At 40.4% G+C, this 105,198-nt stretch overlaps 7 protein-coding genes across 11 annotated transcripts in view; 1 reads left to right on the forward strand and 6 right to left on the reverse strand.

Moving 5' to 3' along the window:
- ppp1r14aa (protein phosphatase 1, regulatory (inhibitor) subunit 14Aa) overlaps window positions 1-5,577 on the reverse strand; it is a 7,994-nt gene extending 2,417 nt beyond the window's left edge. The window contains exons 1-3 of the mRNA XM_058628389.1: window positions 5,091-5,577; window positions 2,062-2,142; window positions 1,729-1,761 (exon numbers count right to left, since the gene is read on the reverse strand). Of these exons, the coding sequence (XP_058484372.1) occupies window positions 1,729-1,761; window positions 2,062-2,142; window positions 5,091-5,288 (312 nt within the window). The 5' untranslated portion in view covers window positions 5,289-5,577. The remainder of the gene's footprint in view (window positions 1-1,728; window positions 1,762-2,061; window positions 2,143-5,090) is intronic.
- A 13,912-nt stretch (window positions 5,578-19,489) lies between these two features.
- On the reverse strand, window positions 19,490-24,403 carry dlb (deltaB). Its single transcript, XM_058627373.1, has 7 exons — window positions 23,976-24,403; window positions 23,648-23,887; window positions 23,479-23,536; window positions 23,102-23,359; window positions 21,863-22,224; window positions 21,217-21,433; window positions 19,490-21,062 (listed from the first exon to the last, which is right to left on the reverse strand). The coding sequence occupies exons 1-7, from the start codon at window positions 24,024-24,026 to the stop codon at window positions 20,344-20,346; spliced, it is 1,905 nt and encodes a 634-aa protein (XP_058483356.1). The 5' UTR covers window positions 24,027-24,403; the 3' UTR covers window positions 19,490-20,343.
- Window positions 24,404-34,764: 10,361 nt separating this feature from the next.
- On the reverse strand, window positions 34,765-40,305 carry zgc:153990 (uncharacterized protein LOC768125 homolog). Of its 3 annotated transcripts, none has more exons than XM_058628326.1 (5): window positions 40,027-40,305; window positions 37,836-38,041; window positions 37,257-37,688; window positions 36,012-36,065; window positions 34,765-35,911 (listed from the first exon to the last, which is right to left on the reverse strand). In XM_058628326.1, exons 2-5 carry the CDS (start codon window positions 37,969-37,971, stop codon window positions 35,469-35,471), a joined length of 1,065 nt encoding a protein of 354 aa, XP_058484309.1. In that variant the 5' UTR covers window positions 37,972-38,041; window positions 40,027-40,305; the 3' UTR covers window positions 34,765-35,468. The 3 variants fall into 3 exon arrangements, with proteins under 3 accessions (XP_058484309.1, XP_058484308.1, XP_058484310.1); XM_058628325.1 differs by having other exon boundaries at window positions 37,836-38,062; XM_058628327.1 differs by lacking the exon at window positions 36,012-36,065 and having other exon boundaries at window positions 37,836-38,062; window positions 40,027-40,299.
- Window positions 40,306-42,073: 1,768 nt separating this feature from the next.
- Window positions 42,074-48,586, reverse strand: capns1a (calpain, small subunit 1 a). 2 transcript variants are annotated; one of them, XM_058628096.1, is made up of 11 exons: window positions 48,417-48,586; window positions 47,280-47,336; window positions 47,159-47,192; window positions 46,958-47,050; window positions 46,696-46,753; window positions 46,312-46,376; window positions 45,436-45,504; window positions 44,956-45,034; window positions 43,902-44,018; window positions 43,718-43,776; window positions 42,074-43,604 (listed from the first exon to the last, which is right to left on the reverse strand). In XM_058628096.1, exons 1-11 carry the CDS (start codon window positions 48,569-48,571, stop codon window positions 43,578-43,580), a joined length of 813 nt encoding a protein of 270 aa, XP_058484079.1. In that variant the 5' UTR covers window positions 48,572-48,586; the 3' UTR covers window positions 42,074-43,577. The 2 variants fall into 2 exon arrangements, with proteins under 2 accessions (XP_058484079.1, XP_058484080.1); XM_058628097.1 differs by lacking the exon at window positions 48,417-48,586 and adding an exon at window positions 48,338-48,397.
- Window positions 48,587-55,331: 6,745 nt separating this feature from the next.
- Window positions 55,332-81,228, reverse strand: nova1 (NOVA alternative splicing regulator 1). Of its 2 annotated transcripts, none has more exons than XM_058627090.1 (4): window positions 80,400-81,228; window positions 73,478-73,621; window positions 63,695-63,861; window positions 55,332-63,326 (listed from the first exon to the last, which is right to left on the reverse strand). In XM_058627090.1, exons 1-4 carry the CDS (start codon window positions 80,596-80,598, stop codon window positions 62,307-62,309), a joined length of 1,530 nt encoding a protein of 509 aa, XP_058483073.1. In that variant the 5' UTR covers window positions 80,599-81,228; the 3' UTR covers window positions 55,332-62,306. The 2 variants fall into 2 exon arrangements, with proteins under 2 accessions (XP_058483073.1, XP_058483074.1); XM_058627091.1 differs by lacking the exon at window positions 80,400-81,228 and adding an exon at window positions 76,255-76,887.
- Window positions 81,229-84,242: 3,014 nt separating this feature from the next.
- Window positions 84,243-91,049, reverse strand: kptn (kaptin (actin binding protein)). Its single transcript, XM_058626435.1, has 12 exons — window positions 90,727-91,049; window positions 89,818-89,900; window positions 89,642-89,726; window positions 89,499-89,553; window positions 88,654-88,732; window positions 88,391-88,464; window positions 87,458-87,564; window positions 86,445-86,549; window positions 86,291-86,354; window positions 86,066-86,201; window positions 85,189-85,353; window positions 84,243-84,667 (listed from the first exon to the last, which is right to left on the reverse strand). Exons 1-12 carry the CDS (start codon window positions 90,926-90,928, stop codon window positions 84,503-84,505), a joined length of 1,320 nt encoding a protein of 439 aa, XP_058482418.1. The 5' UTR covers window positions 90,929-91,049; the 3' UTR covers window positions 84,243-84,502.
- A 6,650-nt stretch (window positions 91,050-97,699) lies between these two features.
- crx (cone-rod homeobox) lies at window positions 97,700-101,227 on the forward strand. Its single transcript, XM_058627415.1, has 3 exons — window positions 97,700-98,126; window positions 99,257-99,408; window positions 99,640-101,227. The coding sequence occupies exons 1-3, from the start codon at window positions 98,030-98,032 to the stop codon at window positions 100,279-100,281; spliced, it is 891 nt and encodes a 296-aa protein (XP_058483398.1). The 5' UTR covers window positions 97,700-98,029; the 3' UTR covers window positions 100,282-101,227.
- Window positions 101,228-105,198: the final 3,971 nt, after the last annotated feature.

Consider the following 105,198-nt stretch of genomic DNA (forward strand, 5'->3'; position numbering starts at 1 on the left):
CCCAATTTTCACCATTAATAACACAAAAGACATTGTAAAACAAACAGCAATCACCACGTTGAATAGTGAACTGCACCAAGCAGATTCAGCGTTAAGTCATTTTCCACCCCGTTTGTTTCAGAAGGATTTACAGTCTCGTGTCCAAAGATGGAAGACATCCCAGAACAGTCCCAGAAGACTTAACTCCAAGGCCAAGTGGAGGAAGTTCCCACTCTGTGTACTATGCTGTGTTACGACATTATTGATGGATTCACGTGCAGCACAGCACACAGATGTGGTGCACTATGTCAAAAGAACAAGAAGCGGTGAGCAAAAACAAAACACAATGTCTCAAACAAATACTAACCCGGGCATTTGTTGACGGGTTGCCAAATGAAGTTTCGGACTCCTCCATCTTAGACCCAGAAGCTCCTCCTTCTTTAACCAACTACTATGATGTTTTTAATATTTTGCAATCTTCTAAATTCTATTGGATTCATTTTATTGTGGTCTGTCATCTTCCAGACCGCCACCGAGTTGTAGTTCTAGGTCTGTTTGGCAGCATCTTGGGTTGCCAAATTCTTGTGATGTGACCAAAATCTGGCAAAACTGGCACCATTGTTTTCTGTTTCCCTAGGACGGACCTGTAACCGTGAACCACCCACAGCCTTGTGTTCATGATATTAATATAAGTTGATGTTATGGTTATTGTAATGCAAAGGCTACGGGAAGGAACGCAGGCAGAAAATACATCGCCAATGGCAACCACCTTATATACTGTATACAAGACTGCAAAAATGTAAATAAAAATTTTAGCCGAGTCATGTTCAGGCTGTCTTTTCTGAGGATTACGTCTTTGAAATGACCCGGCACAAATGTGTTGTTAACAGCTTCATAGTTCATAAATGACCTAAAATGACTGTATCAGAATAATATCGGTATCGGTAGATTCTCCAGTTTTTGATATCGGTATCGTATCGGACACGAAAAAGTGGTACAGGGACAGGTTTGGGTAAGATTCAGTCACTGAATACAAATTGCAAAGCATGGAGCCTGCTGCTGCTGTCTTCCGCCACAAGGGGGCGCATATGGCTAAAAGGAACCCTTTTGTCCTAATGTCATGAGAAGTGTCACAATGTAATCCCTGACAGTGATACAATGACAGAACGATGAGTGTGACAGACACTGGGTCACAAACAGTCAGGAAACAACAGTCATCTAACAGTCTAACAGTCATCATCAGAGCACATGTGTGTCTTTAAACTGTTTAGTCAAATATGCATTGGTTTTTTCACTAATTCAAGAATTAATAAAGATTGTTTTTTTTACATCCTTTCTTTTGTACTGTCACTAATACTTAAATGACTCTCTCTTAAGGTCAAGGCTGATTATTGTTTCTTATTTTTGGCATAATTATGTATAATACTACCCTGCATTTACATTGTTACTATAGTTTAAGTTGTTAAGTTGTTAAAAAATAATGATAAAGCAAACCCATCCTCTCTTATGACCTAGATCTACTCAGGAGCTGCCTGCTCCTTTGCCTGTTTGCCTGTCTGACTAGAACACAGTGTCCAGAGAGACTCGTTTTTCTGAGCCTTCACAGTGGAGAAGAAAAGGAAATGGAACACAGAGAGTCATTGTTGAGGTATGTGGGGGAGACCGTGGACTCCACAAATACACATCTGCATATTTAACGTGCATGTAAACTGGATCATGTCGGAATGTGTACATTAAAAAAAGACATACCTCTGTGTTGTTACTGCACTTCTGAAGAAGCTCCTGTTTTAAAAAAGAAAAGAAAAAGGGAGTGTTGTAAGAAGCCAGTCAAGTGATCATCATTTACTATCTAATATTCCACTAAAAAAACACCTTGTGATACTTATCTGTTAATATGATAGTATCATATTAACAGTTTCAATTAACATGTTTAATTTATTCTCTGAGCAAAATCGGTGCATCCTGCTGCGACCGTGTTTTGGTGAATGATTTTATTATCTTTTACAATGCTGTATTATTTTAAACGATCTATTTCATGATCAGCATTGGCTCATACAGTTTGAATGATGTGGTCTTATTTACCTGTAACTTTTTCACCCTCTCCTCATCGTTAGGCAGGTCAATCAAGTCATCGATGTTCACCTCCTCTGGCATGTCAGCCTGCTGAAGTACACACACACACACACACACACACACACAGATCACCATACAACATTCTCCTCATTCATTCCCACTTCAGTCTTCTGTAGTTTTCCCCGACAATACCACATGTATATGCAATAAAACTTCAGTGTCACACAAACATTAACCATGAAATAAAGTTTGTATTGATTGATAAAACAGCTTTAGAATGCACTTGAAATTTATTTATTGAATATATATGCCATTTAATCACTATGACAGGTCCTGTGGTTAACACTGGGGTCTGTCTGTAAAGACATGGAGATGGATTCGGCAACAACACTGCATGTGCATATCTATTACTTCATGATTCATAACAGTAATTAATTCATATCAGTGAAGCATATGTTGAATGGTACTCAAACACTCACACTCTTCTCTTTTGACTGTTCCAGGGTGCTCTGTTCCAAAAGAGGCTCCCATGGTAAAAGGTCTGTATTTATATAGCACTTTTCTAATCTTGATGACCACTCATTGGCATGTGGATTAGTGGAGCCGGGAATCAAACGCACAACCTTCAAGTTGATGGGAACAAATGCTTACTTAAAATTCTGTGTAATTGGGTGCATTCGTTTTTTATCTTTACTGTCATTATGGTGCGATTTGGGAATAAATAAATGTTAATTATGCTAAAAATATCTATTCATAAAATAAATTGAGGTAACTGTCTGATAGTGCTGGTAATCAGTGACACAGTATAATTTGTAACTGTATCATCTAGTGACTAAATGCTCATTTTAGTGCATTTCAACAAAATTCAAAATTCTACACAATTTAGTCACCATTGCAGTATATTTCAGCATATTTTTCAGTAATGGTTCAAACAAATATTAAAGAGAAACTCATACACTGATCACTACCAGCATAAATGACATGAAACTCCCAACCACAACTGTTACTGGTGGTGGAGTTGCATTGTGGGTAATGCAGTTCCAAGTTTGGACAAGGAAGAAAAATGTAAAAAAAAAAGTTAAATGTTATCTCACATGTCTGACAGTCTCATGTTGGAATGCATAAACTGACTTCAGTAGCCCAGTGCTCACTGAGTTATGGCTAAAACCGGGAAACCTTAAAAATGTTCAAATGAAAAAACAAATCATTTAAAGTCAAATTTATTCCTCACATTTACCAAAAATAAAATTTTTAATCACTTGGAACCGGCTGAACCCACTGCACATGGCATCTTTTGTGGGTTTAAGCTCTTATGAGCAACAATGCTCGGGTCGTACAGAAAAAAGGGGCCTGCTATGAGTGAACAAACGGTCATTGTACTGCTGCTGAGTGAAGGGACGCGCGTCCCACAGCCTTCCACACCAACGCACTGTACTGTAGTGTGTGGAATTAGGGGCCGTGGCTGCAGCAGCTCCACCGCCCACCGGATTCATATCATTCTCTCTCTTACTCAAAAATATTACCTCAATATCATATTTTTCAATACTGATAAAAGTACAATAAATACTGACCAGCGACAACAGCTGTCTGGTTTTTATTGTTTTTTCAGTTACAGAGATTAATAAAAATAGAATAATTCAACCTCACATTATCCAGAATACAGTTTGGATGAGTGCAATTAAAATAATTATCTTGACATCAGGGGCATTTTGTTCTCAGAGACTTGATTAATTGCACCAAGTGTGGCCAGATGTTTTCCTCCAAAAGTTGGCAGTGCAGATACGAAATGCAGAACAAAAGTATTATTGTAAGTATAATAAATGTTACCGTTAGTTGAGCAATCTTGTGTCTGTTCGTAAAAGGTTCCTCCATTAAGATAAGACTTATATAGTTACTGCAGCAAAGACAGTAAAGATAAAGGTAATAAATAATAGACATGTATTTCCACATTATGTGAAAATATAGAAAGATATTAATGACACAACACAACTATGAAAGGTTAATTATAGACAGTTCCCTTGATATTTACAGTATAAACAAGGATTGAACATGAGATATTGTACATGTATTGTATTGAATATCGCACTTATATTATAAAAGTATATTATATTGCATGTGCTGAGAGAGCCGTCTAAGAGCTGCAGGCTGTTAATTTAATGTTTAAAACCACAATTCTAAAGCCAGACGTACTGTATTCTTGTGTTGAGCTGAGAACACCAAGAACCTTGGATAAAATACTGTAAATATCTTAATATTTGTTGATGGGATAGAGTAGTCTATAAATAAGAGTTGTGTGTAATATAGTATACACACAGTATAGGTTTATACTTCTTTTGCCTACTCCTTTTCAAACATGTGAATGCTGCACAATAAACTATGACTAAGATTATAAAAAGAAATTCAATATTTCAATATCTGACAGTCTCTGAATTGCTAAATTCAATTACAAATCAATATTTATCAAACTTCTTTTTACACGGCACAATCCTACACTGAACAGTATGTCCAAAAGGTCTCTTCTTGTCCTACGTCTCCCCCCCTGAGAGACATACAGTACAGTAGGGCCCAGATGAACTTTTTACCTCCCCCAGGGACATAGAGGGACCACACCCCCCCTCTGGCTCCTCTGGCTCAGGCCCACACTGTCCATGTAAGGCAGTAACCTTCATCACATGCATGCTCTCACTGTGAGAGGACAGCAGGACAACAGGACAACAGGACAGGAGGAAGCAGCACATCTGCAGGATCCCTGTCCTTGTAAGGAGAGTCATGTTGTCCCACCTCTGCTCTCCATTCAACACATCATTCATCATCATCATCACAGGAGGCCTGAGCTCCAGCACTGCAGAGGCAGCCTTGTTTCGTGCGTCATGATACTTTCATTTTTACTTTTAACCTCATTTCTGCTAGAATATTTATTTTTTTAACATAATAAAATATTGTTTTAGGTTGTTGTTTTTTTTGTTGCTCCCATAAAGTGGGTCACAGAAGAAACCAGAGCACAGAGCTTCTCCCCCTCCTCTCTCACCACCACTCACCTGTCCCGCGTACAGTGCGTCCAGACGCTCGTCGATCCACTTCTCCACGTCCAGTCTCCTCTGCAGCTCTTTCCTGTTGTACTTGACGGTGACGCGCGCGTGTCTCTTGGAGATCTGACACCCGTGGTCCTGAAACGAGTCCAAATCCGAAGTGGAGTCGCTCGCCTCGGGCGTCGTGTCTGTCCGGTCTTCTGCCATGTCTGCACCACTGGACGAGTCGGACTGGTTTGTGTCTGTCTCTCAGGCGCAGGAGGGGAGAGAGGAGAGGAGAGAGGAGAGGAGAGAGGACAGGGAGGCGACGACAGCGCAGACTGGCTGCAGAAGTATCTTCCCTCTGCTGGTGTTTATTTGTACAGATAAACTCTCCACCTTAGATCTCTAATATCTGATATCTTGTCAGCCGCCAACTTGACGTGTGATGAAACGCCTCAAACTTAGGCTCAAACTGTATCAGGTTGTCTCTTGTTATCTCTCACTGATCTGCAAATGTAAACTGAGACAGCAGTGTGTGTGTGTTTATAGAACGCGAGGCCAGTGCAGGGAGTACACACAGCTGATGAGAGGTTACAGCTGTAGGTGTGTGTGAGGCAGCTGAGGGGCAGAGGTTCTCCATTTTCACATGTTTTAGCAGAAGCATCAACACATTCATCTGGGGCGGATTATGCTCCAGTGGAGCCCTGGGCAGAGACTGGAAAAGGGCCCCCACTCCACACGCAACCCATCATGCACAAATCGGCAGTGGTACAAAAGTGCCACAAAAGAAAAGAAAAAATTAGGTTTAAAAAAAATAAAGATATTTTGGTTGGCATGTAAGGCAGTGTTTCTCAATCCTGGTCCGCTACACCCACTGCATGTTTTAGATGTTTCCCGCTCCATCACACCTGATTCAAATCGTCAGCTCCTCAACAGAAAGTCTGGTAAGGACTCAGTGATTTGAATCAGGTGTGTTGGAGGAGGGAAACATCTGAAGCATGTGGGTCCAGAGGAGCAGGATTGAGAAACCATGATTTAAGGAATCCCACTGATTCTACCACTAGCTACATGTACTTGATGTCAGGCAACACCTGGCTAATAATAATAATAATAATAATAATGATATGATTGAGGGACCATATTAGACATATCACATATATTAACCTTTGTTATTTGACTGAGGGCCCCTTCAAGACATCAGGCGTGGATATCATAGCCTATAGCCTAAGGGGCCTATAAAGACATCACATAATAAACCAGTGTTATTTGGCTTCAGGGTCCCATTAAAATACCGGGATAGTAGCACAGAGGTTTGGGCTTCTGTCTGGGCAGCTGTCAATCCCACTGGTGTTCACTCGTATGTGCCTTGCTTTATCATCAGGTTTCTAAATGGGCAGATAATTGTTTACAGGCTTCCATTCAATCAGACTTCAACAGAGTCGCCCCCTGGTGGCTATTCAGTATATTATTACTTTCGGGTTGGACTCATCCGGCAAACTTGAAGACTACATCCACTTTTTCTCCACCTTGGCCTCCTATGGCCCATTATACCTTGCATGAATTATGGACATGACTTCCTGTGTCCTCTGAAAGTAACACTTAACACAAGTGTCAAATTCTGATTAGCACAAGATGCAATCGGGATTGGTTATAAATTTAACTAATTAAGTGTTAACATGACACAAAGAGTTAAATATTGAGAGTTAAATTGACTCTTTTAGAATTACTTTAACAAAAAAATATATTGAAAAACACATTTGTGCAGGCCTATATAATGTATACTTTAAGCCCCTGGCAGTTTGCCATACTCTCCACTTAGAACTACTGGGTTATGGCATCAACACATGTCCACACACAGTGGCATCAGTGCCAATATACAATTTTAAGTAATACTTCACGGATTTGCACAATTTAAAAAAAATACTACCTCTATTCTAGTAATACAAAGCTAAATGCAAATCGGTGAAGTGTTCCTTTAACTTTACGACAATAAAACTGTTCAGGAAGAATTAAATTGATCACCAGTGCTATGTTTTGCCTATATAACACACCAAATGATAATGGGTATGTGTTGAAATTGGTATCAGGATGTAACAGATCAGGGCTCAGAGTGTTTGATTACCTGTACCAGAGCCGGCCCTGGGCATAGGCAGTATAGGCAAATGCTAGGGGCGCCGTCATCCGCAGGGGGCGCCGAAAACGGAGGAAAAAAAAAAAAAAAAAAAATATTATTTTCTTTTAATTATAAATACTTTTTTTTTTTTTTTACCAGTGCCATTATTACTATTATTCCGAAATATTATATTAGCCCACAGCGACATAAAGTCATAGCAAAGATTATTAAATAATGCATCGTAGTTAGTTAGTTGGATGTTGGAGCAGAGTGTTAGCTTGCTAGCTTATTTCAGACGATAGCAACATTGTTTAATAATCAATAAATAGCTGAGTCGACGTGTGTTAATGTTACTCCACCTTAAATTCATCAGGGACGTTTGGAAACTTAACATTAGGCCTGTTCAGGTGTTATTTTACAGGTGTCTTTCCTGCTTGTATGTCAGTTAAAATGCTTTAAGTTGTCCATCCCCTTTGTAATAGGGTGGTTGTAAGCTTTTGGTTTTATGTGTCACAGTTTATGTTTGTTAAAGTTTACATCAGTGTTAAAGTGCAGTTAAAGTGTATTACTGTTAATATTTCATACCTTAGCTTTCCCATATCATTCATAGGCTATATATACATATATATTCATTTCACTGCACTTTACTGGTTTTTGCACTCTGGTTAGACTGAATTGCATTGCAATGACAATAAAGTTGAATGAATCTCATCACATTTTCATTATTAGTCTATATTAGTCTCATGTATAGCACACCAAGCATCTGTTTTTTTATTAAAATGTAACATGCAGTCGTCACATATACTTCTCTTCTCTCTTCAGATGCACTTTTAAAATATTTCAGTACCACCCCCAGTGACACAGCATCAGGTGCTGCTGTCCCATCTACCTCTGCACAGCCCAGTGACACTTTTTAATTTTATCACTTGTTTCTTTCTTTAGTTTTTATTTGGTGTGATATTTTTTACTCAAAGAAATAAAATCTTGAATACACACATGCAGTTTCTGTGTGATTGTATGAAAGTTGATTGTGAAATTGACTGCTGCGATGCAAGGGGGCGCCAACTAAAATCTTGCCTAGGGCACCAAATTACTCAGGGCCGGCACTGGGTGGAGCTGCTCCTGCACAAACACACACTGATTTAAAAGCCTTTATGTAGTTTCCGTGACTTGGTACATTCCACTCCCCCCCTCTGTGTCGATCTATTTGGAATGTTCCACTTCCTTTGTCGGAGGCGGAGCTTCTTCTGCGCAGAGACAGAGACGAGAAGCAGCGGGAACTAACATGTGGACAATCATGTGAACAAACGTGGTAACTGCTGTTTAAAATGATCCACACATTTCTTAGATTCTCTGTTGACGCTCTGTTCACACCTGCTGTTCACACCTGCTGTTCACATCCGACCACAGGTGTTCAGGTTACAGCTGCTAACGCTAACGTGACGTCACTGCTCCGCAGCAAACACACGTGTGTTGTCAATGTGACAGTATGTCGTCAGAGCTGTCCAAATATGTCGTTTCCGAGTGTAGTTTGTCCTCAAAAACGTTTAAATTTAAGTTTAAATTGTCCACATATGTCAAAGAATGTCCTCAACACAAACTGTCAATAGACCATTAAAACTGTTCAGAATGAGTATCTAGTCTGGCCAGTAGCAGGTTAGCTGCTGCTAATGTGACGTCCTGCTCCGCAGTAAACACACGTACATGTTTTCAAAAAAGTGACTCAGTGTCAGATATGTCATTATGTAGTATGACGTCATACTGTAAACAACTGTCCAAAATGTCCTCGTATAATATGCAGAGGTGGGTAGAGAAGCCAAATAAATGACTCAAGTAAAAGTACTGATAATAATTACTCAAGTAGAAGTAAAAATAAAATAAAAATACTCTAAGAGTAAAAAGACGACTCAAATACTGAGTTTCTCCGGATTTATTTTTGAAATATTCAGCGCAACACAAATAGTACAAAATAGACACAACATAATATAAAACAACAATGTTCAAATGTTAAATAATAATATTCTAAATAAAACAATAAATACAGCCTTTAAAATAGGAAGAGAAATAGATCGCGCATGTAATAAAAAAAGATTTAAAAAAAATTACGTAACGACCGTCACTTTGCCAAATGGAACGGCGTAAAAGTAACGTTCTTTCTTCAAATATATACTCAAGAAAAAGTAAAAGTACGTTAAAAAAAAAATACAAAAAGATCCAAAAAGTTACTCATGTATTTATAGTGGTGTAAAGGTTAAACTATGAACTGTCTAAAAGTGTCCTAGTATGTCCTAAAAAAATATCTTCATTATTAGTAAACTGTCAAAAATGTCCAAATATAGTACATCAACAAAAAAAATTCACTATACCATTAAAACTGTTTAGAATGAGTATCTAGTCTGGCCAGTAGGGGGCAGATTAAGTAAAAAAAACTGTTGACGAGCAGTGGTTTAGCAGAATTTCAAAATAAAAGTGTCCTTGTTGATATGGATCAATATATAGTTGACAATAAAAAGGTTTTTCTGTGTTTTCCTCACATTTCTTCACTCATTTACTGCAGTGAGCACATTTGAACACTTTAAAGTGGACACTGCTTTGTCTCATCATGTCCTCTGACTGAAGACCTGCAAACAGCTGCCGTTAAAGGCACAGTTCATGCGTTTTCAAGTGATTCCATTCACAGCCGTCACTAAATACGTCAGAATCCTCTGTTAAATATTAAGATTTTACAAATGTTTTCAGGATTTTTAAAGTCTTTGTAACTGATCTACAACTTTGTTTGGAACAGGACCAGGACCAGGAGCCGGAGCCAGGATCAGGACCAGGACCAGGAGGAGGACGAGGAGCAGCGGGGACAGGTGTGTGGTAACTGCTGCTTAAAAATGATCCGCACATTTCTTAGATGTTCTGTTGACGCTCTGTTCACACCTGCTGTTAACATCTGACCTGAGGGATCCGATCACAGGTGTTCAGATTACACCTGCTAATGCTAATGCTAATGTGACGTCACTGCTCCACATGTAAACACACACACCTTTCATTTCACTTTCTTTATTAAAAGGAACAAAGAAACCGGAAAATGTTCAACATTTGTAATAAAACAAAAAACAATTCATCGATTATTAAGGTATTTGACAATTAATTTAGTAATGGTTTAATTATGCAGTAATCGTTGCATCTCTACTTGTTTTATATTTTTTTAAATAATCATCACAGACACCATGAGATATACTAAGACAACAGCGCTTGTGAAAGTGAGCACTTGGCAGCACCTAGTGGACTGAAATGTTCATTTATTTAATGAAAATAATTTTTAATGATGTTTATTTGTAACATCAGTTAAAAAAAACTATACACTAAAAAAAAGAATACGCCATATTTCACTGTATTAGTTTTTCTACTAATAATTCTCTCAAACAGCGTCACATCCTGTGTGTAACCGTAGCAACCACAACAACATTAGCTGGAAAAGTCGCACTATTGTATCGACGCAGTTTCACGTCAGACACTGGAGACGCATCAGAGACTCGTCGCATTTAAACTTGTGTTTAGCACACTTTCTGGAGCAAACCATCACTCTTTCACCTGTGATTTCATCCCCTCACACGGACGTTAACAGCACTTGTCAACAGAGCCTCTGTTTAATGTGTTCACATTATTTTTTACATTGTTAACCAGTGAATACTGTGGACGAGTCAAAGTGGCAACATTCAATCAATAAATACACTATTAAATAATGATGTGTGTCATTCTATATGTTGTTTTTACATCAAATGAATTTGGTATTTGAATGAATGAATGAATGACACATTTAATAATGAGACATTTATGTATTTAATTCCAATGTGAATGAATGAATGTGAGACACATGTGAGTCATTATTTAATGGTGTATTTATTGATTTAATGTTGCCACTTTGACTCGTCCAGTTTTCACTTGTTAACAATGTAAAAATGATGTGAACACATTAATCACACAGAAGTCTCATTCATGTGCTCATCATTTTTAAGCAGCAGTTACTGGACACCTGGACCCAACTGTGTGGTCAACAGTCAAGGGAGTGAACCCCTATCATTATTGTAATTTTTTTGTCTTTTTTTGGCCAAAAATGTGAAATAAAATGGTATAACCCCCTGCTGTCATCTGTGCTGGGGGCCAGGGGAGCACAGCCCAGCCCCGGCCCCAGTCTGGCCCCGGCGCCGGGGCCAAGTGTTCGCAGCGTGCTGGATTTGAACCAGCCACAGCCGGACTGGCACAACCTCCTCGCGGTTGCGAACCAACCCACCACGCCACGAACCCTTTGGAGGTTTGGGATGGAGCTCCGGGCGTTTTTGAGTTTTAACTTTGGCTGTGGAACCTTAAACCTTGACCTATAAAGGAATTGAACCGTCAACATCAGGACTGAAAGGCTACTCTCTAACCAGCTGAGCTAAGTGTCCATGCTTTTCCTCTTGTTTTCTCACTGCTATTCACTCTCTGTGTAGAATATTGGACTTAAAAAGTTGCTTCATCTAAGATTTGAACCTCTGACCTCAGGAACTCCAGTCTTTGCCTGAACCACGTGAGCTATTTGTACTCACACACGTCTTCTTCAACGTTGGAAGACTTTCAATAACAGATGAGCACAAACATGACTTCAGAAAGACCTCAGACTAATGAGGTATTTAACGATACATGTCCTCCTTAATAGCCCAAACAGTTGGTGCAGTGGTTAGTCCTCTTGCCTTTGAAACAAGAAGACCTTGGTTCGAGACCCAGTTGGAACAACTTTGTGGAGTTTTTCATGTTCTCCCCGTGTGAGAATGTGGCTTTTCTACACATTGTCTGGCTTCCTCCCACAGTCCATCAATCATCTACCACTTTGTCGTGGGGGCTGCTGTGCCAAGCTCAACTGTCATAGGGTGATAGGCTGTGTTCACTCTGGACTGTTGGCCAGTCCATTCAAAACATGCAATACAGTGATGAGGTAAATTTCCACTTCAGGTAAGATTCGAACCCCTGACCATAGGAACGACAGTCCTTGTCCGAACCATGTGAGCTAGTTGTCCTTGTATGCTTTTTTTGTCCAATTTGGAAGCCTTTCAATAATAGAACTCATGACTTCACAGACCTCAGCCTTATGAAATATTTAACAACATCTGTCCCTCATCATGGACAGCGTGGTTGGTGTAGTGGTTAGTGCTCTTGCCTTTGAAACAAGAAGACCTCGGTTCGAGACCCATATGGAACAAGCATCTTTCTGGAGTTTTTCATGTTCTCCTTGTGTGTGCGCAGCTTTTCTCCGGGTTCTCTGGCCTCCTCCTACAGTCGATCAATCATCTACCACTTTGTCCTCCACTGGAGGGTCGTGGGGGCTGCTGTGCCAAGCTCAGCTGTCATAGGGTCATAGGCGGGGTTCACCCTGGACTGTTCGCCAGTCCATTCAAAACACGCAGTACAGTGATGAGGTAAATTTCCGCTTAAACAATGACTTCACGTAAGATTCGAACCCCTGACCACAGGAACGCCAGCCCAAGTCTGAACCGTGTGAGCTATTTGTCTTTGCAAGCTTTTCGCACAATTTGGAAGTCTTTCAATAATAAAGTCCATGACTTCAAAAAAATGTCAGACTGATGAAATATTTCAGAACGTTTGTCCCCGAATATGGACAATGTGGTTGGGATAGTGGTTAGTGCTCTTACCTTTGAAGCGAGAGGGTCCTAGTTCAAGCCCAGCTTGCAACAAGAGTCTTTGTACATGGAGTTTTAGAGACTAACAACCTTTCAACACATTTACAAGTGTTTCAATAGCAGATTCACAGAACTCAATTGGTCAATTTAGAGTGACCAATTAACCTCATCGCTATATTGCATGTTGTTGGGAGGAAGCCAGAGAACCCGGCGAAAAGCCACGCACACATGGGGAGAACATGAAAAACTCCACGCATTAGGACACTTGTTCAAACTGGGTCTTGAACCCTGAAAGTCTTGTTTCAAAGGCGAGAGCACTAACCACTACACCAACCACGCTGTCTAATTTCAGGGACAAACGTTCTTCAATATTTCATCAGTCTGACATTTTTTTGAAGCCATGGGTTGTATTATTGAAAGACTTCCAAATTGATTGAAAAAGCATGCAAAGACAAATAGCTCACACGGTTCAGATGTGGACTGGCGTTCCTATGGTCAGGGGTTCGAATCTTACATGAAGTCAATGTTTAAGCAGAAATTTACCTCATCACCGTACTGCATGTTTTGAGTGGACTGGCGAACAGTGCAGGGTAAACCACGCCTATCACCCTATGACAGCTGAGCTTGGCACAGCACTCCCCGCAACCCTCCAGTGTAGGACAAAGCGGTAGATGATTGATGGACTGTAGGAGGAAGCCAGAGAAACGGGAGAAAAGCCACACACACACAAGGAGAACATGAAAAACTCCAGAAAGATACTTGTTCCAAATGGGTCTCGAACTCTGTAAGTCTTGTTTCAAAGGCAAGCTCACTAACCACTACACCAACCAAGCTGTCTAATTGCAGGGACAAAAGTTCTTCAATATTTCATCAGTCTGACATTTTTTTGAAGCCATGGGTTGTATTATTGAAAGACTTCCAAATTGATTGTAAAAGCATGCAAAGGCAAATAGCTCACACGGTTCAGATGTGGACTGGCGTTCCTATGGTCAGGGGTTCGAATCTTACATGAAGTTAATGTTTAAGCAGAAATTTACCTCATCACCGTACTGCATGTTTTGAATGGACTGGCGAACAGTGCAGGGTGAACCACGCCTATCACCCTATGACAGCTGAGCTTGGCACAGCACTCCCCGCAACCCTCCAGTGTAGGACAAAGCGGTAGATGATTGATGGACTGTAGGAGGAAGCCAGAGAAACGGGAGAAAAGCCACGCACACACAAGGAGAACATGAAAAACTCCAGAAAGATACTTGTTCTAACTGGGTCTCGAACCCTGTAAGTCTTGTTTCAAAGGCAAGAGCACTAACCACTACACCAACCAAGCTGTCTAATTTCAGGGACAAACGTTCTTCAATATTTCATCAGTCTGACATTTTTTTGAAGCCATGGGTTGTATTATTGAAAGACTTCCAAATTGATTGAAAAAGCATGCAAAGACAAATAGCTCACACGGTTCGGATGTGGACTGGCGTTCCTATGGTCAGGGGTTCGAATCTTACATGAAGTCAATGTTTAAGCAGAAATTTACCTCATCACCGTACTGCATGTTTTGAATGGACTGGCGAACAGTGCAGGGTGAACCACGCCTATCACCCTATGACAGCTGAGCTTGGCACAGCACTCCCCGCAACCCTCCAGTGTAGGACAAAGCGGTAGATGATTGATGGACTGTAGGAGGAAGCCAGAGAAACGGGAGAAAAGCCACGCACACACAAGGAGAACATGAAAAACTCCAGAAAGATACTTGTTCCAAATGGGTCTCGAACTCTGTAAGTCTTGTTTCAAAGGCAAGAGCACTAACCACTACACCAACCAAGCTGTCTAATTGCAGGGACAAAAGTTCTTCAATATTTCATCAGTCTGACATTTTTTTGAAGCCATGGGTTGTATTATTGAAAGACTTCCAAATTGATTGAAAAAGCATGCAAAGACAAATAGCTCACACGGTTCAGATGTGGACTGGCGTTCCTATGGTCAGGGGTTCGAATCTTACATGAAGTCAATGTTTAAGCAGAAATTTACCTCATCACCGTACTGCATGTTTTGAATGGACTGGCGAACAGTGCAGGGTGAACCACGCCTATCACTATATGACAGCTGAGCTTGGCACAGCACTCCCCGCAACCCTCCAGTGTAGGACAAAGCGGTAGATGATTGATGGACTGTAGGAGGAAGCCAGAGAAACGGGAGAAAAGCCACGCACACACAAGGAGAACATGAAAAACTCCAGAGAGATACTTGTTCCAAATGGGTCTTGAACCCTGAAAGTCTTGTTTCAAAGGCAAGAGCACTAACCACTACACCAACAAGGTTGTCCATTTTTGGGGACAAACGTTCTAAAATATTTCATCAGTCTGATGTTTTTTGAAGTCATGGGTTCTATTATTGAAAGACTTCCAAAGGTTGGCACACACCATGTGAGGACAAATAGCTCACAAGGTTAAGAGAAAGACTGGAGTTCCTCAGGTCAGGGGTTCGAAACTTGGATGAAGTGAATTTTTAGGCATGCTATTCAACGCAGAGTGTAAATAAGTCTGAGAAAACATAAGGACGAGTGTGGACAGTTAGCTCAACTGGTTAGAGAGCTGCCTTTCAGTCCTGACGTGGAGAGTTCAGTTCCTTTATACTTCAACGTTTAAGGTTCCACAGCCAAAGTGAAGAGTGAAAAACGCCCGGAGCTCCATCCCAAACCTCCAAAGGGTTTGTGGCGTGGTGGGTTGGTTCGCAACCGCGAGGAGGTTGTGCCAGTCCGGCTGTGGCTGGTTCAAATCCAGCATGCTCCGAACACTTGGCCCCGGCGCCGGGGCCAAACTGGGGCCGGGGCTGGGCTGTGCTCCCCCGGCTTCCCACACTGGTAACAACAGGGGGTTATGCCATTTTATTTCACATTTTTCCCCCAGAAAATTCCCAAGAAATCCCATAAAATCACAAAAACAAAATGACAGGGGTCCACTCTCTGGACTGTTGACCACACAGTCGGGGTACCGGTGTCCAGCAACTGATGCTTAAAAATGATCAGCACATCAATTAGACTTCTGTGGGATTAATGTGTGCACATCATTTTTACATTGTTAACAGGTGAAAACTAGGGAGCGCTCAAAGTTACAAAATTCACTCAATAAATAATTACACCGTTCAATAAGGACTACAATGGGACATTTATTCATTGATTCAAATTGGAATGAAATACATACACGTCTTATTAAATGTGACATTCATTCATTCAAATACCACAAAACATATCTAATGACTTGACTTTGACATGAATGATGTCATGGTCCTGTGTTGCAAGTGCATCATGAATTGATTTAACGTGTCAAAGTCACCCATCAGCATCAAATCAACTGATGATGCACTGCAACACAGGACCATGAAATCATTCATTCAACAGTCAAGTCATTCTATATGTTGTTTTTTACATCAAATGAATTGGTATTTGAATGAATGAATGAATGAATGTCACATTTAATAAGACGTGTATGTATTTCATTCCAATTTGAATCAATGAATGAATGGCACATTGTAGTCATTATTGAATGGTGTATTTATTGATAGAATTTTGTGACTTTGAGTGGTCCCTAGTTTTCACCTGTTAACAATGTAAAAATGATGTGCACACATTAAACAGAGGCTCTGTTGACAAGTGCTGTTAACGTCGTCCGTGTGAGGTGATGAAATGACAGGTGAAAGAGTCATGGTTTGTTCCATAACAATGTTTTGAACTGATGTTATAAATAAACGTCAAACTTTTTTGTGGATTAGCATTACAAATAAACAAAATAAATGAACCTTTCAGTCCACTAGATGGTGCCAAGTGGTCACTGTTGTGTCAGTGTATCACAATGTATGATTTTGCAAGTATCGCAATAAATCATATGATGTCTCTGATGATTTAAAAAAATATATATATATATAAAGTAGGGATGCAACGATTACAGCATTATTAAACGATAACTAAATGAATTGTCAAATACTTTAATAATGGATTAATTGTTTGTTTTTTATTATAAATGTTGAACATTTTCCGGTTTCATTGTTCCTTGTAACAAAGAAGGAATTAAAACTGAATAATTTTTGGTTGGTGGATAAAAAAAGACATTTGAGAATCATCATTTGACGTGATATTAGCAATAGCAGTAGCAGGTGTAATCTGAACAACTATGATCGGATGACTCGGATCAGATGTTAACAGCAGGTGTGAACAGAGCATCAACAGAACATCTAATAAATGTGTGGATCATTTTTAAGCATCAGTTACCACACATTTGTCCGTGCTGCTCCTCGTCCTCGTCCTCGTCCTCCTCCAGGTCAGCCAGGTCCTCCTGCACCTGCTGCAAACAATGCTGTGGATGAGTTACACTGTAAAGGACTTTAAAAATCCTAAAAAAAATTCTAAAATCTCAACATTTAAGGATTCTGATGTATTTAGTGACAGCACTGGTGAAAGCCTCTTCTTACTCTTCACTGTAAAGTCATGGCTTGGGTTTTTTTTCTCTTATTGCCCTAAATTCTGATGATAATGACCTTATTCAACGATGCTTGAAAACACATGAACTGTGTCTTTAACTGCAGCTGTTTGTAGGTGTTCAGTCATGGGACATGATGAGACAAAGTAGTATCCAGTTTAGAGTGTCCAAATGTGGTCATTGCAGTAAATGAGTGAAGAAATGTGAGTAAAATACATTAAAAGGTTTTTACTGTCAACTATATATTGGTCCATATCAACACAGGCACTTTTATTTATTCTACGAAACCACTGCTCCTGAACAGGGTTTTTTTTTTTAAGATATTCTAGATACTAGATACTCAACAGTTTAAATGGTATGTTGACATTTTTTGTTGAGGACATTGTTTGACATTTTGGACAGTTTACTAAATAATCGATATACTCAGTTATATTTACATAAACAGTTCATATTTTAACTTTTTGTTGACATATTATTGGACATTATGGACAGTATTAAGAGGCAGTTGTTGACATCATACTGTATCATGACATATTTGACACAAAGTCAGTTTCTTGAAAACACACGTACATGGTTACACGGTGATCGTGTGTTTGCTGAGGAGCAGTGACGTCACATTAGCAGCAGTAGCAGGTGTAATCTGAACACGTGTGATCGGATCGCTCAGGTCTGATGTTAACAGCAGGTTTGAACAGAGCGTCAACAGAGAATCTAAGACATGTGGGGCTCACATTTAAGCAGCAGTTACCATGTGTTTATTCCCGCTGCTCCTCGTCCTCTTCCTGTTTCTGTCTCGGCTTGGAAGAAGCTCCGACAAGGGAAGTGGAACATTCCACATAGCTCGACACAGAGGGGAGGAGTGGAATGTACCAAGTCACGGAAAGTACACAAAGGCTTTTTAAATCAGTGTGTCTTTGCGCAGGAGCAGCTCCACCTGTGATTAATCAACGTTCATGTCCTCGCTCAGAGCCGGCCCTGGGCATAGGCAGTATAGGCAAATGCTAGGGGCGCCGAAAACGGAGGAAAAAAAATATATATATATATTTTTTTTTTAATTATAAATACTTTTTTTTTTTTTTTTTTACCAGTGCCATTATTACTATTATTTCGAAATATTATATAAGCCCACAGCGACATAAAGTCATAGCAAAGATTATTAAATAATGCATCGTAGTTACCGTTGTTGGATGTTGGAGCAGAGTGTTAGCTTGCTAGCTTACTTCAGACGATAGCAACATTGTTTAATAATCAATAAATAGCTGAGTCGACGTGTGTTAATGTTACTCCACCTTAAATTCATCAGGGACGTTTGGAAACTTAACATTAGGCCTGTTCAGGTGTTATTTTACAGGTGTCTTTCCTGCTTGTATGTCAGTTAAAATGCTTTAAGTTGTCCATCCCCTTTGTAATAGGGTGGTTGTAAGCCTTTGGTTTTATGTGTCACAGTTTATGTTTGTTAAAGTTTACATCAGTGTTAAAGTGCAGTTAAAGTGTATTACTGTTAATATTTCATACCTTAGCTTTCCCATATCATTCATAGGCTATATATACATATATATATATTCATTTCACTGCACTTTACTGGTTTTTGCACTCTGGTTAGACTGAATTGCATTGCAATGACAATAAAGTTGAATGAATCTCATCACATTTTCATTATTAGTCTATATTAGTCTCATGTATAGCACACCAAGCATCTGTTTTTTTTATTAAAATGTAACATGCAGTCGTCACATATACTTCTCTTCTCTCTTCAGATGCACTTATATAAATAAAAATAAAAATAAATATTTCAGTACCACCCCCAGTGACACAGCATCAGGTGCTGCTGTCCCATCTACCTCTGCACAGCCCAGTGACACTTTTTAATTTTATCACTTGTTTCTTTCTTTAGTTTTTATTTGGTGTGATATTTTTTACTCAAAGAAATAAAATCTTGAATACACACATGCAGTTTCTGTGTGATTGTATGAAAGTTGATTGTGAAATTGACTGCTGCGATGCAAGGGGGCGCCAACTAAAATCTTGCCTAGGGCACCAAATTACTCAGGGCCGGCACAGACCTGTACCCACTCAAAATGAAAGGTTTGGATGATTCTGAATAAAAATGTAGCCATTTTTATATAAATCCCTACATGTATGTTAACTTGTATGTGGGTGAAGACTTCAAACCCAGAATCACATTTGAGCAAATATTTTATTCCACATCACAACCACCACACAAACGAAATTAAATAAATGTGAATGAAAATGTGTAACAAAACACAAACTTTGGCATGAAATTAAAAATGGCACATGAAAGAGCAACGTGATCAGTAGTAAGACATATAAATATATATATATAAATTACAGTATTGGTGTGACTGTGTGATAAAGCACTTTTTTTTCCTCTCTCTCTTTTCTTCTTATATCCCTGCGCTGAATATCTTTGGGATATCTCACATCAGCCCACGACAAACTCCACAATCAACACATCGAGCGTCTATCTTCATTCGGCATCATATAAATATATCTCTACATCTGCGACAATCAAAGTGAAGCGATCAACACACAACACGTTTTCAAATAAATAAATAATAATAATAATATAAAGAATTAAAAATAATGATGGTACGCACAATAAGGAAAAAATGACCAAAGGAAGATTGAAAAAATAATTAAACAAAGTGAACATAATAAAGACAGTAACCCATTAAAACGCGTTTTTGAGCAGGTTTTTCCAAAGGTTGGGGTATTGTAACTCAGTATTTGGTTTGTGTTGTAGGTCCAATGACAAGTGAAAAGTATTATTAGTCTTTGGGTATTATACACGTAGGAGCTTTGCCCTGTACAGTTTTTCAATAATCTTTGTAAATCATCTTCGTCAGAATAGTTCATTCGTCAACATTTTGTTTCACATTCGCACACATTATACGATCTATTATCCCCAGGATGAGTTCTCAAATCATGCTCTTGTCATAACAAGAGGCGTAACAAGTGCTAATAATTCCGATTTTTAAACGTCAGTGTTTACTCTCTGTTTACTCTCGGTTTCATCTCAGCCCGGCTCCGGAGCCCAGAGCGGCTTCGTCCCTCCACATGAAGTCCTGGCGCTCACCTCTGGACGGAGCGCTCTCCGCGGGATTGTGAGGCCTGTACCCAGATCTGCCGTCTGGGCAAAGAGAGAGGCTGAGGCGAGCTGTGCTGTTGCTGATCTTGAACATGCCGTTGGGGACCAGGAAGGCATCTCTTTCACTCCCGTCCACGTTGTTGACCGTCTCCAGGTCGTTGTAAACTGCACTGTCATTCAGCTGCTTCCTCCCTTGCAGTCTCCTCCTCCTCCTCAGGAAGATGATGCCCGCCACCAGAACCAGCACCAGGACAGCGAGAACGCAGGAGATGCCGAGGGTGGCGGAGGACGGCTGAGAGATTTGGCGCAGAGCCGGTTTGAAACTGGGCTGAAGCGTGAACTCACAACTTGGACCCATGAAGCCCTTGGGGCACTGGCACACTGGCCCCGTGAAGTGGGTGAAGCAGGTACCACCGTTCTGGCACGGACGAGCACCACAGGCGTCTGAGCGCACGCTGCAGTTCTTCCCCGTGTACCCCAGAGTGCAGGAGCAGGTGTAGTCATTCACAGCATCTTGGCAGGTTCCAGCATTCTGACAGGGGCTTGAGGCGCAATCGTCGACGTTGATCTGGCAGTTGGCACCGGAGTAGCCGGCCTGACAGCGGCACAAGATGCTCTGGCCAAGATCCAAACACTCACCACCTGCAGAGGAGAGAGAGTTAGAGAGTGTGTTCAGTGACATTCATTATTTAACACCTATTTAATATCATCTCTGTGGTGCAAGGAAAAGAAACTTCTATTTGCCACTTTAGCCACAAGGGGTCACCAGAGGATCAGGCCTCTCCTTCCCACTCACCGTTCAGACAGGGCCGGTTGCTGCAGCGGTCCAGCTTCTTCTCACAGTTGGAGCCAGTGTAGCTGGGAGGGCAGCGGCAGGTGTAGCCTCCCGTCGGCGTCTCCACACAGGTGCCGCCGTTGAAGCAGGGGCCGTCCGCACACGTCATGGCGATGATCTCGCAGTTCTTGCCGTAGAATCCTTGAGGACAAGTGCACGAGTAGTCGTTCTCCAGGTCCTGTGGAGGAACAGGAGATGAAGATTCAGAGGAAGTTTCAGGCAACTGTGTGTCTGATTACAGTTTATTTGTTTTGAATCATTTTACCAAGGGTTTTTTTTTGTTTGTTTGTTTACATAGACCATAGTCCACTTTAGTACTGGGAGAGGGAAATAAAAAGCAAACCGTTTTCATTACCAGTGAAATTGTATCATAAAATATGTGCACAAATTATTCATCTCGAATGCAAATGATAAAATTATCACAATGTGGGACTCAGTGGGTTTGTTTGTTTGATTGTTTGGGTGCAAAGCTCCTAAAGTCCATGCACTTGATTCTTTAAAGAGATAAGATATACTCTCAGGGTTAATCTCCTATGTGCACAAGATAAAATATCACCATCTGGCACGGGGCTCTTTTGTTTGTTCGTGTGTGTTTGTGAATACTCACGTTGCAGCTGCCTCCGTTCTTGCAGGGGTTGCTGTCACACTCGTTGGTTTCCAGTTCACAGTTGGTGCCTCCAAAGCCGGGCCTGCAGGTGCAGGTGTAGCTGCCCTGTCCTGTGTTGGTGCAGGTCGCTCCGTTGGCGCAGGGCTTGTGGTTGGTGCAGTAGTTGAGGTCCTGGTCGCAGAAGAGGCCGCCCCAACCCTCCTGACAATTGCATTGCCATGGCTGGCTGCACGTCCCATGCAGGCAGCCTGGGTATCGGACGCACTCGCTGCAGGAGGGGCCCTGCCAGCCCATACGGCACGTACAGCCCCCAGGGGCCTCGCAGTAGCCGTGCTTCTCATTGCAGTCCGCCGAGCAGATGGCTGTGGAGGAGAGGGAGGGAGGGGAGGGTGTGTGATTACAATGGGCACGCCTTGTCATACAACCGACACACACACACACACTTACTAGCCCCCCCTGTCTGACCCCAGCTCGCCTCCAGACTTCACTGTTGGTTAACTATTAAGCCAAGCAGCTGGCAGGCACACTGCCGGAGAAAAATGCTTTCTTTTATCTCCATCCCATTACACACTCACACACAGATGCACATACACACACCCACACACAACACATCACCTTGAAAGATGAATGTATGTGCATCTCAGGGGGGGGGGGGGGGGCACAGTTCTTTCTCTCATTGTAACACAGAACAAAGGGCAGATGGAGAAGCACAGACTCGCGAACACAACACGACAGGACAACGCTCAGGATAAAGGAATGACTCTACTGTATCAATGCTGTCTGAAAACATTCTCAAAGTTAAGGTGCATCTCATCACAAAACAACCTCAAGCTGAGCAGGAATCCAATTCCAATCTTGTGATGTGGAAAAAACCTGAGACTAAGTTTTACATAAGGAAAGAATAATGTCTTATTTGGATTGACAATCCTTAAGTTTGTATCCCCTTATTCTAATGTAGATTTGACTTATTATGAAGTTGAGTCAGTTCATGTGTTATTTTCTAACATTCTTCCTTTAATCTTTTTTGCATCATGAAGGCCTGTAGTTCTTTTTAAACTGTTTATACCCTTATTATTCTGCACAGATCATTTGATCGCCCTTTAGTGTTGTTGTGGGAGTCATGGAAACAAATTTTAGTTTGTTTATTTTACATGTTTACATGACTGGCACAGGCCAGTTACTGACCTGTGGGTCACATAGGACGTGAGTGCTTTGCTCCATGAGTCTACAAACACTTACGTTCAGAGCAGTAGTTTCCCTTCCAGCCCTCCAGGCAGATGCGGTTGCCCTCCTCGTCGCAGGTGTAGTGGCCCAGCGTGTCGTCTCTGGGCCTGCAGTAATCTGCGCAGCCGTCTCCAAAGTAGAACTCGTCGCAGAACACGTGATAAGAGTAGCGCAACTCGCTCTGCTCGCCAAAGTGCACGTCCTGGGACCAGTCTTCTCCGATGGCAAGTCTCCTCCTGGTCGCCAGACGGCTCACGAGGTTGTTCTGGTTGTCTGGAGGGGGAAGAAAAAGTTTTTTTCGTTTTTATTTCACAATAGAAACTAGTAATTATGTGCGTGAGATGTTTAATTGACTGAAATCAGTCCAGTGAACGCGTGAACAATTAACCTACCCGTGTATTCAGTTGGAGACTCCGCATTCCACGCTTCAATGATCAATGAAAAAGTCCCCTGAAACAAACAAGTAGATATAGTCACTTGTGATTTTATGTTTTAAATGAATACACAAACATTAGCAACACCTAAAATCTTAATAAATATCAACTGAGATTCACTATTTACCGGCCACTTGAAGTGAAAGGGCACCCTGATGGGCGCGCTGCTGGAGATGGAGGTGTGATCGGCCCTGATCACGTTGGTGTGTCCGGTGCCAAAGGTGCACGGTGGCTCAGCGGAGATCACGTCCTCCGCGTGTTTCAGGCATATTCTGAAAAAGATGTGGCAGTCCCGGTGTCTCCTGCAGATGCGCTGCGCCGTGTGGAACGAATTGATCTTGAGCTCAAACACACCGGAGGACAAAACCTGTAGTGACAGAGGAATGATGTCAGATGCGCTGTACGTCCTAAAAAAAACACGATGAGCGAACTTTATTTAACACAAACCAACTTACTGTGTGCGTTAAGGTCAAAGCCAGCAAGTATCTGATGAGTAGCTGCGCCATTTCTTGCTCCCCGGTGAACGTAAAAGAGTGAAAAGTGAGAAGTTGATGCCAGCATTCGTCGTGCGCAAAAATATTCCCAAAAGTTCCCGATGAAAAATCTTACAACGTAGACGTTAATCTCTCAACAAAAAGAGGAAAAAAAGTGAAACACTAAGATATATGATCCTGTTGCTCTTCTTTAAATCCGTCTTCTCCTGACTGACGGTCCTCTCCGTCCTACAGCAGCTGGCACTTGTTTTGGTTCTGGTGCGTAAAAGCGCACGGTGCTTTTTATATCGTCAGATGCCGCGCGTCACAGACAGAGAGGTGGAGCCGAGGCAGACCTCAGGGGAGCAGCCTGACACAGCAGGTCTGCCTGGGGATTTAGACAACATACATTACATCTGGACAACAACAAAAAAAATCACCGTATAGAATATGCATAAGAAGCTGGCGCGAGGCAGATATGTGGATCACTGCATGAATCTTAATCATCCAGAAAAGTAAACCACATGTGTGTGGATGATGGAACTGCATAGTCACAGTCTGTTTTAGTGATCAACAGTTTGACAATAAATAATAATGTGGTGGTAAAAATCATAAAGCAATTATAAATAAAGGAACACTTGATCTAAAGATATGAATTATACAAGTTATGTCAGTTAAGATTTTAATGTGTGATTTCTGTGTCACCTCTGTGCTGAGCAGCAGGAGAGAATATGCTTCCTTCTACACACACACTATCCTCATTTTGAAAACCCAGCATCATATCATTTAGATATGTGGAAATTTTTAGACCACCGTCTTCGCAGAGAGGGTCATGATTTTGTGTCTTGAGGAGCAGAACTATTCTTTGATTGTTTCGGGAGGTTTAGTGCTCGGAGTGCCTTCTCTATAGTTTATTTGTTGTCTTTTCTTCGCAGCCTCATACACACACTAAACAACGATCAAAAGGCAGCAGAGAAGAATAGCAGACGGCCTCGTCTTCTTTACACTCAACTTTATAATTGCTCTGACGCGTGTGCGAGGTGACGGAGAGTTGGCGCAACTTGGCAGGTCCGCATTGTGTGCGTCCATAGGGCGGCTACTGGAGGGCCCCTGCTGTTGTGCCACGAAGCGTGTGCGAGGGAGAGAGAGAGAGAGAGAGAGAGAGTGGGGGTGCTGGGTTTGGACTATCATGTTGCTTTTGTCTGGACCTCATATGAACAGCTGTATGGTAATCAGCGGCACATGGTCGACACTGTGGGGGCTCCAACCCCTGCTATTGTCTCCCAAAGCGTCTTAACTCCCACCACCAACGTACACGCACACGCACACACACACACACACTTATTGATTTTTAGGAAGGACTCTGCTCGGCTTTCGGTTCGAGCACCTGTCGTTAGCAGTGGTGCGGTTTTTGGAGTAAACACACCTAAGCTGCTGTTGACACTCGAGCAGATTGAGCAAATCTAGACTCACATATGAGCCCCTTTTTTTAGTTTATGTACATGAAAAGTTCTGTTTTAGTTCAAATCAAGTATCTATCATTCTATATATATAATATGATATAATGATAGTTGATGATAATGATATATATATATATATATATATATATATATATATATATATATATATATATATATATATACACATATACATATACATATACATACATACACACACGCTTGCATTTGTTTTCCTCTTTCTCAATCGCACCCCTTTGATGCAAATATAAGTGGATGCAAACTGCATGAATTAATATGAATGATAAAGAGTTTAATGGGGGGGGGGGACCCCAAAGGTGTCATCATGGAAACCGCTTCTTATTAATTTCACACTGCACATTCTGGATTATGTGCATAATATGTATGGTGGTGAGGGTAGGTGGTTAGGGGGAGGGGAAGGGGGAGAGAGAGGGGGGGCCCATTGATATTACAATGAGAAAAAGGGACGCGTGCCTCCAGTGAGCGGCCCGCCCCCCTTCCCTATATCCTGACACGCTTCCCTGCAGGACAAAGAGGCGGAAACACACGCACACGTGTGGTTATAGTTTTCTGGTCAAACTTCCAGTCGTAAAAAGTTTCAACAATAGGACCTGGAGTACAAAAATCTGGCTCCATAAAATATATTTACTGCAGTTTTATTGTATGCATCCGTTGTTTCTGGTATAGTACAAAAATGTGCTTGTGTATTTTTTTTTTATTAAGCACTATATATGAAAGTAACTTTCTTTATACTCCCTTTTTCTCTTATTGTGACTACATCTGAGTGGGAGTGTCAATTTCTCCCTACTTTAGTAAAAACAGCCATTTGTTGACCAGTTCATTGACTTTTTTGAAAAAAATAAAAAAATAAAAAAAATAAAAAAAAGATGTGCATATGACAGATCCAGCCTTGAGCCACTGATACACACTAGATGGGCACATCCATACACTGTGGCTGCTGTTTGCCTCACTTCAGATTACAAATATCCAAATGAAAACGTGCAATATACTGTATATCAGAATCAGAATCAGCTTTATTGGCCTTTAAGTATGTGAACACATACAGGGAATTTGACTTCGGTTTTATCCAACACACGCTGTACATTAAACGTAAACATCAACATAACTTAACATACATTCAACAAAAGTGAATAAATAAGGTGTCCAGAGGTCCGGTCTATTTTTAAATATATATATTTATGTATATAAACGATAAGGTGCAAAATAGTGAATAAATAAACTGGTCAAGTGTTCAGTAGTGTGACGGCCTGGGGGAAAAACTGTTCTTGTGTCTAGCTATGTACACAAGTGCAATATACTTATATAATTTTCCATGTTCAATCGTTGTTTATAATGTAAATATCAAGCCCATACTGTGTATATTCTGCAAACTGTCCATAATTCTATAACTCTTTTATAGTCATAATGTTAATATCTTTATATATTGTACTTTTTTTGGTAATGTTTATTATGTCTTTGCTGTTGTAACAATGCAAATTTCCCCACTGCAGGAAAAATAAAGGACTATTTTATCTTGTCTTGATTTCCTCAATAAATCTCTAAAGAAACAGCAAAATTAAAAAGTGTAATGAATATTTGAAATTTACTCCAGGGAAAGAAAAAAATAAGCCTCCCTCTTTTTGGAATCTCTAGATAACTTTTACACAATAGCTACTCAAACTTATGTGTCATTTGTTTGCACATCACATCAGGTGTATTTTCAAAACAGAACTTTGACACTTGTGACTATGAAGTGTGTGTGCATGTTTCTATAAACATCACATCTCCTGTCACATAAACATAAACCTCACATCCTCCTCCTCTCCTGCTCCTTTGAGACAGACGGACAACCCCTGCTTCCATCCACAGTTTACCTGCTGCATCGCTCTGTGAGGGAGGAAGTGTGGTCCGTGTGCCTTTGTGTCAGGAGAGCAGATGGACGGTGCACCCTCTCTGCGGCCATCCTCAGTATTAACTTGCAGGAGTGTGACATGAGCGTGCCACAGGGCATGGGAACCAAAGAGGAGTCATGTCATCCCCCCTCAGACCTCCCATTAGTCTGAAGAGGCCAGCATCTGCCTCATCCACAGGCCCACGGCAGCTTGGGGATCCTTCTTCTCCCCAAGGACGCGTGGAAGCGCAGTGAGACGGGGGCTGCTGCAAATCTGACCCAAGCAGGCCCTCAAGGGAGAAGTTGGGCTGTTGTGGCCACTTCTGCAGCCCCAGCCTGCTGTCGGACTGTGGAACAATGGGAGGTGTGAACTGGGTGTGATGTCCTGTTTGTGTGTGTGTGTGTGTATATTTCAGTGTGTGCATGCAGCCTCAAATGTATGCATGCCATTCGGTTGATTAGTTGATCTCATTAAGATGCAGAAACACTGTCGGGCACTAAACAATGCACACAGTCCCGCCACCTCCCGACTCAGCAAATTTATGGGTAAGACAAAGGAGGAGGAACGAGGCGCACACTCAGCCAAATGACTGACTAATTATAACAGTGACAGGAATACTGTGTCCCGTGACTTTTCTTTACTGTCCCTGGTCACAGGTCATGAAATTGGTGGTTTGAAAATGTTTAAGCCATTTACCCTGTTCTCCATCAGCCATCTGTGCTGCAGTCGACTGTTCCTTTCTCCTTCTCCTCCCGTGGCCGCCTAAAATGTCACAGACAATCAGAAGTGAGGACATAAATGCAGACTCACTCTGGAAGCACAGATACAGATCAGGTAGGAGCACAGATACACAAGGAAGGCGAGGTAAATTGAGCACAGGTGATACACATCAGGGCAGGGCAGTCCAATCACAAAGAGAGAAACCAGACAAAGATAGGAGGAGAATGTAGGGTGGACTCAAAATGAAAAAACTCACACACTACAGAATGAAAATAACTTTTAAAAAGTCAATGAAATTGCAAAGTCTGAGCAGAAAAAACTAAAATAACAAATCTCCAGGGCAGAAAATTACATTACAGTAATACAACACAAAGTTTTGTCCCACATTACGATATCAATATTTTTTACCACTCTATTTTTGCTCATGTAATCTTTGCTTATGTTCAATGGCATTACTGTATTTATTTGCATTTTGTATCACCTTATCTGTCATCTTATTTATAGACGTCTTTATTTATTGTATTTATCACATGTGCTGCTGAGAGAGATGGTGCTAAATTGTTTTCCACTGTCCAAATGCAACAATGACAATAAAGCTGCTATTCTATTCTATACTATTCTATTTATTGTTCATATCCTTTTATTTTTATTTAACAATTATTTTGAAGAGACACAACAAAGTCCCAGGCAGAAATGACATTCTTCTCCCGCTTTATCCTCCACATGAGGGTTGCAGGGGGCGCTGTACCAATCTCAGCTGACATAGGACGATAAGTGGGGTACAGCCAGGATAGATCGCATAACAACCACTCTAACAAGCCAATTTACAGTGTCCAATTCACCTAATCCCCATATTGCATGTTTTTGTACTGTCGGAGGAAGCCGGAGAAAACCCACGCACACACATGGAGAACATGCAGAAAGACCCTTGATCCAACCGTGTCAAGAACCGGGGTCTTCTTGCTGCAAAGGCAAGAGTGCTAACCCCTACACCAACCGTGTGGGCCGCAACCATAAAGTCATAAGTGAAAACTTGATTTTAAATAAGAGAAAACGACCAAAAGTAAAGTCAAATTAATAACACTATTCAGTACAGACAGAGGAGAAAGTAAAAATGTCTTGGGAGTGAAGGTTAAGGGTGCACCATCTCTATGAAATATCGATTTGTAAATGACATGATACCAGTGCAGAGCATGGAGCAATAAGGATGACCATGTGTCTAAGGAATACAAAATTTAGTGCCCATCAAGTAAATGTGCAAAAGCATTTATGCAAAAAAAAAAAAAACACTTTGAATCACATATATTTGGGTTTAGAACTAGTTTACAACGATCAAGGATATTTTGTTGACAATGACTTCAATCAAAGCTTCACTCACTCAGTCTGATTTACTAAAACAAAAGGTGACACACAACATTTTGTTGACTGTGAGTCAAAACACGTGTGGTATCATCCGACGTCTTTCTCTTCACATAATTATTGTACCACGATTTAAATCCACCAATTTCTTGACATCATGATCTTCTGTGATAGTACGGCAGCAGAAATCATTCGCCACCATCATCATCATCATCATCATATTCATTTACACAGAATTCAAGAGCCAATTATTATTTTCCCTGCCTCAGGGCTGTGGGTCTGATCCATCCATCCATCCATTGTGGAAGGAAAACTATATATAGAAAGGTCAAAGGTCAGGCAACCAGCATGATAACTAATATAAGTGCAATACTTAAATTGAAGTAGACTGGAAAAATCGGTCTGGATCTAACTAGTGAGTGTTTTCAACAGTTAAACTACACATAAACTAAATTTTGGACAGTGCTAATGTTTGACTAGTAATGTAAGCCAAGGCCATAACGACCTTTTCCAAAATGGCTGTGTTGAGTGATAAAAAGTTTCCAGTAAGTGAGCTTGGCTGCCAGGAGTAGTTTGTTGATCTAAGGACTAGGTACATCCAGGACAACACACACACACACACATAGAGATGGTGACATGCACACTCACAGGGGGGCCGTGTTTGTTGTAGTATAAGAACTCTGCTGACTGCCGTGTAACATGTAACTTGTAAATAAAGCTTTCCCTCGCTTAAAGGCTATAATACTTCACATCTGGCTGCATTGTCAGTTCTTTTCTCCACAACACCATCCATCCATCCAGTGAGAGGAAGAGTAAACTGTGCACAGTCAAATGAAGCCCTGCACTTAACCTGAGCATAGGTAAAGGTCACTTATTAATGACAGATGCTGTTTTGATATCAGGCCAGTTTGGGTATGTACCATCGACTTAATAATCTGAGAACAGAGCAGAAGTGTGTCCTACACATCCCTCATGCTTTCTAATAAACAGGCCCAACATCTCAGGGAGAGTACAGAAGGTCTGAGAGAGGCCACACATGTTTGAGTTTCCCCAGGTGGTTTTGAAAGGGATTCATCCTACAGAGGATTATTATAAGTCCACTGAAGTGGTGTTGGAGTGTTTTTATAGGGGGGTTGACAAACTAATCCAATGCACTTTTATTTATAAAGCACATAAGTTAAGGGATGTACAGAAACAATGATGCATGCAAAGAACGATTTTTTGCATAAAAAGCAATAAGTCAAACAGGAATTAAGCACAAAGCCAAGAGGTGCAATTAAAAAAAACACACAAAACATGGAAAATAATCACAGTATTTCTTTTCAAAAGCAATATAAAAAAAGTTAATTTGAACATTTTTATCATGATTTTTATTTTTATTTTTTAAGTGTTCTTGGTGTATCTTCACAGATCCAACCAACATCTTACAAAAGGCCTTTACTTGAGCTCATTCCTCTGCTGGGACTGTGTTTATGTGGCTGGTGGATTGACAAACACTTTGTATCAGGTTATGGTCGGACCAAATGTGATTATATAGCCTTAACATATGGGGCGAAACAAAACAAATGCGATGAAGTCAATGGAATTTAAATGTGTGGATTGTGTCGCGGCAGATATGCAATCAGTCTTATTTGTCACGACACAGTAAATGAATCTCCTCCAAGCCGACGCACAGATCGAGCTGCCTTCCTTCATCACCTTTACTCCGCTGCCTTCGACTCCTGCAGCAGCTTCAGTGGCAGATGGAAGATAAAAGGGGGGAGAGGGGAGGAGCGAGGGAATGAGAACAGGTGGGGGTAAAAACGGAAGAAAAGGAAAGGGCACAGGGGTCAACTGGGCCAATAGAAAGGGGGAGGAAACGTACATATAGACTTGCATATAGGGACAGATCGATGGAAAGATTTTTTTTCCCCTTCTTTTTTATTGTGTTTCTTTACATCCATGTCTTTTTTTTGCCAGATGTCGAGCAACTATTGTGACACATGGATATTTTTTGGTTCGGAAGAAGATGAAGAACTGAGCAAAAATAAAAATGCAGCTGTGTTGTCGGAACGTTTTCTTCAATTAAGTGACTCTGTAACTGTAACACTATGTCATTTTAAGCAGTTTAAACCTATTAAGCAGACATTTAACCCAGTTTAATTATGCAAAAATAATCATCTGTTAGATTGGAGGTATCTGACCAGAAATATTTAGTCTTTTAGATTCAACTCTATGAACATCACGCATCACGTGGAATACAGACAAATGCAGCCTGTAAAGGCATTCTTTTTACAGAATGAAACCAGGAACGCTCTTAGTGTAAAGGTTCACTTTCAGTTCAGTACAATAGACAAAAGTCGTATTTTATTCTTAAGAGATGGACGACAGCTAGGATGGAGTAGAATACAGTTTTATAGGCATTCAGAGTGAATAATGCCCTTTCAGAGGGGCTTAAGTCTCAGGTTTAAGGGCTCCATAAAGAACTGAAGGTAAAGACGACCAGACCACAATAACTGAATACAGCTGCCTATTCAGGACTCCCAGCCCCCCCCCCCAAGCACACTCTAATGCCCCCTGCCTTCCAGCCATGGAGAAAACCGCAGCAGACTGTTGAACTCCCGCTACATCCCGCCCCTGCTCCCCTCCTGCTGCAGCATCCCGGGCCAGCAGCTGTTTAACCAACGGAGGGGAGAGGGGGCTGCAGGGGAACAATGCAGTTTGACTTAACTCTGTCCCCTTCTGTGTGCATGTGTATATGTTCTTGTACATGTATCTCTGTGAGGACCAACAAAAACATGTAAACTATAGCCAATGAGGACCTTTTTGACTGGTCCTCACAACTTTAAAAGGCTTTTTGGGGGTTAAGTCCTGGTTTTAGGGTTAGAATTGGGTTTAGATTGTTAAGGGCTAGGGGTAATCCTTTAGTTGTGATGGTTAAGGTGAGGGTAAGGGGCTAGGGAATGCATTGTCGATGAGTGTCCTCAGTGAGAATGCTGCGTGAGAATGTGTGTGTGTCAGACTTTAGGCAAAAATGATGACAAAATGAAACGTACGACACTTATGAATAAGACGAGAAAGAAAAATGAGCCACAACTCCCAGCCTGAAAGAGTCACACTATTAAAGCTCCAGTGTGTAACTTCTCTTGCCGAAACACTTCTATGGCACTTTTCCATTACAGTTCTAGCACCATTCGGCTCGGCTCGACTCCAGTCTTTTTTTTTGCTTTTCCATTAGGGATAGTACCTGGTACCTGGTGCTTTCTTTTGGTACCTGGTCTGGCGAGGTTCCAAATCAACTGAGCTGACTTCCGACACAAGAATCAAGCCGAGCAATGCCGAACTATAGATCAGTTAAAAAGACTTAAAAACCCAGAAACGTAAAGGGCAAATATTCACATAAGACTCAATGATATTAAACATAAATAATTATAATTATGTAATAATTAAACCTCATGAAACATCAGGCTGCTTTTATGGCTTTTCATTTTTTATGTTTTTGATAGTTTCGTCTGCATTAATGCATATAGCATCAAATTTGCCGAAGGTTTTTTTACTTTTTCTATTAATTCAAAGATTGTTGTTGATTGTTAACACATCAGACTGTTTCAGGTTCAGGTGAAACAAAGAGGTTCTGCTGATCTGGGACAGTTGTCTCTACTCTCTTAAATATAATAATGTAATAATATAATCTATGGCTCATTTTAAATGTAATCAACTAAAGCCTGGTATGATTTAAAGATTTTATTCCTACCTGATTTCACCAGTTAGCAGTCTTCCAAACTTATTTATGTTAGAAGTAGACCTGGTTTGACTTGGTCCAACATGGACATAAACAGGTTATTCTGCCACACATCACTGGTCATTTATAAATAAAACACCGCCACCTGTTGGATTAGCAGGAAAACTACACCTGTGCCAAACAGACAAATGGGTCAAATAGTAAAAAAATAAATAAATGTGAGGCTGAGACCTCAGAATGAAAGTATAGTAACATGGAAAACATGATCTTATGTGACAGCAGGATTAAAAAAACAACACTTGCCAAAAGGTGAATGTTGAAATGATGGAAAGCTGACCCTCAGTTTGACAAATGGATTACCATCCTGCAGGTTTCTTCACACATGATACTCTTCCCACTGTAATGAATGAATGAGTATATGAATGAATGAATGACATGCATGAAAAAGGGTAACTTTTTTTTAAAAGAACACAAAAACAGGATGTATAACGCTCACCTCGTCATCAAAATAAAAGCAGGTTCAGTTCTTTGTCTTTTCGATCCATCGTCTTCATCAGCGTCTGTGACGACAACAAAAAAACACCAACTTCATCACTGAACCATCACTCAAATACAATGACAAAGTGTTTTAAAGGTTCAGGTGAGGATCAATGCGTTACAGGACAGTTAAAGATCGAAATGAGTGAAGGGTAAGTTTAAAACATTTTGAACTTACAAGGTTTGACAAACACTTGCTTCCTGTTCGTCTCCCCCATTTACATTTTCCATCAAGGCTCGCTCTCACTTCCTCGCTAAATTACTCTTCATGCTTCCGGCCAAAGTCTTGTACTGGAAGAGACACTGAAACAGCCATGTTAAACTCATCATGCTGAGAATTTCACTCCTGTCCCTCTTTTCTCTCTCTCTCTCCCTCTCCCTCTCCTCATCTTGCAGGTGAGACACCCAGGCTGCAGGATCCAGATCCAGTTGCAAGGCTATTATTATTATTATCATTAGCAGTTGTAGGTATTTCAGTCATCGTCAGTTATAATTTCAACCTATCACTTAATGCAACTGTTATTATATATCTGCTCCTGGTCTCTTTCTTCTGTCTCCACTTCTACCTTTCCCTGCACATCTTCCGGGTATGTCAGAGTATCTACCGAAGACCCATGTGATTATGGATCAGTGCAGTTCACACGTCCTTAAACACCGTTCAAACGACTAAAACTACAAAGCCCATGTTCATCGTTGTGAAGGAACATGTCACCCAGTGCAACAGTGTGGCTCATTAATCTGCTTTAATAGCTTCATGACAACACAAAATAGGACTAAAGGACACAGGATACACACAATACTTTGGTTTACTAGTTTGTTTTGGTCTTTAAATATTTGGCAATGAAAAAACATCATTAGTTTTCCCATTGAAGCTCCAGCAGTTACTTTAATGAGTTTATTTGCACAGTCAGTCTGTGAAGCAGCTCAAATGTATGATTATTTGCTGGGCACAAATGTTAATCTACATTTAGAGGGTATTTGTGTACAAACTAATGCATTTCATTCATGAAACAATAACACTCCAGATAAGATATATATGAATTATGTCCACAATAGATTGTTGGTCTGTTTAAATACATGAGTAGTTTATTCCATGTTTTTTTAAAAGAAATAATTGAAACTTTTATATTCAAGTGTTTGTAATGTAAAAAAAAAAAAAAAAACTAAACCAGACAATCACAAATTATTCAGTTACAGGAATTTTCAAACAACAGTATTTAACACACCTTGTAGACCTTTCAGACAAATGGACCATATAATGGTCAGATGCAGAAATCCACTTACCATTACAGTACATGTGATAATCTCCAGACACTGATGCAAGAAAAGAATCAGTTTATACAAGGACACACAAATGGATTTGACCGACAGCTCGAACGTAAAGACTAACTCTCTGAATGTCAACATTAAAACAACTTAAAAGCTTTAAAAGTGGTGAATCATAAAAAGTGTTTTACAATGTGAGTGGAAAGTCTCACTTTCAGTAGCAAAAAAAAAAACAAAAAAACAAATCAAACCCTCCACATGTTCTCTCTTTACAGCTAACACTGGTTCTTCCTCAGTCCATTCCATGTACGTACGCAGACAGCAATGCCATCAATATTGTTTCCATTCCATTTTCAAATATAGCCATGGAAAATCTGTAGAGTTATATCAAAATTACAGTAACCAGCAGTGAAGTCCAAAGGAACTTTAAAATAAAAAATCCCGTGCCTAAAGGCAATGGAGGAAGTCAGTGATACAACTCAACAACTCTGATGCTTGGATGCTATAACGCTGGCCGTCCGTTCAGTTTGTCATGCATGAGCGCGATGGCGCCCCCTGTGAAGTCTCTGAGAACCTGCACCATCTCCCGCTGGAGATGCAGCGACTCGCGCACAAAGTCGTGCTGGGTCTCGGCCAGCTGCTGCACCGACTCCGACAGCAGCTCCAGGGAGCGGGAAACCGTCTCCAGCAGCATGTTGGTGGCGTGCTGCTCTTGGAGACTCAGCGTGGCGTTGTGTAACATGCTCTCCCGCGTGCTCTGCGAGGCCTGACCTGGCGTCGAGCGCGGGGCTGCCGACGTCGATGGTTCGGAATCCATCTGAGGTTGTTCTTGTTTTGGGATGCCATTGTTTCCTTGATGGTCCTCTGTGGGTTTCGCTGCCAGTGTGGAAGGAAGTCCGTCTTCCCGCTGGTCCTCGTCTGAGTCTCCAAATGCAGCTTCAGTGTCTTGAGGTAAAGAAGAGAGCACATTAGTGTTTTCCTGATTTCTAAGATGTGGTACTGTTATTTCAGGGATTTAGTTAGCATCAAAGACCCGACACCTCACCTTCTGGTGCAGATAATTCATACTGCACATCAAAGCCAGGTTGTGATGAGTCTCCTGTATCATTCAAAACATTCAGATGAAGCCACTTTCGTGAAGTTCACCTAAATAAGCTCGTAAATTCCGCTGTCAAAGTGTATAACTGCTACCAAAGCGATATTATGAAGACAAATCAACTTTGGTGACATTTACACTTTAAGTAACACAATGTGAGATGTGCTCTCGGGTATTTACACAAATATGACTACATATTTGTTGTGTTTTATTTTTCAAGATGAATAATTACAAAAGAACGACAGCTTTAGTTTACGTAGCTTGCATTTTCAACCCGACTCGTAGAAACCCATTGCTCATTGTACGCACGTTGTTTGAATCACTTGATTTATGAACGAGACGGACAAGAAGACACGACTTCAATAACGCGGCCTGACACACAGCGAGCTCAACAGTCAACAGACTACCAGCCACTGATTGGTCAGAGAGTGTCGTTACTGGAAGTTTCATGAGCACGTAGTCTGACACAAAAATAAAACCCAACAATGCCAAACTGTCGATCAGTTAAAAAGACTTAAAAATCCAGAAACATGCGTTAATCTCCAACATTTAGCAAGGACATTTCTAAAATCTCATGATAGCATAGCATACTGAATCACAACTCAACACGATCTGTCTCATCGTCCATCTCACCATTCACTGTTTGTTTTTCTGTGACGTAAAGGTCAACAGGAAATTTATTAAATACCCACTAGCTTATAGGGAGATACAGCGCCACCTACAAGTGGATCTTGTACTTGTAGATCAGTTAAAAAGACTAAAACCATGCGTTAATCTCCCACATTTAACAAAGAAATGTCTAAAATCTCAACATTTAACAGAGGAGTGGCGTATTTAGCGACAGCACTTCTGAAAGCCGGCGATCGTTAGCCAAATTACAACTCATTCAACCGTATTTCAGTTCAGTGACTGGATCAGACGGCGTCTGTTCTCCAGTCATGCAGGAAGTACTGAATGATTCAGTGAACAAATCTTTGTAATTCGCAGATTCTAATGATTCAATACACCAAAAAGAACTGCTTTGCTTGTCACTGTATTTGTGTCGCAAACAGACGTCAGAGGAGCAAACAGACGTCATGGCAGTTTTTGCGCAACAGTACTATGACAGCTTTAAATTCATGCGAGTACATTTGGAAAAACAAAAACAGCTGTAGTTTACCTATTAAATCGACATAATATTAGTTTATTTTTTACCTGACTGTGCAAGTCCGCTCATGCTGTAAGAGGGTGGTGGAGGCATAGAAGCCATCTCGCCATTTGGCGAATTCTGCAATCCCATCATATCCTCCTCCTCAATTTCCTCTTCCTCCTCTGGCACGTCGTCGTCATCTCCCAGCGGGCCAAAGTCACTCATGCTCTGGTCTTCCTCATCCATCTCCAGGATCTGAAGCACTATTTTCTCTGTCTGATTAAGGTCTCGGGAAAGGCGCGAGTTGAGGCCCCTGTTGGGCACTGTCCCTGACCGCATGGCAGCCACTTTCCGTTTGGTGTCACACTTGAGGTCAGACCATTTCTTGATGACCTCGATGACTTCTCGTTGGCACTCCCCAATCTCATTGACCCGTGCAGTAATCTCTGCCCATGTACGTTTCTTGGTGTCTGTTGGCACACCACGATTGAATTTGCCTTAAGGGGAGAATAAAAAAAATAAAATGTTTTAGTGATAACCTTCACATGTGAAAGTGGGCAGACCAAGTTCAACATTAGATTCTTCATAAATGTAATTCTGTGACTATATGTGACCACCATGTCATGAGTGAAGTCGACACATACCCACAACAACTGCACGGTGCTTCCTCACTTCATCCAGCAGTATGTGGACTTCACTGAAAGTGAAACGGGCTTTTCTCTTCTTGAAGCGAGTGACGCTGTCTTGGCTGTAGTAGAATGACGGTGATGGTGACGACATCGTCCACACGCACTGTCAGCAGGTGTCCAGCTGCTCTGTAGTCACCTCTGTGCTCAACTTCTCCAGCCGTCTGTCCAGGAGGGACAAGAGTCTGATTAACGACACAGTTGAAAAAAAAGAAAGTTAACAGTTAACCTACTGGCTCATTTATTTATGAATACAATGACAAACTGGCCCTTTCTTCAAAAGGTGACACATTGTTTATCACCTTCAGTCAGAGAAAGCTTCAGCTTCACAACATTCAAAAGACAACTGAAATGTGGCTGAGACAGGTCTGTGGAAACATCTAAACATCATGTGCTATTTATAGCTGCAATATACAACCAGACAAAAACAGTCATTATTTCTTTACATACTTCTCTGTGCGTCTGTTCAGTGGGCCTAAACTGTGACAACTTTTAAATGTAGTCTTGATCAGTGAATGAAGTGGGCTGGTACATTAAAGAACATTTTAATTTGACCATTTTTAATACCGTCACTTTTATTGGCATATGCTGTTTAGGTTTGCTGTCCAATTCAGTTATTGTGGCCCAGGGTGCACAATGTGCCGTTCATGTTCAGTCTAGTCTAGTGTTTGTTTCTTGTGTCTAGAGTTTTTATTGTTATTGTTAAAAAAGAACCATATCTGTCAGGCAGATGACCCGCTGTGGCGATCCCTAAAGCGAGAAGCAGAAAGAAGAATATCTATAAAAAAATGTTTCACCAATGTTTAGTTAGATTCACTGACGTCTTGCCACATTTGTGTCCTGGAGGACAGCATAAGAAAAGAACACCAAATAAAATGGACTGTGTGCTTGACGTGTAAATCATTGTTGGAAATGTTAAAGACAATCTAAATACGAGTTGGCAAAATGTGGAACACAAGTCCAGTTTTTTTCTTAATGTGGACTACATATTTCAATAAATAGACGCTGTGAACATAACTTACATCTTCTGCTATATTTTTTGTACCGCAGTTTTCATAACTAAGTATCTAATGATTTAGTAATACAAACATACAATAGGGATTAGGGGAATACTAGCACTTGTTTTTTTCCCACTTCATGCACTAAAATTTTAAGAATTAGATTAAAAGTAGGGCTGCAATGATTATTTCATTAATTAATTACTAATCGACTACTAAATGAATCGTCAACTATTTTGATAATTGATTATTCCTTTTAAATAAAAACAAGCATTCCGGTTTTTCAGCTCCTTAAATGGGATTACTTGTTTCTTTGCTCCATATAACAAAGAAATCACTGAAACAGAATAATTTTGGTAAGATATTTGAGAACAAATGTTTCAACATTTGACAATGAACAATTCCAGTCTGGGATCAATAATGTACATACTATACACATCTTTATGCCTGGCGCATTATGCTGAATAGTTGAGGTGTCACTGTCACACCAGCAAAAGACTTGATAATGTTCTACTCACTGAAAACGTGTTTTTATCTTAAATGACATCTGCACACTCGTAACATTTTAAATGATTGATGGCCCTGAGATTACTATATATTTCACACAAAATGAGCTCAGTTGACACAGTGAGGATTCTTTAGTCAGCCATGCGAGGAAGTGAAACAGATGCTAGATAAATAAATAAATACTATCAACGTGTTCTCAATAGCGTCGTTGCACGTAGTGTTTTCATGCAGTTCAGCAGAGACCTTGTACAGGTTTAGACAGACGAGAATAGTGTCAGTTTAAACACTAAGTGAATGAACAATGGACGATGCTAGCATTACTGCACATGCGATAGCATGGTTAGCTCGCTGTGAGGGAAGAGCACTCGTAGCTGCAAGCAAGTTATACCTCAACCTATATAACCGCGGATAATGTTAACAACCAACAGCTCGTTTCTTTATACACTGTAGTATGTATCTACTTATCAAAGTTCAGTCTAATTTTGTATACTCCAGTTAACACCGGGTTAGCTCTCCTTGCTGCAGGGTGCTAGCTGACGCTACGTTGCAGTCACAAATGGCTAAGGAAGTGTTTCGTCAACGTAACCCCGGCTGACGAGTTGTGCGTTAATATTCAAAAATGTGTGATGATGTGATGAACATACCCCACAGTCAAAGAAGTTAGGATTAGGTCCAAAAACGTGAAGATTAACTTCCTTATCACCAGAATAGCTTCTGTCAAGCTAGCCAGTGTGAAGCTAACGCTTAGCAATAAATATGTCCGGTTAATACTAGTGAGGTTCGGTGGCGCGTGGACTGGAGCAGGTGGATAAACATTGCTGACCAGGTAGATATTAATGTGATAGTAGTTGCTGTACGACGTTTTATTGGTGGTTACACGTGTGCCTTTTACAATAATGATAACGATGAACTGAGAGTTCCCTAGTTAAGTTCCTTTATTTCCTTACCTAGAACTCGTCATAATGTGGGGTTTTATTTCTAAGGAGGAAATATAACTTCCGGTGTCGATTGCAAGCTTGACTCTACAACCAGACCACAACATACAAACGCGCGGATTCTGAGTGCAGACGTTAGCTTTGCTTTGGTATTTGTTACTGTAATAACAGTTACTATGCTGATGTGCACGTTGCACAACAATAGTAATAATACATCAATGATAATATTATAATAATAATAATAAACTAATAATAACAATGATGCTCATGTCACATTTCGTCTCAACGGCGGAGGGCGCTGTCATCTGATCGTACCGTTTTTCTTTGTTAGTATGGTTTCCTGGTGCAGAAGAAGACGTCTGACATTGCCTTTAGCAGCAGACGAGTGGATGTGGAAAGAGTATAACGTTTTCTTGTCAAGTAAAAGTACTAAAGTATAAATACCAGTCTAAAATCGACTCAAGTAGAAAGCAGAAAAAATAAATAAATATATATATATGCATACATACATGTATATAATTACGTTTTTGTATCAGCAGGAGGGGGCAGTCTCTGCTGAGGGCAAAGGGACAAGGGGGATATAAATCTAAAATTAAAAAGGAACACATTTACAAATTAAAGTGCAATGACAAACGCAACACAACACGTCGACATAAGATGTACTAGGGAAGTATAATGTTGAAACAATACAACCATGAAATGTGGCATACACTGTGACTTCTGTTGTATAGAGTCATGGTTCTCAAACTGTAGTTCACATACTAAGAGTGGTACGCAAGCTTCGCCTGGTGGTACTTGGAGGAAATACTGATCTACTGAATATACCAGGGTATGTGATCGGAGTGGAGATGAGGAATTGTGACCGCACTGCATATAAAATTAAACAAATCACACACAAAAAATAATTAAATAATAATAGGAGTCACCTTATCACTTGCTCCATCTTAATCTGATTTCTCTGTACCAGTGTCTGAAGAACACGGCAATAGCTGTGCTTTAAAATGTTGCAAAATGCATCACTTCAAACAAAACGTACTTAATAGGAGAAATTAAATATTTTACAACCTACTTTACACATACAATTACACAAAAACAGCATCATGAATAAATATAATGTATTCATTTCCACCTCTGCTGAGCAAACAGACACTAAAAGCATTATTATGGTCAATCTGTCCCAATTAAGACAGTGAGAATCAATCTTTTGAAGGATGCATATTAACACACATCTGTATCTTTCCATGTACTGCAGACGCGCATGTGCCTTATCATTTTTATTTATTTTCAAGTCTGGCTGCCCACACAGTTCTACGAATGGAAATGACAAAAGTAGCACTGCTGTATGTGATATATATTAATATAAAGCTGCTACTGAGGACTGAGATAATATTGATTATTGTATGACTTTGAAAAAGTGTAATAACAAATAAAAAAAATTTAAAACAAAAAATGTCCATGTTTTGTTTTCATAGTGTAACTGCATTTTGCATAATTTACATGCATATTAATATATAATCACTTAGTAAAATATCACTCAGATATTGATAAAATATGTAATAATTGTTAGGAGTAAGCATTGAAATAATAATAATAATGTATTTCTTAATGTATACAATTCAGAATTTATATTATTTTATATTCTACAATACAATATTATTCTCTCAATCTCAAAAAGGATGGTCACCCCTTGTTTAAAGCCTCATTACATACAAATATCATCCATTCCTTCCTAAGTTAAAAAAAGAAAACAGCCATGTGATGCTAAAAATTAATATACCATTTATTTCGAATATGGCACAGGTAATTTTAGCAAACAATTTCAGTAACAGATAAATGACAGCGGCGACTGCATGGTTAAAACTCTTTCACAATTCATTTCTATTGGCTACATGCATTAGTGGCACACACACACATATCAGTAATATATGATCAATTCACACACTGTGCTGGCATCATCTCTGATGCAGGTATGTGGAGTAAGTATATGACAAAAAGTGATAAAGTGATCAGTTAATAAGTTGACAAAAGGTTTCACCACCAGCATCAATACTCCACAACAAAATATAAGCCACCGTATCTCCAAGGATGTTAATATACATTACAGAGATGATAATAGAATTGCATGTATTGAATATATACTGTACATTAACGAATTACCTTTAACATAAGGTCACTTTAAAAGTAAATTTTAAGGATTTATTTGTTGCTTTTTGTAGCTGTAGATAGCATAGGGGTTTGGGTTAGTGGAACTGATGCAGACTAACGGAGTGTACCAGTTATTATGTGCTTGCAACTGGCTTTGGTGCAAATACATTTATGCACTTTCCTCCCATTTTAGTGAACGCTCTCTTATCAGGGTTAGACTTGGTTTCACAAAGACAGAGTTACTGTGTGGAGTTATTTTGAGTGAAAAATAGGGGATTTATCGCTGTTCAAAACATTTAGCACAACTTGCACCTCAAGTGTACAGCCGGCCGGAAATTATTAGAAGCAGGAGAAGAATATAAATGCTAAAGCTGAACACTGCCCAAGCCCAACGGGAGAAAAACAACAGAAACACCGAAATGTCAATCATGCAGTCAATAGTAGATTATGTAAACCCATAATAAAAAAAAGAATGATCCAAATACAGTGACTAGGTGGCAGCTATGTTGGGGGGGGGGGGGAGAAAACAGACCTAGTGAAACACACCTTCACCTTCAACGTCTGCTCTGTGAGAAAAGGTGTGCCCACTGCCTCATTTAGTTCAGTAGCAGACAAGGGTGTGTCAGTGTGTGTCAGTTGAGAAAAGGGTGTGTATGTTCCTTGTGTCCAGCATCGCTCAATTCATCAATTTAACCTGTTGACTGTATCTTTGTGAAACCAGTACCAGCCACAAAACAATGAGAGCTTTCTGCTTTCACATTATCAAGCTATCAATGCCATTCAGCATCTGGATGTTGGCCTGTCTCTTCTCATATTATTCTGACCTGAGGGAAAACAGCAGGTCAAAATCAAATACCAAAGGAGCTGACCAGGTAATGAAACATACTAACACGCTACACACTCATCCAGGTTGTGTGGTGAGTATTGCCGAACAATGAAGGATCTCCCATACTTTTGCATGGCCTTAATATTCTGAATCTAAGTCTAAATAAGCCTGCATGCATCAGTGATTCACAGAGTAACACGGGATCAAAGGGTTAAATGAGAAAAACATTTTGTAATGCACAGACAAACAAAGTGGTTCCAAAAACAAGCAGGAGTAACATCGTCTGTACTCAAGAGTACATGGTCAACTGAAGCCACTGAAAAGACACAAGAGTAAAGAAAATGACTTTTAGGTAATGGTCACTCTTCCAATTTTTATAAACATAGAAAATGTGAATTCCAGTAAAAACCATGAAATAGACAAATTTACCTCCTGAACATTGACTTTAATGGTCCCATTGTTATCCTTATCCAGGGTTTTGAAGGCACCTGAATCAGAACAGATATTGAGCCCACTACACCTTTAGTTCATGTGATTAAATTACAAGTCACTGTTGTCACACAGATAAGGCTCAAATTATCTATACATTTTACGAGCGGTCTTTGAAACTTACGGCACATGGCATCCAGCCTCACAAGGCAGCCAATGTAGTTATCGAAATCCATGTTGCCTTCCTCATCACTGTATCTGCGAATTATCATGTTGAACAGCTGGTCATTGAGAGGGAAGCCTGTAGAGGAGATGCACACAAGAAACCATTGTCACTCTACTGTTACTGAGTATTTATAGAAAGGCTGATATGCACATTGAAGAAGGGATTATGACCGCGCTCCTCTTTACACAAATACATTCAAACTACTGGAATGATATTCAAATCAACCCCGTCAACCCTTTACACAGCAGCTGGTGATGTAACAGCAAAGTTTAAAACCATTCAGTTGCTTTCCAAAGTGTTTGCAGACGAGAAATCCGAAGGGACTTCACTCATTCCACATTTGATAAGACTAATGTAACTTCCCGGCTTATGAAACAATTGTTCAAATCAATATCATCTTTGATTCTCTGTTTGTATTCAACGTAGGGCTGCAACACTTTATGGATTATTAATCACTCACTAAATTATTTACAAATCGTTCTGATAACTGATGAGTGGGATTTCTTTTTCATTTTTATAACAAAACGAACAAGTGTTGTGATATGAGTTTCCTAATTGTGATAACTATTTTTTCCTTCTGTACTACAGTCAACAGAATATTTTGGTGGAAGAAAACAACTAATAGATGACTAATCAACAATTAAAAAAATTGAAGAAAGGTTTTCAGCTAATGCATCTATGAGAGAAATCAGGCAGCAATAAATGTTTATTTTCTGTGATTTATCTGTCAAGTAATCGGTTGCCAATAATCTGTGGGTATTCGATTAGATTAAATCAGTGTTTCATTCATTTAAAAATGATGACATCCACAAAGAAACTAGAAAATGTTACCATTCAGGAAGCTGGAAAAAAAAGTCAAACCAATTAATCAATTATTGAAAATGTTGTGGAATAATTAAGCAAAACAATAATAATCTATTTATTGCTGAAGCCCTAGGGTGGAGTTTGTTTTAGCAGCATCTTTTCCACACCTGTGCAAAAATTAAATAACAAATAAATATTAGAAACTCACCAGCAGCTCTGAAAGCGTTGGGCAACTCATCTGCACCAATGAGACCAGAGCCATCGGAGTCATAGGACTTGTACACACCCTTAATAAAAAATAACAATAAAATTATTTAAAACATTACCAGCATCTGAGGTGATTTCATTGAATGAATCTATTTTAAAAAAATATGCTGTTGACAGTTTCTGATTTTCTCACACTGGTAAGCTAAAACTTCAAGCCCCATATCCATCATCTGAGAGGAAATTAGATTATCTGTTTCTAAATAAAGCCACTTTAATAATACGGTACATCAGCCAGCTGCAGATAAGACAGTGTGCAGAAGTATGTTTATATCAAATGTGGCAGTTAATGTATCCAAAACATCACAATGCAGCTTTGTCTATATTCACCTTTACAAACAGCAATTAACACTCACCATAGGAATGCAACTGTAGAACAAGACACCACGGTTAAAAAATATTCAAATGGGTGTGCTTTACTTGCCTGCCATTTCTTTATATTGTTCCAGATGTGTTTGAACTCATGGAAGCCCAGTTTGCCAGTACTGTCACTCTGAAACGGCGTTAAGGACAACAGTCTCCTCATTTAACTCGAGTGTCAACAAACAGCCGTAGTTGTGTGCACACTCTGTTTGCCCAGGGTGTATTTCATGTCTTCCTTATGTGCTACACAGCTCACTGCAGGAACTCTGCACTGAGCTATTTACGAGAAGTGCATAACTCCCAATTAAACTGCTTTCTATACTATAATATGCTATTAATTTTGTTTTCATTTTTCCAACTCAATAGTATAATCCCATTAAAACCAATTTACATTCAAATAGTATGATTGATGGTTTAGCAGTCTAAACTTTTGTAATCTTTTAGATAAAAACAAAATTAATTTAGCAGAATTGCCTTGATGTGACGTTTTGTGTTTTATTGCTTTTCTGCTGTTTGCTGTTGTCTACTTCCTGTTGTATTTGTTTTGTGTTCCCTCTTTCAAAACACTTTGTAAACACATGTTGTGAAAGGTGCTATAATAAATAAGGTGTATTATTATTATTTTACAACAGTGTACCCGAGGAGCTCTATATAACGCTCACAACCATCAAGGTCATTAAACCTGACAATCCAGAACTGCAGGACAAAATGAAAACAAATGTTAAATGTTACACCTTTCTTGTTGGACAAACTATGGCAGAAGGTTTCAAGGCATGTTCTTTGCTTTAATGAGCTCTGGGTGTGATGGAATGTGGTGAGTCAACATAGCTCCTTTCATAGCCAAATGCCTTTTCTATGAATTTCCACTGTAATGTCAGCTATACACTGTCTATCATTTACACAATACACAAAGCTTTCAAAATGACAAGGAGGATACATCCATGACTGCCACCATGCTTCTGCAAGACTCAATGCTGAAGCCATCCGTCTTTAGATCACCATCTGAAATAACAAAAAAAAAAAAAAATCAAATCCATACACATATATACAGAATGCATGTCTTGAATAAACCTGGTGTGATAGACCTTTTGCACAGCAGATAATTCTTGACATGAAATCATAGGACAAACACAGATTAATAACATTAATTAAGGTTCCACTCCAGGTTTAACAGAGCCAGGGTTGTGCTATTGCGCAAGTGTAAGTAAGACTAACATGGCTTAAACAATAAATCTAATGCTGGCTGAAGACTTTTGCATAGTACATAAGTAGAATATGTGAGAGCAAGACTCCAAAATTGATAAATGAAAATATGTCTTACGCTTTGAAATGATTCTATTCAGGATGTTCATCAGTTCAGCTGGGCTCACCTCCATGTCCTGCAGCAAGTATTCAATAGTATAAACATTCTAACACTTGCAGTAAGCTGTGCAGACATGATGCATCACTGTTGGTGATAAAGGAGCATTCGTGGGACAGTTAATACCAAGTCTAGAATGACTTTCTCCCCGACTTTAGAGAACGAGAGTAAATAGAAAAACACCAGAAATTGACAGAGCAGTACAGGCGGATGCATCACTCACATCTCCAGCAAGTTGCTGGAAGACTCTGCGGAACTGTTTCTCCTCATCACTCTCATGCTGCTCTGCATATGCAAGTGGCCTACGTGGTGGAGGCTGATGGGCAGAAGGATCACAATTTTTATTTTTAACATCTGTAATCATTGAGAATTAGCAATACAGTCAAGAGCAGATGAATCTGGTAATAGAATGTTCACAACTCACAGGGTCAGATGGCACAAACTGGTCAATGTTGTTGCTACAAAGACAAGAAAGGTGAAATGACAAGTTTAAAACCACTAACCAGATTTTTGGTTTAAGAGTGCACTTTGAACAGATTTTTTACCTTACAACATCAATGATGCCACCGATTAACTTTTTGGCCAAAAACATTTTGTACCAACTGTGAAGGCAAAATGCAATACAAGTCAGCCAAAACCTTTGTACCACAAACACCAGCCCAGTGAACATTTTTAAAACATACTCCATAAAATCACACTCATTTTCTGAACTGCAGGGAGGGACCAATCCAAAAAGGTTAGACCTTTATTCTTGGGCTCAAGCCTTCATCTGGTTCTCCACACCCAGATTAAAGGATTCACCAAAGGCCAAACACATTGGTGTATGTTTTGTTTTAATGTCTCCAGCCTAATGTATAGTAGCATTTATTATTAACTTGTTATATAGAAAATAAATGTGTTTTTTTTCTAAAAAATCAGTATTGGCTGTTGAAAAACACATATGTGTCAAATAGTTTACCTTTAATTCACTAGTAGGTTACATTGTGATCAAAAACTATTTGCGTACACACAAAAAATGCATAATATAAACAAAGATCGAGGTACAATGCGGAAAGACTTCGCCATTCATTATGAGTGTCAGTTATGTTTATGCCATGGTAACCTGTTAAATGTTATAGTAGCTGCAGCAGCACTGGCTAAACTTCTTAACTATCAAGCAATAACATGCCTCGAGATTTCCTTTAATAACTCAGGCACAGTTGCTAGACAGCCACACCCACTCGCCCGTCTGACAATGTTTCCTGTTTAGGAATCATACACGATACACAAAGACTACGGAAAAAGTATTCCGTCTTTATATGAAGTTTAAAATGCCCACTTTACACACATTGGCGTTAAACCATGGGGAAGCTAACTTGAGGAAGGAACTGCACATACGGCAGAGATAATGTCAGAATTATTACCCTACGTCATGTTACCATGTTTACGTGTGTCAAATATTCTAAACCGAGGAAACGCTTAGCAGTGGGGTTTAAGGAGGGGCGTACTTGTGTTAGCATGTAGGCTAGCTTAAAAAAAACCTAATAATTTTAGCGTTAGCTAAGCTAACTGACACGGCTAGAGAATGCTATCTCAAAGTCAGCATCACTCGGAAATTACTCACGTAAACAACCATATAATCCTACACCGAGTTTACAGGAAACGATGCGTTATGAGTCTGAACATCTGACATTAGTATTTACCTTGGGTCAGCAGCACACAGAGAAGTTAGGTGGGGGAGATTGCGCAAGTTCCACTGAACTATAGTTGGCACAAACTGCAGTGGGAGGCTGTACGTCAACAACACGCCCCGACTGACGCTGCACAGAGGAAGTGACGTAAGAGGAAGAAAGCTCATTTCTCCCTACTATGTGAATTGTAGATAATACATCCATGGTGCGAATACCTACAAAATCATACTGCAGTATGAGAGCTTCTTCACAATGTAAATGTGTGTGCACAACTCATTTAAACTGCTGTGTTTTTTATTTTACAGCCTTTTATTATTATTATTATTATTGTTGAAAATGTAACTATTTACATTACATCCACGTTAAGTGTATGTATATACATGTTAAGTGTACATAAGTGTAACTAAACCCCAAAGCCATATTTAAATTCACTGACTGTGTCAGACAGTGTATTTTTAATAAACTGATTCTAAAAATTCAGTACACCAAAAATAACTGCTTTGCTCACCATTAGTTTGTGTGTCATGTATAAATCACGGCACCTTCTGGGACATTTTAAAACGCTTAATGTGAAAATGCTTAATGTAGATGTCCGAAAACTGCGATCAAACATCACCAAATTTCTCATGGACATCTCTAGTCATGTCTACTTTCACCTCTCCAAATATCAAAGCCACAATATTATGGATGCTGTCTACGTTCTGTGGATCTTTAATAGCGTCTATAATATTGGGGTTTCCGTTTCAATTTCTGGATAGGTGAAAGTGGGCATGGCTATAGGTGTCCATGAGGAAACTGATTGATTGGTGATGATTGATCACTGTTTTCGGACATTAATCACATTATGCTTTTTCATGTCAGGTTAAGCTGTTTAGAAGGTCCCCTGTTACTTGTGGCCGTGCTATGATGACCCCGCCCACGGCCAAACGGCATCTGATACCAAACCGAGTAGAGTCAAGCTTTGGCCCATATTGATTGTGTTTTGTTTGTAGTGTGTTCTGCTCTTGTATTACAGTCGTCACTTTTAACCAGCCTAACCATCACTGAAAGCTAATCTCAAATAATACCTCTGATCTGCATTTAACAGGACAACCTCAACGACTACTACAAGCACCCAAGTGGGTCTTACAGTTTGAGTTTATTGGATAGATGCTGTGTTTAATTTATTTGTTGTGTATGATAGATAGTTGTATATGTCTGTTTGTGTTGTTGTGATCTGTGACTGATCCATAGCTCCATTAGCTCCTCTGCAGTGCATTTTATGCACAGTAATGCCGTAACAATTTAGCTTTACTTTGAAAGCTAAAGATTTCTTAAGAGATGCATAAGTGGAGCACTAATAAGAAGCCCTGGCGTTCCCTCAGGAAATTTGCCAGTGGACATTGGCTAAGTTTCAAATTGATCACACCACAATGAATATTTGAACACAGCTTAATGAGAAGGGAGAGAAAATTGTGTTGTCATTTATTTTGACAGAATCCTTTTCTCTGGTAATTGGATCACATAAGCAGCGATTACCTCAGACTCAGTGAGCAAAACTGTTAGAGGAACTTTTTTCTTCTGTTGTTCAGCGATCAAGACAATGTTAAGAAAAAAATGCTTTTGTCTGTACAGATGGAGAAGAGCCTGGGGTATTCATAAGGCTGCCTGTCATGTCAGTCATGTGGTTCTCAAGGCGTGCAATGCAGACTGTGTTTCCGATCTCTCTGTCCTGACGGAGACTTCTTGTTTATTAAAATCTTTTGCTAAAATGGTATGACACCATCTGAGGAGAGTCGAAGAAAGTGTGACAGCTGTGCGTAGTGTCAGTGCTGAATTAATCCAGCAGGTGGAAACAAAGAGCACTTGACTGAGTTGAACTTTAGCAAAGAATGCATCCTCTGCATTGACAATGCAAATAAACCATTTTAGTGAATGTAAATATGTCCAAAATGTTCTAAATATTTCCTATATTTTATTTCATGACTAATAGTACCGTCTTCTTTTACAGATGTTAAACCCTCTGCACTACATGTTGATCACAGCTGAACAGCACTGTCTGTATTTTTATATGATGGAATATTTCTTTATTAAACAAAGGCTGACAGATCTTTATTTAACCACACGATAATACCAAACACACAGGAACAATCTGCTTTACATTACCGAGCAACAAGCCTTCCAACCTAAACCATTATACAGTGCATGCTGTAGCAATTAAAATCAAATTAAATTATTCTCCCATTCAAATTCAGTAAGAGGAAAAGGTAACATTTCCTACTGTCGATTTCCAATGATTTTTTTTTTTTTTTTTTGCCCATAGATTTATGACAGCATTTGGCAAAAACATGTTCTTTTCCTGGCTACAGTTCTGACTCTGTGACACCGTGACAATCGACTCTCTTGTTTCTTGACTTTGAGGAACTGGGTGAGCTCATCTCAGTGCTGCTCTGTTTTTATCACAGCTACATCTCCTTTTAATCCCCTATGGTCTGTACTATCCTGGTTGCCTTGACAGTGCAGGCTCTTCTCTGTGCAACAGAAAGTCTCCGCACTACTATCCCACACTCTCACCACACACAGGAATAGGATTCATTTATGCAATGGCAACACGTCAATGAACTATGCATAAGTTTGTAGCTGCTGCTACTTGCAATCACATCCACTTTGAAAGCAAGCTCTAGTTTTTGAACCTTTAAAACTGTTTATTTTAGATTCTTCTCTTCCTCACATTGGCTTTCTAAATTGAATGGTATGGTCATCTAATGGAGTATTAACACCTGCTTGGCTTCTGAGAATAGCACCATGGTTTCTGCAAACAAAACACACCATGTAAGTGGTTCCCTCGGAGTATATATACTGCGTCAAGAGTATGAATATGATACTGGTGAGATGTGGTGAGGGCAACTGTAACCTAATATTTAAGAAGTGATAATATATAATGTTCACTGCAGAAACAGTGATATGTGTCCTTCAGGTTCCACTCCAGCTAAAATTACTCCATCCATGAAATAGAGGTATCCATGGTTACATCAGGAGCCATGTTAAAGGGTGCCTCTGTGTATCTCTGTTCTCTAGCAGTCTCCACCCTTTCCCCACATTCATCATTTAAAAGAAATCACTCTGCCACCTCAAGGTATCCAACAGCTATGATTTGGTTTTGCAAATGAGATTTGCAGTGTGTAATTTTAATCATATTGATAGAGATAGACTGGCTATTAAATATCTGTGAATTATGAATGCAAACCACATTACAGCTGCAGTTACCTGCACGCCTTTGAGGAAGGGAAACACAGAGCACGAATCGAGGCTGCGGGAAGAAATATTGTATAGCAGCATCCCCAATACGACATATTTGCAATCTTCAGAACAACCTGTTACCTTGACAACACAATTTTATCATTCAAGCCCATTGCTACCTTCTCTCACAACAGGAATGAAATGTGCCTTAAATGTATACTGCTGCAGGCGTCTACATCTCAATTCAAGGTAGAAACGAGACGTGATGGGGCTGAGATGTGCGGAACATTTTTGAATCATGATTTGATTTCACAAACACTGTACACTGGACTGTGTGAGATGATTTTTTCCCCCCCATTATAGCACAGAGGGTTTGCTCTGTAGTGCTTAAGAAAAATGATGTTGGACAGTAAAAAAGAAGGCAGATACTATGCGATATTTAAAGATAAAGCTGCTTTATTTCTTATGTGCCGTTTCCAAATATTTTCATTATGATATGGAATTTGTATAATATTAGAAATAGAAGGACTTCATTGTAATTCCCCAAATTTGCTGTGACCAAATTTGCTGTGGTTACTGTTTCCATTGACTGACTCATGTAGGTATATGCCTAATTATTGGGCATATTTTCAAGTTTCTCATTCCGACCATTGTTATGCGAGTCATGATCATGCCCATCTGCTGTTCTCGATTCTTCACTGAAATTCACAAGCATCCTGGGAGCAAATGTTTTTGTTTTGCCAAAAAATCAAAATCAAATTAACGACAAAGTTACACAGCCACTCACCATCCACAGCTTTTACCCCACAAAAACAGAATTTGGATTTGATTCCTACAATATCTGTGTAATCTTTTTATTATTTTTTTCCTGGTTTTATTTTCACGTGAAAGCATCAGTAAATTATTCCTAGAGCCCTTTCACGATGCCAGAAATAACATTCTGGTTGGGAGGTAAATACCTTCATTCTTATCTCTTTGTCTTGATCCAAACAGGTCAAATTTATAAACTCACCAAGGCTAAAAATACAGAGACCAACCTTTAAAAGAATCTAATGCATGTTGCCTCAACTGCAGATATATAGCTTGCATTTCATGCTGCTAAAAAGAGCACATTTATTTTAATGATCTCGGCACAGCTAGAGCTGCGTGCGTGTGATGTCACCTTCCTGGACTCAGAAGATTAGGAGTGAATGTGATGGATAATGAAAAAGGTCATAGGTGCTAGCCGTGGTTTCATGTAACACTATGACTGTGCTCAAAGCTTAGAGAAACAATAAAATAGAACACAGCATGATTTATGACTGCTTTTTCATTGGACACTTTTACTCAAGCAAGGATGAGTCAGTGTCAGCCTGGTCTGGGTTGGATTCCAGCTGAGGTGAAGTGATAATTATCACATACCATGCAGCTACCAAATGACATGGGTTACATTTCATTGTGCCCACACCCGATATCTTCCCTGACCACTACTGCAGAGAATTTTCAAATTTCAAATGGTCTTACTGCTCATACAGAAGAAAGAAATGCTGAGGGAAACTACAATTTTAAATTTTCTTTTATCCAGAAACATGACTGCAGTATCAGTCTTTCAGCTTCTACTCCATTTTGGCTAATACTATAATATTTATGCAAACGCTAAATGTGTCCGCCAAGGAACGAATGCTTCTCATTTATTTTTCCTGACTCGTGTCAGCAGCAGGACAACGTTTTATACATCATCACATAAAACATCTGCTGGATGGATTAGCACAAAAGTGGGTGTCATTACATGATTAGTTCTGAGATAATGCCATAGCTGGTGTCCTTGTGAGAATAGAGAAACCTCAACAATTGGATGGATTGACTTGAAAGTTTGGGACAGGAATTAGAATTGACATTCATATTACAGTGTGGTGCAGTCAGTGTAGAGCAGGGGTCTCAAATTTAAGTGACCTGTTAGCTACAGTGAGCATGTAGTCTGGTCAATCTAACTGTCCAGAAAAGGTGATATTATGTCAAGATATTCCATCATAATAACAATATTTATGACGGTACATAATAAGATCGAATTTATGATGCAAAATTAATCTTTTCATTCAAAAAAACATACATAATACCTTATTATAGCTCAATACTACGCTGAAGGCTGCATGAACTCGCTTAGAGGGACACATGTGGCCCACAGGCCGCAGGTTTGAGACCTACGGTGTAGAGTATGTTTGCATACTAGCTCTCTAAAACATGATATTGTTTGTTAGTATAGGTCATAGCCTTGTCTGAAAGTGACATCAATTTCAGATCATTTGAAAACTCGCATGCAAACATTCATATAGAGCGGTCACTGTGTGTGCGCTTAGCATGTTGTGAGGACTTAATGCATTCTTCATTTCCTTTACCTTAACCATCACAAATAAATCCTAACTTAAGTTTTAACACACACACGCAGGTGTTTCCACTGTACCTTGTCTGAGGATGTCCTTGCGTCGTACCCAGTCATTAGTGGAGTCCCATGCCTTTAATCAGCCTATTTAACGGAAAACACCTGTGTGGGTGTGTGTGTGCTTTCAGCCCATCAAACCCCATCATCTTTCCATTTGCTTTGCTGTGAACTGTCTGCGTTCAGACTGCGATCACAGAGAAACATTTGAAGCCACCGGCCCTCAGATGCTTTACGAACTGAAACTAAATGTTTGTGTGCAGATGGACTCTGGCCAAACTTACTGTTGTTTTGAAGCCACTACACAAAAGGATTTGAAGCTGAACAACATCATGGGGGAATTAAATGTAGGCTGCAGTGTTTAACACCCAGCTTTCCCCTGTAACCAAGAAAAAGCTGGAGTGAATTTAATGCTGCTTTTCACCACATAACTGATTTTTATATTAACTTGTTGGTTGCAAATGGCAAACAAAAACAATTGTGACACCGCCCATAAGAATCTGAACCTCAATTTAAACAGAGTGGGTTCCTATTGGACGACACCAGCTGTCAATCACCATTCATATGTGTCATGCTTTATTCTCTATTTTCCACTAAATTTACAGCATAGATTCTATTGAAGAAGAGCTGATAATAACCATTTTATTTTCAACATTGTAAATCAAATGAAAAGTAGACTCATATTCCCATAGACTTCTATTCAAATTGAGTTATTTTTGCAACCAGCAGTCACAGTCTGGTGTCTAATCAATATATTCTTACTTACTGGTTGACCTTTAAGGAGCAAATCAAACTAAATTAATTTTTTCATATATATATATATATATATATATATATATATATATATACATATATACGGCCTATGGTTACAGTTATATAAATTGTCTAGCTTTTACTCAGGTGAAACAGCAGCCTGGTTTTCTTAAGACAAAATTCTTTATTTTACTTTTTTGCAAACCTTGGGAAATGTTGAATTTTGAACATAAAATGTCTTTATTATGTGTCATAACAATTTGTGACACATTTCTAAAGTATTAGATGCTAATTCTAATATGGATGAGACACATTACGTTCTTGTTAAATAATACTTTGTTTTTACACTATAAGGAAAACCTATGATCTTTTTCTATCCCTAACTAAACCATACCATAATCATAACCAGGTAATGGTTAAATTATCACTTTAATCTCCTCATTTCTGTCACAAGTGGTTAAGACACTTGATATGATATACACTTATATAGATAAGTCATGTGATGAGTGAGGTGGAGAATAAAAGGAAAGGAAGACAAGTGATGTTAAAATGAACATTTATAATGACTCTTTGTTGCCGTCGCAAAAATAATCTTTAAAAAACAATTCAATTATTAACACTGAAATGCTGACTTCACTGGTAGTCCACGAGTCATAAAACACAACTCACTGAATTTCTTTTACAAACACAGTACTACAGTTACATTAAATAGTCATTACCGTTAAATCTATTAATGAATAATGTTCAAATAAACCTAATAATAAAAACAATGACACGTTTAAAATCCTCTCATTCCCTCACCATAGTAGCTGCTGTTTTTTTTTTGTTTTTTTTTTAATCAACAGTGTGTCATTTAGAAAATATACTGCTTCTGAGATGTTCCTCTGACAAAAGCAGAAAACAGACTGGCAGCATAACAATAATGGTACACGAGCTCAAACGTCGCACAATTAGGGTGATGTTTTTCAAGAGGAGTGGCGACAGGACGTAACCATTCCTGTGATCTAACATTTAGTTATGTAGGCTGGCAGCCTTTTGGCTCAGTATGGAATTATTTGGCACTCTCGCTGACAAATATTTGCCATTAAAAAGCTTTTGCACTTTTCCTAAAATGGCACAAGAAGGCATTTTCCTCTCATTTTTCAAACATGTTCAGAGTACATTTTAATTTTAAAAGACATATAAATGCTGTCCTTGAAAGCCCTTGTTTGCCTTTAATGCTGGACTATCATGGATTCTCCTTGTAACAAACAAACCACTCATTATAGTATCCAAGAGAGATGTACCCAATCAACAAAACATCAATTTGATTAGTTTGGAATATACGATCTTATGCTGTCAGTCCATTTTTTCTGATATGGAAAGAACAGAGGTTAAAAGAAGTACAAACTGATCTCCAAGAATAACTGACAATGACATGACAATGTCTGCAAGGTACTGGCATGCTTTCTTCAATTTACACTTAAGCAAGCATTCAGCCCCGCAGAGTAGTCCGGAGAACCAGGAAAAACAAACACTTTTGACGGTAAAAATGGTGTCAAATCCAACAGAAGGTACTCAGACAGTTCTCAGAGATGGAGAAGGTCAACTATGTTCATGGGAGGTTCAGAGGGTCAAAGAAAAAAATGGCCTCATGTCCTGCATGTTCTCAGACGAACGGGCTCAGAAATACCTCAGTCCATTCCAAGAGGGGGACACAGTAGCAGGTGCTCATTGTGACGAAAGACAAACTGTGACATTGTGTAGTCTGAGAGAGTGACACTCAGGTAGATGAGGTTTTAAGAGAGGAGTGAGCAGCCGTAGCCAGTTTGTAGTGAATAAAACCAGTTGTCGCCTTCCTATGAAAGGGTTCCATGGGGGGTGTAGAGGTGTGAAGGGTTGGATGAGCGTCCAGAGTGAAAAATAAAAGAACTTGACAAGTCTTGGAATGATGAAGTTCGTTTGGCATTCATATGTGAAGCAGTAAATGCAACAACAGGGGGTTGAAACACGAAGAGACAGAGATATAATTCATGTTACTAGGACTTTCAAAGTCTAGTAGGTTTCCCTCTGTGATTTCTTTTCTTTTTTTTATTGTGGTAGCAGAGGCGATCTTCATTTTGCTGGTGCCAATTACGTTTCTCAGATCTGACAGTTAATATCAGCCAGAGCCCGAGAGTTTGCATCCCTCAATATCTCCACCCCAGTGCTTCAATCCCAGTGTGCTGGAGAAATGAAGAGAATTTTTTCAAATAGTCATAACTCAAAAGCAAAAGACATCGCAAAAAGTGACAAAAGTCGTACACATCCCTCATGGTTTCACCCGTTATCTCAGAATACAGCATTCAGTAATTGACACAAACCTCTGCTGAAGGGAATGTGAAGGAGAACCTTCGAGTGGGTACAGGTGCAACTTTTCTATTTTGTCTGAGACTCCAGCCCTTTCCATCATTCATGAGACCCAAAAGGATCAGGGAATAAATAAAATGTTTTCAAAGTAACATAGGAAAACAAACAACTAAATCAACCGTTAAAAGACAACATGTTTTGCTTCATTTCACAGCCAATATGACCACTTATCAGTAAAGTGCGTTTATGCAACACCAAACAAACAAGATAATGTTGACAGCGAATCGGAAGTTGTGTTAAAACATAACTGGTTTCGTGACTATGGCCATGCGAGGCCTACCTGACTATACTGTAGCTGAAATCTGTTATTGACATAGATATTAACTCTACATGTTTCTTGACAATCCTGCCCTGAATTGACATTGAAGACTAATAATAACATTTGACAGAAAAGAAAAGAAAAAAAAACAAAAACATATGGGTACATTCATAGATTAGATCTGGGCTTTCAAGCTGTGATATTAAAAAAAAAAAAAAAAAACTCTTAACATCGTCGTCATGGGACAGGTTATATGAGGTTCAACCTGTCTGTAAAACAAATGCATGCCTGATAAAAGAAAAACAAGAAAAAAGAAAAACACAAGGAGCCAATACACTGAATAACATTTTCACGTTTGCTTGTTTCACATTTTTAATACTCCCCACTGTACCTAAAATGAACATATCTTATCTGATAATGTGTAGAGAGGATGAAACTGATGAAAACTTGTTTGGAGACGTCGGTGTGTGTATGTGTGTGTGTCTGTGTCTGTGTCTGTGTCGGTCTTTTTTTTCTTTTTCTTTTTTTTCGGGCCAACATGACAATAATGAGCTCCCTCCCAACTCACAACAGAAATAAAACAACTTTTTCTTCTTCTTCTTCTTTTTTTTAGAAAACAACAACAAAACAAAACAAAACACATGAGGCGAATAAAACTTAAGTGCTTTTACAGTTGACTGCATGCAGTGTTATGTTTCTGAATGTTGCGAGAGACACCTCGCAAAATTTTTGTAACTTTTTTTTCCTCCATAATTTACTTTGATACCATGCAATAGAAGACGTGCAAAAAGATAACACCTAACTCCACAAACACATTTTTGATTGTTAATGGCTATGTTATGAATGCTTATAACATGTTATGCTTTAGTCCATGCTGGCCTATAGAGACATTTGTGAGAAAACAGCAGTACTTAAGCCACAGGTCAAACAAACACACAAGGGATGCATGTATGCATGTGTAAAACAACATGGATCCATAAAAATCACAATCTTTTACTCTTATTCTATGTACCTATGGGATAAAACGATGCACAAAAAAGTTATTTGTCCTTTGTTTTCTTAAGTAATGTATTTGATTATCTTTTCTTAAATTAAAAGACAGTGTTTGATTGGCACTTGATCAGCACTTCTAAACAAGTTATTGATATCTAACATTTGATCGCACATCTACAATTTTAGAAGCTGCAGAGGTCTAGTTTGGCACAGGATGTACTATGGAGTCTATTATTACTTTTACTATCTTACCAATAATGTATAGTACACTATACACCTCGTATTATGCTCCAGCCTTTTAGAGCATATTTCTAATCAACAGACCAGACATCTTTTCAACTAAAATATTTTGTATAGTTTACTTATCAAATAGCAGCATTTTCATAACTTACAAAAAGTACATGTAAACCTATTCATTCAAAATCTTAGTAATTTCAAAGGTTCATACAACAGACATAAAACACAAAACAGGACAACATGCTACTATATTGCTTCCAATATCTTTACATTTTCTTACTGTCAAACTAAATCATCAATGACAGAAATATGGACACCACCAGCTGATGATGAGTCATCATAATGCACAAACAAATCGCGAAGCTAATCTTAGTCAGGCTTAGTTGGCACTCTCATCATCCACACAAATATAACATAGTTCACATTGTATCGACAACGCTGGACTGCATTTGGACTACAAACTAGAGTAGCTACAATAAAGTACATATAGATCATATGACATGACATATTGTTTTCCACAGAAATGGATTCTAGTCATTTTCAGATAAGAGGATATGCATAAAGGATGTCATTGTTTCGGCTTGAGGTCACAAACAGGTTCCCACTTTCCACTCAGTATCATACGCATTCTGTCCTTACTACGCTTTGTTTAGAGGCTGAAACATGAGCTCAGTTTATTCAGCCAAAATATGAGTATTTATTCAACCAAGATTTTGCCTTCTGCTGGAAAAAAAACACATCTTCCTTTAAAAGGCCATAGTTCACAGTCTAAACTTTTCTAAATCCTACGTGTTCTTCTTAACGAGGGAATTTGATACTTTGAACTAAATGTTGCTGGTTGGTTTTAGTGGGTGTCACAGTTTTGGAGGCAGGTGTTTTCTGTGCATTTTAGCCTTGTGAACTCTTGCAGCCTGGGGAAATGTTTTCATACCCTTATGACCTGTAGTGCATAACTCCCACCAGCAGCACGCACGACACACTGCCCATGAGAAGACGAGACAGGAGGAAGGAGAAAGAGGGGGAGAGCACAGTGTAGGAAGAAGCACAGACGAGGATCAGGACACAGGAGGACGATTCAGAATAATGACGAGAAAACGGCGACATGGAGGGGGAATAAAATGTTGAGAGAAAGAGGAAAGCTAATGAGGGGGCACAGAGAAATCGTATTTGGCACAACGTATTGATCAGTATTGATCAGGCAAGCAGTCCAGTTGCATTGATAAAACACCCCCTTGTTTTGTGCTTGTATCTTATTATATGCTAAAATCTTGGGCAGTAAAAAGTTACCTTACGCTATGATTTCACTAGTGGCCACATTGTAGTTAATGATGACTGCGAAGCCTTCCAAACACGTAGTGAGAGGAAAGATTTCAGTTAGGAAGAAAAGGCTCACTATTGCAATTGCCACGTGTAATGCTCAGACACAAAGAGTCACAAATCCATTTACTTTCAAACATGAATAATGGTAATGAAAAGAGACAAGGCTAGTCATTCGTTTTTTCCAAAAATCAGGAGTGGCTCTGATTTTTCTTGGACACTACTCAGCACCAACCCTCACAGCCGTGTATTTAGGAAGCTGATCATAGAGCTTGGGTTGATGGGGACAATTGAAAGATGTCTGTAGACGGTCGACGTAATAGGGCTGGAGGATAACAGTGCAGGAATATGTGGAGGGGGTATAATTTGTGGCTCGCCGATTCGAAAATGTCTGGTCATTTACTTACAGTACGTTGGTACTGGTAAACAGAAACATCACAAGACGCTGAAGTACAAATGCTCTTGTGTGTCAGTATTGGTAGGTTTTGTTGTGTATGTGACACAGATGTGCACATTGAAATATACTCACATCCCAAACAGGGACAGACATGCTTTACGTTGTGTTCTTTAATGTCTCACAGTGCAGTCTTCAGAGACCCAGTGTACTCAGGATGAACACTATGGATAGCAGCACAGAAGGAAGCCAAGGTAGTCTTTGCGTGCTTGTAAATGCTCAAGAAAATTAACCTCCCTGCATTAGGCAACTTGCCCATAACAGACAATGATGCTTTTTTTTTTGCTTTTTTTTTTCATAATGTGCTCCACTTCAAGTTAGTGAGCGTTGATGCAAATTGGGAAGGATGGCGCGCTGGAAAAGTGAGTCCGAACCTTCTTTTCAAGTGTCAATCTACTTCCCTTTCATTAGTTCATGTCTCTTGACTATTTGGTACCCTTAATGTAAAGGCAATAGTTTATTTGTTCACAGATATTGGTTCATACAGCTTTTCATAATAAAATGCTTTCATGGTGCTTTGTGATCTGAACTGGTTGGAGTACTTTTTCTGGAATTGGAAATGTGTGACTGAGGCGAAAATAGTGTCAGGTTAAATCGAGAGTATGGCCAATTTTTGGGGAAAAGAAAGCTTGCATTAGGAGTGAAGGTGTACTAGAAGTACTGAGACTGGATTACTTTCTATCATGAAGTGCTGAAATCAGTCCTATTTCATTAGGTGAAAGGCTGGGTCAGATCCAATGGGCTACTAATGGCTGGATGATCACCTTTTTCTTCTAAAGAGAAAGGTCGACGCCAGAGAGATTCTCATTTCATGGCAAAGAAGATAAAAACCTTATCCTATAGCACCAAGAAAGGGTAGAACAACAAATGTACTTCTGTGTGTTTGTAGCTGTGGCTGGATATGCAAATATGTTTTCGTGTTTGTGCATTTGTGGGAGCGTCATCTATGTGTTTTCATGTAAATATATTTATACATTCCTGTGTGTCTCCTCTATCCTCTCACATTGATTATTTAACCCCTGAACTCTTCTTGCAGACAGCAACAGTGAAGTTCAGACTGGGTTTGCGTTATACATTTCTTTCAATGCAACACAATGTTTGATCCCTGTAAATAAAAAATAGCAACAGGCTAATAATGCTTTTACATTCAGATCAACCTGCATTCACAGGTTTAAATTATCTATTTGTGTTTGAATGAATCATATCAATAAATAAAGGATGAAAATATAAAATACCCAAATTTAGAAACTTTAATTATGATATGAGCCAGAATTAAATGCAAGTGAAAGTAGACATGGTTGTACTCAGATTAGTTCCCCATAGATTGAGATGACCTCAAGTGCTTGTCATAAAACCTGTGCCCTGTTAACAATGCCTTTCTGCATTGTATACAAAGAGTGAGGTTTGTAGAACAGCTCTGTTAGCTTACTGGAAATTCATCTGACATACTCAACTCACCGGGAGCTGAAGTTCGCAATTGAAATGAAAACCAATAAAACCAAACAAAAAAGGAACAAAAAAACAAAACAAAACAGCTATGAGGTTTTGGAGGAGGGTGAAACTCTGCGGCCTCACCCTTGAATCTGCAGCTTGGCAGTGGACCAGTTCAGCTTACTCTGATCGCCATCGTCAAAAGGACTTGACACAAACTTTTAAAAAACATCAGGACGTCAGTCCTGAAAACACATTCACATATCACACACACTCTTGGTTGTCTCCCCCACCTCCTCCTTTGTGATTCTCTCATTTGATACTGAAATATTGAACAGATATTTGGACATTTCTTTTTTTTCTATTCATCGTGGCCCTCTCAATTCCTTTCTATCTCTGTCTTCATCCTTTCCTTCTTTCCTCTTCTTTTTCCTTTTAGCCCACCTTTTGTGGGTTGTTAGCGCGCACACCCTGCTCGTAAGTGATCCTCTGGCTGATCAGATACTGCGCTGCTTGTGTAGCGGCTGGCGACCCTGTTATGGTAACTTTACGGTTCCGAGTACCAGGAATGAACTCTCCCTTTTTGGAGATTTGGATTCGGGCTCCCGTTAGCTCCTGGTATTCTACCAGCGTTTTCCCTCCTTTCCCTAAAATGGCGCCCACCAGATTCTCGGGAACAGCAATCTCAACCACGTCCTTGGCCCCATCAGCCAGCTTCTCTGTTGCCAATAGGGAGGAGGCCATCAGCGGGGACGAAGCATTTAGGTAACCATTGGAAGCCCCTGTAGCAGCTGCTAGAGAACCCAGGGAGAACCCACCGAGGCCCGTGGCAGGGTGGCCAGCACTGCCAGAAGCATCACTAGCATAGGAGGCCAGCAGGTTGGCTGCAGCAGCAGCAGCTGGGTTAGCACTAGCTGCTACTGCAGCAAGGACCCCAGAAGCAGCTGCAGGGTTGAGGCCGAGGCCAAGGGTGTTAGTGTTGTAACCATAGCTGGCCAGTGTATTGAGGGCTGAGGTGATGGCCAACAGATCATTGCCAGAGAAGCTGGACATGGCAGCAGGGAAAGCGCCCATTCCTGTCAAGCCGGCCTGGCCCAGAAGGCTGGAGGCAGTGGCAGCCGCTGCGGCAGCGTTGGGTAGGACCTCGGCCGTGTTGGCATAGGGTGAGCCGGTGGGGTTGGAGTTGGCCACTGGGCCGGAGACGTTAGAATAGCTGATGTTGAGACAGCTGCTGCTTTGAGGGTCTTCCTGGATCTTCTGCACTATGATCTCCACAGCCTTGCGGTTTTGTTCGGGCTCCCCACTGATGGTTACCACTCGCTCCTGCAGGTTGATGCCCTCTGGCTTCTGCGAGAGCTGCACCCAAGCCCCTGACTGCTCCATGACTGCTTTCACTGTGGCACCACCTTTGCCAATGATCAGCCCGGCTGTGCTATTGGGCACAATCAATTTGGCCTGTAGAGAAATAGAAAGATTGAAGTAGCAATAAAAGGAAATATGAGACAGACTTAAAAGAATAAATGGCCGACAGGGAGAGGGATACCTTACACTGAGTCAGAATACTACACCAGCCCCCACTTTACTCAGCGGTTTGTTAATCCCAGGGGTTTAGGCTGCAGCTGCCACATGGCTCTGTCTAGGTATGAAAGACTGTAGGTAAAAATAACCACATACCCTCACATTTTCCTGACCCTTCCAGACTGTGGGTCATGGCCCAGAGAACAACTAATAGACAAGGTGTCCTGGAAGTGAACTGTTCCTTCCATCATGAGACCACACACCCTCAGACAAACTGAGTGTCCTGTGTACTGAGTGTATCTCACCTGTTTGACGCGGTCGGGGTTGACTGTGGTCTGCGGCTGCAGTATGCTGACTGGCTCAGGTTTCTGGGCGCTCTGGGGCATCTCGCGGACTTTCTCCGCAATAAAGTTGTGAACACCATTGAGGGCTTCGACTGTACCCTGTATCAGACAGACGCGTTCTGTAGTTCCTGTGGCGACAGAGGAAGAAAAGGACAACACAAGTGGGTGGTTACTACTGTGATCTCCGAGAATGTACTTTAAGAGCAGATTTGTGGGATTTGCTCGGGTTGGACCAGAATCTATTTATATTAAAATGTCTTGGCAATGAAATATGTCCCTTGACATTTTTATAAAAGAAGAGCAATTACTAAGTGATTTCTCGTTTCTTCCATTTACACAATCGCTGGAGAAACAGCTGAAAAAAGGAACCATGCTTGGTTACTGAGCCATGGGGGTGGGTGGGGCAGGGGGGGGTGGCAGAGCGGGAGCTCATTCCTCCCCAATGATGTAACTCTTTCAGTGCTGTAATGCTGAGCCTGTCCCTGCCCAGCAGCAGCTCTAACACACAAAACACAATCTCAGTCCTGCTCTGGGCATTGACAACCCAACAGGCATTCCGTTACCATGGAAAAAGGGCCGTGTCGTGGAAACAGGTGATGCAATAGCGAGTCTTTTATACTTCCTCACAAGATTTTTAAAACACTCTCGCTTCTGTGTCAACCTTTCTGCCTTGCTGCCTTTAACATGGGACAGTTCTTTTGCCATTTTTTGTTAAATTACTGTACAGATGACATCGATCGGTATACATAATAACACAATGTTTGGACATCATCTGCCTCCTCTCCTAACAAATCAGCAAAATTCAGGAATTGCTGAAATGAATTCAAAGTCAAACTGCACTGGCTTCATGCTAAGAACACGTCTCATAATGGATCTGAATAATCAATAGGTCAATAGAACAAAATGTCACCATTTGCTCTTGAAAGCAGTCGTAGAGTGTTGCATATTGCACTTTAAATAACACAGTTCAAAATACTAGTGCAGCCCCTGTTAATATTATTCCTACTGGAAGACAAACAAACTATGAAAAAGTCATACAGGGAAGCCCACGGCCACAAACCTTTCACCTGAAATTGACTGTCAGAACATGCATTCCTCAAAGATTTATTTCTAAAATAATCACATTCACGCTCCATTAGGGAACTGGATATTTTCAAAAAGAAAAGTTAAATCCCGAAAAAGAATCAGGCTATTCACTCTTATTCTCCAGAGGTTCCATTCACACAGTATGAAGTGTCCTGAAGGAAATTGTAAATGACATACTCTTGTGTATACACCCATGGATACAAACAACAGACCAAAACAATAAAATGTGATGAACTGAGAAGAAACATGTGGGGAAAATCTAACTGCACAAGAGCTGGAACTTTCTCATAGTGATATCACATCAGTCTGACTTATTGGAATTTACCTCCAACAAGCTTTTTCCAGATGTAACAAAACTTGGCCATTTTATACAGTTATAAAATGTATTTTCAGAGTAGTCTTTGCATTTATTTTTTCCGGGTGGGGAAATCTCTTTACATTCCTCAAGTTCATTACCTGTGTAGTTTAAAAACAGTGAGTGTACACAGCTCCCAGGTCAGTAATCGCTAATCTATTAACTATAAACTAACTTATGTCACTCATTGAAAAAAAAAAAAAAAAAAACATAAAAGGGACAAAGAAGTAATCTGAATTTTAGAGTTCTATTCTCCACTCTATTCACTTCCTAAACTGCTTGCATCAGCTCTTGCCTTCTGTCTCTCTTTGAGCATGATGAATTGTATAATAAACGCTCTGTGCTCGAAGTTGCAGTATAGGAGATAGCTCATCCTCTCATTGGCAGGTGGAGGACAGAAATGTGTCAGCGCCCCAGAGAGCACACACCTCAGCCTTCTGCTTCCCCCACGAGACCAATGACTCCAAGATCTGTTCTCTTGATGTCGAAGACACGAAGTTACAGTAAACTGCAGTTGCTTTCCTGCAAACTGAACCTGGCTCTGCTTTAGGTCTCATTTATACCGACTGTGTGCGCTCTACACATTAAGTATGAATGTCATCACATCGGCAGATTTATGAAATAATTATTCACACTACAAATTGAGCTGGAATGCTTGAGATGAAATCCCCGCTGCCGAGATTATTCATCATTTCACAGTGTTGCCATATGGATATGGAAAGTTTTACCAAAACATAAACAGCTATTAAATTATTCATATTGTGCCAAACAGTTTCTTATCATATCCTGACCGGAGGATTTCGTCATCAATGTTTAAAAAGTCACTCAGTGTAACACTGGACTGTTTCATGTACCTGATTCAAGAAAAAAAAACGACACAATATGCATTTAGCCTTTAAATAGCCTCATTTTTGGTGGCCAGTCTGTCTGTTGCATCCGAGTACCCATCAGAAAAGGAAAAGGAGGTTGTTGACTAGGTTTACGAGATTGAAATCATTCACAACCTGTTAACTGCAAGTTTTCTAAAAAGGTTCTGAGTTCAGGATGTCCTGTACATGACTCACCAAATTTTAATTACGAGTTCAAGAGTTTTGCAGCAATGGACAGCGAGTATCGAGAAACACGGTAGCATCCAGCTGAATCTGACTCTCCTGATTTACTTCCAAAGACAGTGACCTGATGTATAACATTACATGTGTTTTCATGGTGTTAATGTTGACTTTCTTTATTGTCAGTGAATCACGAGAGGACCAAAAGCCAACAAAGCATTTGTGACCAACATAACATCGCAGGACCTCTTCTGTCTGGGTCTCTCAATCCCAAACTCTTTACTGAAAACACACAGTCCATCTCTAAACACATTCACGAACACAGAGTAGATTAGTTTAACTTTGAAAGTAACCCATAACCCATCACTGAGGTTTTAAGCAATCAATATCTACTGTATACTGTATATGTAGGGGACTATTTTTAGCAATGGCTTAATACACATTTGGTGTTGGTGGTCTCACTGCAGTAATGACTCAAAATGAATTACAGTGCCCATGTTAATGGTTATGAAGCAATATGTCACCCAATGCAAGAGTGTGGTGCACTGATGTGTTTTTTTTTGTAATCATTTTTGGACAACAATGGAGCTCATGGCGGAATAAAAAGCAACCTCGAGCTGAGAATACACAGACAATACATTCTAGTTGGCTACATTCATTATTGGTTTGCTCTTTTCATTTGCTGGCACTTAGAGAGTGTTATGTGTATGATGGTGTGTATGAGAAATGAACTGTGTCACAGAAACACAAATCAAACGGTATACGGCTTGAGAGTTGCGTCGAGCCGACTAAAAGCGAGACGTTAACTAGGGCTAGAACAACACTTAGACTTAAAAGAGCAAAATTGTTTATGATGACGACCGCAGTGTATCGTGTGAACACGGAGGAGCTACAAAAAGCACAGACGGTATATAAAAATGGACATATGGCGCTTTTCAATTATATAGTTCTAGCACTACACGGCTCTACTCTATTTGACTCTGGTTTGTTATCACTACCATGTCAATGTTTTATATGCAACACAAACTAGAATCAGTTAATTACAAAGATTTGTTCACCAAATTGTTCAGTACTTCCTGCATGACACTGAAGTGAAATACTGCGGAACAGGGTTGTGATTCGGCTCACTCGTCACTAAATACACCCAGACTCCTCTGTTAATATTGAGATTTTATTAATTTCCTGGGTAAATGTGATTTTAAGTCTTTTTTAAATGATCTACACTTCGCCATTGTTCGTTTGGTTCTCTGCCAATCAGTGGCCAGGAGTCTGTTGGCGTCACATTTTTAGAATCGGCTCAGCTCGCTTGGAACGTCGCCAGAGCAGGTACTAAAAAAAGCACCAGGTGCCAGGTACTATCACTAATGGAAAAGCCAAAAAGAAATGAGTACAGTCAAGTCGTGCTAGAACTGCATAATAGAAAAGTTCCAATAGTCTAAAATCTGTATTCTTTTAAATAGCCATCAGAGGGCAATTCCACTGGTTTGTATACACTTAATCTCAATTGGCTTATAACATCAGTAAACAATTTCCAAAGGAAATTCTCTCAGGATCTCAGTGACTACATTCATGTCTTCTTCAATACAGCATGAGGTCCATTTTGTAAATTATAGAATAATTCAGAGTCAAATGGACCGTAATGCAGGACATAGGGTAGAATATTATGTACCACCCAATACTGTAAGTGTCTGGTTGCAGGTGTAGGTGGACATGCAGTGGAGTCAGGTTCATCCCCCATTTTTCCAATGATTTCAAAAATTAACTACAGCAGTTGACAAACTGCCAATTGACCTGTAATTGTAACAACAGACTTACATGTATGCGTCTCTTTAATGCTTTGATAGTGGACAGGCCTGACGCTTGGTGCTGGAGGTAGTTATCAGAGATTAGCAGAGCAGCGTTTGTCATTGTTATCTACATAACAAGAGTTTCTAATGTTGCTAAAGTGATACTGATGTGATTTCTGTGGTGTCTGCTGTCGTTTGGTGCCCTCTATTCGGCAACAAAGTTTAGTAATGGGGTCAGAGAGGTCCATTTGGGCTGTGTAGTATTTGAGCTATCGTGTTAAACAGGATCTGATTGGCTATGGTGCCTGTGTTGGAATATTTACAAAGTGTGATTTGATTGACCAACGATATGCTGCCACGTGGCAAGTTGCACAAATCTCAACTTCTGAATGAATAAAGTGAAGCAGTGAACCCACAATAAGGCATGGGATGATTTAAACATGTAACGTCTCGATTATCCCGACCAAAATAATTGTAATTTACAATATAATTGAAAAAAATTATGTTTTAATATCATTTGTTTTAGATTTTAGAACAGGTGCAGCCTTCTGTCTGAGACATCGCAGATAGAATCTATATTTTTTTTGGTGAAAAATAATCAATTTAATACCATCAGGGACAATGACAGAATGAATGAATATGAGGAAAGATACAGCTCCCCATTGCGGTACATTAAAAAGTAAATCACAAGGACTGTATGCTGGTGAGCTAGACAGGATTTCCAAGTCAGTCACGTGAAATATTGATTCATGCATAATTAACACAATGAAAGAAATTCACCACAATTAACTTATTGTAAGTGCTTTTAATCCCAATAAGCGACAATATCGTATATTGTCCCATCACTACCCACAATGCAGCACTCAGTGTCACTCAATTCAAAGTGAATGAGAAGCATTTCATTCGATGCCTCCACCACGTACGTGTGAACAAACCATATTACAATTACAATAATTGTACAAAAATGAGGAGGCCATACATTTTTTTTAAAAGATGTCAATTCCAAAATAGTGCACTGTCAACATACACCTGGCTGGTAGATGTTGGTGTATTATGTGAAACTGTAACACAGCTTGTAGCAATTATTTTCCAAGCAAGAACAAGCTTTTAGAACATGCAGCTTTTGATTTAAATGGCAGTGTACTACAGCATTATGGAATGGACACAAAAGATAACCATGTGAAGATGAGCGGCTTTTCACAACTTACTTCTTGTATCCTAATATTTATGATGTAATAAAAAGGAGGACGGTCTTTGAAGAAGGAGGGCCACGTTTGGGTGGAGAGATAGAGCCCCAAAAAACAGGATTTTGACATGTGAGAGCTGTTGTCATTACTATTTCATAACTGCTGCACAACCTTGTGTGCTTAGTGTTAGTGTAACCATGACAACAAAGGTCTTCAAACCGCAAGGAAGTACTTATTTTAATCCAAAACATTGCCATGTTTCACTCAACCCAACTAAGTGGTAACATTCCATAAACATGGTACGTACTGCATCCATTGCAATAAAGGTGTGGTATAATCTGCAAGTTTATTACTGTATCCATGACAACAGAGGTCTGATAACACCTGTCAGAAAAAGAGGATGGTCCTACAGGGCAATATATGATTATTGTAGTCCACTTGTTTTCTGTAAGCTATGAAAAGCATCTTTTTTTTTCTTTATTTTAAGCTCTAAGATTTCTGAAGATGAATTGGAGAGCTGGGTCATAAATAAATCAAATTATTACACCGCTTAATATATTATATTTGCTGTCAATTCCAGAGTTGTGGGCTCTACAATTGGCCGAAGTACCTGCTGATAAATTTAGTCGGTGGAGTTCTTGATCATTTCAAGAGTAATTTAATGCTGCACTTCAAAAAACAAGAGAGGGCTCCCCGGAGACTTTTGACATTTAAAGCAGAGTGGGCCAAGACATTCCTACTTTTATTTCCCTTCGTGGACTCATGCTCAAAATCTGCTGTACAGCATTTTTCAGAATGCACAACTCCAGTTTTGTAACACATGATTTCTGTTGGAAAATGTGCAGTCAGTCGGTCACAGCACAAGCCGAACACGGATGACATCATCACGGTTATTTTGCCAGAGCTTTCTCAAGTGCCACTGACGAGATGATCCAAACATTGTCAGTGCCTCACAAGTCCCCCCTGCCTCTCAAATGAACCGATGTTGCCTCATAACAAACATTTCAGTAGTTACGTAGTTGTTTTTGCTCTCTTGCTCTCAAACGTCGCGTTAACACCTTGAGGCAGAACAACATTTCAACTGCAGTGGAACTGGTTGAAGCTGGGAAAAGTCACAGAGAATTGACAGGCAGTAGTGATACTGACCTGTGAGCAAACATTGGATATGCAACACTAAAAAAAAAAAGAGTTTTCTTTTTACATGTAGATTCATTCTCTGCTGTTTTTCAGAATTTTGCTTTTCTCATACTCTGAGGACTAGTGTTTTTAAGGCATGAGGTCACTATTTTGACTGTTATTTTAATGATATAATAATGAATAACAGTGACAGTGACATCACAACACCAGTCACTTGTGCGTGCTCGACAAAGTAACTCAATACATGTACTTGGCTGGAGGCCAGCTGCAAAAAGCAACGAGATTGAAGTCTTGTTTCTGAGTTTAGGTTTGGATCGCGGACTCCCACGGCTCTCCTCGCAACTGCTTAAGTATGCAGATGTGTGTAAGTGGGTGTGAGGAGAGGTGTGTATGTACTGCATGCACAGTGCAAGTGGGTGAACATATAGCATGCTGCATTTATGAACACTCAAATCAGTCAGCCATGCATCCAAGGGCCTTTAAAGCAGTAAAGTAGCACTAAAGTATGCAGTCATCACCTATTAGTTAAGGGGCGCACATGCAAACAAAAGTTTAAGAGAAGTGTGATGTAATCTTATCTGGCCTGAACTCTCCCAACTACCAGGAACCAGCCCTGAGAGAAAAAGTGAGTGGGGAGGAGGAGAGAGGAAACTTGGCCTGTGTTGGAGCAGCTTGATTGCAGCTGGGAGAGGGGTCATGTCCACAGAGAGGGATAGAAACGGGCTATTTCTGGGCCTGGCCCCCCTGTCCCCCCGCTCACATACAATCATGCATCATCCACACCCTTCACTATCTCTGCTCATCCATCTCTGTCTGCCACAGGAGGGCCCACTCGTACAGTGTCCATCAAGACCTTTGAAATCACAGCTTCATGTCTTACACTGACGGATGGGGAGACGTGAGGTGGGTGGGGAGTCTCAGACCGGAGCCGTCAAAGAGAGGATCGCAGAAGAAAATGGCTGCATTGCTTGTTGTCCCTTGATTTCTCTAGTGTGTGATTGTGCTGTAGTTAAGAGTGTGCTCAGCCTGCCGCAGAGTAAGGGGTTTGAACTGCATGCTATGTCAGCCCAAGTGATATCTGATTCAACACTGAATGAAGGTGATAAGCGTTACATATTGTACTGGACCAATCATTTTTTCGTTGTACGGCTGTAACCTCACCACGTTATTCATACTTGTAATGATTTTTTTAAAACCCTCTACTGACTTCTGAGACTGCAGCACTGTCATCTATTGTGAAGTCTACTGAACCAGTTGTTTCATTTTACATGTGTGGGCCAGAACAACCACCCAATCAAATCCTTGCCAGCTCCCTCTCCCTGAACTCCTCTTCTCACTCATCACAATAATGAGTAGGGGGATGGGCCGAGCAGGTGGTGGCCTATGAACATTTCTACAATCTAAAGGGAGAAATATAGACACATATCCCTCCGTTCATTTGGTCTGACGCCAGCCAAGTAGCCATAATTTACTCCGTCCAACATAGCTGGCCTTGTGTTTGGAGAATTTGCGGAGCCCCTCTGAGCCGGCGGCATTTTATCATGGCTAAAAGAGCCATGGAGGAAAGAAAAGAAATAAAAAATTGGAAAAATATCTGCCTGGTCATTTGTCTTTTCCTCTCCCCCAGAGCTCAGTAACACTTTGCTGCAGGTCATTCTGTCTAATATATCACCTGTTACTTAGTAAAGAGGTAAAAAAACATCTTTCTGTAGTGTATCATTTTATTTTTAACATTAAATATATTAAGAACTCCATACTACGTCCAACAGTCAGCGTAGCGATTATGACGGTACAAACTGCGAAGGCTATCATTTCAAATCTCTGCAGTAACTGCACCATTGAATATTTTGTGCTATAAATATCACAAATATGTAGACAGTTAAATGTACTACTACTACACCTACACGAGGATTGTTTGCTGGTGTGTGTTATCGCAGAAAACATCTGGACCTAATAAGCTGTGAGACGCCGAGCACCTGTTTTTTTTCACCGAGTTGAGGAATCCTCTGAGGCTTGAAGGACAAACACCCAGACTCCTCGACAACGCAGGCCTTTCTGTTTGGAGGATAAGATAGTTCACCTTTGACCTCCATGTGACTGAACGAGCATCCTTCTCCTCGTGACACTTTTGAGTCAGGCCCACCAGCTCGATTTAATGCTGTTGTTGGACGCTTTTATAGACGTCGTTTGCGTCACTGACATTTGCACTTTTTTGGTGGGAATAAAATGACAGCACTGCACAATTCTCTCCAGAAAAGGTGACATCGTTGTTGTTTTGCAATAACAAAAGAACCAAGTGGCAACCGACTGTGACATCACCCATGAGAATCTGAACTCGTTGACCCAAACCCAAAGACCAAAAACGAGACAATTAACTCCTTAGGAATATAAGTATATTTCTTTTTGTAACCAGCAGTGTTGCCCCCTGGTGGCTATTCAGTATATTTTTATTTCCGCATTGGTGCCCACGGGAGAACTGGAAGACTGCGTCCATTTTTTACATACATCAGTCCATTCCTGGAACCACAAAGGGGAAACCTGCACTCGCAGATGCGACCAGCTTGGCAGCTTTACAGAAACTGACAACGCCTGCAGACTTCAATGCAGCGTCTCACAGCAGTAACATCTACACGCATGTTTCGTCCCTCAAGGACAAAGGAATAATTAAAAAGGATCAATAATGCCACTGTACATTTCTGCAAACCGCAGTGACGGAATACGTGGGTGATGATAACAATTTCCTGTGACGAATGTGGTTTCCTTTTTTTGCAATGTTTCGGACCAGGCTATGATGAAAAGGGTTTACAATTGTTTTGAGATGAAAAAATGTAATGCAATTATTCATGGGAAGCCAAATTAAAAGGAAGGAAAGTGTCAAATCATTACTCCTTCAGCTCCTCCTATCATACCAGTACATTGATTCTAAAGCACTAGGGTGAAACTAATAGTGATTTTATTTTATTATTTGAGGTTGAGGTTATTATGAACAGAAACATTGTAACCTTCTACAGAGAAAAGCAGAGTGTCGTGTGATAGGTTTAATCGGCATTTTGTGAACTCTTTAGACAACGGTTTGAATGTAATGGACATTTATTTGTATTTATAACGTACACACTACTCATAGCTACTGTGATCATTCTTACCTGGGTAGAAGTCTTTGGATTTGGACAGCTTAATGGTGGCACCCGTCTCTTTCTGCAGTTGTACGATGGTCTGGCCGCCTTTGCCAATTATAGAGCCGGCTGCATAGCTGGGGATCAGCACCTTCAGGAAGTACTCGCCCTCCTCTGTGGGAACACACACAAAGTAGGAGAGGGTCACCATAGTGTAAAGTAGCTCTGGACATAACCACGTCAACCTTACTGGTGCCCAATCCCCAAAACGCCCAAACAAGCAAAGACTCGACGGGAACACGACTTTGACATATAACAGTTCATTATAAGGGGAAAAACAAAAACACAATCATACATCTGTATTTCTCTGGTGAAGGGAAGAGTTCTAGGAGAGAGATTTCACCCTTTTTGAGTTTTCAGCACGTTCACATTTTATTAGAAATTGGTGACATGCTCTGTGTCCTGTCCCAGATTTTCTTGTAGAGTAAATGATGACCTCCTTTCCAGTTTGCAGAGGTCTAATTTTAACTGTTTTCAAGGAGTTTTAGCAACCTCTGGCTAAATACAAAGCCAAGTCCAGTGTTACTAATCAGGGTTCACACACACACGCACGAATAAAAGGAATGTGGAATCGATACTTCATTCTGAAAGTGAAAGTGAAATGTATCCTGAGAGGCAAAGGACACACAGGACTAAACGCAGACACTTTCACTCATTATCCATGTGGTTCATTAATACCGATGCAAAGTGATCCTTTGTAAATAACAGACGTGAGAAGAGCATATGGGAACCAATCCTGCAGATTTGTTCATAGGATATACTGCCAAGATGGTCTAAATCTCCATTTTGGAAGGCTTACAGTGGCTTGCACCGTAGAATGATTGACAGCATGTCAGTCTGGAAAACGTACAGCCAAACATGCCTCACCTTTCCGTGGGGAAAGTTCCTTTTCCCAGCATTTTCTAATTAAGAATTAATCAGTCAACAATGTGGGTGAAGTAGTGGTCTAGGAAAACCCCGATCACACCGAGTGCTCTAATCTAGTAAAAGGCAATCAACCACATATTGAGCTAGGACCTAAATATAATCAGCAAAGCTGCCAACGAGACATACAAATATAATCCATTTATAAATGTGGACCATCCATGATGATTCCCCGGTGCATTCCAAATATCATGTCGATGACGTCATGGTTAGCACTTGGAACAGGTGTGCACTTACTACACGGTGAAGCGTTGATACCAAATACTCTCGACATGATTTTGAGGCAATGACGTCATGTTTGATCCACTTCAGCTGCCTCGGGGGTGACGCTGCTGAAGTGGTCACAGACTCAAAGAGCCTGTACACATCTGTATGACAAGATATCGAGTATGATTCGTAGTGAAGATTCACACATTTTCTCTTTTTTTTTTAAGATTTCTCGTGAAGGGTATCTCAGCATATCTCTCAGAGCGTCGTACGGTCTGTGAAGGGTGTCGGACCGACATTGGTGGGGGGCACTGACCAGCTTTGGTGGAGGGGAGAACCTGAGACTGAGCAGAAAATGAATGGATATCATCCTTTATTCAAACCAACCTGTTGCCTCTAGAACGCATTCATTAAATTTAGATGTGAATTAACATGGCACTGTGACATGGAAGAATTTCACAGCCTACAAGTTAGCTCTTCTCCTTAATGCATTAATATGCCCCTCATGTTCCATTCAGACACAGGCTTGTTTTCGTGTACATCACCCACAACCAACAGCTCTGACAAATATTGAGACAACGATATGATTGTCAGTGTCATTTCCTTTTCATTGTGATTAATTGGCCGTAGCTGTGAAGACAATTCCACAGAAAAAAAGCACAAATTGTGCTCAAATTTTAGTTGAAAGCTAGTCAGTGCTGTGCCAATTTTTCTGTGATCGTCTAAACAAAAGAAATATGAGATAAACCTTTCCATGGACATCACACTGGCAGCTGTGATCACCACTGGCCATTGTCTGGTCTTTGGATTTTCTTGCTATATTGCAGTAGGCTCTCCGCTTTTCTCACAGTGAATAACAATAAAATGACCTTGGTGAAAAAAGAAAGATCATGCTTGACTGACATGGTCGCCATAAAGCTTTGGAGCCGTTCCCTCCAATCACAAGATATCTGTTGTCACAGTCAAGCAAAGAATTTAGCATGAATCATGCTGACTGTAGGATCCAAACATCCAAAGACCTGTTGTTGACAGACAAGCCCAAATCGACTGCGTAACTTTCTGCTCATCTTCAACCGTAGTAAAGCCAGCAGGGGAGGAAGCCGCTGAGACTCCCTCCATCACCCTCACAGCCACGTTTGCTGTCATTACTCAATAATTAATTCTGTCCTAGTGTCTGAGATCACAGTAACAGGTTTTAATCGCGTCATGTGGTATAGTAAACATGGCAATCTGTTGCTGCAGTCCGCCAGGGAACGGGAGCAAGGGGGCACACTGGGAAGCCGAGCCAGTGGGGTGTTAGTTCAAACCCCTGCTTCCAATACTGGAAGGATGGCTTGGAGGAGAGACACAGACACTGAGCCAAATGTGTTTAGTTAAGTCACTCAAGGGGGGTGGGTCAGGAGGAAATGCCTTGTGACCGTCCTCCCCTCCTTCTCACTACCCTTCCGAATAAGCATTCTGCAATTCAATGGATTAACCGGCCCCGATCGACAGCAAGGACGGAGGAACAGAAATGAGCAACGACGGAACAAATGAGCTTTCGGTGTATGAAACTGCACATAGTCTATCATGACGAATAAATTCAACAAGTCAGACAAAAAGAGTTTCTGGCTTACCCATTCTGAGATCTGCTGCTTCTCAAGTCCTCTGTCAGATCGCCATCAATGCCGGGGCACAATCTCTAAAGGGGATCTGAACATTAGCCTAGGCATAGGTGCAATGGTAGTGTTGAGGAATGCGGCCAGTCAACCCTTTTCACCGAGGTTTAATTCATCAGCGGGTGCAGAAAAAGAGATTTCACCGCAGCATCCGAGCCATGCCTGCAGCTGGCCAGAGCCTCAATTGTCTGAAAAAATGCTAATGCAGACTCTCAGTGTTTTCAGTGAAAGACGGCACGCATTGTTCAAGCCTGCATCGGTTTGAAGGGGGGGGTCTTCCCTGCCGCATCACCCTTTTCACTGCTCTCATCCATATTCATCGAGTGGCCTGTCCGTCTGCAGCAGCATGCAGGACTGACACCTCGCACAGCCAATGGGTAGCCTCCTTCCTCTAGCACGTCATGTCCCCACCTCCTGATGCCGGTCCCAAAAAAATTGAATTTCCTCCTCCGCTCCGCCTCTTTTGACGCAGCACTATAAAGTATAGCAGTCCATTCACTCACGTTTTCTTGTGGAAAGTGACAAAGGTGAAGTGGCTGAGTGAGCGGGCTTCAGCGGTGAACAGGCAGGCATGTAGAATGACCTTCAACAGTGGCTGAAGAGGTGTACGGATAACATAAGCATATGATGAAGGAGGTGGAGGAGGAGTGATCTGAGACAACGTGCCTTACGCCACCCACCCTCCTTTACTCCTTTCCCCCACCCCCAATCCCTTAGACGGCCATGTTTGAGAGGGCGGAGGGGCTCATCAACCATTGCAAATGGCAGTGCCGCAGAATGGTGGAGGGGGGGTGATGAAGCCAATCACTACGCCAATAAATCTTACACCGAGAGGTATCTTAAGTGTGTGCGTGAAACTGCAACGTGTATGTGTGTCACTGTCAGTGCGCGGACATGGATGTTGGGGTCCTACTTCATTTAACAGCGCCTTCAAGAGAACCTCTTTTTATTTCCTGGCTGCCGACAGCTTTCATCCACAAATCAAACCTTAACACTGTGGCACATTTTATTCAGCATCAAATGCCTTCCAGAAAATTCTACCAGTCTCATTCACTGAGAGATGCTCTGGTATATAGAAACACAGCCTCCCTGTAGTCTCCACTCCCTCTCATGGTCTATCTATCTCTCCTTTTCTGTCCATTCCTCTTTTTCACTGCCACCTGGCAAATTCACAGTCCGCTCACGTCACATCACTCTGCAAGGGCACCTGTGTCCTTCCCACCAAAAAAAAAATGTAAAAAAAAATACAGCTCGCATTCCTGTGCCAACCTTTCCATTAGCAACAGTACGAGATCATACCTAATCCCTCAGCCACACAACCTTATGAGAAGGCGCTCGCTTGCCAGAACCATGGGCTCAGAGTATGGGTAATTAGAAAGAGAAATAAATGAAAAGATGCTCATTCCGAGGCGAGAGGGGCAGCGCTGATAAAAGAGGAGTAATTTCCCTCATTCAGTGTCCACAGCCCTTAATGCACAATGAGGGACTCGGCTCTGAAAGACCACGGTCTTTCTTCCCTTTGTTGTAACTGCCAGTCATGTTAATGATCAGTTCGTAGGAATAACGTGATCAATATCATACGCAGTCAAGGGGTTGGTGATTACAGGGACGGCTAATGATTGTAAGGCTGACTACCACTGTTGCCAGACAGGCTGTGGGTTTTGCAGCGTTTCACGTGATGCATAAAGGGCACATGAGATGGGAAGTGATTCTAAAACACACACACACACACACACACACGAGCACCGGCTAACAAGATATTAATGAAACATTGATGCTGTGTGCACATTATCTAATTGTGCATTTCATGCGAGGACTGCGGTCCAAATAAGCCTCGAACATCTGCCCTTTGAGATTAGATGTGTATCCCGCTGAGCGGTGGACATCAGCATGCACAGTATAGACAGACGCAGCTTGGCTCAATTTAAATAAAGTGTGCATGTGGGAAACACCCATCTCAAACCAGTTCAGCAAGCACAAGAGATTCTGAAGGGACTATTACGTCTAACAATTTAGATCTGCATTACAAATCATTACAAATTCATCAGGCAAGGCCAAACAAATGTCATTCTCGATGTTGGCAAATATTATATTACATAAGCTATTAAACACTGCATGCCACTTTCATTTCTGATATGAATATTCCGTGTATATCTAAAAAAAAAAAAAAATCTATATCAGCCTCTTCAGATTCAGCCACAAATTATTTATTTTCATTGCCATGCTCTCAATTGTGCTCGTCCAGATTCTGTACTACCCTCACAGAAGATGGGCGTCACACTTAACATAACAGAAATTATAGCACTGTAAAGTGGGGAACTGCCCGTGTGAATTATGCATTTTGGTATCATGATGATTTTCCAGAAGCTATTTCACACCAGCCAACCTTTCATGTCACCCTGATATCAGAAGGCAAGAGGCGCTGTGTGGATTTCTCTGTTTCACGCCCGTTTCAGAAGGGCTAATGTGCGACACATGGAGGCTGAATGTGCTCTAAAATAATGTCTGCTGGCACAAGGGTCCTTATGTGCCCTGCTGAAATAACAATTCTGAGGTGCAGTGAGGTGCGGCAAAGATGCTCTCATGCTGTTGGAGACGGGATATAATGGTGCTGTCACTGAATGGCGCGGAGTGTGTGGGACACAAAGACAAGACAAAATTTCAGCAACATATGGTGAAGGAAGTGCCCTTCTCTCTGTGGACGTCTAATTAATGTGACGTTGTTGAATTAAGCTGTCCCAGTGCACTGCACACGACACTCACAAGCTGAAATAAGACTTAAAAAGTAGATGACAAATTAAATCAGTCATCATCTTACTGATGACTAAAACAGCAGTCTGTACACACTGATGTTCCTACATTGGCCGCCGCCGTTTCTCCTACACGTCGAGAAACACAGGTCAATTTGCTAAAATGGCTCCACAGTGTTTCTGTTGTTCCCCCACCCACCACATAGTTCTCATTAATCACTGATATTCTGTGAAGAATTGTTTTTTCACCCCCCCCAAAAAAAAAATCCTAGCAGCACCACCTCTGCTTCTTAAGCATTTTTACATATTTTTATCCATCACTCTAGTATTTCAAAATGGTGCTTTAACCTGTATAATAGCAAAGGCTTCCTAATCTCACATCATGACAGACTGAGAAAAACAGTTGGAGATTTGTCTCACCCCACAAACTACAAAGAACTCGCATTTGTTGGGAGATCTCGGCTGCCGATAACGCTGCTGGTTCTCCTGCTTAATTTGCCTCAACATTTGCACTTCAAATGTAGACTTAGCTCCTGGAACTGCTAATTAATTAACTAATTAATCACAAAATCAGCATATTTCTCAGCCCTCAAGCAGAAGGAATTTCCTTCTTCCACACAGTCTCCCCCGCATCACTGATGCCGAATCTACAGCATTCATCACACGGAGAGATCCTGCTGTTTCTTGTCAAGGTTCACAAAGCAACACTTAAATGTTGAGGGTCAAAGGGCAGCTCCCTTTAACACTGGACCTAGCACAAACTGCCCCCCCCGATTGTTTAAGTATCTTAAACCTATGGTTTATTAATTTTAGGTGGGAGACACAGTGTTCATGTTAGACTTGATAGGGGGAGTGAAGAGGGGCCAAGATGTTTGACTTCACTCCTGATGCACAAGATGTTTACACTTTCCAGGGTGACCTCGGCACAAGAAAGGATTAGGGAAGCCCAGTGTGAGAGAGAAACGCCATCACACTGATACACACTGAGTGAGACCATCACCTCAGTCTCCACTGACTGCAGTGAGGTCAGCAGACCTCCTGACGTTAGAGCAGGCAGGTGACTGGGTTCAAGTTCAAAGATGACCTGGAGTTGAGGGGGTTAGACTCACTGCTGCTCACTGTGATCTCCCTGATATGAAGCAGTGTGAAGTACCAGCCACAGACACAGTCACACAAGTGCTGCATGCGGTGGCCTCACATGCGGATCCCAGATCTGTTCCTGTGTAGCGTTTCTGTCTTGCTTTCTTTTTTTTGTTGGTGGCACTTTTTCGTGTGTTTTTGCCGGGCTGCATGCAAATGCCTGCACAACAACACAACGATGAGTTCGGCTGTTGTTGTTGTTGTGTCTCTTACCTCCAATGTTGGTGCGCTTGGTACAGCCGGCCTCCTCAGCAGGAGTTTCCAGCGGTCGTTTGCGGGAGTCCGGGTTATCAGCCTCCATGTGGGGCTGCTGCTGCTGCTGCAGGCTGTGGATTGAGTAAATCCCGTTATGGTCCACGGCGGCTGTTGCTGCTGCTGCTGCTGCTCCACCAACACCACCGACCAACATCATCTTTACCCACAAGGAGCTGGAGATAAATTTGCACTAAAGCACCCCCTTTAAACACACACACACACAGTCAGTCACACGCAGTGCGTTCACTACACCATCGACCGATTACGCACAGCGCGATGTCGAACGGCAAGTTTGTGGTGCGAAAAGGATCACAAGAAAAAACGCTGGACAAACAGTGGGATCGGGGGTGTCCCCTTGTTCCCGCGGCTCCTGCAGCCAGCGCTCCCTCACACACTCACACGGCTAAATATAAAATCCCATTGAGGAAAAACGCGCTCATTGAACGCGTCGCTCCGGTAGTCAGTCAGTGTGTGTGTGTGTGTGTGTGCTCCTTATTGTTGACGCGCAAAAAAAAGAAGAAAAAAGGAAGAAAACAACTCCTCAACATGCAGCAGTGTGGCAGCGCATCAGACGCGGAGACAAGTGCAACAGTTTCGCAGTGGTGGCGCAAACAGACGAGGCTTTCCCTGAAGTCATCTTTACGCCGTGTTCCTCTGTGAAGTCCTCGGCGTGATAAGTGGCAGCTGTTGTTATTGTTGCCTTTGTAGTGCCAGAGGAACACACTATAGTTTGAGAGTGAAAGAGAGCGAGGACTACAGTGCCACTGACCGGCCGAAACACTGCAGGGATGCTATTGACATTTAAAAATATAAGGAAATAATGAAAATAAATAAATAAAAAAAGCCTTTTATACTTCAAACTAATTCGTTCGTCTACTCTCCTTTGATATAGTCTTTTATTGACTCTTCTTTATTTTTATTCCTAACCCAACACCTCAGAGTCAATCCCTAATCCAAATAAATAACATAATACTAAACCACTAAGCATCTCAATTTTTATCTGGAACTAGGAAATCTGCTCAAACTTAATGGGGGAGAGCTCAAACTCAAAACTTTTAAAGTCAAAAACATCCTAGAAGAAATGCATTAGACGTCTTACAACGTGGTCCAGCAGAGGGCGCTGTGAATTTGGTCTTAGACGCATTTTTTTTTTCATTATACAGTTCTGGCACTGCTGGCTCAACTCTTCTTGATTTGGGTATCCTTCACGTGGTTTTCTATTACTTCATAGTACTTCCTGTGTGCCGGTTTTTGATTCATGAGTCTTCCGGTGATGACACTCTCCGACCAGTCAGTGACCGGTAGTCTGATGACGTCACATTTTAGCTCGCTTGTAACCTCACCAGAGAAGGTAACAAAAAAAGAAACATCAGGTACCAGGTACTATCACTAAAAGTAAGAGTAGAGTCGAGCTGAGTCGTGCTAGAACTGTATCATGGAAAAGTTTGAACGTTCTTTTGGCTCATCACAAAATGGAGGACACAAGCTAGTAAACCATCGCATCTGAAAACGAGTGTGGAAGCCCAATTAAGACGTGTTTGGTTTGAGCTCATACACAAACATTGTTTGATTCGGAGCTGGAACATTTGGACAGCAAGTCTGCTTGGAAAGCTCATAATAATAACATTTTTATAATAAATTTTACTTATAGACCGATAGGCTTTTAAAGGTTCTCACTCTTTCAACTGCTCATTCAATTTAAAGTTGTGGAACAGTGTTACATACGGAAGAGGATTAGGGCCAAAACAAAACAAAAAAAATGCACAAATTCTGAGATTAAAGTCAGAATCATGAGGAAAAAAGTCAAAATTCTGAGATTAAAGTCAGAATTCTGACTTTTTTTCAAGGAATTCTGATTTTAATCTCTGAATTCTGACTTTATTTTATATTTTTAAACTTTGTTTCCGAAAAAAACACACGTGGCCCTAATTTTATTATAATTCCTAACATCCAGTACGTATAAAAAATAAAGAAAAAACTACCTGTCATTAGCATTGTTTTGACAAAAAACAAAATGTCTGCTGCTACAAATCAAACCCTTGGCATCACTAATTACACTAATCTCACAATGATAATTTATAAGGACATTATGAAACTTCTCACATCACTTTAGTAGCCAAAGCTTCACAAAAAACAAGGCACTAGTTGTGAGATTAAGTTTCTGTCCCTGTGAAAATGTGACAGGAAACTCGACATTTAATTGGATTGACAACATATTAGAGAATGCTTTTCATGAATAGCTAATAATCGAAGGTAATTGGACACGTAGCAACGACATGTTTCTAGCAGATGTGTGTTGTATCAGTGTTTATCTTTGTGCATTGGTAAACTTGCGGGGTGGGGGGAGAGAGAAAGGCCCTGCAGGCTGGTGTTCACAAAAAACAAACATGTGGAAGGAGTCCTGGAACAAAGTTCTACGGATGAAACAAAAAATCAACTTTCATTATAAAAAAAAGGACTTCAATGTAAAAGTTAAAAAGATAATCGATACCAACAAACAAACAGCTCATAACCTAAAGCCACAACATCATCTATCAAACATGGGCATGATTTTGCTCCGACTCAGGCATGTTTGGTTCCACGACCACAACTGCAACTACAACAGCATGAGCCGAGAGAGAACGTCAAGAGAAGGGGGAAAGATATAAGAGCCTGCAGATGTCTGTGGCTGTCAGATACTTCAGAGAGTCACCGACTTGCAAAGGATTATTACAGCTAATATTAATAAACCTTTATCATTGCAATTACACCTCTAAACGTGGAGCATGGCGTGTCCCACACACTTTGTTCTATACCAGTGTAAAGCTACTCAAATTTAAGCTGCAACTTTAATGTAACACCTTTTACTGTCAGTCAGAATGTAGTGAAGAACAGGAAGAGTACTTGTTTGGACTATAAATGTTATGAATAGCTCCATAAATATGCACCACATGTGTTAAAATGACAGGTCAGGTCTTTTTTTTTTTTTAAGTAAGGTCACCTTTTCTGAGTGGAAGCAGAAGTTTGTGTCCTACACCAAAGGCAACAGAGAAAAATGAGTGTTTCTCACACTGACTGCAGTGTTACTGATCGACTGCTGCCTCGTTTTGCAAGTTTGTCTTGTTTTGACTGAATACCTCATATAATCACACTTCAAGAAACCTGAATTATACCTGTTATACCACATCTTTTAGGTGTAGTTACACATGATTTCTGTTTTTTGTGTCACTATGCCGTACATTATTGACATCTCAGACATAAAATCTCTGCATAGCTGGTGTATGTCCGGTCTTATTTTATTGCCATTTCATCTATTCGTTTTTATATTTTAATAGATTGTTTTTTTAGGTTAGATTTGTCGTTAGTCAAATCTAAACTTCAAAAAATAAGTCGCCGGGGCTCTGTAAAGTCGCTAAATATGCACACAGAAACGGCATGAAACGTAAACTTAAGCAAACATACATTATTTTCCTTTCTTTCCCCTGGCTCTGTTCATTCTGTCTCTGTTTCTGTAATTAAATCTGTAATGTTTACAACGTCTTCTTCTCTGTTTTTGGTAGAGTGTTACAGCAACAACTTACAGTCCTGTCATATGTACTACAGCGGTTTGAGGGATTCCGTGTGGACGGAGATAATTTCCTGAAATGATGGTGTATTTATGGGAAAAAAGATTGTTTCCCAGTTTTGTTTATTTATTTCTCCGTCTAAAAGAAGGGAGGGGAAATAATGCTCCACTCCACTGACATCAACAACATGGAATACTGGGCTTGAATGCACAAAGGAAGTGTGTACACTATGTAAATATTAAACAAATGATTCAAGTGCCGTGACCCAAATGTGTCATTTATTATCTTTCCATTACTGTACACTATCTACAGCAGCTCACCTCAGTCTATATCATTACATATGTCCAGTGAACTGTACTCGCTTGTTTTAGTTTGAACACCTCCGTCATTAACACGCAGCAGTTACTGTGGTGATTTCAATCCATGTCTGTGATCAATGTGTGACCCTGAGAAAACACAAGGCACATACTTCAGGTCTGAACCACTGACTACACGTGGGAGCAAAAGATTCTCATCTCATTCTGTCGACGTGTGAGCGGAACACTCTTCTTTCTTAGCTGCAGCATCAGTCTCCTCAGTTTCTGGAGCTTTGGCCGACTCCAGCTCAGAACCGGCTGTCAGTGCAGACACCTTCTGCATTATCCGCTCCAGGACCAGATCAGCAGTGCAGGTGAGACTGTGCTGCACAGACAGAGAGAGCAACAGAAATACAGTGAATATGTTTGTTTGAGTCAAAGAGATTGTTGCTGATCATAAAGTGATTTTTGAGCATAAAAAGGGAACATTAACATGTGTAATTTACTGTTTTATCACAAATGAGAAAGATAACTGCCTGTACTGAACTGTACATGAGTTCTGCTTGTGACCAGCAGAGGTCAGCGATTGTTACCCTGCATGGACGCAGTGAATTTTCCCTTTTTCCAAGATAATCTTTGCAAAAAACATAAATAAATTGATCAAAACATTATTCCCCATTCATCCTATAATAAGTGGCATCACAATGAAGTCAGAAAAGCAGGTATCCAGGTATCTCTGCAGACCAAAGGCACCTATAGACATGTGCAAGAAGCTTTTAGACCCCAAACAATTTATAATCATAAAGTAGGAATGATGTCACCTTAATGTCCTTACACAACCAGACAACCAGACAATGACATCATACTGTAGTGGATCTCTGTGAGGCAGCTGAGAACCACACACACCTGTAAGATATGCAGTCCTTTCAGTGTGAGGACGGCCAGCTCTCTTAGGCCGTCCCCGGTCAAATCTAAGTAGATGACGGACAGCAAGGGACTTGTGAAGCTCCGCCTCCACTGCAGCTGAAACTGTCCGCTCCCTGCTGGAGTGAATTTGTAACACAGAAGTTCCTGCAGGGGCGGGGGGGGTGGAGTTGTGGACAACACAGGTCTCATCAACAACAACTCACACAACAAGGTATTTGAGGATGAACTCATCATTTTAAGGCTTTAATGGATCAAATATCTAACTGATTAAAGAAAATAATGAACAGATGAATCAATGACGACATTACTGTTAGCTCATCCCTAATTCTATGTTAGTAATTCACACAAAAAAAGACCAAAATCACCATCAAATCAAATGTCTCCTAACAAGTTCAGAACAAGTAACTCAGAGCCTCAGAGCCAAACTGTTGTCTATTAATTACCTTTACCACTTCAGTGAACCACACTATTGCACCGTGGGGGAAGTTCTTTTGTGATGATGATGCCACATACACAGTGCTGCTGTTTCAAATATAAATGAGTGTAGTAGAACTGTCTTAATCCATGGCTACAAATAATCCCAACATAATAGATTTTCTAGTATTTAAATAATAAATAAGGTACAAGTATCATTGAACAACTACTTAGGAAAATCCTATTTTAGTTATTTTTTATTATTTTTTTTAAAAGAAGACTAGTGCCACACAGTAGTGCATGTGGCGAGAGCACTGATGCCTTGAAGCAAGAAGGTTGCCGGTTCCCATCCCAGTTAGCTTTCTCACTTAACTTAAATGACACAGTAACCCCAATAAAACAATGAAGTAATTCTTGTGTCAATACAAAAAGCAAATCAGACCTGTCCGTATGTGCCCAGCAGCACCTCCTTCTGTCCATCAAAATCCAAGTCAATGACCAGAGCACACAGCACTGCGTCGCAGTGGTGACTTTCTGAGAGACATGCGGAGCGAGAGAGACCGAACTCCTGCACGTCTCTGAAAGAGCAGTTTAATGCACACGTTAAACAACACACTTATAAAAACAACAAAGGTAAAACCGTTATCAGAAGAATCAGGTTTCTGACCTGTAAACGACTGCCATCTCAATGGTGCTGGTCACCAGAAGGTTGTAACTCTCTTTTTCCACACCTGAAAAATGTAAAAACATCAATGCTGAGGCTGCAGATTCAAAAAGAGTGAATTGAGAGGGAGACAAACTGCAGCAGACCGGTCACATACTCGTGTCTCTGTTGGCGTGGCTGGGCTCAGCGTGGCAGCTCAGAGGGAACAGCAGAACTGTGGAGATTGGACTGTCAAACTGGACCCGCCAGCTCTGTAAAACCTCTGATTAAAGAGCAAACGCCGTCCTTAAAATACACTCGGGAACAGTCTGAAAGTGTATAAACGACTACTGCAACTTCTACTAAGATTAACTACAAAGACAGGAGACGCAGCAAGCAGTCATGAGAGATATCATCTTAAAAAAAACTCCCCGCAGGGATCAATGTAGTACCCGGTTTCATGCTTTAGATTTATTAACAACAGCATCAGATCTTTGCTGTCAACATGTATTTCTCAACCCTGTTCACTAAAGTCAGTGATAGAAATCATACAGAACACAGGCAACATTGTAAAAAAGAATTAATCCCATTGTTGACTGGCGTACTGATGAGATTATTCTGGCACAAGAGTTGAAATTATTTCAAGATGACTTCTCCCACTGCTGAGCTGACAGTTGCATCACTTTGCCACTCTGAATATGATTGTTGCCATGTTGTGTATTTGTGGTTCCTTTAAAAATGACACTTCAGACAAACATTCAATAGTATTCATTGCATCCACCAAGGAGATTATGTTTTCAGGAGGGTTTTTCTTGAGCAGCGTTCCTCAAAACCATTTTCTGGGGTTGTAGGTTATGATTTAAGGAAGTAATTATAAGACTTGGGTGGCGATCCAAAACACAAATCTGGTTTACAGAGGGATTTTTTACACAACTGCTCAAACCTTAGGTTTGTTGACACAGCTGTATTTTTACATGAATGAAATGACAAGTAACAGGCTGGAAAAAATGTTTGTCTGTAACTATGGTGATAGCAAGGGCATATGCATTGCTATGTTATGTAATGTTCAGTTGACAAAACAATGAATTGCATAGAGGATTTTTTTAAATACAGCATAAATAATGTCAAAAACAGAAAGTCTGCTCAAAGAGTGAAACATCTCTCAGAGAGAAATCTATGTGTTCAACTCACCTGGTCCAGTCTGGTTTACCAGAGCCAGACCAACGCAGCCATTCTGACAGCCGAATGCTGAGAGTCTCCGGCCGCCAGCTAAATTCAACACGTCCAACCAGAGCACGCTGTGTGGAAGGAGGAGACACCCAACATGGAGGGTTAAGAATCATGCATAGTCAAAGGTGCTTCTTTCAAGATCATATATGCATGATATAAAAGACATGTTTTTTTAAATAATGACATAGCTTTCAAGTGATCTTGTTGTAACTCAATTTTCTAATAGTGACAATCTTTGATGATTGGCCTCAAAATTACAAGGTCCTCAAATAATTTGACAGATATTTAATTCATATTTAAAGAAAAAAAATAATCAAACCATAAAGAGATGGTGAAAAATATTTAGTGCAGCCCTGGTCTTTAAGGGATGAAACTAAAATAGTTCTGTACGGTTTTATTGATAAAGTTTTAATGATGTGTTCAGTGTCTTTTAACAGCTGATCAGTTGTGTCACATGTGTTACTGTTAGTGCAGAAAATCACTAAACAGTGTTCTCTTTCAGACCATCCCCAGCCATCGTCTACCGATTCATCCTCCACATGAGGGTCGCAGGGCTGCTGGTGGCAATCTGAGCTGACATAGGACGAAAGGTCACCAGTCCATCACAGGGCCACATCGAGACAAACAACCAATCACTCTCACACTCACACGCTGAATTTAGAGTGACCAGTTAACCTCTGAATGTTTTTGGACTGAGGGAGGAAGCTGGGAAAACATGCAAACCCCATGCAGAAAGGCCCTTGTCGCAAACCCGGATCAGCACTATCCACTACTCCACCATGTGGCCCATCTCTTTCAGACCACAACTGAATAAAATCAACAGAATAAAAGATAGAAAATGCAGAAGAACTTCTGATGATCCACACACACACACACACACACACACACACTAACTTGCTGGGCAGCTGCTGTAGTTCAGGGAAGAGTCTCTCCACAGGCTGCTCCTCAAACTGGTGGAGGGAGGCGTTCTGTTTGAAACAGATGAGTTAGGCTCAGTGATGCTCAAATGTTTTACATGATGAATCAAAGGGAGTGTTTCCTGCAATCTGTCAATGTATGTAACAACATAAAGAACAAAATCATTTGATGTAATAATAATAATGATAATAATAATAATAATAAAAACACAAATACAAACACGCTGTTTTTGAGCTGACCTCTTTGTACAGGTGTATCCTCTGGTCATGGCCACTGAGCAGAAACACTGTTTCACTGTTGTTATCATCACACTGCACTCTGAGAGAAAGAGAAAGGGAGACTTACAGTTATTCATAAATGATCATGTTACAAGACAAGTTTTCGAGCCTTTCATGCAACACTCGGGAGCAGATGATTTAACACAAGGGGAAACAGTGCTGTTATTATTATATATCAATTCATTCAATCAACTGCAACAACAAATATGATGTTTGAGTGAAGTACAAGTGTATACTTGAAAACAATAGGATACAGAGGACTCAATCTGTAGAGTTCATGTTGATTTGACAGTTAGTATTTATTAGATATCCGATTATCTAATTGGATGAACGATTAAATAATCATCCATCCATCCATCTTCACAGGGATAATTAATCGTCATCAAATCCAAATCACAATTTAAATGTAATTGTTTCTTTGTACTTGCATGCAAGTACAGTCATGAAATATTTTGATGGTACCTCATGTGGTGCTTCATCAGTTATTAAATCTATACCAGTAAATATTAAAGTGAAGCCAATTATGATTGGAAATAAATCCAATCATAATATCTGTGAGAAAAATTGCAATTATTTATTTTACCGAAAATCCTTCAGCCCTAAAACTGTTTTGCAATGATGACACTCTTCACTCTCTGTCACATTTTCACTGTCATGTCAGTGTGTCATGCCAGACTGGTGTGTCCAGGACACAATATGAACTGCTGTCTCTGTGGGACTGAGAAGTCAGTGATGTCTGGATGTCACACGTGTCATGTATCTGTCTTCACAGAGTGGTTTTCACAGCTCTGCCACAGCAAACTTACTCGGTGTGATACAGCTGGAAGGGCGTGAACTGCAGCTCCAGATTCAGACAACTTTCTGTTCAGAAAGAGAGAGGCACACAGACAATTAGTGAGGGGAAACATGTGTAACGGCACCAAACACATCTGGACACTCATTCACTCACGTGCTATGGACTCCAGGTTGAACTCTGAGCCGGGCTCATAGTCACAGTAGATGTTCAGGAATGGAGTGGCTTTGTCACCAGAGTCCTGCAGGAGACAATGCAGCACTATCATCATAGAGAGCATTCACCACAATAAAACAATAGTAGACTGTGTATCCATGCTGCTATGAGAATACCTTAATAAATGTGATGCCCACCACCAGACCTCTGTTGGGTGCAGACTTGTTGAAGGCATCAATGGATACGATTTCTGCATCAACTAGATCGAGAACACAGGTTCAAATCTCAGCCACATACACCAACAAACATGGAAAACAGCACACGCCCATGACAAAGTTACCTATGATATATATAAGTTTCACAAGTTTCACATCTGATTATTTAATGCATAGATACATTTTCAGTGAAATTTGCTATTTTTCCAGGCCACTAGAACTTTATAAGAAGAGAAGCAGTGCATTTCAGTCAGTGGTTGACAACACACAGGTGTTGATACTAGAAACAATTATTCGATTGATCAATTATTAACCAATTTGTAATGAATCATCAACTATTTTCATAATTGATTAATTGGTTTGAGTTTCTGAAGATGATTAAAACAACTTTTCTGATTTGTCATCTTATTAAATGTGAATATTTTCTGGTTTCTTTGCTCCATTTGACAAAGAAATCATTAAAACTGAAGACATTTGAGAACATCATCACTTACAGTTTTAAGAAACACAGATCAAGATTTAGTTGATCCACTTCATAACTTCTGATAAGACGGTGATATTCCAAACCTTAGCATGAGGAGATTTTCTCTGTCTGGATCTCTGTGAATTTTCATTGAATGCTCCTGCTCTCAGGGAAACACTGCTGTACTATTTATGGGTAATAATAATATACTGTATAGTGTAATACATGTGTCATAATGATACTGACCAGATAGAAATGGAACAAATAGGAATATTCCACTGGTGAACTATCATGATGTTTGTTCTTATTAAGCTGTCAGTTGGTCTCTGTAAGGTCACATTACATTTAAAATGCATTTTCTTGTTTATGGGACAATAAATGGATAACCTCCTGAATCTCTGAAGTACCTGGTATGTATGTGAACTGAACCTCTTTGGCCACAGGTCTGATTTTGTGCTGCAGCTCCTGGTATCTGAAACACACCACCTTCCCTTTGAGTGTGGCCGCCAGCAGCTCCTGCTCTCCGGCCTGACACAGCCCGTAAATGTTGCTCTGCGAAGGGAAGCGGCTGAAACTGTCCTCCGCGAAAGGATACAGCTCACGGAGCATTCTGTAGATTAAGACTAAACCGCACTAATGTTGTCAGAATTGTCGGGAAGTTTACAGTTTCATAGTCGTTTTTTGCTTCATCTGTACTCCAGGCTGTCTCACTCACGACACTATCACACCAAGGAAAGACGAGCGAGAAAAGGGAAGTTCCTTTCAAAATACAGCTAACCCGCACATTAAACGCCTCATTCATTCATGAGGCGTTTGTTTTATTTTGAAGACAAAAATATGTAGTTTCCGTTTATTGGCTGTTTTAAAATAGCTTGACAGCCATGAACTGGGAACAAAACATCCGGTGTGTGCTACATTCATGGTAATCGGACATTTGTGTTAGTGATTCCAATGTTCGAACGGAATATTTTCTGTCCATTTTTTTCAATCATCTTTTTATTTTTCACTGTTGTCCTTATGCATTTATATATCAATTTCTTTGTTTCTTTTCCCTTTAATTTTTCAATTTTTGCTTTGCACAGACGCTTAAATGATCATAACTGTTGCGGCTGATATATTCATGTCACCAAAAGTGAGCACCTAGTTAATGGACACGAATCAAAATATCGTGTGTCTGTGAATGAGTGACACTGGTTATTTTTCACAGCCAAAAATCAAAATGTATGTTTTAAATATATTAAACTAATTTGCAAAAAAATTTAAACGACACAGCTTCCCGTTGCCAGTGAATGCAGCACACCGTTTTTCTACTTCATGTTGTACATTGAAGACTGATTCGACATTTTACATGCACACTACTGCCACGTAGCGGTTCATTTGTTTAATACAAAATGCACCTGTTTCAGCTCACTTGTGATTATTATTGTGTTGTTTGTTCCATTCAAGTAAAATACATTATATACACAGTGAAGAAAATAAATGACACATTCTATAATAAGATAAGATAAGATAACATAGATAAATCAAAACTAAAATACTGTATGCATTTTTACTTACTGATATCATATACATATGTGTGTATTCGATTCATTATATTCTCATGGACAACATGGACCATACATAAAGAAAGCTGTTCAAAATTATAATAATTCGTATTCGGGCTTCCTGTAATTTTCACAGCCACACGTTAGTCTGTTATATTAGGACATGTCCACTAGATGTCAGCAGAAACAAAGTTAAAATGTGAACGTGGGCACACTTGGGATGGAAAATGGAAATAGTATTCTGGTGAAGGCCTCGACACTGGCCTGAACATGTACAACTACCTATTTGTATTAATGTACATATGACGTGATGGATCTCCAGTCTCAGTAAGTGAATGAAAAAAAATAGTTTTTAAAACAACAATAACTAACTCAAACAGAATTGTTTGTTTATAAAACTAACTAAAACTAAAGTGGTTGTTTTTTTCATTCATACCTTTTGTGTTCATATGAAGTGTATTTATTTTTTCTCTGTTGAGCAATTTTGAAAGGCTGTATTTTTCATTACATTTCATTCATTACAATGTTGGATATAAGGCTACAAGTTAAACATAGCATCCGTTATGTAGTTAATAGATGTGTCTCGTTAGGGTTTTTTATTACTATTATTTATGTTGTTATGTTCATGTGTGTCTTTAGTCTGTTGGCTAGTTGATTTTTTAACACACTATTCCTCACCAGTATGATGCACATTTTGCACTTCAGTCTAGTTTCTTGTAGAGCATTTACAAAAAATAAAAACTAGCAAACCCACTCTTAAAACTAATTAAAATATACTAATTTTAAAAACAATAAGTCAAAACTAAATAAAAACTAAAACTAATAAAAAATCCCAAACTATTATAACCTTGCCCGACTGCAGCACTGATTGATATATTATGGTGATGTGCTCCATTCATCATAATTGTTGTATGGTCTGTCCACAGTGTGTGTTACAGTGTTCAGTGTGGGTTGGGTGAAACAGAAGAAGATTGGGCCCTCAAAAAGGAGCTGCTGCTGCTGCTGCTGCTGCTGCTGCTGGTGCTGCTGCTGCTGCTGCTGCTGCTGCTGCTGGTGCTGCTGCTGCTGCAGCACACGGTGGCTGTTCCGAGGCAACAGTGTGCCACACATACACCCCCACTTCTTCTACTAATACCATCTGCTAATCCAAGTGCAGGATTACTGTCCACTGTAATCACTCATCCTCCACACGGACACACCTCAACCCACAGTGCATTTCCTGACTCGACACACACACACACAGGTTTGCACAGCTATTCTTCCTAGGACACTGCATTGACTTCCATTCATTTGAACGGCCTATAAACAAACACTTATCACTAACCTTAACCATAACCAGTTCATTCCTATTCCTAACCCTAACCTGAAATAACCACAATTCAAATGTTCAAAAAGATTCTGCCTCATTAGGACCAGGTTTTATTCTTCATGGGGACTACAGGTCCTGACAAGGTCAACAAATAGAAGAACACACACACACTAGAACTTCATGGATTTTTATGGGGGCTCCCCTCATTGATTGATTTCTTAATACTGATAATAATAATAATGACTTCATGTAGTATCTTTGCAATGATACAATCAGGGTTGCAACGATTAATCGACTATTAAACTATTACTAAATGAACCGTCAAGTACTTTGATAATAAATTATTTGTTTTTTCGAGTTTCTTTGAGAATTAAAACAAGTTTTCTGATTTTTGCAGCTCTATATACAGCTCTGAAGTGATTTAAAACACATGATTAAAAACACGAATTTTGTTTTATTGCAGTTGTGTGTTTTTTTACAGTTTATTTAGCACATGTTTCATATCCTGTCATTTTCAAAACCCTAGATACTACCAATGATCAAAATGCACATTTTTCAACTGCTTAAACTTAAATCAGTGGTTAAAAAAATGACACAATCTAGTCACGCATTACATGTGAAATGTCATTTCAGGACAGTGATCGAACAACTGTGACTAAGTAACTGTTTTATTTGCCTTATAAACATATCTTTATGGCAACTGAGAAACAAATATCCCATATGTTCACACCATGACATCTCAGGATAATAAAATCCACTGACACCTCATCATTGATGATTGTTTCCATATACAGTATTCCAGGTTTAAGTATAAATAAGTGGTATCTACAGCAACGATACTGCAAATGGTAAATGGTCTGTATTTATATATAGCTCTTTTCTACTCTTGATGACCACTCACATCACATGTATGATTTGTATGTCTGCGTTCACAAGTGATCTTTTCTCCAGACCATAAATGAGGCCCGACACAACATCACAGCCAACCTGGATTAAAAAGCCCAAAAGTTCTTTCTGAGATGTTCGACAGATGAGAAACTAGGGAAACTAATCTGCATGACAGGGTCGATGTATATACGACTCCACCCCTACATGTCACGATTCACTACACACTGGTCCACAGGTGTGGGTAATTGGGGGGAAAATGGGGCAGGAGGTAAATAAATAAAGAAAAACTACAAAATAAGACAAAGAAGACAACATACAGTATATAGATCCTTCAGAGTTCAGCTGCATCTTCTCCCTGCAGATGAATCACATTCACAAACACAGGACATCTGAAGGTCAAATTTAGCTTAATGATGATTCAGCGTTCTGTACACTCACTCTGTGTCATGAGTCAGCGTCTCACCCTGTGTCTCTCTGTCCGGGACAGTGTCTCATAAACCGGGACAGTGTCTCATAAACCAGAACGAGGACACGAATCAGGTCTGAAAACCACAATGTAACCATGATGGAGTTCCTGTACAGTGTGTGCGTGTGTGTGTGTGTGTGTGTAGAAGAGGGGGTGGGTGGAATGGTTAGTGTCCGTCTGTGTTGAGCTGCTGGTGGCACCTGGTTTGCACAGAAGGGATTACAGCGAGCAGTGTGTGTGCGTGTGTCCTGAGAGTGTGTGTGTGTGTGTGTGTGTGTGTGTACTGAGTGATTGGGGTTGACAGCAGCCTCTGTACTGCTGGCCGGCCTGCAGATTTAGCCGACCTGTTTTAGACACTGTAATCTGGATTAACTGCAGCAGTGTGTCAGTGGGGACGACGAGCACTGCCTCACCCCCCACTCTCTGCCCCTTCACCTGCTTCTCCCCCCCCCACACACGCACACACACATACATCCCGCTCATGTCCTCTCCCCTCCCTCCCGTACGTTTACCTGTTACCTCTCTTCTCTTCCTCTTTGTTACTTTGTTTTCTTCCTTATTTCCACTGAGTCTACAGAAGCTCCAGGCCTCACTCACAACATTCCTAAAATAAAACAACTCCTTGCATCATTCTGGATGCATCTCTATAAAGGACAGCTTTGGGAGGGGGGAGGGGGCCGTCAGAGAGGGATTTTATCTCAGTCCTCCTCCCATTTCCCTATTTACAGACAGGACAAGCTGTTCCACTGCGTCGCCATCATCCAATTTGAATCAACAGCGTCTGTATTACACGTAGAGGAAGAACACAATTCACCAAAATATAGTTGTGCATGATTTAACATTCACTTCACAGGTTAATCTCAAGTGACAATACAACTAAATAACTTGTCAAAAAAGTTAGAACATTTTGAACTTAATCAAAAATAGATACAAGTCAGCTCAAATGAGTTAGATAAAGATAACACTAGAAACAGTGCGTGCACATGCAGAGATCGTCTCAGTCCCGACACATGCACACACGGTCTTCCCTCAGCTCTGGAAACTCAGGAAAACAAAGTGGAAATGAAGGAATTGCATGTTTTCCATGTGTAAACCTGAAGTTTCCACTCGGTGCAGCTCCTCCATCTCAATCCTCACTCGTGTGCAGCTTCTTCCCTCCATCCACCTCACTTTCTTCCAGCTGCCACAGCCTCTATCTTCTGCTTCCTTCCACCCTTGTCTTTCCTTTTCTTGTCTTTTCTTTTTCTTTAGATTCCCCCAGTCGAAACACAGACCCGTCTCTCTCTCTCCTGTCTGTGGTTCTCTCCAGTTTCCTTTGCTGCTCCAACACTGAACGGATTGCTCTGTCTTTCCTCGCTTTATCTGGAGATAAGATACTTACTTTTCAGATAAAGCATATTATGATAAATCAAATGAGCTTTGTCGCTTTTGTGCATCCAAGCGTGTGTGTGTGCGAAAGAGAGAGAGAGAGAGTGTGTGTGTGTGTGATTACTGCATGTGTATATGCAGATGTTTGGGAGATAAATGTAATCTATTAATTATGTGTGAATTTACAGCAGATGTGCAACAGGGAAACATGACTGTGGAAGAGAAAAGAGGGGGAAGGAGAGAAGTTTTCTCTTTCTAAAACTAATATGAAGGACAAAGGAACTATTTTGTGAACTTTTTTTAAATAAAAGTAAACAATATGGTTTAAAATGTGGCTGCTTCCAGAGTTATGATTTTTTTTTTTTTTTTTTTTTAAGGTTCATAGGAACTTTGAATGTTGTTTTTTTCAGTTTGGTATAAATCTAATGTGTACAAGAGCAATATTATGGTTGTCAGGGTTAAAAATAATTGTATTTACTGATTTCTTTCTATCATGTTGTGCTATTAAAGGTGCAGCTTATAAACATTTATTGGTGAAGTTGCAGCTGAACATCCGTCACCTAACCTTCAGTTTGCTGTAGATGTAAAGTTTGTCCACTGTGGGTTATTGTAAAAACATGATATGAATATTAAAGACTCATTCTGGGGTAATGAAAAACAATAATTCATACATTTTACACACCATGCCTTTTAAAGTGTCATTAAACACCTTGGTCACCGTATTTTTAATGAAATAACGGATGATAATGGACGTCAACAGTGTCACAGTTTGTGTATAGTTCGTATAGAAAACTAACATGTACAGTTCAATTATTGGTCTTTCAGGTGGGCCTTATTTAAGGGTCTACGCCACATGTTCTCCGCTGTGCCGAAACACATCAAAAACATATCGTACTCCAGTCCTCTCTCGTTTCCTGTGTGTAACACACTAACGAAGTACTTACCCCAATTAAAAAAAGGAAACTGAAACTATACCTTTAATGTGTCATGTAACAAACTGCCAACGCATGTTTGTAAGTGCTGATGTGACGACCTGATTAGAAATGCCTCATCATATGTGCAGTTGTTTTTCAGAAAGAGAGTCTATTTCAGGTTCAGTCAGGTTTTACAAACAGGTGTTGATATAATAATCATCTAGAACCTATAGTCTGTTTCTTTAATGCTGTGCTATTGACCTTCCTTTGTGTTCTTAATAAAATCTTACATTCATTCAATTTAAGACAAAGGGCAACAGCAATATCGCCCTAATAAAAGGTTAGGGTGCAAACACGCTGAAGTATGACTGAAAAACACAAAGAAGGACAAAAAGATTTGATGTCCTTCATGTTCCCCACACAAACCCTAACAGTTTTCAGATGAAGGACAACAGCATATACACCATTCACATAATTTACTTATTTTTGATAATTCATGTTATTCAAGTTTTTTTTTTTTAATGAAATGAAATAAAAAGTGGAGTCGTCTCCATGGACAGAATCCAGAAGTGGGGGTTATTGAGAAAATGATTATTTAACCAAGTAGTCTCATTCTCTATTGTTTTGTCTTTTGGTTTATTAGTTAGTTTATCTTCTATGTCCAGTTTTGTATGATTCAAGTTATAATTAATTGAATTCATAGGTTACAATGAATGTAAAAACAGTGTGTTATTGTGTAGCCTGTTGCTCTCTCTCTTTGCGTGTGTGTGTGTGTGTGTGTGTGTGTGTGTGTGCGCGCGCGCGCGTGTCTAAGTGTGGGAGGGGTTTTCTGGAGCCACTTGCTCCCTCTAATTAGCAGCGTGTGCCAGTAAAGAAACTCAGTGGCGCGACTTCACTGAGGCGCAGAGGAATCCTGGGGCCACTTCACCTGTCTGATGACTTAACTGTGCGTAACTTGACTCGGAGCCGCAGCCTCGGATGCTCAGTGCGCGCTGCAGTGAATCCCACTGCGAAACAGACGCACCAGTAAAAGCTGAAATCGCAGGTTTTTTGTTTCTTTTCTTTTTTTTAAAAAAAGAGAGAAAAGTTTTGTGTTTGTCCCGCGTCTGGTTCTTACGCACCGACTTGTTGCCCCCAGTTGAGCAGTGAGGACGCGGCTGCTGCGTTGCGTGTCCGACCTACAAGTCAGTGAGCGACAGGACTTAAAAGCCTGCAGTCAGGATGATGTCCTACATAAAGCAACCTCATTACACCATGAACGGGTTAAATTTGCCTGGCCCCGGAATGGACGTGCTTCACACGACCGTCGCTTACCCATGTGAGTATAAAATCTTGTACATACATTCTCTTTTTACACTTTCATGTTTAAATTAATGGGGTTTTTTTTATGAAGTTTTACGATTTTGTTCTTTTTACGCACAAATTTCGCCTCATCTGATGCGTAAAAGCGCGCGGGCTCATGCGTAAAACAGTGCATCTCCAAACAAGAAGTAAATTAGAGATGCTCTTTCGTGACATATATACTGATACAAAATGTTAGATAATGTAGATTAGAGGATTTAAATGTATCGCGATGACTGTCACATAAACTGAATTTACCGTTTACGGGACGATTTGATAAAAAAATTTATGTTTCAAATTATTTGTTAAAATCCCATATTACTTTGCGCTCATATATGCATGGAAAGTTATACATGTTTAGATTAAACTTTGATAAAATACAAATGCAGTCAGTTTATTATCAAACACATAATCTGCGCTCACTCTGATCTCAGTGAGGAGATAACGTTGTTTTTTTGTTTTTATTACTTTGTTTTTCATTTCCTCCTCGCGTTGTTGACACATAACTGTAGATGTAGACACATAATTCCCTAAATGTGGCTTAAATGTGACTAAATCTTATAACTGCTCACTGTACTCGTTCTGAAACAAACACACTAAGGCATTTGGCTGCGTGGAATGTGGACATATGACTATGACTGTATGAACCATAATCATAGTTAAATGAAGAAATGTGAAACTTTATCATTTTCTCTCTGAGGAAAAAAAAAGCACACCTTAATCTTGTAAAGAAGCAGTGACTGTTATGGTAATTTAATATGATGAACAAATTCTCATCTCCATATTGGGATCAAGGGAGGATCACAGGGTATCTGTAAAGTTACCGTCTTTGTTTTAACAACACAAACATATGGGAAGCAACAAGAACTGACCACATGTTTCCAAATTCATCCATCCATCCATTTTCTAACACTTTGTCCTCCACATGAGGTGCTGTGCCCATTCCAAATTCAATCCAATCTAATTTTATATTTAACTTTTTTAAAACAACACTGTCTGCCTCAAGTGGACGGACAACTGATTCCAGAGTTTTTTTAAACTTTCCCTCTCTGTCGCTGCCAGTAAAATAATTTCCCCTTGCCTCTTGTGTCCTTATTGATCTCTCAGCTACACCCCGGAAGCAGCGCCGGGAGCGCACCACCTTCACCCGGACGCAGCTGGACATCCTGGAGGCCCTGTTCTCCAAGACCCGCTACCCGGACATCTTCATGAGGGAGGAGGTGGCCCTCAAGATCAACCTGCCGGAGTCACGTGTGCAGGTACGGGGCCATGGTGGCCATTATGGCGGCCATATTTTTATGTCTCTCAACTAACCTCCTTACGGGAAGTGAGGAACTTTAATGCCCACTTTCCTGTTGCTACTGATTCAATGAACCTGTATGAATAAGACTCTACATACAGTGACTTACAGTAGTCATCACTTCAAATGCACATGTCACACATGTTCCATGTCAATCTACATGACTATAACATCGCCTTTGCGTCTCCAGGTCTGGTTTAAAAACCGCCGCGCCAAGTGCCGTCAGCAACAGCAGCAGAGCAGCGGTCAGTCTAAGCCCCGCCCTCCCAAAAAGAAGGCCTCTCCTGTGCAGGAGCCCAGTGGCATCCCCGACCCTGTCCCTATTCCATCAAGCTCCTACAGCCCGTCCCCAGTGCAGTCGGGCCCCAGCCTGGCGCCAAGCTCCAGCAACGGAAACACTGCCGTATCCATCTGGAGCCCGGCCATCTCGCCACTCCCCGACCCCCTGGCCTCGTCCTCGGCCCCCTGCATGCAGCGGCCGTCTCCTTACCCCATGAGCTATGGGCAGCCGTCGGCTTACACTCAAGGCTACGCCAGTACCACCTCCTACTTCACCGGCTTGGATTGCAGTGCCTACCTGTCCCCCATGCACTCGCAGCTGTCGGGCACCGGGGGCGCTCTCAGCCCCATCACCGTGCCCTCGATGGGGGGCTCGCTAAGTCAGTCCCCAGCCTCGCTGTCCTCTCAGGGCTACAGCACGGCCTCCTCCCTGGGCTTCACCTCCGTTGACTGCCTGGACTACAAGGACCAGCAGGCCTGGAAACTGGGCTTCACCACAATGGACTGCCTGGACCACAAAGACCAAAACTCCTGGAAGTTCCAGGTGCTGTAAGACAGAAAGTGTGAGTCAGTGAGTCCATGTGAGATAGAGTGTGAGGCAGTTCTGCCGGAGGACTTGGTACCATCAACTCTCAGTTTCTTCTTTGTAAAGATCTTGTCTCGTTTTCTAAAGTTGACCCGTGTTAGTCGTGCTTTTTGTCTGAGAGACTTTGGTTATTGGACGTCAGCGAGTAACTGTCTGTCACTGCTGCAGCCTGACTGTAAATCACATGTTCTCTTCAAATCTTCATGCTACGTTTAATTAGAGCAGAGTCCTTTAAAGAGCTCAAGTCGTACATTTGAAAACACACGACACAATGACTCGGCACAAACTTGACACTTCTTCATTTTCCTTTAAACTTACATGACCACATAGTGAGAGGAGAGCACGCTTAAGTGGGACTGCAATGATTTAATAATTGATCATTAATTGATTTTGAAGTTAATGGCCAATTTTGAGGGGTTTTTAGTAGAATTTAATAGAGTAAAAACATTTTAAATGTGAATATGTTTTGGTTTCTTTTACTCCTCTATGACAGTAAACTTAATATCTTTGGTTTGTAGATGAAATAACATTTGGGGACGTCATCTTTTTGACTTTTGTGAAACACATTTTACACCTTTGTCTGTATTTTTAACATGAAACATGAGACGACTGGATTCATTGAACTTATAACCAGCAGTTTTATTTGCTTTTATCAGTCGCAGCCCCGCTCTTAAGTCCTTTATGTCACGTCCTCTTTTGGGGATCATTTATTTGAAGTTATTTATTGTCATTACTATTGATATTATTCTGTACTTAAACATGTTATTGGTTTTGTGTTTGGACCCTTTTTGAGTATCTGTGTTGCATTATTGCAGTCTCTGCCCTTCATAGTTCTATCTTTCTGATCTTGTTCCTCAAATAATTAGATCTTCTGTTGTAGCTGTGTGACATATTAAAGCAGTTTTATTCTTAACATTTCTGTGTAGTTAATAATCATTGAGTTATTGTTGCTTGTCCCCCCCCCCCGCCTCCTGGCCCCTCGTCCAGGTTTGTATAGCTTGTAAAAGGATTCTCATGCTTGTAATAGATTGATCCTGAGTGTGAGGTCAGTCTGGAGAGTGTGGATGTTCCAGCAGCCATGTTGTCAGGTCTGGACCTGTCATGTTTGTCATATGGCTCTCACTGGTCCATCTTGGTTATTTTAGCTTATCTGTTTCTGGGAGTGACCCAATCCTCTTAGCCTCCCCTTCAGCAATGCCCTAAGTGAATTAGTTGGGATTATTGCCCTCTCTCCCTCTGTCTCTCACCCACCTCAGCCTCCTCCTCCTCCTCCTCCCTGCCTGCCTGCCTACCTTTTCCTGGCTCTCTCATCACTTTTTTTTTATCCCTCCATCTTTTCTATCTTTGCTTCATTTCCCCCCCTCGCGTGTCTCTTCAGTATCTCTCGTCTCTACCTCTTCCTGTTCCATCTCCTCAGGGTTTCTCAGCATTTTTGCATCACTTCATTTGTATCCATGTTCCATGTAAGTCAGTGCCACTGATGATGATCATTAAAGACTTTTTTTTTTTCCACAGTTATTGTCATTCACTCTGGTGATTCACTTGTCTGTCAGATGGTGTGGTATCTCCCCCCCCACCCCCACCCCCCCTTCTTTCACCCCCTCCTCACCACTGAACCAACCTCCCCAACTCCTCTTCCGACAACTTGGTAATCTTCACATGACCTGATTACCCTGACCCTGCGAACTTAACTGTGACGCGTGGAACCGTTTTGCTGAAGTCTGTGTATTTTGTGCGTTTGAAGAACAGAAGAGAGAAGATATGATTCCCAGTTTACGTAACAATCAAACACACGCTTATAATTTTCCATGACATATTCTACCACCTTTTTAAAGATGATCTGACCTGGAAATGTGTCCTTTAAGCTAAATTAATATTATATATATACACTGACTGACATTAGGAGCAGAAAAAAAACAATATTATAACTTCAGATTTACTGGCATGAGTGAAGTAAACAGGAGGCCAGAGACACCATTTTTCCTGCACTCAGCGCTGACTTAATCCCACTCTGTGCCCGTTTAATCCCCTCCGCCCTCCCCCTCCGCGGTGTGATTGGTTAATCCCTGTGCCCATGCGCTCTGGTTGGTTAACCCCGCTCGCACAGGGCGCATGCAGCGCACTTGTAATCTTCCTCCCTCAGCACTGAGAGTTTCAGACAGACATTTGTGCCGTAATCCCAGGGAGGAGCAGATGTGATGGGGGGATGGAGCGGCACAGTGCAGACCTTGAGGAAGGTGAACACATGAAAGAGAAAAAAAACAAACACGCCTCAGTCTGTGACAGAAACACTTCAGGCCTGTTTCCTTGTATGAGAAATGATCACAGTTTTATGTCTTTTATAGTTTATAAACACTAAACACTGTCTGCAGCTTCATTTTATAATCATAACTACACACACACACACACAGATGTTTAATAGGCCCGACTCGACAAGTTTCTACAAAAATACTGTATTAAATATACAGCATTGATGCTGTGAGTCACATTAAAAGATTAAAGGGTGTTTTTTTCCACTTGGCCAAATGAAAAATAAACTCAAAATCATTATGATGCTGTTGTGTTTGTTGTTGTTACTCATAAAACTTGACAGAAAGACAGTACAGAGCAGTGTAGGGCGTTTATTTTCTTTGAAGGAAGTGACTTTGATGGTGTTGAAGTGGCCCTTTAAATATGAAATGAGTATAAAGGACGAGGTTAGAGGGCAAATGGGCTGTTTTTTTCAGCACCACGTCCGTGTATGTCCATGACCCAAACCCTGTGATCGATCAGAGGGGTTTTCATTTAAGAGATTTATTGAAACTGGATGATTTTTTTCTACCTGTGCACGTCCAAATCCATGAATTAAGAAATGTTAATATATAATTTGTACATGAACTGACTGGCTGTCTCTCTGCAACAACCTGTGTGGAACGGTTTGCAGTTAAACATTAGTCTGTCTTAAAAACACATCTGCTGTTTATGTCCTAGGTTTTTGTCTCTCACTTGGTTTGGGTGGTTTGTGTTTTATGTTTTTGAAATGTCTGCTTTATTAGCAATGTTCTATATAAATAAATTGGCTTGGATTAACAGAAAAAAGCGCCATTGTGTGGGTTTTGGTGAAGCAATATCATACTGTATAGTGATTTTATGGGAAATATGCAAGTGTGTAGTGGTTATACTGATGTTTTTTGAAATAATAATAATAATAATAATAATAATAATAATAATAATAATTATTATTATTAATAATAATTAATAAAATATTCCAGTACTCTTTCCACCTCTGCCTACATCCTGGTAAGATTTCATCATAATTCATCCTTTACTTTGTGTTATATTGCTCACAAACACACCAATCAACTTGGTCCAAAACATAACGTCCATGGTGGTGGAAACTTCACTGAATATTAGCTGATATTATGAATATCAACAAAGTCGTAAAATATGAGAACCAAAAATATACAGTACATCATAAAACTGTCAGCCTTCAGCTCGAGACAGTTAAAACTTCACCTCACTCGCCTGCATCCAAGTGACTCAGAGATTATTTAAAAGCATCCGGTGAGACCAGCTCTCTATGATTCAGCTGTTTGAAAAACATTCGCCTGGATGCTTTTAGCCCCCGAGAAAATGTAAGAAAAACGGTAACAACTGACACATCCCCGCTAAACGACCGACAACTTAAGTTTACAATTCAGATCAGAAAAGTGGGAAATAAGATCCGCGCTGTGGTTGTCAGACACACCATGTCCTGTGTGTGTACAATGGATCACATTGTCATCTTCTACATACTGGTTAGGTTGACTTAACATGTTCTCACCCTGGAACTGGTTCAAGAACATCAGCTTCATCATATCTGGTGTTGAGTTTCATGTAAGTAAATAAAGAAAGATGTTTATCTTCACTGTGACAGTTAAGGGTTAGGGTAACCATGAAAATAACACCAAGACGTCTTTTATTCAGTCCTGGCTCTGGGCTTCATTAGGGATGGACACGTACCACACCAAAAACAAATACTGCATTATTAAATTATGCCTTTGGTTTAAAGTTTAAATGTGTTTCTTAAAGTCCTAAAGAAGACATACGGATTGAGGTCCAATCAGTACACTTTAATGCCCTCAGACTAGGATTATTTTATATTCAAGTAATAAAGGAAATGCATGGAATAGTATTAGGGCCACATATAAAAAAACAGCATAAAAGTCCAATTTATGACATTAAAATCCAAATCATGAGGTTACAGTCAGAATTCTGAAATTAAAATGCAAATTATGAGATTAATGTCCAAATTCTGAGAAAAGTCAGAATTTAATTCATCTCAGAATTCATGCTGTTTTATTTTATTTTTTACTGAGGAAGGTATGCAGGACTCACACCCCAGTTTTTATTAATTTCACGCAGGGCTGTGACCATTTTGTTTGTGGACAAAACAATACATTCGAGAACTTTTTTCATAGCAAATAATAGTTAATTGCAGCCTTAATTTCATACGTGTCCCTTTGAAACACGGCAATACACGCACACTATAAATGGCCTAATGAGCAGCACCTGTGTTACAAGTTTGTTCTTCAGCACAACAGATTATTATTAACACCTACTTTAACCTACACTGGTGTTTCTCATGTACTCGTTCAATCAGGGTGATGTGAGGGTTAACGTCAGTGTTGCATTAATACTGTTGGACGCTCAGTGTCAAACTGTCCGTTTCAGCAGAAAAGAGGACATAAATGTTTTCTGAGACAAAAACAAAACAAGAGAGTCTCTGATAAACTTACCCACAGTCAGACTCAAGCAGGTGAAAGTCACGAAACTAAGGAGAGAGTGAGAGCACAGAGACTAAAGACACGAGGGAGACACGGGATGATTAGATACAGGTGAAACACATCAGACAATCAGACAGGA

Source organism: Solea solea, chromosome 4 (genome assembly GCF_958295425.1).
Source record: "Solea solea chromosome 4, fSolSol10.1, whole genome shotgun sequence".
Lineage (NCBI taxonomy): Eukaryota > Metazoa > Chordata > Actinopteri > Pleuronectiformes > Soleidae > Solea > Solea solea.

What these genes read in the sequence shown, in the direction of transcription:
- dlb (XM_058627373.1), bottom strand. Translation starts at nt 24,026, where the DNA reads ATGGCGCAGCTACTCATCAGATACTTGCTGGCTTTGACCTTAACGCAC. An exon ending in CTTTGACCTTAACGCACACA is followed by an intron (nt 23,888 to 23,975) that starts GTAAGTTGGTTT and finishes CTGTCACTACAG; the next exon opens with GTTTTGTCCTCCGGTGTGTT. An exon ending in GGGAAACTACTGCTCTGAAC is followed by an intron (nt 22,225 to 23,101) that starts GTAAGTGTTTGT and finishes TCTCCTCCACAG; the next exon opens with CCATCTGCTCGGCGGACTGC.
- zgc:153990 (XM_058628326.1), bottom strand. Translation starts at nt 37,971, where the DNA reads ATGTCGTCACCATCACCGTCATTCTACTACAGCCAAGACAGCGTCACT. An exon ending in GCACCGTGCAGTTGTTGTGG is followed by an intron (nt 37,689 to 37,835) that starts GTATGTGTCGAC and finishes TCTCCCCTTAAG; the next exon opens with GCAAATTCAATCGTGGTGTG. An exon ending in GAGCGGACTTGCACAGTCAG is followed by an intron (nt 36,066 to 37,256) that starts GTAAAAAATAAA and finishes TGAATGATACAG; the next exon opens with GAGACTCATCACAACCTGGC.
- capns1a (XM_058628096.1), bottom strand. Translation starts at nt 48,571, where the DNA reads ATGAGCTTTCTTCCTCTTACGTCACTTCCTCTGTGCAGCGTCAGTCGG. An exon ending in GCATGGTGGCAGTCATGGAT is followed by an intron (nt 45,505 to 46,311) that starts GTATCCTCCTTG and finishes ACGCCGTTTCAG; the next exon opens with AGTGACAGTACTGGCAAACT. An exon ending in TTAAAGTCAATGTTCAGGAG is followed by an intron (nt 43,605 to 43,717) that starts GTAAATTTGTCT and finishes GTGTCTTTTCAG; the next exon opens with TGGCTTCAGTTGACCATGTA.
- nova1 (XM_058627090.1), bottom strand. Translation starts at nt 80,598, where the DNA reads ATGATGTTGGTCGGTGGTGTTGGTGGAGCAGCAGCAGCAGCAGCAACA. An exon ending in ATCCAAAGACTTCTACCCAG is followed by an intron (nt 63,862 to 73,477) that starts GTAAGAATGATC and finishes CTGTCGCCACAG; the next exon opens with GAACTACAGAACGCGTCTGT. An exon ending in ACCCCGACCGCGTCAAACAG is followed by an intron (nt 63,327 to 63,694) that starts GTGAGATACACT and finishes ATTTCTCTACAG; the next exon opens with GCCAAATTGATTGTGCCCAA.
- kptn (XM_058626435.1), bottom strand. Translation starts at nt 90,928, where the DNA reads ATGCTCCGTGAGCTGTATCCTTTCGCGGAGGACAGTTTCAGCCGCTTC. An exon ending in TGGGCATCACATTTATTAAG is followed by an intron (nt 89,727 to 89,817) that starts GTATTCTCATAG and finishes TGTCTCCTGCAG; the next exon opens with GACTCTGGTGACAAAGCCAC. An exon ending in GGATACACCTGTACAAAGAG is followed by an intron (nt 88,465 to 88,653) that starts GTCAGCTCAAAA and finishes TGTTTCAAACAG; the next exon opens with AACGCCTCCCTCCACCAGTT.
- crx (XM_058627415.1), top strand. Translation starts at nt 98,030, where the DNA reads ATGATGTCCTACATAAAGCAACCTCATTACACCATGAACGGGTTAAAT. An exon ending in CACGACCGTCGCTTACCCAT is followed by an intron (nt 98,127 to 99,256) that starts GTGAGTATAAAA and finishes TTGATCTCTCAG; the next exon opens with CTACACCCCGGAAGCAGCGC. An exon ending in TGCCGGAGTCACGTGTGCAG is followed by an intron (nt 99,409 to 99,639) that starts GTACGGGGCCAT and finishes TTGCGTCTCCAG; the next exon opens with GTCTGGTTTAAAAACCGCCG.